The sequence below is a fragment of the Dendrobates tinctorius genome, unplaced genomic scaffold (assembly GCF_039654945.1).
Source record: "Dendrobates tinctorius isolate UK_male_01 unplaced genomic scaffold, ASM3965494v1 ptg000502l, whole genome shotgun sequence".
In the NCBI taxonomy this organism is placed as follows: Eukaryota; Metazoa; Chordata; class Amphibia; order Anura; family Dendrobatidae; genus Dendrobates; species Dendrobates tinctorius.
The window spans coordinates 4,142-148,320 of NW_027362161.1; the positions used below are offsets into that span (position 1 = coordinate 4,142).

The 144,179-nt window shown below is 48.4% G+C and overlaps 1 protein-coding gene across 4 annotated transcripts; it reads left to right on the top strand.

Moving 5' to 3' along the window:
- Positions 1-3,487: 3,487 nt before the first annotated feature.
- LOC141078101 (phospholipid scramblase 2-like) lies at positions 3,488-115,565 on the top strand. 4 transcript variants are annotated; one of them, XM_073564938.1, is made up of 8 exons: positions 3,488-3,509; positions 18,914-18,967; positions 24,541-24,707; positions 61,343-61,370; positions 62,393-62,574; positions 62,838-62,999; positions 82,196-82,324; positions 115,235-115,565. In XM_073564938.1, exons 2-8 carry the CDS (start codon positions 18,955-18,957, stop codon positions 115,292-115,294), a joined length of 741 nt encoding a protein of 246 aa, XP_073421039.1. In that variant the 5' UTR covers positions 3,488-3,509; positions 18,914-18,954; the 3' UTR covers positions 115,295-115,565. The 4 variants fall into 4 exon arrangements, with proteins under 4 accessions (XP_073421039.1, XP_073421040.1, XP_073421038.1 ...); XM_073564939.1 differs by having other exon boundaries at positions 3,493-3,513; XM_073564937.1 differs by lacking the exon at positions 3,488-3,509 and adding an exon at positions 14,762-14,855.
- The last annotated feature ends 28,614 nt before the right edge of the window (positions 115,566-144,179 follow it).

Below are 144,179 nucleotides of genomic sequence, written 5' to 3' on the forward strand. Positions count from 1 at the left end.
TTTCTCCTCCATATCCCTTTCTTCCTCCTCTTTTTTCCTCTTCCTCCATCTGCTGCTGTAACTTGTTAATCTTTTTTTGTTTTGCTTCTCATCTTCTTTCTCATTCTTTCCTCTCCCTTTTCTCTGCCTGCTTCTGCACCATTTCCTTACCCACTCTAGTTCCTCCTTTTTTTCTTCCTTTTCTTTATTCCCTCTTTTATTCTCCTTCTTTGCCTGTTTATCTACTGTTTCCTTTTTCCTCCTCTCGTTCACCTTTGTTCTTTTCTTTCTTCTTCTCTTTCTTTTCAATTTTTCATCTTTTTTTCCCGATTCTGAACTTTCCTCCTCTTGTTCCTCATTTGTTAACTTTTCTTCTTCCTTTCCTATATTCTTCCCTTTCTTTCTTCCGTTTTCTCTGACTGATTCTGCACCCTTCCTCCTCTTATTCCTCATTTTTTCTTCCTTTCCCTTATTCTCCTCTCACTTTTTTTCTGTTTTATTTGCCTGATTTTGGACCCCTTCCTGCTTTTGCTCCTCCTTTTCTTCCTCTTCTTCCTTTCCTTTATCTTCTCTTCCTTTTTCCTCTTTCTCGGTCTGATTCTGCACCCTGTTCTACTTTTGTTCCTCCTTTTCTTCCTTTCCTTTTTTCTCCTCTTCCCTCTCCATTTTTCCTCTTTCCCTGCTTGATTCTGCACCTTTCCTCTCCTTCCTCCTTGTGACGTGTGCCAGGTTGTGCACATGCTCACAGCGACGATCTTCAGACCTTACCAGTCTGTTATGAGAGTGCCGATCGCCATGATGTGGAGGACTGCAGACTTTTACTGAAGTTACCCTTACACTGTTATGTCGCTCTAGATAGCGCACTCAGGCGAGACCTGATGTGTAAGTTATTCTGTACAAGCTGTGCGGTCTGCTCTACAACAGGACACAGGCGCCCATCATTCCTGGCAAAGTCAATATAGAATCACTGCACACGTACATTACGCTAAAGTCAGCTTTTTATTATTTCATTGACGGTGATGAAGCGACAGCTGACGTTTCGGCCTGACAACGGCCTTTATCACATAGTCGCTGAAAATAAAAGAATGTACAATAAGAATTCAAAATAATTATATAGAAAATATACAGAATATAGGAATTATATCCGAAGAAGAGACACTATTGACGGCAAATGTCTTAATGTCATAGGATCAATTAAAAAGCATAGAGACTCCGCACAATGGAAGGGGAACAAGGAGGCGGCAGATATAACAAAGTAGAGATACAGTCAGCTCATACCCCTTTTGAAGTAGAGTTTTGGTAGTCACCGGTTGATAGTTTATCACTGCTAGGCAATATTTCAGAAAAATGCGGATTATCCTACATGTAGAGGTAAAAGGGAGTGTGATTAGATAAAAGTATATGTATACATATATATACACACATCTACACCCATAGTATATCTAATTGCAATCATGATGAAGTATATCTATGAAGAAACCATATATCCATCTAATGTGGTCTAATGCTGGTTTCACACTTGCGTCTTTTTTCGTGGTATTTTAGCGCTAAATAGCGCATGCGTTTTTTTTCCTATACTTTGCATGGGATGCGCTTATGTGCGCATACACATGCGTTTGTACGCGTTTTACCGCGCATGCGTTTTTTGCGGTATGCGCTCGGGCGCACAAAATGCAACCTGTTGCATTTTTTGGTGCGTCCGACTTGCCTCAAAAAAACGCATGCGCGCGCAATGCGTTTTTTTACAGCAAGACACCCATTATAGTCTATGGGTGCGCATATGTGCGCATTGGCATGCTTATGTATGCGTTTTTTTGCACCTGCGTTTTTTTTTGTTAACCATGGAATTTAGGGGTTTGGGTTAGAGTTAGGGTTAGTTAAGGGGGTTTAGGGTTAGGGTTAGGGTCAGGGTCAGGGTTAGGTTTAGGGTCAGGGTTAGGGTTAGTTAGGGTTTAGGGTTTGGGTTAGGGTTAAGTATGGTTTGGTTAAGGGTTAGGGTCAGGGTTAGGGTTAGGGTCAGGGTTAGGGTTAGTTAGGGTTTAGGGTTTGGGTTAGGGTTAAGTATGGTTTGGTTAAGGGTTAGGGTCAGGGTTAGGGTTAGGGTCAGGGTTAGGGTCAGGGTTAGGGTTAGGGTTAAGTATGGTTTGGTTAAGGGTTAGGGTCAGGGTTAGGGTTAGGGTCAGGGTTAGGGTTAGGTTTAGGGTCAGGGTTAGGGTTAGTTAGGGTTTAGGGTTTGGGTTAGGGTTAAGTATGGTTTGGTTAAGGGTTAGGGTCAGGGTTAGGGTCAGGGTTAGGGTCAGGGTTAGGGTTAGGGTCAGGGTTAGGGTTAGTAAAGTCATGGTTTGGGTTAGTGTGAGGGGCCACCTAATGTTGGAAAAAAACGCAAACACGGTAAAAACGCATACAAACGCATAAAAACGCTGCGTTTTTTTAATGCATGCTCATAAAAATGCTTGAAAAAAACGCAGCAGTTGTATGCTTTTGTATGCGTTTTTTCAATGCGTTTTTTTGCGGGAAAACGCGCTGCAAAAAAAAGCAAGTGTGAAACCAGTCTAAGAAAGATATATTATAGCTGTGCTGCGGCATTTGTGCAATAAAAAAGGTCTTAATAGCTGACTTGATTAAATGCCAATATAGCCAATAGTCCAGGTGCTAGAGGAGCAGAGATCCTGTTGGTGTGGCAAAACTGCAGTAAAGCAAACAAAAATGTCCAGATGAATATACAGGAAAAAATTCTCAGGACTCAGTGGTGATCGCATAGTTAAACATTACTTACAAACATTGGTGGCGCAGTGGGGGATGCAGGCACCGCTGTGGCTCAGCAGTGAATGAGGCCTGTATCCCACATACTGTTTTATATACATGTGGGAACCGGTCACATGACCGGAAGTGATGTCAGACGCTGGACTGAGCGCGCTCAGAGGCTGTACTGTCGCCCAGGTGGTGAAACCACCAAAAAGATGGCGCGGGAAACCTGCGCAAGCGCAGTAAAGCGCGGTGTAACAAAGTGGCTGTGACGTGATCAAAACATAGGATCGCGTCAGAAGGGGAGCACAAGATGTCAGCGCATGTGTGTTGGAGCGCAGTAGCTGACAGGGAATTGATCCTGTTGAAAGAATGTAGTGGGGATTGATTTGTATAGAAAACACCGTATGGCCACAGTAGTAGTAGAAATCAATAGAGGAAGGATCCAGCACATAACTAGAAACAAAATTGCTATATGAAATTACAGTATAGTTGCAATGAAAACAATGGCATATAATGCTCAATATATATGGAATATGCAGTACAATATAATGTTATGATAATAACGAGAAAAAAGATATAAATACATTGTAGGAGTCTAAACTGAAAAGAAAAGAAAAGACCACCTGGGCGACAGTACAGCCTCTGAGCGCGCTCAGTCCAGCGTCTGACGTCACTCCGGTCATGTGACCGGTTCCCACATGTATATAAAACAGTATGTGGGATACAGGCCTCATTCACTGCTGAGCCACAGCGGTGCCTGCATCCCCCACTGCGCCACCAAGGTTTGTAAGTAATGTTTAACTATGCGATCACTACTGAGTCCTGAGAATTTTTTCTTGTATATTCATCTGGACATTTTTGTTTGCTTTACTGCAGTTTTCCCACACCAACAGGATCTCGGCTCCTCTAGCACCTGGACTATTGGCTGTATTGGCATTTAATCAAGTCCGCTATTAAGACCTTTTTTATTGCACAAATGCCGCAGCACAGCTATAATATAACCTTCTTAGACCACATTAGATGGATATATGGTTTCTTCATAGATATACTTCATCATGATTGCAATTAGATATACTATGGGTGTAGATGTGTGTATATATATGTATACATATACTTTTATCTAATCACACTCCCTTTTACCTCTAACATGTAGGATAATGCACATTTTTCTGAAATATTGCCTAGCAGTGATAAACTATCAACCGGTGACTACCAAAACTCTACTTCAAAAGGGGTATGAGCTGACTGTATCTCTACTTTGTTATATCTGCCGCCTCCTTGTTCCCCTTCCATTGTGCGGAGTCTCTATGCTTTTTAATTGATCCTATGACATTAAGACATTTGCCGTCAATAGTGTCTCTTCTTCGGATATAATTCCTATATTCTGTATATTTTCTATATAATTATTTTGAATTCTTATTGTACATTCTTTTATTTTCAGCGACTATGTGATAAAGGCCGTTGTCAGGCCGAAACGTCAGCTGTCGCTTCATCACCGTCAATGAAATAATAAAAAGCTGACTTTAGCGTAATGTACGTGTGCAGTGATTCTAGCACCGCTTATTCATTACACTAGTCGAGTGCTAGCCATCTGCCATATCTACTCCATCATTCCTGGCAAACAGAAATCCCTTATACCGTGGGGACGGAAAGTATTCACACCCCTTTACATTTTTCACTCTTTGTTTCATTGCAGCCATTTGGTAAATTCAAAAAAGTTCATTTTTTCTCATTACTGTGCACTCTGCACATCCTCACTGAAAAAAACAGAAATGTTTGCAAATTTATTAAAAAAGAAAAACTGAAATCTCCCATGGTCATAAGTATTCAGACTCTTTTCTCAGAAATTGTTAGCACCACGCCGGCTTGTCAGCTCACTGACCCGCACTGCAGTTGGCTCCGCTCTTCCTCATGCTCCGCATTCTCACAGCAGCACTTCCAGCCGGGTCCCTGGCCATGTTCTAAGGGCACCCATGAGCGTGTGCTCCCACCCTCTTAAAGGGCCAGCGTGTGCACTTGCTATTTCCTCCCCAGGCAATGGTTTTGAGGCATTATGTATATATTTATTCCTCTCCACTGGGGAGGTGCCTGAGAAACCTTCCTGTTTAAGTCTATGTTGTGTAAAGTCGCATACCAGTGCAAATCCTGTCTGTTGTACTCTAATTGCAAATCCCGCTTTCTGCTCTCTGAAGCAAAACTTGCTTGCTGCACTCTGACACAAACTCTGTCTGCTGCACTCTGATATGAACTTGGTCAGCTGCACTCTGATACAAGATTTGCACGCTGCTCCATCCAGTCTGTCCTTCAGGTCGAGCTGCTGCACGACCGTTGGTCTGTCCTGGAGTGGCACCTGGCGTTCATCGGGAGCCATGACTAAAGGGGCCTTTACACATAGCGATATCGCTAAGGCGTCACCGATTTTGTGACTCAGCAGCGATATCGCTATGTGTGATACTTACCTCCAACCGGCTCCCCCGCTGTCTGCCGCTGATCGCGCGAGATCGTGCAGCTCCATTTCTCGGCGGGCGCTTCCTGCTGGCGTCGATGAGCGACGTGTGGACGCGGGCAGGAGGACGTCAGGATCGCCGCGTCTGAAAGGTAAATAACGACCACTGCTGCGTCGCTACATCGCTGTGAGATCTGCCTGTGTGGCAGCTCACTAGCGACCATTTAGCGATGCACCAGCGATCCTGGCCGGGTCGTATCGTCGGGATCGCTGGTGCATCGCTAAATGTAAAGGGGCCTTAACCTCGCCATCAGAGGCTCTAGTGAACAGTTAGGTGCTTGCGTAGTCACACCCCTCCAGGCTCTTTGCGGTCCGTGGCACAGAGGTTCCAGAAACCACGATCATGACAGTGTTGAGTAGATGCACCTTTTGAGCTGGTGCAGCCATGAGTCTTCTTGGGAATGATGCCACAAGTTTGTCACCCCTGGATTTGGAGATCCTCGGCCATTCTTCCTTGCAGATCCTCTCCAGTTCCGTCAGGTTGGATGGTGAACGTTGGTGGACAGCCATATTCAGGTCTCTCCAGAGATGCTCCATTGGGTTTAGGTCAGGGCTCTGGCTGGGCCAGTCAGGAATGGTCACAGAGTTGTCCTGAAGCCACTCCTTTGTTATTTTAGCTGCGTGCTTAGGGTCTTTGTCTGGTTGGAAGGTGAACCTTCGGCCAAGTCTGAGGTGCAGAGCACTCTGGAAGAGGTTTTCATCCAGGATCTCTCTGTACTTGGTCGCATTCATGTTTCCTTCAATGGCAACCAGTCGTCCTGTCCCTGTGTAGGGGGTATACTATATTACAGTTATACCTTTGCCTTTCTCGTTCATCCCGGTGCCGTATATTAACAGTGTATGTGGGTCGCCCTCCCAGGGCTGTGGGGTACCCGGTACCGGGCCGATCTCTCAGATGGGAATGTCACAGCAGCGGTGACCCGGTCCGTGGCCCTGGGCGCCCATTGTAAAAGGGGAGAATGTGACCAAGTTTGTGAATAAAGTTTATAAGTGATTCGTGACGCCACCTGTGGTGTTCGACAATGAAGATGTAAGCCGACGCTGCAGACAGATCCTCTGGGACAGATGGTGTGGTGCAGCAGTGATGTTATAGCCCTCCACAGGCAGGGCTGTAGTCCCAGGGCAGTGTAGATGTAGTGACACTTAGATGGTGTAGTGTCAGGCGCGAGGGATGTAGCAGTGCTGGGCAGGTTGGCGCAGGAATAAGTGGAGGACACCAGGGCATGTAGTTCCAAAGCTTTACTCACAGTCTGTAGTGCCAGCTTCTGTGCCGTGTCCTCTGGGTCAGGGACTCAGTCAACCTCCAGGCCAGGTGAAGCACTCCTTTCCAAAACTCCGCCAACATATGTGCATTTTCTGAATGTCTCCTTTCTAGCACCTATGGTGAAGTCCTCCCAGTACTGAGTTACACTGGAGCTCCTCCTTTCTGATGTTAATTCTACTTGTACGGCAGACAGCTGTAGCCTGCTTCGGGGACTCCTTACTACCTAGTCCCGGCTCACTCTCGTTGCTGTTGTGCCCCCAGGTTTTGTGTAGGAATAAAGTGGTGACAACTTCTATTCCTCCGGTGTCTGTTGCAGGACCATTAGTATCCGAACAACTTTGGGGACCGGGCCCCGGCCTTGCGCTTAGGCTTGGAAGGGATTCTCCTCTAACCCCAATTCCACAGTCCTCTTCAACTCCTCACGTTTCGTACTAATCCTTCTTTCTTATGGAGAATTAGGCTTTCTTAAGTGTCTCTTTCCTGTGACAGCAGACCCAGGTCACTGGGACCTGCTGCAGCACTTCCATCAATCCATCCCTCTCTCAGGGCTCTCTCCACTCAACTCCCTCTCCTAGCTTCTTCCCTCTCTCTTCAGTGCAATCTAAGCTCCACCCACCTCCCAGCACTCTTCGTGTTCCAAGCAGGGAGCCATAACATAACATAGTTTTGAAGGCTGAAGGAAGACCTTATGTCCATCTAGTTCAGCCTATTTTTAGTGCAGCTGTTCTGCATTGTTGATCCTGGGGAAGGCAAAAAACCCACAGAGTAGAAGCCAATTTTCTCCATAGGGGAAAAAATTCCTTCCCCTAAGCTGGGTCAACCATCTACCTATAATATTATGTTATTCGTAACCTTCTATACTGTTACTCACAAGAAAAGCCTCCATTCCTTTCTTACATTCATTCAGTGAGTTGGCCATCACCACTTCCTCAGGAAGAGAATTCCAGAGCCTCACTGCTCTTACCGTGAAGAACCCTCTTCTATGCTGGTGCAGAAATTGTCTTTCCTCCAAACGAAGAGAATGCCCCCTTGTTCTTGTCACAGTCCTTGGTACAAACAGTTCATTGGAGAGATCTCTGTATTGCCCTCTGATATACTTGTACATATATATTAAGTCTCTCCTAAGTCTTCTCTTTTCTAGAGTAAATAGACCTAATTTTGATAACCTTTCTGGGTATTGTAGTGAACCAACTCCATTTATCATTTTAGTAGCCCGCCTTTGAAGGGTGCTCTGCTACACTACTGTGTTGTGTGGGATGTAGGTGTTGGAGCGTGGTCAGGTGTCTCCACCTTACCTGGATGGTGGGGTACCACACCCCCGGAGGAGGTGCAGTACCTCTGTGGCGACTGAACCCTCAGGGGCGCCACATATGTATATTCGTTAAATGTATAATGGTACTGCTACACGATTAAGTGTATTACCATTTCTTGCCAAATGTATATATGTCTATAATGTTATACTGTTGTAATGCTGCTATGTTTAATAGGGTAAATGCAGTTATAAGATTGGCTAGAAGATGGGGCACATCATAGTTGTAGATAGAGTACTGTAGGATAGTAGGTATAAGAAATCAGCATGTGAATAGTTATACAGTAGGAGGGGCTGCTGTGTGGTAAGGAAGGAGAAATGTTAGGTTTAGTCAGAAGGGCCCAGGCACCTGAATAGTCCACATGGGCTCTAGGCACAGGACACCACACCAGTCACGTAACGTTATAAGGAGAGAAGCTTAGCCATTCGGAGTCTATAGGACAGAAGTATGGTATCAAGCAGCAGGATTGCAGCAGTTCATAGCTGGAGAAAGGAAGCGGTCCAGAATAGTACAGGGCACAGATTGTTCAACATGTGGCAGATTATTGCATCGGCCGATGTTCTCAGGACCGGGGCAAAATGAGAGAATCCCCAAGCACAGTGAGTCTAAACAGGGAGAATGCTGCGGTACCGCCTAAGTCACTATTATCCCATAATGTACTGGAGAACGAGGAACTGAGTGCAGGGAAAGAACAGAATGAGAACTGCATGGAACTTCCTGTTGAAGTTGTTACTTGCAAGTATGTGCTGCAAAGTTATTCAAGTAAAATTTCACATGTTGCATTCGAACCGTACTGTGTCTCAATTCTTGCTAAACCAATTGCAGAAAGGCTTCAGCATCACACTGGTATCCCTGATGGCGCAGTGAGAGAAGACACATGTTATGCTGGTGAGAGAATGCTATTTTCAAGTGAGAGGAGGCCAGGGCACAGATGTACACGCGTGCTCAGCCATGACTACAGTCCTGGCAGCCTCTTACTAGTGCAGCTGAAAGACACCCCCCATAGCATGATGCTGCCACCACCATGTTTCACTGTTGGGATTGTGTTGGGCAGGTGATGAGCAGCGCCTGCTTTTCTCCACACATGCCACTTAGAATTATCACCAAAAAGTTCTATCTTCATCTCATCAGACCAGAGAACCTTATTTCTCACAGTCTGGGAGTCCTTCATGTGTTTTTTAGCAAACTCTATGCGGGCTTTCATATGTCTGGCACTGAGGAGAGGCTTCCGTCGGGCCACTCTGCCATAAAGGCCTGACTGGTGGAGGGCTGCAGTGATGGTTGACTTTGTGGAACTTTCTCCCCTTTCCCTACTGCATCTGTGGAGCTCAGTCACAGTGATCTTGGGGTTCTTCTTTACCTCTCTCACCAAGGCTCTTCTTCCACGATTGCTCAGTTTGGCTGGATGGCCAGGTCTAGGAAGACTTCTGGTGGCCCCAAACTGCTTCCATTTAAGGATTATGGAGGCCACTGTGCTCTAAGGAGCCTTGAGTACTGCAGAAATTCTTTTGTAACCTTGGCCAGATCTGTACCTTGCCACAATTCTGTCTCTGAGCTCCTTGGCCAGTTCCTTTGACCTCATGATTCTCATTTGGTGTGACATGCACTGTGAGCTGTGAGGTCTTATATAGACAGGTGTGCGCCTCTACACATCAGGTCCTTTCAGTGTAATTACACACAGCTGGCCTCCAATAAAGGAGCAGAACCATCTCAGGGAGGATCACAAGGAAATGGACAGCATGTGACTTACATATGAGTGTCTGAGCAAAGGGGCTGAATACTTATGACCATGTGATATTTCAGTTTTTCTTTAATAAATTTGCAAAAATTTCTACATTTCTGTTTTTTTTTCAGTCAGGATGGGGTGCAGAGTGCACATGAATGAGAAAAATGAACTTTTTTGAATTTACCAAATGGTTGCAATGAAACAAAGAGTGAAACATTTAAACAAGTGTTCAGCATGTTATTCAGCAGTGTTTGGCGGGTCCCAGCCCCCCTTCCTGGCTCTTCTGCAGACTCCATGTTACAGGTCTGCGCTCTGCTATCAGGTGTATATCCAGGAAGGACACAGGTCTCCTGTGTTATAGAAAATCCCATTAATGACGATCACCACAATCTACTTCTTCTTTGGCCGTGGGCAGCGCTCTCCTAGAGCGAGCTCGCTGGTATGTGCTGTCACCCGTCACTGCTGGTCACCAAGAACGTAGGTCCGAAGGTTGTTCAGACCACAGCCCCGGGCGTGACAGGAGACCTCAGCGATCACATGATGGAACCTGCTGAGCGAAGGCTACAGCCCTGTCGTAATCATTTCCATTACCTACATCACTGCACCTATTGTGTAATTCTTCTCGACCTTTCTGCAGCTTTCGACACTGTTGACCATCATCTCCTACTCTCTAGGCTCCAGTCACTAGGCATTAAGGACATCGCTCTCTCCTGGTTCTATTCCTATCTCTCTGACCGCTCCTTCAGTGTTTTGTTCTCTGGCTCCACTTCATCTCCTCTTCCTCTTGCAGTCGGGGTACCTCAGGGCTCAGTCCTTGGCCCCCTTCTCTTCTCTCTCTACACGGCACCAATTGGACAGACCATCAGCAGATTTGGCTTTCAGTACCATCTTTATGCTGATGACACACAACTATACAAGTCTTCCCCCGACCTTACCCCCGCTGTACTACAGAACGCCAGTGACTGTCTGTCCGCAGTCTCCAACATCATGTCCGCTCTCTATCTGAAACTCAACCTCTCCAAAACTGAACTTCTTCTGCTCCCGCCATCTACTAACCTCCCTAAATCTGACATTTCCCTCTCCGTGGGCGGCACCATATTAACACCCCGGCAGCAGGCGCGCTGTCTGGGTGTTATGTTCGACTCCGATCTCTCCTTCACCTCCCATATACAATCTCTTGCCCACTCGTGCCGCTTACACCTAAAGAACATCTGTAGAATCCGCCCTTTTCTCACCATGGAAACAACAAAAACTCTCACTGTCGCCCTGATCCACTCTCGCCTGGACTATTGTAACGCTCTATTAATTGGCCTCCCTCTCACTCGACTCTCCCCTCTCCAGTCTATCCTTAATGCAGCGGCCAGGATCGTCCATCTGGGTAATCGGTACTCGGACGCGTCCGCTCTTCGCCAGTCGTTACACTGGCTGCTCATTCATTACAGGATACAATTCAAAGTACTTGTTCTCACCCACAAAGCTCTCCACAGTGAGGTACCCCCCTTACATCTCCTCCCTCATTTCTGTCTATCGACCTAACCGACCACTGCGCTCTGCAAATGACTTTCGACTAACCTCTGCCCTAATCCGCACCTCCCACTCCCGACTCCAAGACTTCTCCCATGCTGCGCCAATCCTCTGGAATGCTCTACCCCAAGATATTAGGACCATCCACAATTTGCATAGTTTAGGCACTCGCTCAAAACACATTTGTTCAGAGCGACCTATCACATTCAGTAATCAAAGTCATTTTATGTTTGTGTGTGTGTGTAGCCCATTCACTATCTCCATCTAACCCCCACCCCCTGAAGATGACCGGACCATCATTGTAAATACAAACCTGTGCTTTGTATCTCCCTCACCTCACTGTAGAGTGTAAGCTCCCACCAGCAGGGTCGTCTTATTTCGCTTTAATTATTGTATTGTTAACATTGTTACTTATGACTTGTGTTTGAAACTTTTCAACTGTAAAGCGCTGCGGAATATGTTGGCGCTATATAAATAAACATGATTATTATTATTACTGCAACGAGGAGACCACGGAACCACTCTGTATATACTGCACAGTACCACTCCTCCTGTATATATACACTGCACAGTACCACTCCTCCTGTATATATACACTGCACAGTACCACTCCTCCTGTATATATACACTGCACAGTACCACTCCTCCTGTATATATACACTGCACAGTACCGCTCCTCCTGTATATATACACTGCACAGTACCACTCCTCCTGTATATATACACTGCACAGCACCGCTCCTCCTGTATATATACTGCACAGGACCACTCCTCCTGTATATATACACTGCACAGGACCACTCCTCCTGTATATATACACTGCACAGTACCGCTCCTCCTGTATATATACACTGCACAGTATCGCTCCACCTGTATATATACACTGCACAGCACCGCTCCTCCTGTATATATACTGCACAGGACCACTCCTCCTGTATATATACACTGCACAGGACCACTCCTCCTGTATATATACACTGCACAGTACCGCTCCTCCTGTATATATACACTGCACAGTACCACTCCTCCTGTATATAGACACTGCACAGTACCACTCCTCCTGTATATAGACACTGCACAGTACCACTCCTCCTGTATATATACACTGCACAGTACCACTCCTCCTGTATATATACACTGCACAGTACCACTCCTCCTGTATATATACACTGCACAGTACCACTCCTCCTGTATATATACACTGCACAGTACCACTCCTCCTGTGTATATACACCGCACAGTACCACTCCTCCTGTATATATACACCGCACAGTACCACTCCTCCTGTATATATACACTGCACAGTACCACTCCTCCTGTATATATACACTGCACAGTACCACTCCTGTATATATACACTGCACAGTACCGCCCCTCCTGTATATATACACTGCACAGTACCACTCCTCCTGTATATATACACTGCACAGTACCACTCCTCCTGTATATATACACTGCACAGTACCGCTCCTCCTGTATATATACACTGCACAGTACCGCTCCTCCTGTGTATATACACTGCACAGTACCACTCCTCCTGTATATATACACTGCACAGTACCACTCCTCCTGTATATATACACTGCACAGTACCACTCCTCCTGTATATATACACTGCACAGTACCACTCCTCCTGTATATATACACTGCACAGTACCGCTCCTCCTGTATATATACACTGCACAGTACCGCTCCTCCTGTATATATACACTGCACAGTACCACTCCTGTATATATACACTGCACAGTACCACTCCTCCTGTATATATACACTGCACAGCACCGCTCCTCCTGTATATATACTGCACAGGACCACTCCTCCTGTATATATACACTGCACAGTACCGCTCCTCCTGTATATATACACTGCACAGTATCGCTCCACCTGTATATATACACTGCACAGCACCGCTCCTCCTGTATATATACTGCACAGGACCGCTCCTCCTGTATATATACACTGCACAGGACCACTCCTCCTGTATATATACACTGCACAGTACCACTCCTCCTGTATATAGACACTGCACAGTACCACTCCTCCTGTATATAGACACTGCACAGTACCACTCCTCCTGTATATATACACTGCACAGTACCACTCCTCCTGTATATATACACTGCACAGTACCACTCCTCCTGTATATATACACTGCACAGTACCACTCCTCCTGTATATATACACTGCACAGTACCACTCCTCCTGTGTATATACACCGCACAGTACCACTCCTCCTGTATATATACACCGCACAGTACCACTCCTCCTGTATATATACACTGCACAGTACCACTCCTCCTGTATATATACACTGCACAGTACCACTCCTGTATATATACACTGCACAGTACCGCCCCTCCTGTATATATACACTGCACAGTACCACTCCTCCTGTATATATACACTGCACAGTACCACTCCTCCTGTATATATACACTGCACAGTACCGCTCCTCCTGTATATATACACTGCACAGTACCGCTCCTCCTGTGTATATACACTGCACAGTACCCCTCCTCCTGTATATATACACTGCACAGTGCCACTCCTCCTGTATATATACACTGCACAGTGCCACTCCTCCTGTATATATACACTGCACAGTACCACTCCTCCTGTATATATACACTGCACAGTACCACTCCTCCTGTATATATACACTGCACAGTACCACTCCTCCTGTATATATACACTGCACAGTACCACTCCTCCTGTATATATACACCGCACAGTACCACTCCTCCTGTATATATACACCGCACAGTACCACTCCTCCTGTATATATACACCGCACAGTACCACTCCTCCTGTATATATACACTGCACAGTACCACTCCTCCTGTATATATACACTGCACAGTACCACTCCTCCTGTATATATATACACTGCACAGTACCACTCCTCCTGTATATATACACTGCACAGTACCACTCCTCCTGTATATATACACTGCACAGTACCACTCCTCCTGTATATATACACTGCACAGTACCGCTCCTCCTGTATATATACACTGCACAGGACCACTCCTCCTGTATATATACACTGCACAGTACCGGTCCTCCTGTATATATACACTGCACAGTACCACTCCTCCTGTATATATACACTGCACAGTACCACTCCTCCTGTATATATACACTGCACAGTACCACTCCTCCTGTATATATATACACTGCACAGTACCACTCCTCCTGTATATATACACTGCACAGTACCGCTCCTCCTGTATATATACACTGCACAGTACCGCTCCTCCTGTATATATACACTGCACAGTACCGGTCCTCCTGTATATATACACTGCACAGTACCACTCCTCCTGTATATATACACTGCACAGTACCACTCCTCCTGTATATATACACTGCACAGTACCACTCCTCCTGTATATATATACACTGCACAGTACCACTCCTCCTGTATATATACACTGCACAGTACCACTCCTCCTGTATATATACACTGCACAGTACCACTCCTCCTGTATATATACACTGCACAGTACCACTCCTCCTGTATATATACACTGCACAGTACCACTCCTCCTGTATATATACACTGCACAGTACCACTCCTCCTGTATATATATACACTGCACAGTACCGCTCCTCCTGTATATATACACTGCACAGCACCACTCCTCCTGTATATATACACTGCACAGTACCGCTCCTCCTGTCCTGTACGCCCCTGGTAATGAATGTTGAGTAATCTAGGAATCCTCACATAATTTCCGCCTTCTCACACACTTCCTGCTCTGCCGCTCACTGTCCAGGGATAAAGAAGGAGAGGAAGGTAAGGAGCTCTGACAGTGGCTGTGTCTGGACCCTGTGATTACAGGTCACGGTGTAGTGGTGTCTGGTAGGGCTTCAGCATCTTCACGTGGAACATGCGGATAACCCTGGGGTCGTCACAATCGGCGACATTATAGGTTGTGTTGGCTATTTTCCCCACTACCTGGTAGGGCCCCTGCCATGCAGCTTGAAACTTATTCTGCTTAGTGGGCTCTAACACCAGGACCTTCTGTCCTATTTCCAAAGTGCGCTCTCTGGCCCTCCGATCGTACCATATGTGCTGGCGCCGCTGGGTCGCCTGCATGTTCTCACGTACAGCCTGGGTCTGCTCCTGTAGGCGGTCCCGGAATTCCAGCTCATAGTGTACAATAGGTACCCCTTCTATGAGGCCCTCCCCTTCCCAGTGTTCCAGCACTAAGTCTAGGGGTCCCCTTACCTGTCTCCCGTATACCATCTCGAACGGGGAGAACCCTGTGGATTCTTGGGGCACCTCCCGATAGGCAAACAGGAGGTGTGGCAAGAATTTCTCCCAGTCCCTGTAGGTCCTGGTAAAAGTCCCAATGAGCTGTTTTAATGTCCTGTTAAAGCGTTCACACAACCCATTGGTTTGCGGGTGGTACGGGGCGCTTCTAATGGACTTTACGCCGCACAGCTTCCACAGTTGGTTGGTCACCTCTGCTGTAAACTGGGTGCCCTGGTCCGAGATAATCTCCCGGGGAAATCCAACCCGTGAGAACACCTGGAGCAGGTCGGCCACCGTCTCTGCCAGTATTTTAGGTAACGCAACCGCCTCTGGATACCGTGTGGCATAATCTACCACTGTCAATATATACTTTTTCCCGGACGGACTGGGTTTGGCTAATGGCCCTATTAGATCGACCGCTACTCGGCTAAATGGTTCCTCCACAATGGGGAGGGGGCGTAATTTGGCCTTGCATCGATCCCCCCTCTTGCCAATGCGCTGACAACTGTCACAGGTCTGGCAGTACTGACGAACATCATAGGTTACCCCCGGCCAAAAGAAGTTTTGTGTCAGACGATGCCTGGTGCGACTGACGCCGAAGTGCCCGGCTAAGGGTATATCATGGGAGATTCGCTCCTGCCTATACTTCTTGGGAACTACCAGCTGTCGTTTTATAGTGGGGCTCATCCCTGAGTGGTGCTGCTCTGTAACCCGGTAGAGGAGTCCCTGCTTCCATACAAACTGTTCCCCTTCCAGTACTCCTCTCCCCTCCTGTGCCTTCCCACAATATCCCTCCAATGAAGGATCCTCAAGTAACTCCCTCTTAAATTTATCTGGGGTGGCCCAAGAAATGTGCCTGGCTATAGGAATACGTGTAGGGCTGGGATGTCTTACCTGAGCCTCCTCTGAGTGTAATTCCGCCTCCGCAGCTCAAGCTTGTCTCCGGGTGGTCACAGGATAGGTCTCAGCCAGAGGGGCCACCGAGAATGCAGACAACATGGGCCCCAAGTCATTTCCCAGCAAGACGTCTGCAGGCAAATCCTCCATCAAGCCGACCTCAACAAGGCCATCCCCGACTCCCCAGTTCAGGTGAATCCTGGCAGTGGGCAGTCGATGTATAGCTCCCCCTGCTATACGGACTGCCACTGTCCGGTTTGTCTTCTCTTGGTCCTGGACGAGATGAGGCTTCACAAGGGTCAAAGTTGCCCCGGAATCTCTTAGTCCCTGCATACGTTTCCCATTAACCCACACGACCTGTCGATGCTGTTGTCGATTATCTGCCCGGGCTGCCTGCACGGGATCTACTTCATGCAGCACTTCCTCCATCTCTTCCACCCCTTGGTTAGTCGTAGCCCCCAATGCCTGGTCAGCTTCGCCTTGGTAGCAGTGTACAGCAGCCCAGCTGAAGGTAGCTGTTCCCGCCTTTGGCCACTGGGTATGCTGAGTACGGTTGGGACATTGTCTTTGCAGGTGGCCCAGCTGACGACAGGTGTGGCATCGCGCCCCAGGGGGACTGTGGTAGGCCGGGTTCCTAGCTGGTCCCCCTACAATCTTCGGTGGTTTGGGGCCCTCCACGTCCATGGGCGGTCCCCTAGTGACCACCTTTGATCCGGACAACTGCGGCCTCCTGGCATCATGATGTTCATCGGCCAGACGAGCGGCTTCCTCAAGAGTCGTTGGCCGCCTGTCCCGAAGCCATTCCTGTGTCTCGGGGTTTAGTCCATTAAAGAATCGTTCTAACAGGAAGAGCTGGAGGACGTCCTCCTTAGTGGTTGCTTGGCTCCCTTGCACCCACTGTAGCAGTGACCGCCGTAATTTACAGGCCCATTCAGCGTGGGTATCGGTTACGCGTTTCATAAGTCCGCGGAACTTTTGGCGGTAGGCCTCTGGTGTCAGTGCATACCGGGCCAAGATCACTTCTTTGATCCGCTCATAGTCCATACAGTCCTCATCAGGTACCGTGCGATAGGCGTCTGCTGCCCGGCCTGTCAGCTTGCTGGCCAGAATCTGAACCCGTTCCTCTGGCTTCACTTGATGAAGGGCACACTGCCGCTCAAAGTCCTGCAGAAAGCCATCAATGTCTTCCTCTGCCTCCCTCAACTGTCGGAAGGCATTATACTGGATCTTTTTGTGGCTTACCATTGAAGGTACCTGGTCGAAGGCCAGAGCTCCCCCTGCTCGCTGACTCTCCGCTCTGCCATCTCCATCTTGGCTAGCTCTATCCTGGTCCGCTAGGCCATCTTTTCCTTCAGATCAGTACGCACATCCGCCATCACCTCTCGTATGATCTCTACCGCAGGGTTTGGGCCATAGAACGCAAGCCTGTTCTTTACCCCCCTCTGGAATTCGGTCTCCTCCACATTCACATTGGGGGGCGCTGCACTGTCGTGTTCCATGATGGCTGCTATCAAATCCGCTTTTGTTTTGTTGTTGGCGATCAACCCTCGGGCTTCCACCAGATCTTTTAATGTAGTCCTCTTTAACTTCTGGTAGTTATTTTCCATTCATTCCTTTCCTCCTGTAGAACGGGTATCATATCCCGCTGCTGCCACCAGTGTAACGGGATCTACCCAAGCTGAGGTACCTCTTTCAGTACCACCCCGTGTTTTCGGAGGTCCGCTCTGCGTTGGCTGGAGTCTGAATGAATGACGCTGGCTGGAATTCCTTGGTTACATGGGCGCATATAAAAGATCACTGCTTCTCCACGTATTTCCAGTCTGACAACACTTTACTCACAGGACACAGAATATATCACACAGATACAGAGGGCAGGCCAATAGAAAAGCGGCAGGCCAGACATGCATTACAAAAGCCGCAGGTGGCCGGAGCCTGCCGATGTTTACTGTGGGAATTACAAAGGTGGGGGGAGGGCGGACAAAAGGAGAATATCGTGTCCCCTCTGCCCAGGGGCGCAGCCTGTGGGCTGATGCATTAGGGACATGCATCTCACATAGAACCTATTATACATCCATATAACTGCACAACATATTCTGGGTGCTGAGTGGCTCTGTAGCACGTAACACCCCCATTATTACTCCGTATAACCCCCATTATTACTCTGTATAACCCCCATTATTACTCTGTATAACCCCCATTATTACTCCATATAACCCCCATTATTACTCCATATAACCCCCATTATTACTCTGTATAACCCCCATTATTACTCCATATAACCCCCATTATTACTCCATATAACCCCATTATTACTCCATATAACCCCCATTATTACTCCATATAACCCCATTATTACTCCATATAACCCCATTATTACTCCATATAACCCCCATTATTACTCCATATAACCCCCATTATTACTCCATATAACCCCCATTATTACTCCATATAACCCCATTATTACTCCATATAACCCCCATTATTACTTCATATAACCCCATTATTACTCCATATACCCCCATTATTGCTCTGTATACCCCCCATTATTACACCATATACCCCCATTATTACTCCATATACCCCGTTTATTACACCATATACCCCCATTATTACTCCATATAACCGCCATTATTACTCCCTATAACCCCCTTTATTGCTCCGTATAACCCCCATTATCACTTTGTCTTTTGTGTTTTTAGACCTTTAGACGTTTGGATCCGGTCTCTTGTGCCTCCTGCCCATGTCGTTCAAAGGTAATTTTCTTCCGAGCTCCTGGTCTTCCATTCATCACTGTGTGTCCTGACTGTAGATTATGTGATTATATATGATCACCCTGATACTCTACATCGTACTCCAAGTGTCCATCTGGGGATCTCATGAGTAATCATTCTACTGATCTGGAATCCCTGTAGCCTACAAGAAAATCAGGCCTGGTCAATAGTACGGGAGAATGGACCCGCGCCATAACGGCTGGATAAAGCCGATTCCACAGTTTTTATCAGGAGAACGTTATGAAGGGACAATAATTACATCAATAAATCACGTTGATTGTCCAGTGATTGTGCAGAATTCTGCATTGACGTCTACTCATCTGCTCGCCTAATCCCACAAAGACCTGTCATCGTCTTCTTGACTAATGCAAACTGTAATGCTCAGGAGTAAAGGTCATTTAGGTGACACTGGAGATGTTCTTCCTATTGAGTAACCTGAAGATTTTCATCTCATAGAAGAGCGTGAAGATTTCTGCAAAGGACCGACACTACAAATCCCACCGCTGCCAGCAATTGTCGGGACAATGATGCAATTGACTGACGATTGATGGGAGAGGCAACGGCTACTATTGCTACTAGGCCGGTTATTAGGCACTTTCACGGTGAATGTATAGTATATGCACATTCAATGTCACCCTTGACCGGCAACCATCCAGGGAGTATCCAACACATGGGTATATCATAGAATCACAGAGGTATAGAATCATAGAATGGTAGAGTTGGAAGGGACCATCTGGTCCAACCCCCTGCTCAAAGCAGGATTCGCTAAATCATCCCAGTCAGATGTCTGTCCAGCCTCTGTGTGAAGACTTCTATTGAAGGAGAACTCACATTCCAGCATTGAGAGTGTCAAAGGTCGTCATAAATTTATACTCACAGACTCTTCACAGAAGACATTTGACACTCTCAATGCTGGAATGAATGTGTCACATGGATTTATGTCTTTTTACATCATTTAAGGAATTTGCTCCTACGACCCTGTGGGGGCATCACAACACATTAGGAGACCCCAATCAGAGGACAATAAAACATCCGGACTCCTTATCTATGAACTGGTCCAATATTTATGTTTATCCCTCTCCCATAATCATTTCTGCTTCACGTCACTTGTCTTATCTATTGCATTTTTTCTATGCTGTATTGTGCATAAATACGTGACTCTTCAGATTTTGTATTAGTCTAGCCTGATGAAGAGACCTGAGTAGTCTCGAAAGTTTGCAATGTGTTACCATCTTTTCAGTTAGCCATTAAAAGGTATCAACCACTGAGGACTCTCAATTCTGAATATTCTTCTATCTACTGGCTGACACGGAACAAAGATATACATCTTTCCTGTGTCACCCATCTAATATCTAATCTGTGTCTCCTCCCATTCAGTTTCATCCCATTGCTTCTAGTCTTTCCTTGTGCAAATGAGAATAAAGTTGATCCTTCTACAATGTGACAGCCCTTGAGATATTTGTAGACAGCTATTAAGTCTCCTCTCAGTCTTCTCTTCTACAAGCTAAACATTCCCAAATCCTGCAACCTTTCCTCACAAGACAGGGTTTGCAGACCGGTCACCATTCTGGTCGCTCTTCTCTGAACTTGCTCCAGTTTGTTGATGTCTTTTATACAGTGAGTCCGTAAAGTCATGGAAGTATTACAGTATACATCACGATCCCCGGATCTGACGCCCGTAGACCTTTACTTTTGGGGTTATGTGAAGTAACGTGTACATCGAACGTACCAAGGACATGAATCACTTAGAACAGAGAATCCCAGACGTTCTTCACTCGGTTACACCAGACGTCCTTACCCGTGTGTGGCAGGATCTTCACTATGGTTTGGATGTGTGTAGGGCAAGAAATGGAGCCCACATCGAGCTGCACTGACTAGGTCTGAACCTGGGAGAGGATTCCTTTTATTTGGAGCAGATTTCACATTTCTATCGTCTTTGGTTGCTTTCCAGTGACTGGTCACAAGTGCCCCATGACTCTACGGACACACTGTATAATGTGGAGCTCAAAACGCCAAAACTGGACACAGTATTCCAGATGAGGTCTGACCAAAGAGGAGTAGAGGGGGATCATGAGTTCACGTAATCTAGACTCTGTGCTTCTCTTAATCCCTTAAGGACCTGAAATTTTTCCATTTTTGCGTTTCCATTTTTTGCTCCTTTTATTCCCAGAGCCATAACTTTTTTATTTTCCCTTCAATATGGCCATGTGACGGCTCAGTTTTTGCGGGACGAGTTGTACTTTTGAACGGCACCATTGATTTTACCATATAATGTACTGGAAAATGGGAAAAAACTTCCTAATGTGGTGAAATTGCAAAAAAAGGGCAATTCCACAATTGTTTTTTGGATTTTTTTTACCATGTTCACTAATTACTCACACTACCCTGCCATTATGATTCTCCAGGTCATTACGAGTTTGTAGACACCCAACAGGTCTAGGTTCTTTTTTATTTAAGTGGTGAAAAAAAATCCAAAATTTGTAAAAAAAAAAAAAAAATGTTGCCATTTTCCGAGACCCGTAACGTCTCCAGTTTTCGTGATTTCGGGTCAGGTGAGGGCTTATTTTCTGCGCACCGAGCTGACGTTTTTATTGATACCATTTTGGTGTGAATAAGAGCATTTGATTGTCCATTATTGCATTTTATTGCAACGTTGCAGCAACCAGAAAAACATAATTCTGGCATTTCGATTTTTTATTTTACTAGCTTCAATAGTCTCCATGGGAGACTGGAAGCTGCGATCCACCGATCGCTTGTGCTACATAGAGCAGGGCTCATAGCAATCCGGCTATGACAACCACAGGGGTCTCCTGCCATCCCATCGGCGACCCTCATGTGACATGGACGTCGATGGGTGGGGTTAATGACGCGCTTCCTACGCATGCATGTTAAATGCCGCTGTCAGAGTTTGACAGTGGCATTTAACATGTTAACAGTTGTGGGAAGATCGCGATTCCACCCACGGCTGTTAAGGGTACGTGATAGCTGATTAGATCAGCTGTCATGGCCTGGAAAAGGTGCAGGCTCATCGCTCATCCCATTCTCTAGATGTAATTTTCGTTTTTCTTGCCCAGATGTAGAATCTTACATTTCTCCCTATTAGTCACTGCCCATTGTTCACGCTTCTCTAGATCCTTCTGAATCCTTTCTCTATCCTCTCTAGTGTTTTCTATCCCTCCTAGCTTTACATCGTCTGCACATTTCATTAGTTTTCCTTCACTTCTCTTATCTAGGTCATTTATAGAAAGGTTGAGATATATATATATATATATATATACTTTGGTAGGGTCACAGCCATGCTCCACAATAACCAGAGAAAGCCTTTGTGCGCACGTTGCGGATCCGCAGTGTTTTTTTCTCTGCGGAATTGCACCAAATCCACAAAGGATCGCTCAAGCAAGGTTAATCAGTGGGAATCCAGAATAGTTGTGCATGCGCTGAGGAAATTTCCGTCCTGATTTTATTTCTCGCAGCATGTCAAGTCTTTTTGCGGATCTGCAGCAATTTTCCCCCATTGACTTTCATTGAGGCACGCAAATCCACAGGTGTGAAAAGGTTTACGGATTTGATAAAAAAAACCGCTGCAGATTTTTGTAATACAAATATATCAGGAGGAAGAATACATGGACGGACAATCAAAAATTGGTGCCAATCTTGATTGAAACACATCAACAATGGAGGGAGGACTTGGAAAAACACTTTTTTTTCTTTTACAGTAGTGCATCCTTATTAAGCGAACAAATCCGCCGACAAAGTCACATCCGAATCTGCATCAAATCCACACAAAAAAACACACGGAATTTCCACTGCGTTTTCTACCAAGAGATACAGATTCCGCGCAGAAATTTCCGCAGGCAAATCCGCAAGGTGCGCACATCGCCTAACGCTAGCTGCCACCACTGATTGATTATACAGGCCAATTAGACACATGGTTCAGGGTGCGGTTTACAGAGCAAGAGGAACAGAGCCATTACATTTTATATATTTAACCCAAAATGTAGGCAGTGTTCATATAAATATACAAACATGTTACGAAATGGAGATAATCCAGTATCTGCAGTCACATAAAAATAAAAGGGAGAAAAAAAAGAAACTAGACCTGATGTCACAGGAACGGCGCAGATCTGGAGGAGGGGGCGCTCTGTTTAGGGAATGGCACAGTCCTTACACTGTATCTCTCAGCACTGGATATGGGAGCTAGGACAGAACCTGCTTTTATCAGGTAGCAGCCGCTCCCACCGACCTCCTCCGGTGACCTCAGATGGGGGCTGGTAAATGAGATGCGGACTCTGGTATCAATCTTATGAAGATGCCCCTTGGAGCGCCAAGGTGGGAAATATTAATGCCCTATTTCCTATTACAATTTTAGCTTTCCATACATATGAGATGTGGAATATCCAACTTTATCCACCTGACGGATATTAATTCTGCCTGATAGGCAGGCCGCAGAGCAATGCAAGTAAATGTGTTGTGTTCCGCACTGCACCACAATGCTAAAAATATGTCTCCCGTAGTATCTATAGAACCTACACCTGTCACTGGATGCTCCATATTCATAGCTGGTACGTGGCTCCATCTCATCTGCACCAATGCTTGGTGTGGCTCTTTGAATACAGGAAAGATCGGTATTAACAGCCTAATATTTACTATTCCTACTGACCACTCCGCAGGAGGCGGCAACATTACAGAAAAGGGGTGGTAGAGCAAATGAAAGGAAGAGAGTGTCAGCTATTCCTTCCATGGCTATACAGTGGCTTGGAAAGGTATTCACCCCCTTGGCTTTTTGCCTATTTTGTTACATTACAACCTGTGTGTACATATTTTGTAATGTGATTTGTGTGTGATCCATAAGCACAAAATAGTCTAAGTTGGAGAAATTAGAAAAATATAGGCATAAATTGCACCATCCCCACAGTGAAACATGGTGGCAGCATCGTACTGTGGGGATTGTTTTCGGCAGCAGGGACAGGGAAAATGGTCCGAGTCGAGGGGAATTTGAATGGTGCGAAATATATCCTGAAGCAAAACCTGTTTTGGTCTGTCAGTGATTTGAGACAAAGGTTCACCTCCAACAAGACAATGACCCAAAGGATAAAGCAACACTTGAGTGGCCTAAGAGGAAACGTGTAAATGTTTTGGAGTGGAGGAGTCACAGCCTAGAACTTAATCCAACTGAGAATCTGTAGTCAGACATGAAGATCGCTGTTCACCAGAAGAAACATCTAACCTGAAGAAGCTGGAGCAGTTTTGTCTTGAGGAATGGGCAGAAATCCCAGTGGTCAGATGTGGAAAGCTCATAGAGACTTAGCCAAAGTGACCTGCAGCTGTAACTGCCGCAAAAAGAGACTCTACAAAGTACTGACTTTAGGGTGTGAATAGTTACGCACACTGATGCTAATAAAAAAACCTGTGAAATTCCAGGCTGTGAGGTAGCAAACACAAAAAGGGTTGAATACTTTTGCACGCCACTGTAATTTAGAACTAATAGTGAAGCCATGCACTTATGTTCGATATGAGGGTTGCATTAAGTGTCTAAACTCTTTGACTCTTTGCAGATTCATCATCACCCCAGACTAGACTTCCTGAAGATGAGCCTCCGAGCTACAGTCTCATTGCACCGTATGCACCGCCGGTTACAAGTGCACCATCTGCCCCACCAAGTTATCAACTAGACACTCCAGTATTGAAAGGCCTCCCCCCCGGCATGGAGCACCTTCTCCAGGTAAGTCTTCTGTCACATCTCTCAAGAAGTCTCACAGTTTATTTTTCATGACTCAGTTTCACGACTTGATCTGATGACCCCCTTGCTGAGTGATGAGTTTCCCTCTCTGCTGAGCCACACCCTGTTGGGTCTTTGTCCAACTGCTGATGGTTCGCTTGTCTTTTCTTTCCTTTCTTTGGTTTGCTGCTATTCAGGTGTCTCTCACCTCCTCATTAGGTTCTGACCTATCACATCTTAGGAGGGGTTAACATAGTAATATAGTTAGTAAGGCCGAAAAAAAGCCATGTGTCCATCCAGTTCAGCCTATATTCTGTCAGAATAAATCCCCAGATCTGCGTCCTTCTAAAGAACCTAACAATAACTGTAAGATACAATAATGCTACGATCCAGGAAGACATCCAGGCCTCTCTTGAACCCTTCGACTGAGTTCGCCATCACCACCTCCTCAGGGAGGGAATTCCAGATTCTCACTGCCCTAACAGTAAAGAATCCTCTTCTATGTTGGTGGAGAAACCTTCTCTCCTCCAGACGCAGAGAATGCCCCCTTGTGACCGTCACCTTCCTTGGTATAAACAGATCCTCTGAGAGATATTTGTATTGTCCCCTTATATACTTATACATGGTTATTAGATCGCCCCTCAGTCGTCTTTCTAGACTAAATAATCCTAGTTTTGCTAATATCTCTGGGTATTGTAGTTATTTTTCCCCTTTATTAATTTTGTTGCCCTCCTTTGTACCTGCTCTAGTTCCATTATTTCCTTCCTGAGCACCGGTGCCCAAAACTGTACACAGTACTCCATGTGCGGTCGAACCAGGGATTTGTACAGAGGCAGTATAATGCTCTCATCATGTGTATCCAGACCTCTTTTAATGCACCCCATGGTCCTGTTTGCCTTGGCAGCCGCTGCCTGGCACTGGCTGCTCCTGGTAAGTTTATCATTAACTAGGATCCCCAAGTCCTTCTCCAGGTCAGATTTACCCAGTGGTTTACCGTTCAGTGTGTAATGGTGATATTGATTCCTTCTTCCCTCGTGCATAACCTTACATTTATCATTGTTACACCGCATCTGCCACCTTTCCGCCCAAGTTTCCATCTTATCCAGATCCATCTGTAGCAGAATACTATCTTCTCTTGTATTGACTGCTTTACATAGTTTTGTATCATCTGCAAATATTGATATTTTACTGTGTAAACCTTCTACCACATCGTTAATATGTTGAAGAGAAGAGGTCCCAACACCGACCCCTGCGGTCCCCACTGGTCACAGCGACCCAGTTAGAGAACATCCCATTTATAACCCCCCTCTGCTTTCTATCACTCAGCCAGTTACTTACCCATTTACACACATTTCCCCCAGACCCAGTATTCTCATTCTGTGTACCAACCTCTTGTGTGGCTCGGTATCAAACGCTTTGGAAAAATCAAGATCTACCACGTCCAATGACTTACCTTGGTCCAGTCTATAGCTTACCTCTTCATAAAAGCTGATTAGATTGGTGTGACAGGAGCGATTCCTCATAAACCCATGCTGATATGGAGTTACACAGTTATTCTCAGTGAGATCATCCAGAATAACATCCCTCAGAAACCCTTCACATATCTCACCAACAATAGAGGTTAGACTTACTGGCCTATAATTTCCAGGTCACTTCTAGAGCCCTTTTTGAATATTGGTACCACATTTGCTATGCGCCAGTCCTGTGGAACAGACCCGTCACTATAGAGTCCCTAAATATAAGAAATAATGGCTTGTCTATTCCATTCCTTAGTTCTCTTAGTGCTCGTGGGTGTATGCCATCCGGACCCGGAGATTTATCTATTGTAATCTTATGTAGCCTGTTTCGCCCCTCTTCTTGGGTTAGATTGGTGACCCTTAATATAGGGTTTTCTGTGTCTCTCGGCATTTCATTTTCCACCGTGAATACCGTGGAGAGGAAGGTGTGTAATATATTCACTTTTTCCTCGTCATCTACAACCATTCTTTCCTCAGTTTTATAAGGCTCCTACACTGTCACTTATGATTCTGTTACTACTGATATAGATGAAGAACAGTTTGGGATTAGTGTTACTCTCCTTTGTGCTTCTCTGTCTCTTATTTGGCAGCTGTAATTAGTTTTTTAGATAAAGTATTCTTCTCCCTATAGTTCTTAGATCCTCAGCGGGGCCGTCCTGCTTTAGTAGTGTCAATGCTTTCTTGCTACTGGTAATCGCCCTCTTACTTCTTTGTTTGGCCACATTGGGTTTTTCCTATTTCTGGTCCTTTTATTCCCACAAGGTATAAACCGCTTACGGCGCCTATTTAGGATGTTCTTACACATTCCCATTTATTTTCTGTATTCTTATTTCTGAGGACATTGTCCCAGTCACCAGATTAAGGACATCTCTCAGCTGGTCAGACTTTACCTTCCTAAAGTTCAGTGTTTCTGTGACTCCCTGACAAGTCCCCCGAGCGAAACACAAGTGACACTGTACAATATTGTGGTCGCTATTTCCTGCAGATCTGTTATTCTGTCCGGTCTGTTAGATAGTATTAGGTGTAAAGTGCGGCTCCTCTGGTCGGATTCTGCACCAATAGTGAGAGATAATTATTCTTAGCTATTAGCAGAAACCTGTCGCCTTTATGGGTTTCGCAGGTCTCTGTTTCCCAGTTAATATCCGGGTAAAGTCCCCCATAACAAGGCCCTCCTTATGGGCTGCAGCTTCATCTATCTGCCTTAGTAGTAGACTTTCCATGACTTCTGTTATATTTGGGGGGTGTAACAGACCCCAAAGAGAATTTTGTTACTATTTTTCCCTCCATGTATTTCCACCCATATGGACTCGACATCCTCATTCCCTTCGCTAATATTCTCCCTTAAAGTGGACTTTAGACAAGACTTTACATAAAGACAAACCCCCCCTCCTCCTCTCCGATTGTTACGATCCTTTCTAAACAGACTGTCACCCTGTAAGTTACCTGCCCGGTCACAGCTTCCATCTCACCATGTCTCGGTTATTCCCACTAGGTCATAGTTACCTGTAGATGTTTCTGCTTCTAGTTCTTCCATCTTGGTTGTGAGGCTTCTGGCGGTTGCGAGCATGCTGGTTAGAGGATTTTGTTTTGTTCCAGTCTCCTCCCTGTAGATTGTTTTAGACATTTTCTTCCCTCCCTTCGGAGTATATTGTCTTGGGTCTTCTTCTCCGCACCTCATATCCTTCATCAGTATATTTTCTGGCTTCATGTTCGAGTCTAATGTTTTTCTTCCCGTCCCCTCTTCCTCATTATTTATACTCATCTAGCTCCTTCCTTCTTTGCCAGCCATACTACAAGATTGATGGATGTTTGGATGTTTGGAGTCCCAGCCCCTCTGCTAGGGATTATCTTGCTTGGTTAATCTCTGTTGCTTCTCTCACAGTTTGTTTGTCTTCCTCACTAGCACCCTTTCCTTTCTTTTTGTTTAGGTTCTGGGATTTGGGGAAGTTTCCACATTTTCAGTTTGTATTTTTGGCTATTCTTATTTTCCTCCGTCTTTCCTGTGTGACTGTGTGGAAGTGTGGGGAATGTGACTTGACAGACAGACGTGACTGGTAGAAGGAGGGGACGGTTTGTGCACTAGGGACAGAGATTGACAGGTTAGAGAGGTAGCAGCAGGGAAAGACAGAAAAGGGAGTGCAGTACCGAGAATTGACCACAAGATGGCAGGGGGGAGTGGTACAGGATTTAACATCAGCTTAGGGCTTAGGAATCCGCTTAGTCATGGGGTCGGGGAGATAGGTGCCCGGGTGGGAAATTCCCCTGTGAGAGAGGGGATAAATAGGAGAAGGCAGGGCTCCAGGAGAGATTAGTCCCGGGAGGAGCTCAGAAGAAGATTGGAAAGGGAGAAGAGCTCGGCCAGGGGGACGGACAAAGGAGAGACAGTCAGGGGGGTGGCCCTGACCCGACGGACCGCAGGACAGGCAAGGAGAAGAGACAGTCAGGGGGTGACCCTGACTCAATGGACCGCAGGACAGACGAAGCCCCGGGGGGGTACCGATTGGAAGACGACCTCGGGCAGGTGAAGCGCTGGGGGTAGATTGTTCTAGGACAGCCCCCAATGAAAGATCCGCGAGGTGCGTTACTGCGACTGGAGCTGAAGAATAGGTACCCGGGCCTGGTGATACAGTGGTGTAAAGAAGCTGCGGTGCGTGTTTAGTGGTCGTCAGGAGGACGACAAATAAATCCGGAACTGTTACAAGTGGAAGCTGTCTCCGTCTCGTCTTTGCGTCATCTGGTAAGCAGTGGTCCACCCCCCAAGCCCGGCCCCCCTACCACATTTGGCGTAGTCGGCAGGATGCAGTCTCCGAGCGCGGACAACTAGGGCCCCCGGAACAGCATTTCTTTGGGGGCCATGCTAAGCAATCTACCCAGGCTCTCCGGCAGCAATGCTATGCTGTGGAACTGGACGGAGCGCATGCGTGGGTTATTCAGGATGCATCCGCTTACCCCTGACCTAGAGGCAGAAGTGGCCCTGATGGCGTTGGACAGGGAAGCCCAGGATACCGTAATGTTGAGGCCCCGGGGGCAGCGCAACACCTTCGTCCGGGTGTTACAGATCTTAGAAGAGGCCTATGGGGACCAGACCGATGTGGGGGTACTGAGAACCCAGATGTTTAGACGCATGCAGAAAGAGGGGGAAACAGTGACCCAGTATATGATTGTTTTGCAGGAACTATTTTTAGCCATTGAAAGGAAGGACGGAGTCAGCGTGGGGACCGTGGACGTAACATTACGTGACCTGTTAGTGACTGGGTTACGAGACTCCCTAACAACACAGGCTTTGCGAGAGCGGTTGCGAGTGGACCCACGTCTGACCTTTTCAGAGATAGGGAAGGAGGCACGGGTTCGGGAGCAGGAGCAAGAGGTGACGGTTCCCGTGGGGATGGCTCGGAGTATCGAAGCATCCGTAAATGCCCTGAGCGAACCCCACTGGGTACGAGAGCTGAAGCAAGAGATGTAGAGTATTAAGGGTGAACTGGCCGAAACCAAAAAAGCGGCCACAAGGAGTTGGCCAGGGCCGGGTGAAGGAGGCATGAACCATCATAGCCCCCACCCAAGTCGGTCCCCACGACCATTTGCCTGTACCTGCCCCGCTGGCCAAGAGGAGCAGAGGACCCTGAGCCGCTCTGCCAATCCGCGCTCCGATACCACTGGAGGGCGTGGAGGTGCAGGTGGAACCATGTTACGTGGAGCGCCTGCACCCTGGCATCCTGGTGGCACGCTCCCTGGCCACAGTGCGGGAGGGGACTGTTTTGGTACGTTGTGTCAACCTGGAAGATCACGATATCGCTCTGAAGCCCCGGGCCGAAATGGCCAAACTAGTATGACCATTGGAGGAGATGCTGCCGGACCCCGCGGTCCAGTTGAAGGTGCAGCCCGAAAATCCTTGGGCAGTAACGGTAAGAACCCAACAGACTGCCGTATCCTTGACCCAGGAGAGAGGTCGAGCCATCCTGGAGAGAATGCGGGCCGAACTTTCCGGCCTAGCGCCAGCCCAACTTCTCCAGGTAGAGACACTTCTCGGACAATTTTACAGTGTCTTCACCAGCCACGAGGACGACTTCGGATGTACCACGGCCATCACGCATGGGATCCCCACGGCAGGAGCGGCCCCCATTCGGGAGCGATATCGGCAAATACCACTGCAGCTATACCAGGAAGTGAAAACTCTGTTAGCCCAAATGCTTCGGAAGGGGGTCATACGAGAGAGCCAAAGCCCTTGGGCGGCCCTATTGTCCTGGTTCGGAAGAAAGATGGCACTTTGCGTTTCTGCGTGGATTATCGGAAGTTGAGCACCTGCACCATCAAGGATTCGTATCCACTGCCCCGCATAGAAGAGTCTCTGTCCGCCCTGGGGAACGCAACGTACTTTTCAACCCTTGACCTGGCCAGTGGGTACTGGCAGGTGCCGATGTCGGAGGAAGACAGGGCCAAGACGGCATTCTTCCCATGGGACTGTTCGAGTTCAATCGGATGCCATTTGGGCTGGCCAACTCCCCAGGAACTTTCCAGCGGTTGATGGAGCGGTGTCTAGGAGACCTCAACTTTGAAGCCACATTGATATACCTGGACGATATTATCATCTACTCCGCCACGTTCGAGGACCACCTGAAGCGGTTGGGGCAGGTGCTCGGCCGGCTGCAGAAGTACGGGTTAAAGGTAAAGCCCCAGAAATGCCACCTGTTCCGCACCCAAATCGAGTACCTGGGGCATACCGTCTCGGCGGAGGGCGTCCGACCATCCCTGGAAAAGGTCGCTGCCGTCCAGGGGTGGCCTACCCCCGAGACGGTGAAGGACGTGCGGGCCATCTTGGGGCTAGCCGGCTACTACCGTCGGTTTGTGAAAAATTTTGCTCGCTGAGCTTGAGCTCTGCAGGACCTGCTGAAGGGTCTCCCGCCGGGGCGAATGGTCTGAAGATCCAGTGGCAGCATCCGCAAGAGGATGCGTTTCAAGCTCTTAAGGCTGCGCTCTCGGACGCCCCGGTATTGGCGTATGCGGATTTCTCGCAACCGTTCATCCTACATACCGACGGGAGCCTTCGGGGACTAGGAGCTGTGTTGTCACAGGTGCAGGACGGCCGGGAGAAAGTGATCGCCTACGGTAGCCAGTCACTGCACGACTCAGAACGTAACCCGGACAATTACAGCTCCTTTAAGCTTGAGCTCCTCGCGGTAGTGTGGGCAATGACGGAGCGATTCACAGAGTACCTGGCGGGCTCCGAAGTAGTAGTGCGAAGCGATAACAACCTGTTAGCCCATTTGGAAAATGCCAAACTGGGGGCCCTGGAGCAGCGGTGGGTGGCTCGGATGGCCAAATTCAAGCATAAGATCATCTACAAACAGGGTGCTGAAAACGTGCACGCCGACGCGCTCTCCAGAATCCGACACACCACCCCAGGGCGAAGTTGAGATGACGAATTAGAAACAGACGAGACGCCGTTCGCCCTTACCCCCGCCGCACCTACAGTCAACACGCAGGAAGTGCCTCATCCAGGGCTCCTAGGAGGAATGCTGGAACAGCCCCGTGACAAATGGATTCAGCAGCAACAGGAAGATACAGAAATTGGACTCCTGCGCCGATGGGTGGCCACTGGTAAATTGCCCACGGGCTCACAGAGACATGCTTTAACCCAAGATATGTTGCTAATGTTGCGCCAGTGGGAAAGACTAATCATCAAAAAGGGACTTTTGTATCGAAAAGCCGTGTCACGAACCACGTCGACTAAGATATGGCAGGTGATCGTGCCGGGAGCCCATCTCAACCAACTGGCCCGGGAAGCCCACGAGAAGGGAGCTCATTTTGGTGCTCAAAAGACTTTACAATGGTTGCAGCAGATAGCATACCACCCACGCTTGCACGCTGCTGTAGAAGAAGTTTGTCGAACATGCCGCCCATGCGAGCTCGCTAAACCCCCCGCGCAACGAGCCCCAGTGCAAACTATCGTAACATCAGCCCCTCTGGAGCTTCTTAAGGGAGACTATCTGACTATAGGTCCGGCCTATCATGGGTATGAACATTGTCTCGTTATGGTGGACCATTTCACCAAATTCGCCGTGGTCACCCCCACTCGAGATCAAACAGCGGAGTCGGCCACCTATGCGATTTGTAAGAACTTGATATTCAAGTGTACGGCTGTCCACAACAGATACATTCGGACCAAGGAGCATGCTTCCTAGGAAAAGTCATGGAAGAGCTACACCATCTTTACGGCATCGATAAGTCGCGGACTATGCCGTACCACCCGCAGGGAAACGGAGCCTGCGAACGATTCAGTCGCACACTAATCCAAATGCTGCGTACTCTAGAGAGTGACCGCAAGGCCCGCTGGCCTGAATATGTCCCCGAGCTGGTGTGGGTATACAACAACCGGGTGCATCGAGTGACTAGTTACACCCCCTACTCATTGTTGTTCGGACGGGAAGGCAAAGGAATTACGGAGGTGGAGTTGAACCCAGAGGAGCCCCTACCCTGGACCGGGGTATCCTCGTGGGTCCGAAACCACCGGCACCGGCTGCAGACCCTTCACCGTATCGTCCACACGAAACTTCAGGATCTAGAACACCAGGGGGGAGCACTGCCCCCACCCGTTGACTTTCAGACTGGGGATCGGGTCCTCGTACTTGATCAACGTCCCCAAAACAAGTTAGAGCCACGGTGGGAGGTGAATCCGTACCGAGTGTTGCGCCGAATAAGCCCCGACGGGCCTGTGTACGAAATACAATCATAAGGAGACAACGCGCCTCTAACTCGAGTTGTGCACCGCAACATGTTACGACCTTGTACGTCTACCGATCCCCCGCGGCTCGAACCGACCCTCCAGGTCCCCGACCCCCTACCCACAGTCTGGGACCTGGATGACGAAGAGGACTCCCCTGTCACATTTGCGGGTTGCCCCAGTAGTGGCACTCCAGCAGACCCGGACATCCCACCAGAACCCACTATGCGACCACCCTCCACCACCCCAGAAGACTCCGCGATACCCGAGCTTTGACGCTCCGAGCGGTCAACAGCTGGCAAACCCCCTGAATGTTACGAACAGGATCAGTTCGTATGGCGACAAGGACTGGCGTCCCAAAAGACTAACCCGAGTCTACAAAAACCCTCGCCCGAGGACTGGCGAGCATACAGGGCAGGGGAGTGTGGGATGAACGGCCCCTGTCAAGTGCCCCGGCCGGAACCATGGGAGCAGTCATCTGGGTTCCGGGGGAAACTGTCCCCGGGGGACAGGATTCAGGGACGGACCACTGTGACAAACAGATGGGCTGGGGGAGGGACCAATATAAAGAAGATGGGGAATTCCCGGGGCGATGAGTCATTAGACCGACACAGAGAGAGCAGGAGACAGTGGAAGCTGCTGCAAGGGAGAGCGACTCACCAGTGCCAGGGAGGACGCTCACCGAGGACTCCAGAGGGACGGTACCGAAGCGACTATCTGGGACTTGCTGCCCCGCTTCAGCCTGCGGCCACTGTGGCCCCATTCCAAACCGCGGCCGCTGCCGCTTCCCCTCAGCCCGCGGCTGCGGCCTGCTCGCGGTCACTCGTGGCCGCTGCCGTCCCACCTGAGCCCGTGTCGGCGGCTTGTTCCCCGCCGCCGGCAGCCGCCCTGTCCTCAGGAATGGCCGCGGCAAGTACAACACCGCCGGCGGCCATCACTGTCCCGCTCCGGTCCGCGGCAGGGGCCGGGCCTCTGCTGACCGTGAACTCCCCGTCGCAGCCGTTAGCTGCGCAGGTGGCCTGTCACCCGCCACCACCCATCGCTGCCTCTTGCCCCAAGCTGGGGGCTGCTGCCCAATTGTCCAAGGACCCCGCCGGAGCCTGTGGGGCTCCAGTGTCATCAGTGCGCCGGAGCACGCGAAGACTTCGCCATCGTCTCAGCAACTGGGCCCAGCAACTACTACGCCGAAAGACCACCAACCCGAACGACGAGGGACATCTGAACGGCTAAGTTGACTTTATGATTAAGGACCCGTAGTCGGCCATACCGCGGCCCTATAGTGACCGGCTATTGCCAGAAGTAGTCGTGTTCTATCGTTTGGGTTTATTTGTATTGGGCCCTTGCGAGTGCAACCCGTGTTCCCCCTTTTTGCCGGTCAGGCTCGGAAAGTCACCTCTAGGCCCATAAACGTTATTACAAAAACACCAAACCGTCTCGCGACTCGTCACTGCATCCTGCATACCTGCTAGTACCACAGAAGCGTTCATAGGCCTGTGCCTCATCCTCAGAATTATGTTTATTGGTCAGCCGCACAGGACCACCTGCTTCATGGTCTCTGTGCCCACTCACATCGCTCTTAGCATTTATGCTGGCTCCTTGGAGGGGATCCTTCACAACATCCCCCCGCAGCGTGATTCTCCTTTACTACTTTCACTAAGCATGATATTCACATTCACATTATCAATTTTTGAAATGCAAGACATATCAGATCTGGGAGGGTTGCCAGGGATGTAGTGAGCAGTCAACCATCCCAGATCAGTTCCCAATAACACATTTATGAGGGCATTCTCCAACAACCCCATTTCCCTTATCTCCCTCTCCACACTACAATCCAGGAAAGCCCCGGACCATTGGTAAGGGATGGCGAGCGCCCCCAATACCAGTGACAGTCAGGGTTTTCTCAGGCATGAGTTCTCCCGGTAACAAAACTCCGGATGACTGAGGGTTTGCTCGGCGCCTGTGTCCCTAAGACCAACAGTAAAGGTGTTGACCACAGTAGTCAGTTGCAAATTCTCACAGGCTCTCCCAACCACCCCACCCACAAAAAGAATGGCCCCCGGGCGTGAAGGTGTGGGGTTGTTCTTTTGCCTCTCCTTGCAGACAAGGCTGATGTGACCAGTTCACACGCAGGTATAGCGCCGCTGGGAGTCAGATGCAGACTGGGTGCTGGAAGATTGGGCAGGACCCCTGTGATCCGGCTGGCAGGAGCACACGGTGTTAGGGCTGGCGGAATGCACCAAATTAAAAATTAATAGTAGGTGCGTTCGCAGCCCGGGGTCCACCGTGTAGAGGTGGTACACTGCTGCTAAGTAATGGCGGAAGAATTAAGCGGTGTGAAACCAGTCACACGTGGGTTACGTCACCCAATGTGAAAAGGGCGAACTCTGAACCTGCACAGAGCCGCACCACCGCTGAAAGTAGATGCCGGAGCCTGTTAACTCACAGAGCTCGGCCAAAAGAGCGCACAGTGTGCAGCCACCGAACTCTACCCCAAGGACACGGGGTTAGAGTCCCTCTAGGCCCACTGAACGCGCGGCATCGCTGCCGCGAGCGCCAGGGCTGTGGAGTCGGTAAGCCACAGTTGCGACTCCGACTCCGACTCCTGGATTTTATCAGGCTCCGACTCCGACTCCGGCTCCGACTCCGACTCCGACTCCTTCATAAATGGCCAATTCATAACAACAAATTTACTGTTGTAAAATATTAAACATCGTGCTTATTCAGTTTCTCACCATCATATAAGTAATCAGACCACTTAGAGCAAAAACTACATTTATTAGAATACAATTAGAATATAGCAAATAACTTTTATAAACTTTTCTAAACTGTAAGTAAATATGCCATAAACACTTTTATGCAGTTAATAAGAAGAAATCTATAAATTTGTCCTCAGAAAAAGTATTGCCTCTGTCAGATCCTCCTTCATGGATGCCCTCAAATCTGATCTAATTATTTTGAGAGCAGAGAACAACCTCTCTACACTAACTTGTGTTGGTGGCAAAGCAGTAACCACTCGGGCAACATCTCTGACAATGTCAGGATACAGAGGAATCGCTTGTTGCACTGTTATTTTTGATGAACGGTCAAATTTCTCAATTTCTTTTAGTGTACATGAAAAATTCTGCTGAAATGTACTGGCTGTGTTCCTTGATGGGGATGACTCTTCTATGCGGGAACGCTTTGCACGGTCCTTGTGATCCAAATATTTTTCGAAATTAAATTCTTCATCAGTTGATGATGAGGGTGAAGATGTGGCAGGACGACCAAATTCTTCTTATTCCTCCTGACTGTTCTGCAACCCTTTCATCCTTACTGCTATTTCAAACAGAGCTTCTTTTCCTTTACTTAGCTGTTGATCATCTAGAAGAATCCGATGCATTGGGTCTACATAAACAGCTGCCAAAAGAATGTTATTTTGTAATAGTAGCTCCTCTCTCCGTTTCATTGATGTAGCAATGCCACTTGCAATTAACCCTCCTCTTTGGGACAGGCGAAACATCAGGTTCTTCCACTCCTTTAAGAAAATACCTGGAGTTAAGTCCTCTGCTTGTAATTTTTTAGTCACTGTAAATGGGTGCTCTAGCAATTTTTCCAGCTCAGTCACCTGATTCCACTGACTTTCATTTAGTGTCAGTTGAGGGTTAGCCATGTCTACAAGAAAGGTTTTCAGTTCAACCAAGCGCTGAATCATTAAGTAAGTACTGCCCCATCGTGTGGCTTGATCAATAATTGCCCCTTTTCCAGCACGTCTCTTCAAAATTGAGTCAACTTTAGGGGTTCTGGCAACAGTAGCCAAATTTCTCACCTTGCCAATCAGTGCAGCAGCATGTCCTTCTTGCAGACTGTCTCTTATAGCCAGCTGTAGCGTATGCACAACACAGCGCATGTGATGAATGAAAGAACATATTGACACAGTTTCAACAAGATCATCTAAACTATCATGTTGCTGTTCATCTGAAGCAACTTCAGTTTGCTCCTCAGTTACAATACTGTGTTCCTCTGTTTCAAACATTTCTGTGTCTGTGGACCCAGAATGTTCTTCTAGCTGCTGGTCACCATCATTACTCTCATTCATTAGCTTAATAGTACTTATCATATTTGAAGCATTGTCAGTTACGACAGAAAGAACTTGCTCTTTTTTAAGTTCATAGTCTTGCAGTACCTTTTCCACCAAGACCTGGAGAAACTCACTGGTGTGATGAGCTTTGGTGTCTTTTACTGCCAATGTCTTGGTAACTATTTCATTTTTGTCACAAACAAATCGGACATTGATGGCAAAATAGTTCACTCTGTGACGTGTGCAGGCATCCATTTTAAGAAACAGAAAGCGTCCCTTGAGAGTTTGTTTAAGTTCTTCCTTTTGTTTAAAAGCTTCTTCGATTACTAATTTTCTAATACTCTCTCTCCAGAGAAACACCAAGCTTGCGGGCCATTTCCCCATTCAGACACATAAAAGCTGGTCGTGAAAATAATGAAATAGGCACACTATCCTTTACAACAAGCTCTATGATCTGTTTTTTAAATGTATCTACTGTCATTGTCACAGTAACTTTGTCACTGACAAAATATCTTGCAACTGATGGCTGCAAAGTTCTCTGCTCCTTTGTTTGGCTGGAAGAGCTGGGCACGGGTTCATTGGTTTGGATGCAGTCTTTCTCATCCACTGCTTTCAGTACTTCTGGATGAAAGCGCGGTAAATGTCTCTTTAGATTAGAAGCTCTGGTAGGAGCATTTTTATCTTTGCCTGAATATGCACTCATCTTGGCTTCACAGCATTTGTTTTCGTCTGGATCATTTGTCATACACTGACAGACATAATATTTTCTATCTTGAGTGATGGTGAAATGTTCAAATACAGCTGATTTAATGTGATGCTTCTTTGACATTCTCAGGTTTTTAATTCTGCATTCACAATCCAAATGACAATTGTTTTTCCTAAAAACAATTGTACAAAATTATTGCCAGGTCGTACAACTGATATAGGGGTCAGTAATACTGTTATTATTCCTCATGTACTCACAGTTAACTGATGCAAAGTTTGTTGAAAGGATAATACTTCTTACAGTCTTCCTCTTCTGAGTAGCAGGCAGCTGTGAGATGCTTGGAAGACGCACACCTAGTATGATCTAGTCTAGAGGAGGAGCTTTACTACTAAGAATTTGCAACACATTTTCAGTTTCATACATTGTAAGTAGGGGGGTTGGGGTAGCATGAGGTTAACCAAGTATAAGATTAGATAAGGGCAGTGGAGAACAGTGACACACAAGAAGTAAGAAATGTCTCTATCTCCAGCAGAACTGCTTATCACTGTTGTTCATAGTTTGATAGAACATATATATTTGAGTAACATTTATAAAATTCATATGAAAGTTCAATTATGAAATATTAATACATTTTTTTTAAAGCTGGAGTCGGAGTCGGTACATTTCTACTGACTCCGACTCCAAACAAAACTAACTCCGACTCCGACTCCACGACTCCGACTCCACAGCCCTGGCGAGCGCCGCTATAGATGCTGGCTATGGAGCACGTGCACTGAGGCGTGCAGAGTCCCTGGTGAGGCCAGATGCCTGACTCAACCTCAGACCTACCTACGCCTAAGCCTGGGCGCTAGCAGGCTAGGCTGCACAACACATGCGTACCAAGGGTAGGGGTTTCTTAATGAGTCATTCACCAAAGACATTCTTATGTGCATACATCACTCACTCCACATAGTCTGTAAATACAGTCTATACTTGCGCTTGGGCGAGCGGCCATGCGAACCTTTCATACCCACGGGCGTCCGGGATGTTCCTGGCTTCTCAGATGGGCCAGTCCAAACACGAGCAGGACCTGAGCACGTGACCCTCGATCTCCAATGGGAGATCACTCCACGGGCATGCTCAGTGGCCCGACATGAGGACTTAGTCCCTGGAGAATCTCGCTGCTGAGCAGCATGCATTGTCATAGCTGTGCCAGAGGTGGCAGCAGCAAGCAAACCCACGGAGCTGGTCTGGGCAGAGCGCCGGGACCGACGAATCTGCTGAGCAGGCTCCACTGCGGCCGAAGAATGGGAGACCGCTGGGTGCAAGGCTGTGGATTCCTGCTGTGCAGTGGCAGGAACCCGACGCCTAACATTACCCCCCCTCCTAGGGCCCCAACCCCTCTGAGCCTCGCTACGCTCAAACGCCGCAATGAGGAGCGGAGCGTGGATGTTCTCCACTGGCTCCCAGGTCCAAGCCTCTGGACCATGACCCTTCCAAGCGACCAAATAAAACTTTTTGCCCCGCATCACCTTGCATCCCACGATGGGATTGACCTCAAACTCATCCGAAGACAAGTCTGATGTCCCGGCAGATGACTCGGAGAACCGGTACAAGTGAACAGGCTTAAGGAGGGACACGTGGAATGTATCAGAGATAGCCAAGTGTGGTGGAAGGGCCAGACGATAGACCACAGAGCTGATCTGCTCGAGGACCTTGAAGGGGCCAATGTAGCGCGGTGTGAACTTAGCGGACTCTACCCGCAGCCTGATGTTTCGGGCGGAGAGTCACACCAAGTTGCCAGGGGCAAAAGTCGGAGCAGGGCACCAGTGTGCATCAGCGGAGGTCCTCATTCTCTCCTTGGAAGCCCGGATAGCATCCTGGGGGCGATCCCAAATGTCGCGTGCCTCCACCGCCCAGTCTGCCACCCTGGAGTCGGTGGATGACACGGGCATGGGCACAGGGATGCGCGGATGCTGGCCGTAATTTAGGAGGAATGGGGTCTGACCGGTGGAGTCGGCCACAGCATTGTTCAAAGAGAACTCTGCCCACGGCAGCAAGGATGCCCAGTCGTCCTGCCTGGCCGAGACAAAATGTCAAAGATATGTGATCAGGGTCTGGTTGGCTCTCTCTACCAACCCGTTCATCTCGGGATGATAGGCTGAGGAGAGATTCAGCTCAATGCTGAGCAGGGAACAAAGTTCTCTCCAAAACCGGGGCGCAAACTGAGGACCCCGGTCACTGACAATCTTGTCCGGCATGCCATGCAGGCGGAAAACGTGCTTAATGAACAACACTGCCAGGCCCCGCGCAGAAGGTAACCAGGAGAGAGGTACCAGGTGCACCGTCTTAGAGAAATGGTCGGTGACAACCCAAATGACCGTGCTGCCACTGGACTTGGGTAGTCCCACCACAAAATCCATACCGACCATCTCCCATGGCCTGTCCGCTACTGGCAGAGGAAAAAGAAGCCCAACGGGCCGCTGCCGAGAGGACCTATTCTGGGCGCAAGAGACGCACGCCTGAATATAGTCCCTGACGTCTCGGACCATATGCGGCCACCACCAGTATGTCCTCGCCAGAAGCTCAGAGGTCCGTTTTATCCCGAAATGTCCACCCACCCTGGACGAATGAGCCCAAGAGAGGACCTCCGGTCGCAGACGGGCAGGGACAAATGTCTTGCCCGGAGGTACTGACTCAAGGGCAACCGGAGCCACAGTCCTCAGGCTCTCGGATGGGACGATCAGCCGATGCTCCTCCTCCTCTTCCTCCCATGACACCACTGAGCGGGAGAGAGCATCGGCCCGTACGTTCTTCTTCCCGGAGAGAAAATGGAGGGTGAAGTGGAATCGGGAAAAGAACAAAGACCATCTGGCCTGGTGAGAATTTAGCCGCTGGGCTGTTTGTAAATACACCAAGTTTTTGTGGTCGGTGAACACCTGGAAAGGATGGCGAGCCCCCTCCAGGAGTTGTCTCCACTGCGAGAATGCCAACTTCATCGCTAGCAACTCCCTGTCCCCGATGGCATAATTCTTCTCCGCCGGTGTGAAGGTCTTGGAGAAAAAGAAGCATGGGTGCTTCCGACCTTACGTGTCCTTCTGAAACAGGACCGCTCCAGCACCGACGGAAGAGGCATCCTTTTCCAGTATGAAGGGCTTATCTACATCGGGGAGATGTAGAATGGGAGCGCTAGCGAAATGGGACTTAAAGGAGGAGAAGGCCTTGGAGACCGGTTCCGACCACAACTTGGGGTTTGCACCCTTCTTGGTGAGGGCTTCCAAGGGTGCTACCAAAGTCGAGAAGTGGGGGATGAATTGGCGATAGTAATTTATGAACCCCATAAATCGCTACACCGCTTTGAGAGAATGAGGTTCCTGCCAATCCAACACCGCCTGTTGCTTGGCAGGATCCATGGCCAACCCCCGGGCGGAGATAATATAGCCCAGGAAAGGCAAGGACTCCTGCTCAAACACACACTTCTCCAACTTGGCATAGAGGGAGTTTGCCCGCAGGCGATCGAAAACTTTGCAAACATCTCTCCGGTGGGAGTCAATATCTGGTGAGTAGATGAGAATATCATCCAGATAGACTACAACTGAGGTGGTAAGCATATCCCGGAAGATATCGTTCACAAAGTCTTGGAAGACGGCCAGGGCATTACAGAGGCTGAAGTGTATCACCAGGTATTCATAGTGCCCATCCCTGGTGTTAAATGCCATCTTCCATTCGTCCCCATCACGGATGCGAATCAGGTTGTAAGCCCCCCACAGATCAAGTTTGGTAAACACTCTCACTCCCCGTAGCCTATCAAACAGCTCTGATATCAGGGGCAGAGGATACTTATTCTTAACGTTGATGGCGTTAAGTCCCCTGTAATCAATGCAAGTTCCCCACTCTTCTGGACGAAGAAGAATCCCGCCCCCGCTGGTGACACTGACTTCCTAATGAATCCTCTTGCCAGATTCTCTGTTGTGAGTTCATTTTCCCCTTCACTACTGAGGCCCGAGGAACTCCCTCTTCTGGTGAAGAAAGGTAGTGAGCCTGATTGTCAGACACCTGGGGCTGATGATGATGACTGGCTGAGTGGAGTTAATGACTGGATATAAGGCTGCCGACGCCCTTCTGGCCTGCGGGTGATTTCTCTGTGGACTTCTAGGAAACCAGTCTGATTCCTGCTCATCTAAAGCTAAGATTTCTGCTTTGCCTTTTTGCATTAGTGTTTTGTTTTCCTTGCTTTTCTGGATTCTGCCATTCCCTGCTGGGGTGAGCTGAATCTCCTTTTGCCTGTTGCTCTGTCTTCAGAATATTCCTGAGTACTGACATAGCCCTTTTTGAAGCCTAGCGTCTTCAGGGCCTTTTTTACAGTCAGTTTGTTGGCTCTTATTTTCATAGGGTTTTTTACGGATTGCAGACAGCAGCCTTCCTGTCCTTTCCTATCTAAGTTAGCTTGGGCCCCATCTTTGCTCAGTCTATCTTTCTGTCTGTGTTTTGTTCTTTCTTCTTGCTTCACCGTCATTATATGTGGGGGGCTGCCTTTTGCTTTGGGGTCTGCTCTGGGGCAGTTTAGATTTCCCTTTCTGTCTTTAGGCTATGTAGTCCTCCTGCTGTGATCGAGGGGCCTAGGGCATCGTAGGAGCCCCCCCTCTGGTCTTGACGATTCTATGTCTTTAGCCATTCAGGTTGATCGGCGTTTGCACGAACGCAGAGCTGCACGAGAGGTGTTGCCACCTGTTGAACAGATGTCTGAACCTATGCAATGTGATAGAGTTTTTTCCAGAGAGCAGCGTCAGGAGTTCAGAAGGCGTAATAAGTTGTGTTTTTTCTGTGGAGATGCCTCGCATATTATTTCTGTCTGTCCTAAACGCGAGAAACGCCTTGCACACACGTTTTCTGTTGGTGGTGTTCAACCTAAGTTTCTTCTGGCTATTACTCTGATCTGCTCCCTGTCCACATTTTCCGCCAAGGCTTTTGTGGATTCAGGAGCAGCTCTAAACCTAATGGACTTGGATTTTGCTAAACGTTGTGGATTTCCGATGACACCTCTGCAGACGCCTATCCCTTTGAGGGGGATTGATGCTACTCCTTTGGCTAAAAATAAACCTCAGTTTTGGACCCAGGTGGTAATGCGGGTCGCCCCAGACCATCAAGAAAATTGCAGGTTTTTGGTGTTACATAATCTGCATGATACTATTGTTCTGGGGTTTCCCTGGTTACAAATTCATAATCCAGTTTTGGATTGGAAATCTGTGTCTGTGGTGAGTTGGAGTTGTCGGTGTGCCTTTAGTGAGGCTCCAGTGTTTTCCACCTCTCCTCACTCGCATGATGTTCCTGATTATTTGGCGGACTTTTATGATGTATTTAGTGAGAATGAGTCTGCGTCTCTGCCTCCTCATAGGAGTTATGACAGTGCAATTGAACTGAGCCCGGGGTGTAAATTTCCCAAGGGTCGGCTCTTCAATTTACCTGTACCCGAGCACGAGGCTATGCGATCCTATATTAAGGAGGCGTTGGAGAAGGGTCATATTAGACCATCCTCGTCACCCTTAGGTGCCTTTTTTTTTTTGGTAGCCAAAAAGGATGGATCATTAAGACCTTGTATTGATTATCGTGCTCTCAACAAAATTACTGTTAAATATCAGTATCCGTTACCCCTGATTTCGGATCTATTCTCTAGAGTCAGAGGTGCTTGCTGGTTTTCCAAGCTTGACCTCAGGGGGGCGTATAATCTTATTCGCATTAAGCATGGGGATGAATGGAAGACGGCGTTTAATACTCCGGAGGGACATTTTGAGTACCTGGTGATGCCTTTTGGGCACACTAATGCCCCTTCTGTCTTCCAGTGCTTCATGAACGATATTTTCCGAGATTTTGTTGATAAATTTTTGATTATCTATCTGGATGATATTTTGATCTTCTCCAAGGATTGGGATTCTCATGTGGAACATATTCGGACTGTGTTCCGGATCTTGAGGGAGAATTCCCTGTATGTCAAAGGATCTAAATGCCTTTTTGGAGTACAGAGGATTTCTTTTTTGGGATTTATTTTGTCCCCGTCAACTATTGAAATGGACCCGGCCAAGGTACAGGCCATTTACGATTGGGTTCAGCCCACTTCTTTGAAGGCCCTCCAGAAGTTTTTGGGTTTTGCTAATTTTTATCAGAAATTTATAGCAAAATTTTCTAGTATCGCCAAGCCATTGACTGATTTGACTAAGAAGGGTGCCGATGTGTTAAATTGGTCTCCGGAGGCTGTTTCTTCCTTTCAGGAACTGAAGCGAAGATTCACCTCCGCCCCGGTTTTGCGGCAACCTGATGTCTCACTTCCGTTCCAGGTAGAGGTGGATGCTTCTGAGATTGGTGCAGGAGCTGTTTTGTCCCAAAAGGATCCTGTAACATCTAAAATGAATCCCTGTGCTTTCTTTTCCCGAAAGTTCTCTCCATCTGAACGTAACTATGATGTGGGGAATCGGGAACTGTTAGTCATGAAATGGGTATTTGAGGAGTGGAGACATTGGTTGGAGGGAGCTAAGCATCAAGTCGTGGTCCTCACTGACCACAAGAATTTGATTTACCTAGAGTCGGCTAAGCGCTTGAACCCTAGACAGGCTAGGTGGGCCTTGTTTTTTACACGTTTTGATTTTGTGGTTTCTTTTCTTCCTGGAACTAAGAATGTCAAGGCTGACGCCCTCTCTAGGAGCTTCTTTGCTGATTCTCCTGTGGTGACCAAGCCTGCCACCATCTTAGGCGAAGGGGTAGTTCTTTCTGCCATCTCGCCTGATTTGAGACGTGCTCTGGAAGAGTTCCAGGAGGACAAACCTGAGCGTTGTCCCAGTGGAAAGTTGTATGTTCCTGACCAGTGGAAGAAGAGAGTGATGTCTGAAGTTCATTGCTCTGCTTTGGCTGGTCATCCAGGTATTTTTGGTACTAGAGATCTGGTGAGTCGGTCTTTTTGGTGGCCCTCCTTGTCTCGTGATGTCAGGAATTTTGTGCAGTCCTGTGGGACGTGCTCCCGGTCTAAATCGTGTTCTCGCTCTAGTGGGTTGTTGATGCCTTTGCCTGTCCCCAAGAGGCCATGGACCCATATTTCAATGGATTTCATCTCTGATATGCCTGTCTCTCAAAGGATGACTGTTATTTGGGTGATTTGTGATAGGTTCTCTAAGATGGTTCATCTTGTACCACTCCCTAAGTTGCCGTCTTCCTCTGAATTGGTGCCCCTGTTTTTACAACAGGTGGTTCGCTTGCACGGGATTCCTGAGAACATTGTATCTGACAGAGGAGTCCAGTTTGTGTCTAGATTTTGGAGAACTTTCTGTTCCAAGCTGGGAATTCAGTTGTCCTTCTCCTCTGCTTTTCACCCTCAGACCAATGGGCAGACAGAGAGAACAAACCAGACCTTGGAGTCATATTTGAGATGTTTTATTTCTGCTGATCAGGATGATTGGGTTTTATTTTTGCCCTTGGCCGAATTTGCTTTAAATAATAGAGCTAGTTCTGCCACTTTGATGTCACCTTTTTTTTGTAACTTTGGGTTTCATCCTTGATTTTCTTCAGGGCAGGTGGAGCCCTCTGCCTGCCCAGGTGTTGACACTGTGGTGGAGAGAATGCACCAGATCTGGGACCATGTGGTGGATAAGTTATCTCTCTCCCAGGAAAAGGCCCAGCGGTTTTCCAACCGACATAGGACCATTGGTCCCCAGTTTAAGGTTGGTGATATGGTGTGGTTATCATCAAAAAATATTGCTATGAAGGTGGCTTCTCCTAAGTTTAAGCCTAGATTTATTGGACCTTACAAGATTTTGGAGATTATTAATCCGGTCTCTTTTCGTTTGGCTCTTCCTGTCACATTTAAAATCCATAATGTGTTCCATAAATCTTTGTTGAAGAGGTTTGTTGAACCTGTTGTTCCAGGGGTTGCACCTCCAGACCCTGTATTGGTTGAAGGTAACATGGAATATGAGGTAGAGAAAGTACTGGATTCCCATCTAGCTAGACGGAGACTCCAGTATTTGGTTAAGTGGAAGGGTTATGGTCAGGAGGATAATTCCTGGGTCTCTGCCTCTGATATTCATGCCAAAAGATTGGTGCGTGCCTTTCATCGGGCTCACCCCGATCGCCCTGGTGGCGTGGTTGAGGGTTCGGTGACCCCTCCTCAAGGGGGAGGTACTGTTGTGAGTTCATTTTCCCCTTCACTACTGAGGCCCGAGGAACTCCCTCTTCTGGTGAAGAAAGGTAGTGAGCCTGATTGTCAGACACCTGGGGCTGATGATGATGACTGGCTGAGTGGAGTTAATGACTGGATATAAGGCTGCCGACGCCCTTCTGGCCTGCGGGTGATTTCTCTGTGGACGTCTAGGAAACCAGTCTGATTCCTGCTCATCTAAAGCTAAGATTTCTGCTTTGCCTTTTTGCATTAGTGTTTTGTTTTCCTTGCTTTTCTGGATTCTGCCATTCCCTGCTGGGGTGAGCTGAATCTCCTTTTGCCTGTTGCTCTGTCTTCAGAATATTCCTGAGTACTGACATAGCCTTTTTTGAAGCCTAGCGTCTTCAGGGCCTTTTTTACAGTCAGTTTGTTGGCTCTTATTTTCATAGGGTTTTTTACGGATTGCAGACAGCAGCCTTCCTGTCCTTTCCTATCTAAGCTAGCTTGGGCCCCATCTTTGCTCAGTCTATCTTTCTGTCTGTGTTTTGTTCTTTCTTCTTGCTTCACCGTCATTATATGTGGGGGGCTGCCTTTTGCTTTGGGGTCTGCTCTGGGGCAGTTTAGATTTCCCTTTCTGTCTTTAGGCTATGTAGTCCTCCGGCTGTGATCGAGGGGCCTAGGGCATCGTAGGAGCCCCCCACGGCTACTGCTAGTTGTGTTGATAGGTTCAGGGGTCTGCAATCCGATAGCTGCCAACTTCTCTGGTTTTCTGGACTTAGCTAGCATTTCTATTTTTGCCTCCTACGGTGACTCAATCATAACAATTCTCCCTGATGTATTGACACATGGCCTCTGTCTTCGGGAAAGATAAGGGATAGACTCGACCCCGGGGAGGTCCAGCACCAGGCAAGAGGTCAATAGGACAGTCATAGGGGCGATGCGGTGGAAGGGTCTCCGTCGCCTTTTTGGAGAACACGTCCGCATACTGTCGATAGTGTTTGGGGAGCGAGGAGAGATCTGCTGGAACCTCGGTGGAGGCAACCTGAACGCACTCCCTCAGACATCTACCCTCACATGATTTACTCCACCCAATAATCCTCCCTGAGGACCACTCTATATGGGGGGAGTGGTACCGCAACCAGGGGACCCCTAGAAGTACCTGGTCAATACCCTCGGGCATGACGAGGAGGGATATCGTCTCCTGATGAGATGGAGCCACTGAGAGTAACAAGGGGGCGGTCTGGTGGGTTATCTGTTATGAGTTCATTTTCTCCTTCACCTCTGATGTCTGATGAACTCCCTCTGCTGGTGAAAGGAGGTAGTGAAATTGATCTGGATGGGAAGAACCTGTCATCTGAACAGGTGGAGTGTGATTGGACATCCGGAATTTCTGTGTGGATATAAGGCAGCTGACGCCCTGCAGGGTTTGCTGGTGATCCTTTCTGCTCTGAGCTCTTGCATCCAGTTTAGTTCCTGTCTACTAAAAGCTAAGCTTTTGCTCTGCTATTTTTCCATGAGATTTTGTCTATTTACTTAGTGTTTGTGTTCAGCCTGCCCTGGTTGGGACGGGCTGAACTCCATTTTTGTCTCTGATCAGTTGATCTCTTTGCTCTGTCTTCAGAATATACCTGAGTGCTGATATAGTGATTTTGAAGTCTAGTGACTTCAGGGCCTTTTCTATCAGACGTGTTGGACATTATTTTTGGCATGGTTTTTTGCGTGATTGCAGCCAGCATCTTTTCTGTCCTTTCCTATCTAGTTAGTTGGGCCCCATCATTTGCTCAGACTGTCTTTCTGTCTGTGTTTGTGTTTTCATCTGTTTTTCACCGACAATAGATGTTGGGGGCTGTCTATTGCTTTGGGGTCTGCTCTGGGGCAGTTTAGATTTCCCCTTTTTTTTTCTTTAGGCTTATTTAGCTCTCCGGCTGTGACGAGGGGTCTAGGGCACCGTAGGAACCCCCCACGGCTACTGTTAGTTGTGGTGAATAGGATCAGGGGTCTGCAATCTGCTAGCTACCAACCTCTCTGGTTTTCTGGACTTAGCTTGTGTTTTTGTTTTTTCCTCCTCCGGTGACTCATTCATAACAGAATCACCAGCCATACCGCAGATTCTAGGGTACTCAATAGCAGGAAAGAATTGTAAAAAAAAAAAAAAGTGTCAGAATTTTTTTTTTTGTGTGTATATTTTTTCCTCTATTTCTCTGAGGCCGTAGGGGGAATTTTTTCTCAATGGAGATTAAGCAATTGTCTGATTGTGTGGAGCAGCTCACTGCTGAAGTGCGGGGAATTTCCGCCTATCTTGCTCATTCACATGCTGCTGAACCAAAGATCCCTACTCCTGATGTGTTTTTTGGGGATCGGTCTAAATTTTTGAATTTTAAGAATAATTGTAAATTATTTTTTGCCTTGAAGCCTAACTCATCGGGGAGCCCCGCGCAGCAGGTTAAAATTGTCATCTCTTTGCTGCGCGGCGATCCCCAGGATTGGGCGTTTTCTTTAAAATCTGATGACCCTATTCTAACTAATGTGAACGCATTCTTTCAAGCCTTGGGGTTGTTGAATGATGAACCTAATGCTATTGATCAGGCTGAAAAGGCTCTGTTGGCATTGAGCCAGGGTCAGGATTCTGCAGAGTTGTACTGTCAAAAATTCCGAAAGTGGGCGGTCCTTACTACCTGGAATGATGGTGCCTTGGCAGCTCTCTTTCGGAAGGGTTTGTCAGAAACCGTAAAAGATACTATGGTGGGATTTCCTGTTCCCTCTGGTCTTGATGATTCTATGTCATTAGCCATTCAGGTTGATCGGCGTTTGCGTGAACGCAAAACTGCACGAGAGGTGTTGCCACCTGTTGAACAAATGTCTGAACCTATGCAATGTGATAGAGTTTTGTCTAGGGCGCAACGTCAGGAGTTCAGAAGGTGTAATAAGCTGTGTTTTTTTTGTGGAGATGCCTCTCATATTATTTCTGTCTGCCCTAAACGAGAGAAACGTTTTGCACACAATTTGCTGTGGTGGTGTTCAACCTAAGTTTCTTTTGGCAATTACTCTGATCTGCTCCCTGTCCACATTTTCCGCTAAGGCTTTTGTGGATTCGGGAGCAGCTCTGAACCTGATGGACTTGGATTTTGCTAAACGTTGTGGGTTTCCTATGACACCTCTGCGGACGCCTATCCCTTTGAGGGGTATTGATGCTACTCCTTTGTTGAAGAATAAACCTCAGTTTTGGACCCAGGTGGTAATGCGGGTCGCCCCAGACCATCAAGAAAATTGCAGATTTTTGGTGTTGCATAATTTGCTTGATACCATTTTTCTGGTGTTTCCTTGGTGGCAAATCCATAATCCAGTTTTGGTTTGGAAATCTTTGTCTGTGGTGAGTTGGGGTTGTCGGTGTGCCCTTAGTGACGCTCCTGTTTTCTCCACCTCTCCCCAGTCGCATGATGTTCCTGACTATTTGGCTGATTTTTATGATGTATTTAGTGAGAACGAGTCTGCGTCTTTGCCTCCTCATAGGAGTTATGACTGTGCAATTGAGCTGAGTCCTGAGTGTAAATTTCCCAAGGGTCGGCTTTTCAATTTATCTGTACCCGAGCACGAGGCTATGCGATCCTATATTAAGGAGTCATTGGAGAAGGGCCATATTAGGCCATCCTCTTCACCCTTAGGTGCTGGGTTTTTTTTCGTGGCCAAGAAAGATGGTTCATTAAGGCCTTGTATTGACTATCGTTCCCTCAACAAAATTACTGTTAAATATCAGTATCCGTTACCCCTGATTTCTGATCTATTCTCCAGAGTTAAAGGTGCTTGCTGGTTTACCAAGCTTGACCTCAGGGGGGCGTATAATCTTATTCGCATTAAGCATGGGGATGAATGGAAGACGGCGTTTAATACTCCGGAGGGACATTTTGAGTACCTGGTGATTCCTTTTGGGCTCACTAATGCCCCTTCTGTCTTCCATTGCTTCATGAATGATATTTTCTGGGACTTTGTGGATACATTTTTGATCATCTATCTGGATGATATTTTGATCTTTTCCAGGGATTGGGACTCTCATGTGGAACATGTTCGGACTGTGTTCCGGATTTTGAGGGAGAATTCCCTGTATGTTAAGGGGTCGAAGTGCCTTTTTGGTATACAGAGGATTTCATTCTTGGGATTTATTTTGTCTCCGTCAACTATTGAAATGGACCCGGCCAAGGTACAGGCCATTTATGATTGGGTTCAGCACACTTCTTTGAAGGCCCTCCAGAAGTTTTGAGTTTTGCTCATTTTTATCGTAAATTTATAGCTAATTTTTCTAGTATTGCCAAACCATTGACTGATTTGACTAAGAAGGGTGCTGATATGCTGCTCCAGAGGCTGTTTCTTCCTTTCATGAGCTGAAGCGGAGGTTCACTTCTGCTCCAGTTTTGCGGCAACCTGATGTCTCACTCCCGTTTCAGGTAGAGGTGAACGCTTCTGAGATTGGTGCAGGAGCTATTTTGTCCCAAAGAGATCCGGTAACATCTAAAATGAATCCCTGTGCTTTCTTTTCCCGAAAGTTCTCCACATCTGAACGCAACTATGATGTGGGGAATCGGGAACTGTTAGCCATGAAATGGGCATTTGAGGAGTGGAGACATTGGTTGGAGGGAGCTAGACATCAAGTCGTGGTCCTCACTGACCACAAGAATTTGATTTACCTTGAGTCGGCCAAACACTTGAATCCTTGACAGGCTAGGTGGGCCTTGTTTTTCACACGTTTTGATTTTGTGGTCTCTTTTCTTCCGGGCACTAAGAATGTCAAGGCAGACGCCCTCTCTAGGAGTTTCTTTTCTGATTCTCCTATTGTGACCAAGCCTGTTACCATCTTAGGTGAGGGGTGTTAAATATTAATAATTCGTTAAATATTTCTTATTACACCCAGTTCTGTAGATTGCTTTAGCTTATATGACATAGGCTATTTTTAAGCTTGGCTCATGGTAGAAATGTCAGCTCACTACATATTTAAGTTTAGCCTTGAGGTAAATGTCAAACTCCATATATACCGAGATCACGTGTTTCAAGAGACGTATATAATTCATGGCTAACTGTAGAGGTCGCTGTCTTCTTCCCTCACCATCATGAGAGACAGACATGAAGATGTCGCCTGTGTTGGGCCATGACATGACATAACAGCTGGTATATTACTTGACGGCGATGTGAGAAGCTGAACTGAGACAGCAGCCATTTGATATTCAGGATCTCGGAGAGAAGAAGAATACATGCTGCTTTGCTATGAACAATGGACAATCTCTCTTTCACTTATTTTTATTCACCTGTTTTTTTGTAATAACCTTTCTTTGATGGAAGAATCCAAATAAACCACTATATTTTTATCTGGTAACTAGTCCTGAGTATTTTACAGGATAAGCATTATTTTACAAGGGGGTAGTTCTTTCTGCCATCTCGCCCGATTTGAGACGTGCTCTGGAAGAGTTTCAGGAGGACAAACCTGAGTGTTGTCCCATTGGAAAATTGTATGTTCCTGACCAGTGGAGGAAGAGAGTAATGTCTGAAGTTCATTGTTCCGCATTGGCTGGTCATCCAGGTATTTTTGGTACTAGAGATTTGGTGAGTCGGTCTTTTTGGTGGCCCGCCTTGTCTCGTGATGTCAGGAATTTTGTGCAGTCCTGTGGGACTTGCTCCCGGTCTAAACCTTGTTCTCGCTCTAGTGGGTTGTTGATGCCTTTGCCGGTGCCCAGGAGGCCATGGACCCATATTTCAATGGATTTTATCTCTGATATGCCTGTCTCTCAGAGAATGACTGTTATTTGGGTGATTTGTGATAGATTCTCTAAGATGGTCCATCTTGTACCACTCCCTAAGTTGCCATCTTTCTCAGAGTTGGTGCCCTTGTTTTTGCAACAGGTGGTTCGCTTGCATGGGATTCCTGAGAACATTGTATCTGACAGAGGAGTTCAGTTTGTTTCTAGATTTTGGAGGACTTTCTGTTCCAAGCTGGGAATTCAGTTGTCCTTCTCCTCTGCGTTTCACCCTCAGACCAATGGGCAGACAGAGAGAACAAACCAGACTTTGGAGTCATATTTAAGATGTTTTATTTCTGCTGATCAGGATGATTGGGTTTCATTTTTGCCCTTGGCCGAATTTGCTTTAAATAATAGAGCTAGTTCTGCCACTTTGATGTCACCTCTTTTTTGTAACTTTGGGTTTCATCTTCGATTCTCTTCAGGGCAGGTGGAGTCTTCTGCCTGCCCAGGTGTTGACACTGTGGTGGAGAGAATGCACCAGATCTGGGACCAAGTGGTGGATAAGTTGTCTCTCTCCCAGGAAAAGGCCCAGCGGTTTTCTAACCGACATAGGACCATTGGTCCCCGGTTTAAGGTGGGTGATATGGTTTGGTTGTCATCAAAGAATATCTCTATGAAGGTGGCTTCTCCAAAGTTTAAACCTAGATTTATTGGACCTTACAAGATTTTGGAGATTCTTAATCCAGTCTCGTTTCGATTGGCTCTTCCTGTTACATTCAAGATCCATAACGTGTTTCATAAGTCTCTGTTAAAGAGGTTTGTTGAGCCAGTAGTTCCTGTGGTGGCACCTCCTGATCCTGTATTGGTTGAAGGTAATGTTGAATATGAGGTTGAGAAGATACTGGACTCTCGTCTGGCTAGAAGGAGACTCCAGTATTTGGTTAAATGGAAGGGTTATGGCCAGGAGGATAATTCTTGGGTCTCTGCATCCGATATTCATGCCGAAAGATTGGTTCGTGCTTTTCATAGGGCCCATCCTGATCGCCCTGGTGGCGTGGATGAGGGTTCGGTGACCCCTCCTCAAGGGGGAGGTACTGTTATGAGTTCATTTTCTCCTTCACCTATGATGTCTGATGAACTCCCTCTGCTGGTGAAAGGAGGTAGTGAAATTGATCTGGATGGGAAGAACCTGTCATCTGAACAGGTGGAGTGTGATTGGACATCCGGAATTTCTGAGTGGATACAAGGCAGCCGACGCCCTGCAGGGTTTGCTGGTGATCCTTTCTGCTCTGAGCTCTTGCATCCAGTTTAGTTCCTGTCTACTAAAAGCTAAGTTTTTGCTCTGCTATTTTTCCATGAGATTTTGTCTGTTTACTTAGTGTTTGTGTTCAGCCTGCCCTGGTTGGGACGGGCTGAACTCCATTTTTGTCTCTGATCAGTTGATCTCTTTGCTCTGTTTTCAGAACATACCTGAGTGCTGATATAGTGATTTTGAAGTCTAGTGACTTCAGGGCCTTTTCTATCAGACGTGTTGGACATTATTTTTGGCAGGGTTTTTTGCGTGATTGCAGCCAGCATCTTTTCTGTCCTTTCCTATCTACTTAGTTGGGCCCCATCATTTGCTCAGCCTGTCTTTCTGTCTGTTTGTGTTTTCATCTGTTTTTCATCGACAATACATGTTGGGGGCTGTCTATTGCTTTGGGGTCTGCTCTGGGGCAGTTTAGATTTCCCCTTTTTTTCTTTAGGCTTATTTAGCTCTCCGGCTGTCACGAGGGGTCTTGGGCACCGTAGGAACCCCCCACGGCTACTGTTAGTTGTGGTGAATAGGATCAGGGGTCTGCAATCCGCTAGCTACCAACCTCTCTGGTTTTCTGGACTTAGCTTGTGTTTTTGTTTTTTCCTCCTCCCGTGACTCATTCATAACAGTTATCTGTGAGGGTAGAGTGGGGCCGTTCACCACTCTGACGGTGACTGGTGTAGACATCATAACCAGAGGTATAGCGTGCCGTTGAGCGAAGCCTGATGACATAAAATTACCCTCTGCCCCGGAATCCACGCAAACCTCCACCGCCAGAGTGGAAGAATCAACCTCAAGTGTCCCCTTAAAGGACAGCTTGGAGGAAAACGCCGCTGATTCTAGTGCGCCGCCTCCTACGGCTACTAGTCGCGAGCGTTCTCCCAGCTGCTGTGGGCATCGGTTGGCAAGGTGACCGGACTGCCGGTAAACATGACAGCTGACAGGAGCTCGAGCGGACCGGGGCCTGGATCCCTCACAGGAAACCCCCTGACACTCGGACACCCGATCGGAAGATTCCAGAGGTTTAGCAAAGCTAGGTGCCAACCTAAACCTCTGCCTACACTGGGCCCGCTCCAACCTTCGCTCGGTGAAGCGAAGATCTATACGGGTGGAGACAGTGATAAGCTCCTCCAGTGTAGCGGGAATCTCACTGGTGGCCAGAGCGTCCTTCACATGGCCAGCCAAACCTCTCCAGAATGCCGGAATGAGGACCTTATCTGGCCACTCTAACTCTGAGGCCAGCGTCCGGAACTGGATGGCAAAGTGGCTGACCATGGACGAGCCCTGTGATAATGCCAGCAGCTGGAGCGCGGTGTCATGGATGACTCGTGGCCCCAGGAAGACCTGCTTCAGAGTGTCCAAAAACCGCGAGACACTCTGCACCACATGATCACCATGCTCCCACAGAGGTGTGGCCCACTCCAAAGCCCTGCCCGACAAGAGGGAAATAATAAATCCCACTTTAGCCCGCTCAGAGGGGAATCGTGTGGCCAGCAGCTCCAGCTGTATAGATCACTGGCTTACAAAACCCCTACAAGAAGCACTATCACCCGAGAACTTCTCAGGCAGCGGGAGGCGGGAGAAAGTCGGGGCAGGGATGGCTGTGGTCACACGGGAGACAGCCTCTGTGGCTGCCTGAACAGCGACCGCAGTAACATCCGCAGCTGAGGCTGAACGCTCGAGTGCCGCCAACCTGCCCTGCTGCTGCTGGATGTACTGCAGCAGTTGCTGTTCATCCACCATTACTAGCCAGACCCTGGCGCTAGTATAATGTTTGGGCTGGCGGAAAGCACCAAATTATAAAATAATAGTAGGTGCGTTCGCAGCCCGGGGTCCACCGTGCAGAGGTGGTACACTGCTGCTAAGTAACGGCGGAAGAATTAAGCGGTGTGAAACCAGTCACACGTGGGTTACGTCACCGAATGTGAACAGGGCGAACTCTGTAACTGCACAGAGCCGCACAACCGCTGAACGTAAATGCCGGAGCCTGTTAACTCACAGAGCTCGGCCAAAAGAGCGCACAGTGTACGGCCATAGAACTCTACCCCAAGGACACGGGGTTAGAGTCTTTCTAGGCCCACTGAACGCGCGGCGTCGCTGCTGCGAGCGCCGCTATAGACGCTGGCTATGGAGCACGTGCACTGAGGCGTGCCGAGTCCCTGGTGAGGCCAGATGCCTGACTCAACCTCAGACCTACCTACGCCTAAGCCTGGGCGCTAGCAGGCTAGGCTGCACAACACATGCATACCAAGGGTAGGGGTTTCTTAATGAGTCATTCACCAGAGACATTCATACGTGCATACATCACTCACTCCACATAGTCTGTAAATACAGTCTAGACTAGCACATGGGCGAGCGGCCATGCGAACCTTTTATAGCCACGGGCGTCCGGGACCTTCCTGGCTTCTCGGATGGGCCAATCCGAACACGAGCAGGACCTGAGCAAGTGACCCCCGATCTCCAATGGGAGATCATTCCACGGGCATGCTCAGTGGCCTGACATGAGGACTTAGTCCCTGGAGAATCTCGCTGCTGAGCAGCATGCATTGTCATAGCTGTGCCAGAGGTGGCAGCAGCAAGCAAACCCACGGAGCTGGCCTGGGCAGAGCGCCGGGACCGATGAATCTGCTGAGCAGGCTCCACTGCGGCCGAAGAAGAATGGGAGACCACTGGGTGCAAAGCTCTGGATTCCTGCTGTGCAGTGGCAGGAACCCGACGCCTAACACATGGGGTGGTTATCAGCTTATCCCCTTTCCAGCTGGCGGTGGATGACTTCCGCACCTCAGGGGTATGGTTGGCCTCCTAAGTGTCTGTTGGTCACCCTTCCAGGGCTGTGGGGTACTCGAGGCCGGTGTCGGGGGACTGTGTCACAGCAGCGTTGACCCGGTCCATGGCCCTGGGCGCCCAAGTAATGGGGGAATGTAGTTAATGAAATGGAATAGTTCGTGACGCCACCTGTGGTGTTTGGCGAGGGAGATGTTAAGCCAACGCTGCAGACAGATTCGCTGGGACTGATGGTAGGGTGTAGCAAAGATGTAAAAGCTTGCCACAGGTGAAGCTATAGTCCCAGTGCAGTGTAGATGTGGTTGATACAGGGATGTAGCAGTGCAGGAAAGGTAGGAAGCAGACAAGACACAGCAGCGTGCAATTTCTGTACCTTTACTTGATAACTGCAGTCCAGGGTCCTGATTACAGATGGTATTGGAGCAGGCTAGCCTGGAAGCAATTCAGGGATTCTCTCTCAGCAAAAGGGCTGTGCAGTCTCCTTCCTAGCGCTCGTTTGAACGAAGTACTCCAAGTACTAAGTTACTCTGAAGTTCCTCCTGTCAGATGTTCCTAAGAAACTTACTTGCACGGCAGACAGCTGTAACCTCTCTCGGGGACTCCTCACTTGAGTCCTGGCTCTCTATCCAAGCTGCTGTTGTACCTCAAGTCTTAGATGGGAGTAGGGCATTTACAGCCTCCTGCCCCTCTGGTATCTGTTGTAGGACCGTTAGTATCCGTACAACCGTGGAGACCAGGCTCCAGTTCATGCGCTCACTGTGAGGGAGCTCTCCTTTCCCAGCTCAACCTCCAGCTTCTCTCTACATGTCTGCACACTTCACCCTCCGCTGACTAACTAACCACTCCTTCCTCTTGACCCTCAGAGAGCACTTCTCCCCTTAATTCCGGTTCAGAGCTCCCCCTGCTGGCCTGGAGTGGAACTGTGTTGCATGTATGGATTGACTGCGAGAGAGACCCATCATTGCCTGCGAGCCTGGCATTACCCTCCCCTGGAGGAACGCAAAGCCACTGTGGCGGCCATACTCCTGGGGGCGCCACATCTGCAATCTGTGCTGTTTTAGTGGCCTCATTTGGCTCCTGGTCCAGCATGACCTGTTGTAGCTCCACAGGGAAAAGATGAAGAAATTGGTCCTTCACCATCAGATCCTTCAGCTCCTCGAAGGTGGAGACTGACATTCCTTGGACCCACTGCTCAAAGATGGTTCTGAGCCTATCCATCACATTACTATAGCTGTCATGTGCAGTATACCTCTGGTGTCAGCTGGTACCTTTTAATCATGGCCTGATTATGACCTCATACTCTCCGTCCTGGTCTCGAGGGAGAGGAGCAAACACCTCCAGAGTTTCTCCTCGGAGACCTGGAGTTAAATATCGGGCCCACTGGAACTGCCTGCAGGCTTTTTCAACACCTGCAGAAATATATCCAAGTACCCGTTCTTGTTCATCACAGGAAAATGTTCAGAACAGGGTTTAAAGCTGTGGGCATTGCTGGACTTACTGCTTGATGGTGTGGATCTCTGTATCTGGATTTGGGCTAACTCCAGCTGGTACTGACACTCGGCTTGATGGTCATCTCTCTCAGCCTGGGCTTGTTGCTCTGCTTGCTCCTGGAATTTTAGGATCAGCTGCAATCGTTCCTTGTAACTATCTGCATTGAATTGTTCCATGGCCATATGTAGGTGGGGGTGCACACTACCCTGGTTGTGGGTATGGCTGGCATTCACAGGTGGGACCTCTGCAGCAGTGCTACCTACACCTTGGTTGACCTCCCCTTCATTAGGGCTCTGGTGACAGACTGGCTCTGCAGCACCTTGCAACAGTTCAGCAATCATTTGATGCTTGGTTTCGCCCGTGGAGTCAATCTATCTCAGTGTGTTGTACTCGCAGGTAAGCAGGATGCAGTGACGAGCCGGAGACAGAGCAAGGGTTAAACTCAACTTGGTAGTGGTGGCTATACGGCCACGGTATGGCCGGCTAAAGACCCCTGGACTAAAGGGGGAATATGAACAACGGAGTGTCACTTATCGGTCTCTGACATCCTGCATAGTTGGTTCTGGGGAATGTCTGGGCGACGCCTTAGCGGCCGGGTCCAGCCAAAGAAGATTTGCCGAAGACTCCGGAAGTTCCTGAGCTCTGGTGATGGGTGGGCGATACAGGCCCCTCGCCGGTCCCCCGCCGCCGGGGTTGTCTAGTCAGGAGGCGAGGCAGAGGTCTCGCCATACAGGCCGCAGCGGTATGGAGCGGGGCAGAGGCGGCCGCAGGTTTCGCTGTACAGGCCGTAGCCACGGTATGGAGCGGGGCAGAGGCAGCCGCGGGTCTCGATGTACAGGCAGCTGCGGTATGGAGCGGGGCAGAGGCGGCCGCAGGTCTCGGTGAGTATCCTCCTCGTGCTGCTCGGCACCGACCGCTCCCCTTATCAGGTGAGTCCCCGTCACTGCTGTCCCGAAAGTGCTGACTCACTCTCGCTCCTGGACGCCACTTAGACTGCTCCCTCCTGTCTCTCGTCTCTCTCCCTGCCGAGTGTCCCCTGCTGGTCTCCACCACTCGTTTCATAGTCGTTCCGCCCCCTTTCTTTGACCCGCCCCCATGTTTCCTAGTCAACGGTCGGTCCTGGCCTGTAATTGTTCCCCTCGTGAACTCGGGTGACAGCCATCTTAGTTCCGGCCCGGACGCATGGCGGGCCCCTTTTCCGGGACCCTCTCCCCTACAAGTGTACAGGGAGCAATAAGAGTGTCCTTGGTCTGCTGCTTATACCAAGGCTCTCCAAGCCTAGCCATCATAGCCAAATAAGAGATAGGACAGAAAAACAAGAGAGGTGGAGGGGTGTAACTGCTAAATGTACAGTAGTGTCCCAGATAGAGAAAAAATAAAACACCGAGTCTGGTTCCTCAAAACTCTGCACAGAATTCTCGCAAGGTCCGTGTAATTTTTAATTGACCGGAATGATTTCTCAAACCAGATTACTGATGATCTGTAAAATCCCACCGTTTGCCACCAATTTGTCCTGGTTATCGCAGGCCGGGAAGGTCACTCAGAACCACCCTCTGTGATCTCTGTGTTGAACAGCTCTCTGATGCCCCCTATCGTCCGGACAATTATATGATAGGCAGACGATTAATGGAGGAGGCCGCAAGCTGTCACCACTAATAGTCCGGATATTGGGAAATTAACAGTGAGCATATGGTATATACACTTCCGATTCTAACTCATGTAATATGTATATACCCCCATATGATCACTGATAACTCCACGATATCCCCAGACAACTCACAGCCACCATCAGTCGTGTTTTATACAGGCTCATTGAAGGCCTGGTTGGTAGCATATGACTTTTAGGCGTGATTTACAGAACAAAAGGAGAACTGTTACATTATTTATTTAATCCACAGTGAGGCGGGGTTTATAAAAATGTGCAAAAGATTTTACAAAGGTGACCAAACAAAACAGCATAAACAGCTACATTAAATAAAAGGGATTAATAGGAGAAATTACTTCACCGTTCGCAGAGACGATTCAGTTTAGCCAAAGGAGAGCGCTCCATTTGGGACCGTTCAGTAAACTGGATTCATGCATGCACTATGTGCAGCTCTCTACAGGAACCCAGATCATAATTCAGCTTAATCATTAATCAGCACCTGAGTTACACTCACACACACCCCTTGATGACCTCACGTGGGCTGTGTTCTGAGCTGTCCTCAGCCCTTCAGGATTTTATGAAAATTCCAACTTATGCGATAATTTCTCTCTGGATGCTCGCAGAAGTTTGAGGTCATCCTCATATTATTTATTGGGATTTTACCTTTTCCCAGAGATTAAACATGACATAGCTGTTGTCAGTTATTTGGCCATTATAGATTTGGGGCTTATAGGCTGGGGTTACAGTTATGAGAAAAAAATGTATCTCCTCCCTACTGTAGTTCGCCCTGGCGAAGGATATGCTCATCACAATCTTAGTTATACAAACTTTGAAATTCAATATTTTCTTTTAGGGACATTTGTCTGTATAAGATTCAATATTTCCCATACTGGGACAAAAAGCGTCTAGTATAAATGTAGAACACTTCCTTTGAAGGGACAAGGTATTTCTTGGGGACAAAAGGGGTCTTCCACTTCTGTGTCTATGGACAAACACATTTTGTCTCAAAAGACCTTTTGTCTAATTACCTGTCCATTCTAAATATCAGTCTCTCTCACAAAAGACACCTTCTTTCAGTCACCTGAGGTACAAAAGGACTTTCTGCATTTTAATTAAGATGGTCACTTCGCTTTGTCTCCCAACTACACATTGCAGTCTTACCCATTTCCCATATGCTAAACTATAATTCATATAGAGGCAGCCAGATTGCTAGCTCTTGTCTCCTACTGCAACAGAGAGAAGGGGCGGAGGGAGGGGAGTGCACTATAGAGTTATAGAGCATTTTAATATTTTCTATGACATTTTCTTTGCCTGTCCATGTAGTGTGTCTTTCCAGCCTTTCTCCCCTTTCTCACCATACTGTCTTATTTCTAGGTCTCCTACTGTCTATCTGTTCTGTCCTGTCTCTTCTGCTTGTCAGTTCCTCCTATCTCCCCTGCTTGTCTCCCTAGTCTTTCTGTTCCTATCATTTCCTCTGTCTTTTTGTTCCTCTCATCTCCTCTGCCTCTCTTTTCCTCCTGTATCCCCTGCCTGTATGTTCCTTACATCTCCCCTGTCTGTCTGGTTCTTCCATCTCCCCTGCTTGTCTGTTTCTCCTGTCTCCCCTGCTTGTCTGTTCCTCCTGTCTCCCCTGCCTGTCTGTTCTTCCTGTCTCCTCTGGCTCTCTGTTCCTCCTGTCTCCCCTGCCCGTCTGTTCCTTCTGTCTCCCCTGCCTGTCTGTTCCTTCCGTCTCCCCTGTCTGTTTGGTCCTTCCATCTTCCCTGCTTGTCTGTCTCTCCTGTCTCCCCTGCTTGTCTGTTCCTCCTGTCTCCCTTGCCTGTCTGTTCTTCCTGTCTCCTCTTCCTCTCTGTTCCTCCAGTCTCCCCTGCCCGTCTGTTCTTTCTGTCTCCCCTGCCCTTCTGTTCCTTCCGTCTCCCCTGTCTGTCTGGTCCTTCCATCTTCCCTGTTGGCTGTCTCTCCTGTCTCCCCTGCTTGTCTGTTCCTCCTGTCTCCCTTGCCTGTCTGTTCTTCCTGTCTCCTCTTTCTCTCTGTTCCTCCTGTCTCCCCTGCCCGTCTGTTCTTTCTGTCTCCCCTGCCCTTCTGTTCCTTCTGTCTCCCCTGTCTGTTTGTTACTACCATCTCCCCTGTATTTATGTTCCTCCTGTCTCCTCTGCCTGTCTGTTCCTCTTGCCTCCCTTGTCTTTCTGTTCCTACCATCTCCCCTGTCTTTCTGTTCCTCCCGTCTCCTCTGCCTCTCTTTTCCTCCTGTCTCCTCTGCCTTTCTGTTCCTCCTGTCTCCCCTGCCTGTCTGTTCCTCCTGTCTCCCCTGCCTGTCTGGTCCTCCTGTCTCCCCTGCCTGTCTGGTCCTCCTGTCTCCCCTGCCTGTCTGGTCCTCCTGTCTCCCCTGCCTGTCTGGTCCTTCCATCTCCCATGCTTGTCTGTTCCTCCAGTCTCTCCTGCCTGTCTGTTCCTCATGCCTCCCCTGCCTGTCTGTTGCTCCTCCTGTCTCTCCTGCCTGCCCTTTCAGCTGTGATGTCACTCATCCATATGTTCATCGTGTGCAGAGTCATCACTAATGTTGAATTTTCTGTTTCAGATTAACCAGCTAATCGTGAAAGAGAAATGTAAGAATATATATATACTGTATGTATCCAAAATCATTGTGTTATATATCCTGTGCACCCTATGTGACTGAATAGGAAATATCATTGTCCCTGGTGTCTAGCGGTTTAATGCTCCAGTCCCTGGTGTCCACTGGTTTAATTCTCCAGTCCCTGATTTCTAGAGTTTCATGCTCCAGTCATTGGTGTCCACTGGTTTAATGCTCCAGTCATTGGTGTCCACTGGTTTAATTCTCCAGACCCTGATTTCTAGTGGTTTAATGCTCCAGTCCCTGTTGTGTACAGGTTTAATCCTCCAGTCCCTGATTTCTAGCGGTTTAATGCTCCAGTCATTGGTGTCCAGTGGTTTAATTTTCCAGTCCCTAATTTCTAGAGTTTCATGCTCCAGTCATTGGTGTCCACTGGTTTAATCCTCCAGTTCCTGATTTCTAGCGGTTTAATGCTCCAGTCATTGGTGTCCAGTGGTTTAATGCTCCAGTCTCTGATGTCCACTGGTTTATTGCTCCAGTCTCTGATGTCCACTGGTTTAATTCTCCAGTCCCTGATTTCTAGAGTTTCATGCTCCAGTCATTGGTGTCCACTGGTTTAATCCTCCAGTTCCTGATTTCTAGCGGTTTAATGCTCCAGTCATTGGTGTCCACTGGTTTAATCCTCCAGTTCCTGTTTTCTAGCGGTTTAATGCTCCAGTCATTGTTGTCCAGTGGTTTAATGCTCCATTCTCTGATGTCCACTGGTTTATTGCTCCAGTCTCTGATGTCCACTGGTTTAATGCTCCAGTCTCTGATGTCCACTGGTTTAATGCTCCAGTCAATGTTGTGTACTGGTTTAATGCTTTCAGGCTGGTGGTCTCTATACACATTATTAATCTCTAGATGAAGGACCTCTCCTGATCTGTTGTCTTCTCTGGTATGGCTGCGTGTGTGCCTTCTACAGTGGGTGCTGTCCATGAATATAGTCCTACCTGTCTCATGTGAACTGTCTTCTGAGTTCTGGTACTGATCCATCCTTGTGTCTCTTCCCACCAGTCACGGTGTCACAGGGTCGGAACTTCACATTTGATGTGTTGAACCATGTTGGTCAGCGCCTATTCCAGGCGTTTCAACATGTTGCGTGCAGCGCACCTCTCTATGACGTGAAGATTAAGGACAACAGCGGCAATGACGTCCTGCAGCTACTTCAGAACTTCTGCTGCACCTGTACTCATCAGGTGAGGGTTACATAGACAGTGACTTGGGGGTCAGGGCACCTCACCCTCCCACACTATTCAGCTAAAGTTATCCACATAGCAGCCCACATGAACCAGAGATACACATCTAACACTCCTGTTTATTACATCAGAGGGCCGAGCATTTGCTATTACCTCCTGAGGAACCTCCCTAGAGGGCAACACAAGATCTGGCACCTAATGTGTGGCGCCCTCTGATGGTGACAATACCAATTAATCCTGACACCATGTTCCTCCTCCTGTAGATGGAGGTGCACTGTCCTCCGGGGAGGCCAGCTGGATTTGTCAAGCTGCATAATAACTTGATGGTGACCCACCTGTCCATCATGAATTCCTCCAAGGAGGTGACTCTGATTATCCTGGGGCCAACTTTTCAGGACAGTATCTTTGGCAACGCCACTTTTGAGGTAAGTCATAAAGTTCAAAATGTGTGCCCAACCCCCAGCAGGGTGATATAGACAGAAGGGAGCTGTGACCCTGCCCCTGCAGGGTGATATAAACGGAAGGGAGCTGTGACCACGCCCCTGCAGGGTGATATAAACGGAAGGGAGCTGTGACCCTGCCCCTGCAGGGTGATATAGACGGAAGGGAGCTGTGACCACGCCCCTGCAGGGTGATATAGACGGAAGGGAGCTGTGACCCCGCCCCTGCAGGGTGATATAAACGGAAGGGAGCTGTGACCTTGCCCCTGCAGGGTGTTATAGATGGAAGGGAGCTGTGACCACGCCCCTGCAGGGTGATATAGACGGAAGGGAGCTGTGACCCCGCCCCTGCAGGGTGATATAAACAGAAGGGAGCTGTGACCCTGCCCCTGCAGGGTGATATAGACGGAAGGGAGCTGTGACCCTGCCCCTGCAGGGTGATATAGACAGAAGGGAGCTGTGACCCTGCCCCTGCAGGGTGATACAGATAGAAAGTAGCTATGACCCTGGCCCTGCAGGGTGATACAGATATAAAAGGAACTATGACCCCGCCCCTGCAGGGTGATACAAATAGAAAGGAGCTATGACTCCGCCCCCGCAGGGTCATACAGATAGAAGGGAGCTGTGACCCCTCCTCTGCAGGGTGATATAGACAGAACAAATCTATTGCCCCACCCTCGCAGAGTGATGCAGATAGAAAAGAGCAATGACTTCACACCCGCAGGGTGATACAGAGAGAAGTGAGCTATGACCCCACCCCTGCAGGGTGATATAGATAGAAAGGAGCTATGAGCCGTCCCCTGCAGGGTGATATAGATAGAAGGGAGCTATGAGCCATCCCCTGCAGGGTGATACAGATAGAAGAGAGCTATGAGCCGTCCCCTGCAGGGTGATACAGATGGAAGAGAGCTATGACCCCGCCCCCTGTAGGGTGATACAGATAGAAGAGAGCTATGACGCCGCCCCTGCAGGGTGATATAGATAGAAGAGTGTTATGAATGGGTCACCGTGGAGAAAAAAGCAAATAAGCTAAGCCACAGAAAACCAGAGTGGTTGGTAACGATGCAGATTGCAGATCCCTGATCTTACCACACAACTAGAGTAGCTGTGGATCGTACCTACGATGAACCTAGATGCCTCGTCACGGCCGGAGGAATAGATAGCCCCCACACATGTATTGACGGTGAAACAAGATGAAGGCACAAACACAGGCAGGAAAATAGGCTGAGCAAATGATGGGGCCCAAACTAACTAGACAGGAAAGGAAAGGGAAGACACTATCTGCAACCTGCAAAAAACCCTACAAAAATAATGTCCAACACTTCTGATAGCAAAATTAACCCTGAAGTCACTAGACTTCTCCCACTATATCAGCACTCTGAAATATTCTGAGACAGAGCAAAAAGAGACCGAACTAGTAAGGGACAAAAAGCCAATTGGCAAAATACTGATAAATAAGAGTGGAAATTCAGCTCAGCCCCCAGCCGGGGCTGGCAGACCACACAAAAAACTGAATAGACCAACAAAATCAAGTGTGAACATTAGCAGAAAAACTTAGCTTTAGATGACTGGAACAGAGCTGAAAACCAAGAGCTGACAAGCCAGAAGGAATCACCAGCAACTGAATAGGGCGTCGGCTGTCTTAAATCCAATCTGAGAATCCTGAGATCCAATCGTCATCCTCATTCTCAGGTGGCAGATCTCCACCGATCAAACCAGCTGCACCACCTCCCGTCACCACCAGAGGAAGTCCAGAAGGGCAACTCACAACTGGTGAGAATGAACTCACAACAGAAGAGAGCTATAAGCCGTCCCCTGCAGGGTGATACAGATAGAAAAGAGCTATGACCCCGCCCCTGCAGGGTGATACAGATGGAAGGGAGATATGAGCCGTCCCCTGCAGGGTGATATAGATAGAAGAGAGCTATGGGCCGACCCTGCAGGGTGATACAGATAGAAGAGAGCTATGAGCCGTCCCCTGCAGGGTGATATAGATAGAAGAGAGCTATGAGCCGTCCTGTTGTGAGCTCATTTTCTCGTTCACCTTTGATGTCCGATGAACTCCCTCTGCTGGTGAAAGGAGGTGGTGAAACTGATTTGGATGGGAGAAACCTGTCACCTGAACAGGTGGATTGCGATTGGACATCCGGAATCTCTGAGTGGATATAAGGCAGCCGACACCCTGTAGGGTTGCTGGTAATTTCTCTGCTCTGAGCTCTGGCCTCCAGTTCAGTTCCTGTCTTCTAAAGCTAAGTTTTGCTCTGTTATTGTTCCATGAGATTTTGTCTGATTTTGCTTAGTTTTGTGTTCTGCCAGCCCCGACTGGGGCTCTGCTGAATTTCCATTTTTGTCCCTGATCAGTTAAATCTCTTTTGCTCTGTCTTCAGAATATATCGGAGTGCTGATATAGGGATTTTGAAGTCTAGTGACTTCAGGGCCGTTTTTCCTATCAGACGTGTTGGGACTTTTTTGGTAGGGTTTTTGCGGATTGCAGCCAGCATCTTTTCTGTCCTTTCCTATCTAGTTAGTTGGGCCCCATCGTTTGCTCTGCCTGTCTTTCTGTGTGTGTTTGTGTTTTCATCTGTTTTCACTGACAATACATGTTGGGGGCTGTAAGTTTAAACGGCATTATGCTTTTGTCATTTTAGAATTTTTGAATAAAATGATTTTTTTAACATTATTGGGATCTCTTCTTTGTTCCATGCTATATTCATGGGATTTGTGTTATATGGTTAACACGGTTGTTAAATGCAAACTCAGCCACCGGTAACACAGAACACCAATCATCTTGTCGGTCTGGAGTCAAGCAACGCAGAATTTGCTCCAGAGACTGATTGGTCCGCTCGGTCTGCCCATTAGTCTCTGGATGATAAGCACATGAAAAGGACAGACCAATACCCAACCTTTTACAAAAAGCCCTCCAAAATTCTGGAAACAAATTGCACTCCTCTATCAGACACCACATTCAAGGGTACCCCATGCAACCGCACCACATGCTCAACAAACAATCTGGACAATGTTTCCGCATTAGGTAGAGCTGCCAAAGGTACAAAATGTGCCTGTTTACTAAACCTGTCCACCACAAACCAGATGACGGTATTACCCTTGGAGGGGGGAAGGTTGGTGATGAAATCCATGGACAAATGCGTCCATGGTCTCTCAGGAATTGGCAGTGGTACCAATTCCCCGGCCAGCCGGTTATGGGGGGTTTTTGCACGGGCACAATCATCACACGCAGACACATATTCCCCAACATCAGAGGCTACAGCAGATCACCAGAATACTCTAGCAATGGCCTTCCGGGTAGCCGAGATCCCTGGATGTCCACCCAGAACTGAGTCATGGAACTCCCGGAGGACCTTAAGGCGTAGCTGAGCTGGCGCAAAAAGTTTGTTCACCGGCTTAGCCGACGGTGCAAGAGACTGGGCTTCCCGAATCCCTCGTTCCAACATATTCGAAATACTTGCCACCACCACCCCAGGCTGAAGAATGGAGGATGGAGGTTCTGGGGGGGACACCGGATCTAGACTGCGTGACAAGGCATCTGCTCTGACATTTTTAGATCCTGGCCGAAAAGTGATCGAGAAGTTGAATCGTGAAAAAAAAAATGACCATCTAGCCTGTCTAGGAGTCAACCTCTTAGCTGACTCAATATAAGCTAGGTTTTTGTGGTCCGTAATTACGGTTATTGGATGGACAGCCCCCTCCAAAAAATGCCTCCATTGTTCAAAGGCCAACTTAACGGCCAGAAGTTCTCGATTTCCCATATCATAGTTTCTCTCCGCAGTAGAGAATTTCTTTGAGAAAAAGGCGCAAGGTCTTAAATTGGTCAAAGTGGCGGGTCCTTGGGACAATACCGCCCCCTCTGAGGCATCTACCTCAGCAATAAATGGTTCAGACGGGTCCGGTTGAACAGGAACCGGGGCCGACATGAAACATGTTTTCAAAAACTGAAATGCCGCTACCGCTGCGGTTGACCAATTCTTGATATCGGCCCCCTTTTGAGTCATGTCTGTGAGGGGTTTAACCACCTGTGAGAACTCCTTTATGAATTTGCGATAGTAATTGGGAAATCCTAGGAAACGCTGCAGAGCCTTCAAATCACAAGGTTGAACCCACTCGACAATGGCCTGCACCTTATTAGGATCCATGCGATACCCTTCAGCAGACACAATGAACCCCAGAAGCGACAGTTCCTGAACAAAAAACAAACATTTTTCCAGTTTAGTCAAGAGACAGTTCTCCCGGAGCCTTTGGAGAACTGCCCGAACATGACCAATGTGAGTCTGTTTATCAGGAGAATAGATCAATATGTCATCCAAATATACCACCAAAAAACGTCCAATAAAATCAGAGAACACGTGATTTATGAAGTTTTGGAAGACCGCTGGAGCATTCGTCAAGCCGAAAGGCATGACCAGATTTTCCAACAACCCTTCAGTAGTGAGAAAAGCGGTTTTCCATTCATCTCCGTCTCGGACTCGGATAAGGTTATACGCTCCCCGTAGATCTAATTTTGAAAACCACTTAGCTCCGGACAATTGGTTGTATAAATCAGGAATAAGTGGAAGGGGATACGTATTCCTCACAGTTATCTTATTTAACTCACGAAAATCGATGCATGGGCGTAAACCACCGTCATTTTTCTTTACTAAAAAGAACCCCGCCGCCACAGGAGAAACAGAAGGACGAATGTGTCCCTTACTGAGGCTCTCGGAAATATACTCCTTCATCGCAGCCCGCTCTGGACCCGAAAGGTTATACAAGCGGGCCTTGGGCAATTTAGCACCTGGAACCAGGTCAATGGCACAATCAAATGGGCGGTGTGGTGGTAAAACCTCAGCCTCTTTTTCGGAGAAACCGTCCGTATAGTCTATCAGGCACTCCGGAATACCTTCCAGACCCACGGACGACACAGACACAGTATCAAGACATTTCTCAGAACAATAAGGACCCCATTTAACAATGTCCCGACATTCCCAATTAATTACAGGATTATGCAATTGTAACCAGGGGAACCCCAACACCAGTCCCGCTGGCAGGTTGTCCATCACAAAACATGAAATACGTTCCTGGTGCAAGGAACTCACTTTAAGGAGAAACTCTTCAGTACGAAACATAATGTCATTTTTTACCAGTGGTGTTTTGTCAATGGCCACAAGGTGAATAGGAGTCTCCAACCTAACTGTCCCTAACTTACACCTGGATACCAAATCAGAGTCAATAAAGTTAAATGTTGATCCGCAATCCACGAAGGCAGAAGTGGATGTGGAGACACTCCCACAGCAGAGTTCCACCTGCAACATTTTAGAGAAGGCAGAAAAGGGTACCTGAGAGCCTGGGTGGCCTCCACGACAATCACCCGGGCTCAGTCGCTTGGTTAGTGGACGGGAGGGGCAATCCTTTCTCCAATGTCCAGAATCACCACAGTGAAAACAGTCTTTTCCCACGCGCCGTGGTCTCCTTTCATTTTCCTTGAGGTCGATGGTTCCCATCTCCGCGATCTCAAAAATAGGACTGGGTCCCCTTCCTTGGGAGAATAACGGTCTTTCACTTTGCATCACTCCCCTCACCCGTAGCCGGCGATCCATTCGGACGGCCTGTGTCATAGCCTCCTCCAGGGAATCAGGCGGAGGATGGAGAGCCAAGGCGTCTTTCAGATGTTCAGACAGGCCTCTACGGAACAAACCCCGAAGGGCGGCATCGTTCCAACAGACCTCCGCTGCCCAGCGTCTGAACTCAGAGCAAAACCACTCGGCTGAGTGCTTTCCCTGGCACACACTCATCACCATGTCCTCAGCCATACGCATGTGATCAGGCTCATCATAAATATGCCCCAGGGCCTTAAAAAATGTATCTACCGTCATACGCTCAGGGGCGGTGGTCGGAAGGGAGAAAGCCCAAGCTTGGGGGGCTCCCCTTAACAGAGACATAATGACCCCCACTCTCTGACTTTCATCCCCAGAAGAGTGTGGTGTTAAGGAAAAAAAAGCTTACAGCCCTCCTAGAAAACTCTGAACTCTTTTTTATTTCCAGAAAAGGTATCTGGTAACTTCACTGGAGACTCAAGGGAAACTAATGTAATATCCCGAGCCCTCAATGAAAAAACCCCCTGCACAGTGTCAGCGATCAGCTGCTGAGACTGAGCCAGGACTCATTGTTCTCCAAGGAATTTCTGAGACATCTGGGTTAGGTGTTTAACCTGCTCAGAAAGAGCATGCATAGGATCCATCACATACACAGGAGAAGGGGAGTGGAGAAAAAAAAATGGTATGGGTCAGTTATAATATCAGGATCCTGACAGCGCCGGCGTACAGCCTCCACTGAGCAGAGACTCACCCACACTTTAGGGACCCCTGGGGACCAGAATAGCCAGAAAGTATAGGTGCACAGGACCTTAGTGATGCAGTTTAGCAAGCCGGCACGGGACTTACGGTCATGTGACTGCAAGGGGGCGGGGCTTAGCGTCCTGCTTTCACAGAAGACAGCAAACTCAGAGTCAGGCAAAACGGAGGTCGTTCACAGTACGGACAGCGAGGTACAGAAGGGGTAAACAGACAGGAGGTCAGACAAAGCCAAAGGTCATACACAAGAAGGCGACGTGGTACCAAGGGGACGAGCAGAGAGAAGTCGGGTCACAAGCAGAGAGTCATACACGAGAGGTAGCGCAGTACAAGAGGGACAGGCAGAACTCATAACAGGGACAGAACCGAATCAAAACCGAACAAGCAAGCAAGATATCAGGCACAAGGCACACGTACGCACAAGGTCAACTAACTCAGCCGAGGGCAGGAGTATAACTGACACCGGACCTAGGTCCAGTGAGCATTAAATAGCCGCCCTCTGCCAGGGAGAGGCGGAATAATTAACCCCCAATCAGACCAGGACGGGCCAAATCGAAACCCCGTCCTGGATCATGACATCAGGTTGATCGGCGTTTACGTGAACATAAAATTACACGAGAAATGTTGCCACCTGTTGAACAAATGTCTGAACCTATGCAATGTGATAAAGTTTTGTCTAGGGCGGAACGTCTGGAGTTCAGAAGGCGTAATAAGCTGTGTTTTTTCTCTGGAGACGTCTCTCATACTATTTCTGTCTGCCCTAAACGAGAGAAATGTTTTGCACACACATTTGCTGTGGGTGGTATACAAGCTAAGTTTCTTCTGGCAATTACTCTGATCTGCTCCCTGTCCACATTTTCCGCTAAGGCTTTTGTGGATTCAGGAGCAGCTCTGAACCTGATGGACTTGGATTTTGCTAAACGTTGTGGGTTTCCTATGACACCTCTGCGGATGCCTATCCCTTTGAGGGGTATTGATGCTACTCCTTTGTTGAAGAATAAACCTCAGTTTTGGACCCAGGTGGTAATGCGGGTCGCCCCAGACCATCAAGAAAATTGCAGATTTTTGGTGTTGCATAATTTGCATGATATCATTGTTCTGGGGTTTCCCTGGTTGCAAATCCATAATCCAGTTTTGGATTGGAAATCTGTGTCTGTGGTGAGTTGGGGTTGTCAGTGTGCTCTTAGTGACTCTCCTGTTTTCTCCACCTCTCCCCAGTCGCATGATGTTCCAGACTATTTGGCTGATTTTTATGATGTATTTAGTGAGAATGAGTCTGTGTCTTTGCCTCCTCATAGGAGTTATGACTGTGCAATTGAGCTGAGCCCTGGGTGTAAATTTCCCAAGGGTCGACTTTTCAATTTATCTGTACCCGAGCATGAGGCTATGCGATCTTATATTAAGGAGTCGTTGGAGAAGGGTCATATTAGACCATCCTCTTCACCCTTGGGTGCTCGGTTTTTTTTCGTGGCCAAGAAAGATGGTTCATTAAGGCCTTGTATTGACTATCGTTCCCTCAACAAAATTACTGTTAAATATCAGTATCCGTTACCCATGATTTCTGATCTATTCTCCAGAGTTAAAGGTGCTTGCTGGTTTACCAAGCTTGACCTCAGGGGGGCGTATAATCTTATTGGCATTAAGCATGGGGATGAATGGAAGACGGTGTTTAATACTCCGGAGGGACATTTTGAGTACCTGGTGATTCCTTTTGGGCTCACTAATGCCCCTTCTGTCTTCCAGTGCTTCATGAATGATATTTTCCTGGATTTTGTGGATAAGTTTCTGATTATCTATCTGGATGATATTTTGATCTTTTCCAGGGATTGGGACTCTCATGTGGAACATGTTCGGACTGTGTTCCGGATTTTGAGGGAGCATTCCCTGTATGTTAATGGGTCGAAGTGCCTTTTTGGTATACAGAGGATTTCATTTTTGGGATTTATTTTGTCTCCGTCAACTATTAAAATGGACCCGGCCAAGGTACAGGTGTTATGCGAGGCTTAGGTCGAAGGAGGCTGACAAAACCCGGGCCCCTGCGGAGTCCCTCAAACTAGGGAAAACCCTGTCTGACCCTCAACCCAGGGTTTTTGCTAAAGGTGCAAATGCCTGAGCCTCCAGCCTCTCCTTATCTCCTGCTCAGCCCTAAGCTGAACCCTCCACCCTCCACCCAGTGAGATGTCAAACCACCAAAACCCACACAGTAAAGACAGACAGGGAGAACTCAAACCACACCGCGCCGCAACCACACAGGACAATACTATAATGTGAACAGGGCAAAACAAAGCACAAATATAGGAAGGCGAAAAGGTAACAACGGATCATACGACACCAGATATGAATTTCTCTCTCCAACACCTCCACTCCAGACCGGAACCACTTGGCACAAAACACAAGCTATAATCGGCGACGCCCACAGGCCAGCACGACTATTTAAAGACCGTGGGCGTGACCAAACATCCCACCTGATTTCCAGCTAGATTAACCCCAGATAACCTGAGTAAAATCAAGCCGGCGCCACTGAGGCTATAGTGGACGGAGATGGAACTACCGCTGCCTGCCGGACGCTGTGGTGTGAACAGCGTCCGACATGACAGTACCCCGTCTTCTACGAGGGACCCCAGGGCCCTCAAGACTCATAGGACCCGGCTTGTCCGGATGACGGCGGTGAAAGGAACTGACCAGCCGATCCGCATGTATGTCCGAGGCTGGTACCCAACACCTCTCCTCCGGACCATACCCCCGCCAGTGCACCAAATACTGAAGAGTACGGCGCAGTACTCGAGAGTCCACCACCTTGGAGACTTCAAACTCTAAATTGCCATCCACCAAGACTGGAGGTGGCATCGGCGTTGTGTCCACAGAGCCTACCACCTTTTTCAATAAAGACCTGTGAAACACGTTGTGTATCTTGTATACCGCAGGAAGCTCCAACCGATAAGCAACCGGGTTTATGATGGCAGCAATCTTAAAAGGGCCAATAAACCTTGGACCCAATTTCAATGATGGAATTTTGAGTTTTATGTTTTTAGTAGCTAACCACACCCAATCACCCACACACAGGTCCGGACCTGGCACGCGTCTAGAGTCAGCCACACGTTTGTATCTTGCACTCATACTCAGCAATCGCTGTTTCACACTCCTCCAGACCGATGATAGTTGAACTCCTAACCGGTCCTCCTCTGGGACGCCCCCAGAGCCCCCCTGACGCAAGGTACAAAATTGAGGATGGTGCCCATAAACACAAAAGAACGGAGACTCTCCCGATGATTCTTGGCGGTGATTATTTAATGCGAACTCGGCCAAGGGAAGGAACGTCGACCACTCCTCTTGGTTGTCAGACACAAAACATCGCAAATACTGCTCCAGATTTTGGTTCATGCGCTCAGTTTGACCATTTGACTGCGGATGAAACGCCGACGAATGAGACAACTTGATCCCCAATCGTGAGCAAAAAGCTTTCCAAAACTTCGCCACAAACTGGGTACCCCTATCAGACACTATGTCCGACGGAACTCCGTGCAGTCTGACCACCTCCTGCACAAAGACCTGAGCCAACGTCTTCGCGTTGGGCAAGGAAGGCAACGACACAAAATGCGCCATCTTCGAAAATCGATCAACCACCACCAGGATGACCGTGTTCCCCGCCGAGGCAGGCAAGTCTGTGATAAAGTCCATGGAGATTTCTGTCCATGGCCTACTAGGTATCCCCAGAGGCTGTAGAGTGCCAGCAGGACGGGTTCTGGGCGACTTGGCCCTGGCGCACGTGATGCAAGCTGTCACGTAGGAAACCACATCCTGCCGGATTTTTGGCCACCAGAAGCGGCGCGATACCAGTTCCAAGGTGCCCCTAACCCCTGGATGACCGGCCAGGACCGAGTCGTGGTGTTCCCCCAACACTTTAAGACGAAGATGAAGGGGTACGAACGACTTATTAGCGGGAAGTCCTGGGCTCCTCTGCAGCAACCACACTGGCACCCCTGCTTTCCCCCAGAGGCAGCGTCTCCTGCGCCCCTTGACGCAAACGGCGATCAATACGAATAACCAAACTCATGGCAGATTCTAACGATGCAGGAGTCTCATACATCAGGAGGGCCTGTTTAACTCTTCCTGAGACCCCATACATAAACTGACTCCGCAGCGCTGGGTCGTTCCACTGTGTGCCTACTGCCCAACGGCGAAATTCTGAACAATAGTCTTCCGCCATACGTTCCCCCTGACGGAGGGCGCGGATTTTAGATTCTGCTAAAGCCAATCTGTCGGGGTCATCATAAATGAGCCCGAGTGCTGAAAAAACATTCTCAACCGAATGAAACGTAGCAGAGTCGGCTGGTAAGGAAAACGCCCATGCTTGGGGGTCCCCACTCAGTAATGATAACACCAGACCCACCCGCTGAGCCTCATTACCTGAGGAGACCGGGCGCATGCGAAAGTATAACTTGCAGGCCTCCCGAAAGATGACAAATTTGCTGCGTTTCCCAGAAAATCGTTCAGGCAGCGGAATCTTAGGCTCTGCACCTGCACCAGCAGAAGCCGCTTGTACATTAGCTACAACCAGGCCCTGCTGCTGAACTGCCCCCTTCAACTCGGTGACCTGTACGGACAGCGCCGCCAACTGGCGGTTTATGGAAGTCATGGAATCCATGGAAAAATGTTAGGCCGATTATAATGTTATGCGAGGCTTAGGTCGATGGAGGCTGACAAAACCCGGGCCCCTGCGGAGTCCCTCAAACTAGGGAAAACCCTGTCTGACCCTCAACCCAGGGTTTTTGCTAAAGGTGCAAATGCCTGAGCCTCCAGCCTCTCCTTATCTCCTGCTCAGCCCTAAGCTGAACCCTCCACCCTCCACCCAGTGAGTTGTCAAACCACCAAAACCCACACAGTAATGACAGACAGGGAGAACTTAAACCGCACCGCGCCGCAAACACACCGGACAATACCGTAATGTGAACAGGGCAAAACAAAGCACAAATATGGGAAGGCGAAAAGGTAACAACGGATCATACGCCACCAGATATGAATTTCTCTCTCCAGTACCTCCACTCCAGACCGGAACCACTTGGCACAAAACACAAGCTATAATCGGCGACGCCCACAGGCCAGCACGACTATTTAAAGACCGTGGGCGTGACCAAACATCCCACCTGATTTCCAGCTAGATTAACCCCAGATAACCTGAGTAAAATCAAGCCGGCGCCACTGAGGCTATAGTGGACGGAGATGGAACTACCGCTGCCTGCCGGACGCTGTGGTGTGAACAGCGTCCGACATGACAACAGGCCATTTATGATTGGGTTCAGCCCACTTCTTTGAAGGCCCTCCAGAAGTTTTGGGTTTTGCTCTTTTTTATCGTAAATTTATAGCTAATTTTGCTGGTATTGCCAAACCATTGACTGATTTGACTAAGAAGGGTGCTGATATGCTCAATTGGTCTCCAGAGGCTGTTTCTTCCTTTCAGGAGCTGAAGCGAAGATTCACTTCTGCTCCGGTTTTGCGGCAACCTGATGTCTCACTCCCGTTTCAGGTAGAGGTGAACGCTTCTGAGATTGGTGCAGGAGCTGTTTGTCCCAAAAAGATCCGGTAACATCTAAAATGAATCCCTGTGCTTTCTTTTCCCGAAAGTTCTCCCCATCTGAACGCAACTATGATGTGGGGAATCGGGAACTGTTAGCCATGAAATGGGCATTTGAGGAGTGGAGACATTGGTTGGAGGGAGCTAGACATCAAGTCGTGGTCCTCACTGACCACAAGAATTTGATTTACCTTGAGTCAGCCAAACACTTGAATCCTAGACGGGCTAGGTGGACCTTGTTTTTCACACGTTTTGATTTTGTGGTCTCTTTTCTTCCGGGCACTAAGAATGTCAAGGCAGACGCCCTCTCTAGGAGTTTCTTTTCTGATTCTCCTATTGTGACCAAGCCTGTTACCATCTTAGGTGAGGGGGTAGTTCTTTCTGCCATCTTGCCCGATTTGAGACGTGCTCTCGAAGCGTTTCAGGAGGACAAACCTGAGCGTTGTCCCATTGGAAAATTGTATGTTCCTGACCAGTGGAGGAAGAGAGTAATGTCTGAAGTTCATTGCTCTGCATTGGCTGGTCATCCAGGTATTTTTGGTACTAGAGATTTGGTGAGTCAGTCTTTTTGGTGGCCCGCCTTATCTCGTGATGTCAGGAATTTTGTGCAGTCCTGTGGGACTTGCTCCCGGTCTAAACCTTGTTCTCGCTCTAGTGGGTTGTTGATGCCTTTGCCGGTGCCCAAGAGGCCATGGACCCATATTTCAATGGATTTTATTTCTGATCTGCCTGTCTCTCAGAGAATGACTGTTATCTGGGTGATTTGTGATAGATTCTCTAAGATGGTCCATCTTGTACCACTCCCTAAGTTGCCATCTTCCTCAGAGTTGGTGCCCTTGTTTTTGCAACAGGTGGTTCGCTTGCATGGGATTCCTGAGAACATTGTATCTGACAGAGGAGTTCAGTTTGTCTCTAGATTTTGGAGGACTTTTTGTTCCAAGCTGGGAATTCAGTTGTCCTTCTCCTCTGCGTTTCACCCTCAGACCAATGGGCAGACAGAGAGAACAAACCAAAATAACAAACTTTGGAGTCTTATTTGAGATGTTTTATTTCCGCTGATCAGGATGATTGGGTCTCATTTTTGCCCTTGGCTGAATTTGCTTTAAATAATAGAGCTAGTTTTGCCACTTTGATGTCACCTTTTTTTTGTAACTTTGGGTTTCATCCTCGATTCTCTTCAGGGCAGGTGGAGTCTTCCGCCTGCCCAGGTGTTGACACTGTGGTGGAGAGAATACACCAGATTTGGGACCAAGTGGTGGATAAGTTGTCTCTCTCCCAGGAAAAGGCCCAACAGTTTTCCAACCGGCATAGGACCATTGGTCCCCGGTTTAAGGTGGGTGATATGATTTGGTTGTCATCAAAGAATATCTCTATGAAGGTGGCTTCTCCAAAGTTGAAACCTAGATTTATTGGACCTTAAAAGAATTTGGAGATTCTTAATCCGGTCTCTTTTCAATTGGCTCTTCCTGTTACATTTAAGATCCATAACGTGTTTCATAAGTCTCTGAAGAGGTTTGTTGAGCCAGTAGTTCCTGTGGTGGCACCTCCTGACCCTGTATTGGTTGAAGGTAATGTGGAATATGAGGTTGAGAAGATACTGGATTCTCGTCTGGCTAGACGGAGACTCCAGTATTTGGTTAAGTGGAAGGGTTAAGGCCAGGAGGATAATTCTTGGGTCTCTGCATCTGATATTCATGCCGAAAGATTGGTTCGTGCTTTTCATCGGGCCCATCCTGATCGGCCTGGTGGCGTGGATGAGGGTTCGGTGACCCCTCCTCAAGGGGGAGGTACTGTTGTGAGCTCATTTTCTCGTTCACCTTTGATGTCCGATGAACTCCCTCTGCTGGTGAAAGGAGGAGGTGAAACTGATTTGGATGGGAGAAACCTGTCACCTGAACAGGTGGATTGCGATTGGACATCCGGAATCTCTGAGTGGATATAAGGCAGCCGACGCCCTGTAGGGTTGCTGGTGATTTCTCTGCTTTGAGCTCTGGCATCCAGTTCAGTTCCTGTCTTCTAAAGCTAAGTTTTGCTCTGTTATTGATCCATGAGATTTTGTCTGATTTGCTTAGTTTTGTGTTCTGCCAGCCCCGGCTGGAGCTCTGCTGAATTTCCATTTTTGTCCCTGATCAGTTAAATCTCTTTTGCTCTGTCTTCAGAATATATCTGAGTGCTGATAAAGGGATTTTGAATTCTAGTGACTTCTGGGCCGTTTTTCCTATCATACGTGTTGGGACTTTTTTGGTAGGGTTTTTGCGGATTGCAGCCAGCATCTTTTCTGTCCTTTCCTATCTAGTTAGTTGGGCCCCATCGTTTGCTCTGCCTGTCTTTCTGTCTGTGTTTGTGTTTTCATCTGTTTTCACCGACAATACATGTTGGGGGCTGTCTATTGCTTTGGGGTCTGCTCTGGGGCAGTCTAGATTTCCCCTTTCTTTCTTTAGGCTTATTTAGTTCTCCGACTGTGAAGAGGCATCTACGACCACTGTAGGAACGCTCCACGACTACTGTTAGTTGTTGTGAATAGGATCAGGGGTCTGCAATCCGCTAGCTACCAACCTCTCTGGTTTTCTGGACTTAGCTTGCACTTTTGTTTTTTCCTCCTCCGGTGACTCATTCATAACACCATCCCCTGCAGGGTGATATAGATAGAAGAGATCTATGAGCCGCCTCCTGCAGGGTGATACAGATAGAAGAGAGCTATGACCCTGCCCCTGCAGGATGATATAGATAGAAGACAGCTATGGGCCATCCCCTGCAGGGTGATACAGATAGAAGAGATCTATGACCCCGCCCCTGCAAGGTGACATAGGTAGAAGCGAGCTATGACCCTGCCCCTGCAGGGTGATACAGATAGAAGAGAGCTATGACCCCGCCCCTGCAGGGTGATATAGATAGAAAGGAGCTATGAGCCGCCCCCTGCAGGGTGATATAGATAGAAGAGAGCTATGACCCCGCCCCTGCAGGGTGATAAAGATAAGGTACTGTCACACTTGGCGATGTACCTGCGATCCCGACCAGCGATATGACGCGGTCAGGATCGCTGGTACATCGCTAAGTGGTCGCTAGTGAGCTGCCACACAGGCAGATCTCACCAGCGACACCGCAGGGGACGGGGGTCGCTACTTACCTGTCACACTAGGCGATCCTGCGTCCTCGTCTCTCCACAGGAAGCGCCGCAGGAAGCTGACGACGAGACACAATCCTGGACGTTCTGACGCGATCAGCGATAACTAGCGGGGGAGCGGGTTGTAGGTAAGTATCACACACAGCGATATCGCTAGCAATATCATTATAACGTCACAAGTTATAGCAACATTGCTAGCGATATCGCTTAGTGTGACAGTACCTATAGAAGAGAGCTATAGGCCGTCCCCTGCAGGGTGATACAGATAGAAGAGAGCTATGGGCCGTCCCCTGCAGGGTGATATAGATAGAAGAGAGCTATGAGCCGCCTCCTGCAGGGTTATACAGATAGAAGAGAGCTATGACCCTGCCCCTGCAGGATGATACAGATAGAAGAGATCTATGGGCCATCCCCAGCAGGGTGATACAGATAGAAGAGAGCTATGACCCCGCCCCTGCAAGGTAACATAGGTAGAAGCGAGCTATGCCCCTGCCCCTGCAGAGTGATACAGATAGAAGAGAGCTATGACCCAGCCCTTGCAAGGTGATATAGATAGAAAGGAGCTATGAGCCGCCCCCTGCAGGGTGATATAGATAGAAGAGAGCTATGACCCTGCCCCTTCAGGGTGATAAAGATAGAAGAGAGCTATGGGCCGTCCCCTGCAGGGTGATATAGATAGAAGAGAGCTATGACCCCGCCCCTGCAGGGTGATATAGATAGAAAGGAGCTATGTGCCGCCCCCTGAAGGGTGATATAGATAGAAGAGAGCTTTGGGTCGTCCCCTGCAGGATGATATAGATAGAAGGGAGCTATGAGCCGTCCCCTGCAGGGTGAAATAGATAGAAGAGAGCTATGAGCCGCCCCCTGCAGGGTGATATAGATAGAAGGGAGCTATGAGCCGCCTCCTGCAGGGTGATACAGATAGAAGAGAGCTATGAGCCTTCCTCTGCAGAGTGATACAGATAGAAGAGAGCTATGAGCTGTCCCCTGCAAGGTGATACAGATAGAAGAGAGCTATGAGCATCCCCTGCAGGGTGATACAGATAGAAGAGAGCTATGAGCCGTCCCCTGCAGGGTGATATAGATAGAAGAGAGCTATGAGCCGTCCCCTGCAGGTGATACAGATAGAAGAGAGCTTTGAGCCGTCCCCTGCAGGTGATACAGATAGAAGAGAGCTATGAGCCGTCCCCTGCAGGGTGATACAGATAGAAGAGAGCTATGAGCAGTCCCCTGCAGGGTGATATATATAGAAGAGAGCTATGAGCCGTCCTCTGCAGGGTGATACAGATAGAAGAGAGCTATGAGCCGTCCCCTGCAGGGTGATACAGATAGAAGAGAGCTATGAGCCGTCCCCTGCAGGGTGATATAGATAGAAGAGAGCTATGAGCCGTCCCCTGCAGGTGATACAGATAGAAGAGAGCTTTGAGCCGTCCCCTGCAGGTGATACAGATAGAAGAGAGCTATGAGCCGTCCCCTGCAGGGTGATACAGATAGAAGAGAGCTATGAGCAGTCCCCTGCAGGGTGATATATATAGAAGAGAGCTATGAGCCGTCCTCTGCAGGGTGATACAGATAGAAGAGAGCTATGAGCCGTCCCCAGCAGGGTGATATATATAGAAGAGAGCTATGAGCCATCCCCTGCAGGGTGATATATATAGAAGAGAGCTATGAGCCGTCCTCTGCAGGGTGATACAGATAGAAGAGAGCTATGAGCCGTCCCCAGCAGGGTGATAAAGATAGAAGAGAGCTATGAGCCGCCCCCTGCAGGGTGATATAGATAGAAGAGAGGTATGGGCCGTCCCCTGCAGGGTGATACAAATAGAAGAGAGCTATGACCCGCCCCCTGTAGGGTGATACAGATAGAAGAGAGCTATGAGCAGTCCCCTGCAGGGTGATACATGTAGAAGAGAGCTATGAGCCGCCCCCTGCAGGGTGATACAGATAGAAGAGAGCTATGAGCCATCCCCTGCAGGGTGATATATATAGAAGAGAGCTATGAGCCATCCCCTGCAGGGTGATATATATAGAAGAGAGCTATGAGCCGTCCTCTGCAGGGTGATACAGATAGAAGAGAGCTATGGGCCGTCCCCTGCAGAGTGATACAGATAGAAGAGAGCTATGAGCCGTCCCCTGCAGGGTGATACAGATAGAAGAGAGCTATGGGCCGTCCCCTGCAGAGTGATACAGATAGAAGAGAGCTATGAGCCGCCCCCTGCAGGGTGATACAGATAGAAGAGAGCTATGAGCCATCCCCTGCAGGGTGATACATGTAGAAGAGAGCTATGAGCCATCCCCTGCAGGGTGATATATATAGAAGAGAGCTATGAGCCATCCCCTGCAGGGTGATATATATAGAAGAGAGCTATGAGCCATCCTCTGCAGGGTGATACAGATAGAAGAGAGCTATGGGCCGTCCCCTGCAGAGTGATACAGATAGAAGAGAGCTATGAGCCGCCCCCTGCAGGGTGATACAGATAGAAGAGAGCTATGAGCCATCCCCTGCAGGGTGATATATATAGAAGAGAGCTATGAGCCATCCCCTGCAGGGTGATATATATAGAAGAGAGCTATGAGCCGTCCTCTGCAGGGTGATACAGATAGAAGAGAGCTATGGGCCGTCCCCTGCAGAGTGATACAGATAGAAGAGAGCTATGAGCCGTCTCCTGCAGGGTGATACAGATAGAAGAGAGCTATGAGCCGTCCCCTGCAGTGTGATACAGATAGAAGAGAGCTATGAGCCGCCCCTGCAGGGTGATACAGATAGAAGAGAGCTATGAGCCGTCCCCTGCAGAGTGATACAGATAGAAGAGAGCTATGAGCCGCCCCCTGCAGCGTGATACAGATAGAAGAGAGCTATGAGCCGTCCCCTGCAGGGTGATACAGATAGAAGAGAGCTATGAGCCGTCCCCTGCAGGGTGATACAGATAGAAGAGAGCTATGAGCCGTCCCCTGCAGGGTGATACAGATAGAAGAGAGCTATGAGCCGTCCCCTGCAGAGTGATACAGATAGAAGAGAGCTATGAGCCGCCCCTGCAGGGTGATACAGATAGAAGAGAGCTATGAGCCGTCCCCTGCAGAGTGATACAGATAGAAGAGAGCTATGAGCCGCCCCCTGCAGCGTGATACAGATAGAAGAGAGCTATGAGCCGTCCCCTGCAGCGTGATACAGATAGAAGAGAGCTATGAGCCGTCCCCTGCAGGGTGATACAGATAGAAGAGAGCTATGAGCCGTCCCCTGCAGCGTGATATAGATAGAAGAGAGCTATGAGCCGTCCCCTGCAGGGTGATACAGATAGAAGAGAGCTATGAGCCGTCCCCTGCAGCGTGATATAGATAGAAGAGAGCTATGAGCCGTCCCCTGCAGGGTGATACAGATAGAAGAGAGCTATGAGCCGTCCCCTGCAGCGTGATATAGATAGAAGAGAGCTATGAGCCGTCTCCTGCAGGGTGATACAGATAGAAGAGAGCTATGAGCCGTCCCCTGCAGCGTGATACAGATAGAAGAGAGCTATGAGCCGCCCCTGCAGGGTGATACAGATAGAAGAGAGCTATGAGCCGTCCCCTGCAGAGTGATACAGATAGAAGAGAGCTATGAGCCGTCTCCTGCAGGGTGATACAGATAGAAGAGAGCTATGGGCCGTCCCCTGCAGAGTGATACAGATAGAAGAGAGCTATGAGCCGCCCCCTGCAGGGTGATACAGATAGAAGAGAGCTATGAGCCGTCCCCTGCAGCGTGATATAGATAGAAGAGAGCTATGAGCCGTCTCCTGCAGAGTGATACAGATAGAAGAGAGCTATGAGCCGTCCCCTGCAGCGTGATATAGATAGAAGAGAGCTATGAGCCGCCCCTGCAGGGTGATACAGATAGAAGAGAGCTATGAGCCGTCCCCTGCAGGGTGATACAGATAGAAGAGAGCTATGAGCCGCCCCCTGCAGGGTGATACAGATAGAAGAGAGCTATGAGCCGTCCCCTGCAGGGTGATATAGATAGAAGAGAGGTATGGGCCGTCCCCTGCAGGGTGATACAAATAGAAGAGAGCTACGAGCCGTCCCCTGCAGGGTGATAGACAGAAGGCATCTATAGCCCGCCCCTTTTAGGGTGACATATTTCAGGAGAACCATCTTTCTTTCTCTTTCCCAGGTGAAGTCTCAGGATGAACAGCATGTCGTGGGAATGATCAAGATGGAGGGTGATCATGTTCTGGTTTCCTTCCCGCTGGACCTGGAGGTGATGCTGAAGGCGATATTGTTGGGCTCCTCCCTGTACCTGGTGAGTAGTTGTCTCTGGGTCGAGTTGACTGATTCCTCCTGGAGCAGATGACGATGAACGTCTGAAAGCTTCATTACATGAATACTGTAATCTTTGAGTGCTAGAAATATCTCCCGCAATGTGGCCTCTGTGACCTGTCTGCTGTGCTCACTGTGCCCAGTGTGACTGGCCTGGATGTGCCCACTGTGTCCTTTGTGACTGGCTCAGACTTGTTCACTGTGCCCTCTGTGATTGGCCCAGCCGTTCCCGATGTAGCCCTCTGTGACCGGCGGCTGTGCCCACTGTGCCTGGTCACATAGTGCAGCATAACACCGGACCTCGACACCTCTTGTCTCTGCTCAGCTCTTCTCTGTATTTTGGCTGCCGCTTGTCTAAGGTAAAACCTTCATTTTCCCAATATGTGAGTGCTGAGAAATCTGCTAACAGCTGCAACAGGTTATGGACGCAGACACAGCGAGTAAGAGCGCAGCATAGACGAGGACCGGCCGGATGCAAGGGAACTTCCTGAGGGTCTCTGCTCATGAATACTCAGTGCTGACATATAAAGGAGAGGAGGAAGGGGGCTGCAGCTGAGACTGCATAATGACAGTGACCAGCTATGGAGGAATAAAGGGGAATCTGACCATCCGGAGACGACGTGTGGTAGATCAGCTCATTCGCTGCACACGGTGGTAGGCAAATCAATACTGTCTCTTTAAGTCTCTCACTGGTTTATTAGGAGTGCTGCATAAGCCGGTGCAAACGTACCCAAAATAAACAAGGCCTATGGAAAAACATAACATACAGCACAGTCTGTGTGGTTGCAGGGATCCGCTGGTTCAGGAAAAATCAATCTCCATAGACTTAGCTTCCTTGTCAGGACACCTAGCACTGGAGCAACACTCTCCAGGCCTACTGAACACTGAATGCCTCAGAAGGTCCACTACTTAAACCCCAGACGACCCCCTGAGGTGGAGATAAGGTGGACAACCTCCCACCCACTCTATGGCTGTCCATAAAAACTCAACCCTTAAAATAACTAATTAACCCCTCTCAACACATAGTGTGCTGGAGCAAACTTCTAGGTTTCAAATCACTGAAGCTAATAGTCTCAGTGAAACATATCTCCCCTCGAGTACTTTGCTCGTGACTTTGTCACATATACCTCCTATGCCGAAAGCCGGGGGATTTGGCACATTCACTCGCTAAACAGAAAAGTCTGAACGGGGCATCTGCATTACCGTGCAGCTTCCCTGGCCTGTGCTCCACGTGAAAACTAAATTCCTGGAGTGCCAGAAACCACCTAATTACCAGGGCATTCTTCCCCTACTTTTCCCTCATCCATCATCCATCTCAGGGGCACATGATCTGATACTAGCCTGGACTTCCAGCCCAACAGGTAAACCGCAGCTTGTCAATTGCCCTACTGATGGCCACTCTTTCTCAACAATGGCATAGTTCTTTTCACGGGAGTAGAGTTTCTTACCCAGGTGTAGGACTTGATGTTTGGCCAATCTATTTCCTGAGACAACACAGCTCCCAAACCAACCTCGGAGGCGTCCATCTGGACCACAAACTCCTTAGTGAAGTCATATACCCAAAAGAAGAGAAGTGCACAACCCAAGGTAAAATACAAATATTTTATTGATGTAAATCAGATAAAAACAAAATTTTTGATAAGAAATAATAATAAAAAGGAGCATAGAACCTGAAACCATATAATAAAAATTCAAGTGAAACAGGTAAGTATATAAATTATGTCAAAACAGAATATCCTAAACAATCACTGTGAGTGAAATAATATCAACCCATTGGAAAAATGACTAGCAACACAGTTGTAGTATAAATATAGTCATGGAAGCACGCTGGCAAAGCACTAAGAAGGTGTAAATAAATATTAAATGCAAACCCATGCATGAGACAGGTTGTGGGTATTAGAATGATATGTTGCATATGGTAGAGTAGAAAACTAATGCCAGTTTTTTGTTTTTATCTGATTTAAAATCAATAAAATATTTATATTTTACCTTGGGTTGTGCACTTCCCTTCTTTTGGGCATATTATCTATTTTTGGAAGTTTCCCTATCTACTCTCTTATATGGTCTTCATCTTGGTTTTTTCCTTAGTGATACGGTGCGACCAAGGCCGGCTGTTTGCACAGGGCTAGCTTCAACTTCTCAAATACCATCTCCGCTTCACAGGACCATTTGGACATTGACATCTTTGTGCCCTTAAGAAGATCAGTCAGGGAGGCGGCTATCATGAGGAAATTCGGGATAAGTCGCCGCTAGTATCCCACATTTCCTAGAAAGGCCAAAATTGTTTCTTGGAGACCGGGTGTGTCCACTTTTGGATTGCCTCCACCTTATCTATTTGTGGACTTATTTTGCCTCTCACGACGAAGTAGCGTAAGTATTTCGCCTTTTCTTTCCCCATGGCACACTTCTTTAGGTTTATGATAAACCCTGCCTTCATCAGTTCATCAGTATATCCAGTACCACCTGGACCTTCTGTAGGTGTCTTCCTCAATTGGGGCTGAAGATCACAATGTCGTCCAGATAAGCTGCGGCGTACTTTTTGTCAGAGGCTAGAATCCTATCTATGGCCCTGTGGAAGAGAGCTGGGGCTCCCTGCAGACTGAACGGCATCCTGGAATACTGGAAGCACCAGTCTGGTGTAGAGAAGGCCGTATTCTCCTTGGCACTTGGGGACAGGAGAATTTTCCAGTACCCTTTTGTTAGGTCCAGGGGGGTGATATATCATGTTGACCCTAGCTTCTAAATGAGTTCATAAACACAAGGCATCGGTTATGCGTCGAACTTGGCTTCTTTACTAAGCTATCATGAGTTGTAATTACCTACACTATGCTAGCATGATTTTGGCATTTGATGTTTACTAGGGCCCTTAGCCACACTGTCCCTTACATTTGAGGCATCTTATTTAGCTTATTATTTTTTGGTATTATGTTAAAATGAAGATGGATTATTGATTTTCTATTATATTGTTTTGGTTGTGCTTTTTCTGAGTATCTTATACCGCTAGGGACTTGGAGTGCTTGAGGATTTCAGACAGGTTTATATGTATTTCTAGCACTATACTAATGGATCATCTCCTATTGATTCTACTCTGGAAATGGGGTAGTCCTTGGCATTCCCAAGAATACAGCCGATGCCCACGTTTTTTCTGTGGATAAACTGGTGGGGGAGTGTGGCTCTTCCCAGGGTCACCAAACTCACCGAGTTCAAGAGTTCTGACACCACTACTCCATTTATTGTTATGGGACTTGCCTGCAGCCCTTCACCAGGCTGATTGTCCACATTGAAGGCGGGGTAGGCATAGTACTAATAATAGTAGTACACCAGAGAAACGCAGGAGTTTTTAAATAAAAATACCAAATCTTTATTACCGTATACAAATGGTTAAAATCATTACATATTAGACAATATATTACAATAGACACCAAAAAGGCCGAGAAATGTGCCACCAAGCATTTGGTCATAAATCAAGACGGTGAAAAAAATGTTATTTCCATAATAGGTATTCCCTAGATATTAACCCTCCATCGAGTCATATTAACCCACAAATATCCATGAGATCGCCCATAACAAAAATATATAGGACCTGCATAAACATTCATGCTCCATAATATCCACCGTCACATGCAGTGCAGTATAATAGGGCGAATCCTAAAAGTAGGGAGGGAGGGAAAGGGGAATACTCACACCCAAGCAACTTGGTAGCCACGTCCCGGGACACCCCGACGCGCGTTTCGCTACTCTCTGTTTCGCTTCCCCTCGATAAAGGATTCGCCCTATTATACTGCACTGCATGTGACGGTGGATATTATGGAACATGAATGTTTATGCAGGTCCTATATATTTTTGTTATGGGCGATCTCATGGATATTTGTGGGTTAATATGACTCAATGGAGGGTTAATATCTAGGGAATACCTATTATGGAAATAACATTTTTTTCACCCGTTTGATTTATGACCAAATGCTTGGTGGCACATTTCTCGGTCTTTTTGGTGTCTATTGCAATACATTGTCTAATATGTAATGATTTTAACCATTTGTATACGGTAATAAAGATTTGGTATTTTTATTTAAGAACTCCTGCGTTTCTCTGGTGTACTACTATTATATAGGCAGTTGAGTATTTTGTTGCAATTACATGGGTGCTTTTTACACCCGGTGCTATTGATTATGAGTCTGGTGTTGGATATACATAGTACAAATAGTGCCTTCCCATGCTACAGTCCATCTGTTCGTAGGACATAGAACATTGGGTGGCTATATGTCATATGGATCAGGATCACCAGCTCCATCCTCACCTCTCAGTCTGATGTCCGCCTCTGCGCCACCTATATACCACCACCAGAGTCACCCTACTTCAATCCAGACTGCTTCGAGATCTTACAAAGAGAAGCCGTCCCACTATCAGGGCCTGGGTAAAGTTCTCATCTTTGGAGACCTCAATGCAAGAACAGGGAGAGAAAACGACTTCCTGACCACGGATGGGAACATCTACATATTTGGAGCAGAGAGTGATGGCCAAGATTCAGTAGTCACAGAGAGAAACAGCTATGACAGTACAGTCAACAAAAGTGGTAAAAAGCTCCTGAACTTATGTAGAAGTTTAAGACTTCATATTCTTAATGGACGAACCAAAGGAGACTCCTTAGGGAGGTGTACAATAAACTCACATGTAGGGAGGAGTGTAGTAGATTATGCCATTACAGATATGAAGCTGGCAAATATCAGCGCCTTCATAGTCTCCCCACAAACGCACCTGTCAGACCACAGCCAACTTCTTCTGCACTTGAAATCTACAGAGAAACCATCCACTCAAAAGCCACAGCAGAGCGGCCTCTTCATCCGTCCTCCATCCTATAAATGGCACAAAATGTCGGCATTAAAGTATAAAGAGGCTCCCAGCAGACCTGAAATACAGCGGATGCTCCACCACTTCTACAACTACGAGTACCAGCCTAACCCAAAGGGAGTGAGTCAAGCTGCAAAAGACCTCAACAATATATTTTATGCAATGGCCAGACTATCCGACCTTAAAAAAGTCAACTACAGGAGACCAAAAGAAAAACAGATCAATGGATGGTTTGACAGAGAATGTAAAGCTGTACGAAAGACCCTAAGAACAGCCTCAAACAAGAAACACAGAGACCCCAAAAACCCGGGTCTGAGGGAAGCCTATGACACCATACAAAGGCAGTACAAAGCCATCCTCAGGAGGAAGAAGCAGAGCTACATCTCCACCAAACTTAACCAACTCCGAGACGCCCTCCAAGACAACTCCTTCTGGGAACTATGGAACCACATGGGCACAAAAGACATGAAAAACAACATCCATATCCAAAATGGCAACATCTGGTTCCAGTACTTCAGACTTCTATAAAGACATTCCAAAGGAAGAACTAAGCCAAGAACAGGAAAGCATAATGGCAAAACTAAAAGCAATGGAGGAAAAAGTAAAACATTTCCAAAACCCCGTGGATGCACCTATTACATTACAGGAAGTAGCAGAGAGAATCTCTTCCATAAGATGTAGAAAAGCCGGTGGCCTGGATGGAATCCTACCAGAAATACTGAAGTACAGCCCACCAGAAATACAGGCCGCAATGGTTAAACTCTTCAATATTGTGCTAAGTGCCGGCTACTTCCCTCGTACCTGGAACCAAGGCCTCATCACACCCATCCACAAGAATGGGGACAGGTATGACCCTGCCAACTACAGAGGAATATGTGTCCGCAGCAACCTGGGAAAACTGTTCAACAGCCTCATGAACAAGAGGATCCTCGGTTTCCTCACCGAGCACAACGTCCTCAGGAAGAGCCAAGCAGGGTTCATGCCAAACCACCGCACCAATGACCACATCTACACCCTGCACAGCCTCATTCAGAGCCACGTTCACAACACAAAGAACGGGAAGATATATGCCTGTTTCGTGGACTTTAAAAAGGCCTTTGATTCGGTGTGGCACCCAGGCTTATTCCTGAAACTGCTGGAGAGCGGAATAGGAGGAAAGACCTATGATGTTATCAAAAGCTCCTACACCGAGGACCTCTGCAGTGTGAGTGTGAGCGGCAGAAGAACGGCCTATTTCCAGCAGAGCCGGGGAGTCAGACAAGGCTGCAGCCTAAGCCCAACGCTATTCAACATTTACATCAACGAGCTGGCTACCGTGCTGGAATCTTCCACAGCACCAGGTCTCACCCTCCACAATGCACAGGTGAAATTCCTTCTGTATGCAGATGACCTGCTGCTTCTGTCACCAACCGAGAAAGGCCTCCAAGACGACCTGAAAATCTTAGAGAAATTCAGCTCCACCTGGGCACTACCGGTCAACCTAAAGAAAACCAACATCATGGTGTTCCAGAAGAGAAAGAGAAAATCAGACCATCACCCTTCATTTGTCCTCAACAACTGCGCCCTTACAGGAGCGGACAAATATACCTACCTGGGCCTATAGATTCATCAGTCAGGGAGCTTCAAACAAGCCATAGAGACCCTGAAAGACAAGGCCTGCAAAACCTTCTATGCCATCCGAAGGAAACTCTACCATCTGAAGCCACCAGTGAGGATCTGGTTAAAAATCTTCGACTCTATCATCGCCCCAATCCTCCTGTATGGCAGTGAAGTCTGGGGTCCTCACAGCTACCCAGACTGGTCAAGGTGGGATTCAAGCCCCACAGAAATATTTCACCTGGAATTCTGCAAGCACCTTTTCCAAGTCCATCGGAGCACCTCCAACAGTGCTTGACGGGCCGAGCTGGGCAGATTCCCTCTACACCTAACAGTTCTAAAGAGGGCACTGTCATTCCGGGCTCACCTACATAGGAGCAATCCAAGCTCCCATCACCATAAAGCCCTGACACATGTAGGTGGAACAGAAAAACCAGAACCCTTGGAACAGCTCACCCAAACCCAACCTGACCAGAACACCAATCACAACAACCTGACAAAGGCCAGAATCAGGAAGGCCAGGAGAGGTACGTAAGTGACTGGAAGAATGACATCATCAGGTCACAGAAACTGACCATGTACCAGAGTCTACAGAGAGACTATAGACTGGCCCCATACCTGGAGAAACTCCCAGACCCCAGAGACCGCAAGATCCTGAGCCGATATAGACTCAGTGCCCACAGTCTGGCCATCGAATCCGGCCGACACAGGCAGAGCTACAAGCCCAGGGAGGAAAGACTGTGCCAACACTGTGACCAGGAGGCCCTGGAGGATGAGACCCACTTCTTTCTACACTGCTCCAAATACTCAGCAGTGAGGGACACTCACTTCAGGAAACTCTCACATCTCTTCCCAGATTTCATCACCATGAAGGAGGAAGAGAAAACATATATCCTGCTGGGGGAAGAAGAAAGAGCAGTGGAGATAGCAGCGAGGTATGTGAGCGAATGTCATAGACCGCGAGAAAGAGAACTATGATATGCCATGGACTTCTATAGCCCCCACCCTGGATCTGCCCCATCCCCCCATCCACCTTCCCTATGCCATGAACTTCTATAGCACCATCCTGTATCTGCCCCCATCCCCCCATCCACCTTCCCTATGCCATGGACTTCTACAGCCCCATCCTGGATCTGCCCCCATCCACCTTTCCTACAACCTCTACCCAGCATCCCTACAGTCCCTATCCCCATTCCCTATTGTACACTTGCTTTGGTAAAACTAATGTGTATTTAGTCTAGTCCTGCCAATAAAGCTTCTTTGAATTTGAACTTTGAATTTGAATTGAATATGTCCAGAACCGTGACATCTCCAGTAGATCAAGTCTTTACCAGCGGCCATTGGCAGCCCCTCATTGACTCTTTTGGATTTCGGACTCCCCCCAGTGGTGGCTCTACTACAACGCTTGTGGGATTCGGGCTTTCTCTGGGTACAGCAGTATGGGGATGCAACACCACCCAGCTTCCTTAGGGATATCTCGACCATCTGGTACCTTCCCACTAGGCCCACTAGGTCATCCGCATGTCAGGAGTCCCCCTGAGCAACCCAGGTCTGCACCTACCTGAGAAGGGAGTGGATAAATCTGTCCATTATGACCCGCTCTACCATCTGGGCTGGAATGTAGGACTCCGGCTGCAACCACTTCTGTACAAAATGTAGAAAATTGAATATTTTGGAGCAAGGGCGTTTATTGCAATACACCCAGTGATGAACCCTTTGTGCTCTGACAGACATAGTCACCCCTGAGTGTGCCATTACTTGAGTTTTTAGTTTGACATATTCACCGGCATCTTGTAAGGCCAGGTCAAAATAAAACTTCTGAGGCTCGCCTGTTAGATAGGAGGCCAGCACCTCCGCTCACTGCTCTGGCAGGGGTTTCTCATGCTCTGGTTCCCACTCAAAAACAGTAACTGCTTCCACATCATCCACCCCGAGGTCATCTTTTGCATCGTTCATCTTACCGCCTTCCAGACGTATGTGTGCTCACCAGGACTCGGGGGAATGGCTGCCTCTGTGAGCCACTCATTCTGCTGCTGCTGTTGTCAGAACTGGTTTTGTTGCTGCTTTTGCTATTGTTGGAGCTGCTAAATCTGTCTCCTGCTGGGCTGTCACAAGGTGCTTAGTCAGGTCCTCCATGCTGTCTGACATTGCTTCCTGGTTTATGGCCACATTCACCAAGGACTTTCTGTTTATCCACCACCGTCACATGGCTTCCTGGAGAAATTTTCTGCACTTCTTGCACCAACTGTGGTAGATCAGCTCACTCGGCTGCACACGGAGGTAGACACAGGTACACTGTCTCTTTAAGTCTCTCACTGGTTTATTAGGAGTGCTGCTTAAGCTGGTGCAGAGTTAACAAAAATAAACAAGGCCCTCCTGGCCTAAGGAAAAGCAAAATATAACATACGGTACAGTCCTCTGTGTGGTTGAGGGGATCCGCCCACTCCAGAAAAATCAATCTCCACAGGTTCAGCTTCCCTGTCAGGACACACAGCACTGGAGCAACACTCTCCAGGCCTACTGAACACTGCCTCAGGATGCTGACTGTTTAAACCTCAGACCACACTCTGAGGTGGAGATAAGGTGGACAGCCTCCCACCCACTCTATGGTTGTCCACAAGAAACAGCAATTAAAATGGCCGATTAATCCCTGTCAACACATAGTGTGCTGAAGTAAACTTTTGGGTTTCAAATCGCTGAAGATAATGATGGGTCGCCCTCCCAGGGCTGTGGGGTACTCGGTACCGGGCCAGTCTCTCAGAGGGGAATGTCACAGCAGCGGTGACCCGGTCCGTCGCCCTGGGCGCCCATGTAAAAGGGATGGAGTTTGGAATAAAGTTTATAAGTGATTCGTGACGCCACCTGTGGTGTTCGGCAAGGGAGGTGTTAAGCCGACGCTGCAGACAGATCCTCTGGGACAGATGGTGTGGTGCAGCAATGATGGTGTAGCCCTCCACAGGTAGGGCTGTTGGTCCCAGGGCAGTGTAGATAGATGTTTAGGAAGAGGGTGCAGTGTTTGGAATAGAGATGTAGCAGTGCTGAGGATGTTGCAGGAAGGAGGCAAGGACACAACAGGGTGCAGTTTCTTTACCTTTACTTGGCAAACGCAGTCCAGGGTCCTGGTTACAGATGGCACAGGAGCAGGCTAGCCTGGAAGCAACTCAGGGATCGCTCTATCAGATGGGTTGTGTAGTCTCCTTCCTAGCGCTGGCTTGAGGTACATGCAGTACAGTGTTACACTGAAGTTCCTCCTTCTTATCTTCTCTTAGAACTACCTCGTATGGCAGACAGCTGTAGCCCTCTATCTCTCTTGGCTCACCAGTCGCTGTTGTGCCTCCGAGTCTTAGGTGGGAATAGAGCATTTACAGCTTCTTATTCCTCTGGTTTCTGTTGCAGGACCTTCAGTATCCATACAACCATGGAGACCAGGCTCCAGATCATGCGCTCTCACTGGGAGGGAGCTCTCTATCCTCAGCTCAACCTCCAGCTTCTCTCCACATGCCTACACACGTGGCCCTCCTCACACTAACTAACTAATTTCCCCTCCTGGCCCTCAGAGAGCACTCCTCCCCCTATTCTGGTTCAGAGCTCCCTCTGCTGGCCTGGAGTGGGAACTGTGTTGCATGACATGGTTAACTGTTAGAGAGACCCTTCATTGCCTCCAAGCCTGATATCACCCTCCCTGGAGGAAGGCAATGCTAGTGTGGCGACCATACTCCTGGGGGTGCCACATTCCTCCCTAGTGCAAGTCAGCACTCCTGGGCTGATAAAAGAAAACATGAATAACATATAAACATATAAACAATATGAAGGTTACAAGATTTAAGAAAAATGAAACATTTACAAAAACCAAAAGCTCCAAAAATAGTCCTATGATGATAAGTCCAAGCATCAATGTCCATGGTCCATTTCTGGTCAAATGGTGAACTATTTACAAGGGTAGTGACCACACACTGTCCTGTGGCCAAAATGTCCATGGAAACAAAACTGGAAAATTCAAAGGAAACTCTTACAGATTATCTGTAGGCACAAACTTGAAAACAGTTACATATGTACATGTACAGGTTAACATTACTTTAAATTATTTATATGCGATATCTGATGGGTGGTATACCTTGTGTAGTACGGGTAGACCTGCGTAACACTGGTGTGATTGGGGATCTTACTGGTTGTCTGGTGCTAACTTTTGGTGTAGTGTGTAATGTACTGGATACACTACTGGTGGTTCTGCGTAGCACAGGAATACTAGATTTCCTAGGACCAGTTCTACTCACTGTGGGTATGGCAGATTCACCACTGGCAGGGCGAGGGTTCTTTGGTTCCACTGCTGGTGTGGCATCTGCTGCCTGATTTTCCTGATTTTCAGGATTTTCTTGAGTCACTTCTTCTTGCACTACCAGTTGGGGAAATGTCAACACTGGCACCACTATAGCATCATTTACTTTAGTCCACTTTGCAGAGAATTCTCCAAGTATGGTGTTGACCTTTTCTTTTTCTATGGGTTGGATGTTATTTTGTTCTTCCATTCTTTCTCTTAACTGGTCAGGGCATAATTTCAAATGATCCCTTGATACTGCTGCTGAGGTATCACCTCCATCTTTACTAATAAGGCACACCTTGGTATTGTCAAAATTTGAGGGTAGAATGGTGTAGGATTCAGCTTCCCATTCATCATCCAATTTATGCAGTCTTCTTTTCCTCTTGAGAACTTGTTCTCCTGGTGACAAGGGGACTACAGGTGCATGCTGATTGTAGTTCCTCTCTTGTTTTTGTCTTGCCTGAGCTAGACTCTTTTCCACACACGCTTGTACTCTTCTGTACTGCTGCTGCCTCTCTGTGTCCCAGTCAGCATCTGGTGGCGTCACTTCAGGTGTAAGGACTCCCATGTCCAAATCAATAGGCAGTTTACCAGGCCTCGCTCTCATTAGGTAGGCTGGAGTGCAGTTGGTGGAATTCACAGGAATGTGGTTGTAGAGGTCTACCAGATCTGGCAATTTTTCTGGCCACAGATTCCTCTCTTCTAAAGGCAAGGTCTTCAGCAGGTTGATCACCACCTGGTTCATCTTTTCACACATGCCATTGGTCTGTGGATGGTACGGGGTTGTCCTGATCTTCTTACAACTGTACAAGTTACAGAATTCCTGGAACACTTCTTGATCTGTAAGCACTCGCTCAGGATATCCATGTGGTATACAGAAGTGCTTTTGAAAGGCTCTGGCTGCTGTACTGGCTGTTTGATCTTTGACAGGCACAACTACCAGGAATCTTGAGTAGTGGTCCACGATGGTAAGAGCATTAATGTAGCCCGAGCGGCTTGAGACCAGCTTCACATGGTCTAGGGCGACCAACTCAAGTGGCTGTTTGGTTATTATTGGCTGCAGAGGAGCTCTCTGGCTGTTTCGGTCCATTCTGCGCAGGTTACACTGTCCACATTCCCGGCACCACCTCTCAATGGCTTTCCTCATACCAGCCCAGTAGAATCTCTCCCGGAGCAATGCTTCCAACTTCTTCCATCCGAAGTGTCCAGCTCCATTGTGGTATGCTTCCAAGACCATTGATGCCTCTTTCTTTGGGACTACCACCTGCCAGACCAGCTCATGAGTGCGGGCATTGATACTTTTCCGACACAGCTTTCCTTCATAGATGAACAGTTTGCCTCTTTCCTTACACAACTGCTGGGTTTCTTCAGGAGCATCTGAATCCGGGCGTGAGTCAGCTTGTGACAGTAGCTCCTTCACCAGGCGGACTGCGGGGTCGCTATCCTGGGTTTCTGCCCAGTCATGGTGAGGCAATGGATTTAGGGTAGCCTCTTTCAAGTCAGACCGCCTGTTTCTCACTCCTTGAGCACGTTGGGCCACAATTGGCCGGTGGAAGGGAGGTAACTCTATCTCTTCGAGAGCCTCAGGGTCTTCTCCTGCATCTGGCAGATTAGGCATTCTGGACAGCGCATCAGAATTGGCTTTCTTGTGCCCTGCTCGGTACTTGATGGTAAACTCATAGTTAGACAGCCAAGCCATCCATCGCTGCTCCAGTGCACCTAGTTTTGCAGTTTCCAAGTGAGTTAACGGGTTGTTGTCCATGAAGATGGTAAACTAGCTAGGTAACGCTTGAATCTTTCAGTCACAGCCCAGACTATGGCGAGGAACTCCAACATGAAGGAACTGTAGTTGTCAGGGTTCCTTTCAGTGGAACGAAGCTTCCTGCTGGCGTAGGAGATCACTCTTTCTTTGCCATTCTGTACCTGTGACAGTACTGCTCCCAGTCCCACGTTGCTGGCATCAGTATACAACACAAAGGGCTGGTCATAATCTGGGTAGGCCAGAACTTCATCTCCTGTGAGAGCCATCTTCAGTCGGGTGAAGGACCTCTCCAACTCCTCAGTCCATTCACATGTGGAATTCTTTTTGGCTTTCTTAGACTGTCCCACCAGGAGATTTTGCATAGGAGTGGCTATTTCAGTGAAGCCCTTGATGAACCTTCAGTAGTAGCCTACCAACCGAAGAAATTGGCGTACTTCATGGAGGTTGCTGGGCTTCGGCCAGTCCCGGATGACTGTGACTTTCTCAGGATCTGGTGCCACACCTTCTGCACTCACTACATGACCAAGGTACTGTACCTTGGGTTTCAGGAGGTGACATTTGGAAAGCTTCACCTTCAGGCCAAAGTTGGACAAGGCTTCAAACACCTCAGTCAGGTGCTCAAGATGGTCTTCATAAGTCTTGGAGAAAACAATGAAACAATGACATCATCAAGGTACAACAGGACTGTCTCAAAGTTCATGTGTCCCAGGCAGCACTCCATCAGCTGTTGAAATGTTCCTGGGGCAGTGCAGAGCCCGAATGGCATATAGTTGAACTCACAGAGACCCATTGGGGTGGTAAATGCTGTTTTCTCCTTGTCTGCCTCTGCCACGGGAACCTGCCAATACCCACTAGTGAGATCTAAGGTGGAGAAGTAGTTAGCAGTTTTAAGTGCAGCTAATGATTCCTTTTTCTTTACAAAAACTATTGGAGCTGCCCAGGGGCTACAACTATCTCTGATAACCCCAGCTTCCTTCATCTCTCTCAACATACCTTTAGCACATTGGTATTGTGTGTCGGGTATAGGCCGGTACCTTTCTTTAATGGGTAGATGATCTCCAGTGGGGATATGGTGTTGAACCCCTTTTGCCTTCCCGAAATCTAGAGGGTGTTTACTGAATACCCGCTCATACTCCTGGGTCACCCTGTAAACCCTATTTTTTTGGTATGAATGTGTAGAGTCAGTCCCCACCTGCAGTTGCTGGCACCACTCCTCCAGCTGCTGGACAGAGCCTTTGTCCTCCAACTTGTCGGATGAGACCAAGGGCTCTGCTGCCTGCATTGTATTGTTACTGACAGTGAGCAGCTTAGCAACTGTGGTATACCGAGGTATTGTGACCTCCTCCTCCCCACAATTCAAAAGGCGTACAGGTACTCTCCCTTTCGCACATCAACTACCCCTCTGGCTGTCAGGACAGTGGGCCTGCTATCAGAGTATACTGGTTCTACCCATGCCAGGTAATCCTTTCCTCTGAGACCTATAGCTGCCCGACACCAAACCAACATTTCACATCTGTGGGGTATTGCAATGGGGAAAGCATCACTCACTCTGACGCTGCCAATTTCTCCACCAGAGAGTTCTACCTGCTGTCTTTGCATCAGGACCTTGATCTCCTTCTGCAGCATTCGTTGTTCACTGGAACAAGCAGTCTCAGCCACCTGTTGTAACAAGACAATAACCTCGGAAAGACAATTTTCAATTACATTTGTACCAAGTGTCATCATGGGATTACATTCTCGTCGATCAATATCCACAACTATCAGACCTTGAGATTTTAACTCCACCCTCCCCACTTTAACAGTAATTTCTTTACATCCCACTTGCGGTAAAGACTGACCATTACTGGTGGGTCGCCCTCCCAGGGCTGTGGGGTACTCGGTACCGGGCCGGTATCAGTGGGATGTGTCACAGCAGCGGTGACCCGGACCGTGGCCCCGGGCGCCCAAGTAATAGGAAGATGTGAATGGTGGAATGTAGTTAATGGAATAGTTCGTGACGCCACCTGTGGTGTCCAGCAAGGGAGGTGTTAAGCCAACGCTGCATGCAGATCCGCTGGGACTGATGGTATGGTGCAACAAAGATGTAAAAGCTCCCCACAGGTGAAGCTATAGTCCCAGGGCAGTGTAGATGTGGTTGGCACGAGGATGTAGCGGTGCCGGAAAGGTAGGAAGCGGAAGCAGACAAGACACAGCGTGGTGCAATTTCTGTACCTTTACTTGATACCTGCAGTCCAGGTCCTGATTACAGATGGTATTGGAGCAGGCTAGCCTGGAAGCAATTCAGGGATTCTCTCTCAGCAGATGGGCTGTGCAGTCTCCTTACTAGCGCTTATTCGAATGAAGTACTCCCAGTACTGAGTTACACTGGAGTTCCTCCTGTCAGATGTTCTCAAGAACCTCACTTGCACGGCAGACAGCTGTAGCCTATCTCGGGGACTCCTCTCTCCTGAGTCCCGGCTCACTATCCAAGCTGCTGTTGTGCCCTCAAGTCTTAGATGGGAGTAGGGCATTAACAGTCTCCTACTCCTCTGGTGTCTGTTGCAGGAGCGTTAGTATCCGTACAACCGTGGAGACCAGGCTCCAGTTCATGCGCTCTCTCCAGATATGAGCTCGTCCTCTCAGCTCTATCTCAGCGCTCCTTCCACATGTCTGCACACTTCACCCTCCGCAGACTAACTGACCACTCCTTGCTCCTGGCCCTCAGAGAGCACTCCTCTCCTTAATCCTGGTTCAGAGTTCCCCCTCCTGGCCTGGAGTGGAACTGTGTTGCCTGCTTAGATTGACTGCGAGAGAGACCCAGAATTGCCTCCATGCCTGGCATTACCCTCCCCTGGAGGAAGGCAAGCCACTGTGGCAACCATACTCCTGGTGGCGCCACACTGGCAACTACTGTCAGTTCATCACTTGGGCCACGGGTGAGTTCAGACTCAGCCCAATACCGCTTGTAGAGGATATAGGGCATAGTGGTCACCTGGGAGCCAGTGTCCAACAAAGCGTTCATGGGGATGCCGTCAATCACCACAGGGAGGATCGGTCTCCCTACAACATACTTGGCCCGCCAATTCTTTGGGCCTTGTGGTCCTACTCCTGGGGGTTGGCCCTCTGCCCCAGGGGTTGCTTGTTTAAAGGACAGAATCTTGCAAGATGGCCTGCCTTATGGCAGCGACGACAGATGGGTCGTCCGTCCTGGTCATAGCGGTCGTTATTCCTCCCTCGGAGTGGCGGGGTTCTCCTCTTCCAGAGCCACGGGACATCCTCTGGACTGGAAGCAAGCTGGATCTTCTCTTTGGAGGACACTTGCAGGGACTGCACGGTTTTAGTAAGTGCAGCCATCCCTTTGGTTAACTCCTGGACCTGAAGACGCGGCTCTTCTGTAGGATCTTTATCCAGAGTCTGTGCATCAGCCTCCACAGGGATGGAAGGGAAAGATGCTGCTTCCTGGTGGTAGGTGATCACTGGGCGCCTAGGGGGCGCTGGACGGCTAACATTTGGTTCCTGCAGTACCCGAATAGCCCTGTCCTTGAAATCAGCAAAGTCCAGGTCAGGGTTTTGTAAGGTTATGATGCGCAGCTGCGCTCTGTGGGTGCTGGATAAGAGTCCTTCAATGAATTGCTCTCCTAACAGTTTGTCTTCCTCTTTCACACTGTCAGGATCAATTTGCTTGATGGCTCGCAGTGCCTCCTGCAGGTTAAGAGCATAGTCCCTTATACTGTCCTGTACTTTCTGTTTACATCCAAAGAACCTCGTCTTGATTTCAGCTGCAGGGCGAGTGTCAATGGTGCTTCTCAGCTTGGCCAGGATCTTTTTAACAGTCTCTTTATCAGTGTCCTGCCTGGCTTTTACTTCTCTCTGTGCTGCACCTGTTAGCTGTCCAATCAGGATATTCACTTTCTGGCTCTCAGACAGAGGATACACCTCAAACAAACTGCACAGTCTCTCTTTAAATTCACTCAGGGTATGTGACTCACCCGAGTACTGCGGTAGCCAGGCCGCTCCCGGTATGTAGGGCATAGACAGCGGCATTATGGGGACCGCTGCGGTGGGTGCTACCGAAACCGCAGCGGCGTTAGGCACTGCATCTTGCGGCGCTGAGGGGCTGGCGGGGGCGTCCGCCGCTGCATCGGCGCTTGCCTGAGGCATTCTGCTTCCCCCCTAGTTAACGGTTACCAGGCCCCGGGGTTGAGCGGCTTACCGGCTGTAGGCCTCAGCTCCTCCCCTTCTTGCGCGCTGTCCTCTCTTCCCGCGTGGCACTTCACTTCTTCGCGCACTTCGGCAGGCTCCGCCCATGAAGGCTTGCCCCTTTTTTTCCCGCACGCGCCAATCAGCGGGATAATGGCGACAATGGCGACAATTTCGCACACAGTCTATAGCACACAACAGTCTCTGGCACACAGAACCCGGGGATACCGGGCTCCGTTATCCTGTTCGTGACGCCAAAAATGGGTCGCCCTCCCAGGGCTGTGGGGTACTCGGTACCGGGCCGGTCTCTCAGAGGGGATTGTCACAGCAGCGGTGACCCGGTCCGTGGCCCTTGGCACCCATGTAAAATGGGTTGAGTTGGGAATAAAGTTTATAAGTGATTCGTGTCGCCACCTGTGGTGTTCGGCAAGGGAGGTGTTAAGCCAACGCTGCAAGCAGATCCTCTGGGACAGATGGTGTAGTTCAGCAATGATATTGTAGCTGAGTCACCCTTCCAGGGCTGTGGGGTACTCGGTACCGGGCCGGTGTCAGGGGGAAAGGTGTCACAGCGGCGGTGACCTGGTCCGTGGCCCTGGGCGCCCAAATCAATGGTGGTTTGAGATATAGTTTATGTGATAGTTCGTGACTCCACCTGTGGTGTTTGGCAAGCAAGATGTTAAGCCAACGCTGCGTGCAGATCCTCTGGGGCTGATGGTGTGTTGCAGCATAGATGGTGTAGCTCCCCACAGGTGAAGCTGTAACCCCAGGGCAGTGTAATGGCAATAGATGAGAATAGGCGCAGGCGGTGTGAGGAATGCTGGTACCCAGATGTAGCGGTGCTGACGGTGTTAGCGCACAAATGAATGGAAGACACCAGGGCTTGCAGTTCCAAAGCTTTACTCACAGTCCGTGGTACACACTGGTGCCTGCCTCCGTGCCATGTACTCTGGGGCAGAGACTCAATCAAACTCCCGGTCAAGTCAGGATTCTCCTCTCCAACACTCCGCCAACATGTACCTTTCCTGAATGACTCCTCTATTGCGCCTTAAGGTGTGAAGAGCTCCAGTACCGTGGTACTCTGAAGTTCCTCCTGTCAGATGTTCCTAACAACTCTACTCGTATGGCAGACAGCTGTAGCCTCTCTCGGGGACTCCCTTCTCCGGAGTCCTGGCTCTCTATTCAGTTGCTGTTGTGCCCCAAGTCTTAGATGGGAGTAGTGCATTTACAGCCAACTACTCCACCGGTGTCTGCTGCAGAACCATAAGTGTTCATACAACCTCGGGGACCGGGCCCCGGCTTTGCGCTGAGAACCTATAGGCAGGGTTCCTCTTCCAACCCACAACTCCTCTCTGTTCTCCTTCTCCTTCGTTCCGCACTGTTCCTTCTCTCTCTTATGGAAGCTTAGGTTGCAGTTCTACATCTTTCTCCTTCTGTTCCTTTCCCGTGCCAGCTGGCTCAGATAACTGAGGTAGCTGCAGCACTCCTTCCTCCATCCCTTCTTCCAGGGATCCCCACTCCTCCCGAGTGGCTTCCTTCCTCACTGACCTTCTGTCAGACTGAACCTGTAATTCTAAACCTTCCCACTCTTTTATATGGATCTCAACTCCACCCACCTCCCAGCACATCCAGTGTTCCATGCAGGGAACCACCAGAGGTGCTCTGCTACTCTCTAAGCACTGAGCCGCAATGTGGTTGTGCAGAGCTACCCTGTTGTGTGGGCTGCGAGTGTTGGAGTGTGGAAAGGAGTTCCCAACTTACCTAGGTGGTGGGGCACTACACCTTAGGAGAAGGTGCAGTACCTCTGTGGTGACTGAGCCTCAGGGGCGCCACATAGCCCTCCACAGGTAGGGCTGTTGGTCCCAGGGCAGTGTAGCGGAATGTTTAGGAAGAGGGTGCAGTGTTTGGCACAGAGATGTAGCAGTGCTGAGGATTAGAGTTGAGCGACTTTTGGTTTTTTAGGGTCGCGTTTCGTTTCGTGAAACCCGACTTTTCCAAAAGTCAGGTCGAGCAAGATCGTCCGATTATAGGGAAAAGTCGGGGTCGTCCCGAAACACGAAACCCAATGTAAGTCAATGGGGAATAAAAGTCGGCAGTGAGAGGAGGACAGGAAACACACCTACAGTGCCCATTTGAATGCCAAAAGCATCAATTCTTCTTTCTTAAGCTTGTCAACCTTAATTAACTTCATAATACAAGTTACGCACTGAAAAATGGGGGTTATTTGGCTACAAACTGTGGGGGGGGAGGGCTGGCTCCAGGTTTTCATGTGCCCTGGGCGAAAGATCGCCCCTTTAACACATACCACAACTCATCATGCTCCGATACGGCAGAGAAATAGCGGTATAGTACAATGAAAAATACTTCACTTTTTACATCTCATGACGAGGCCCATCTATTTCTCCATACAGAATCATTGGTCCCATATAATGTTTGAAACAGTATATGATGAGCTCCACATAATGCTACAGTATATGTTGGTCCCCATGGATGAAGCTCCACTGTCTTATGGGCCCAAATAATGCTCCAAACATAATGGGCCCCATTTCTAATGCTCTAGTGTATAATGGGCCCTGTAAATGCTGCTCCAGTGTCTGATGTCCACCTTTGGAATGTTCCAGTGTATGGTGGGCCCCATCTATCATTCTCCAGAGTATAGTGCTCCCCAAAAATTGCTGTCCCAACATTGAAAACAATCAAATAAGTCTCCTCGCTAGGGAATCCCTGTACTTGTCTGGACAGGTGCTGTAGCTTGCTTAACAGCTCGCCAGCCGTTCTCACGCCCAGTATGGATTACACGTGATTGCACAAAGGTGAGAAAGGGTACCGTATCCCCAGATAACATGTATGGATAGCGTACACATTCAAAATATATGTCTCAGGAGGCAGGCTCAGACGGTGTTAGGCCCAGTATGGATTGCACGTGATTGCACAAAGGTTAGAAAGGGTACCGTATCCCCGGATAACATGTATGGATAGCGTACACATTCAAAATATATGTCTATACAGCATGAGGCAGGCTCAGACGGTGTTAGGCCCAGTATGGATTGCACGTGATTGCACAAAGGTTAGAAAGGGTACCGTATCCCTGGATAATATGTATGGACAGCGTACACATTCAAAATATATGTCTCAGGAGGCAGGCTAAGACGGTGTTAGGCCCAGTATGGATCGCACGTGATTGCACAAAGGTTAGAAAGGGTACCGTATCCCTAGATAACATGTATGGATAGCGTACACATTCAAAATATATGTCTCAGGAGGCAGGCTCAGACGGTGTTAGGCCCAGTATGGATTGCACGTGATTGCACAAAGGTGAGAAAGGGTACCGTTTCCCTGGATAACATGTATGGATAGCGTACACATTCAAAATATATGTCTCAGGAGGCAGGCTCAGACGGTGTTAGGCCCAGTATGGATTGCACGTGATTGCACAAAGGTTAGAAAGGGTACCGTATCCCCGGATAACATGTATGGATAGCGTACACATTCAAAATATATGTCTATACAGCATGAGGCAGGCTCAGACGGTGTTAGGCCCAGTATGGATTGCACGTGATTGCACAAAGGTTAGAAAGGGTACCGTATCCCTGGATAATATGTATGGATAGCGTACACATTCAAAATATATGTCTCAGGAGGCAGGCTCAGACGGTGTTAGGCCCAGTATGGATCGCACGTGAATGCACAAAGGTTAGAAAGGGTACCGTATCCCTGGATAACAAGTATGGATAGCGTACACATTCAAAATATATGTCTCAGGAGGCAGGCTCAGACGGTGTTAGGCCCAGTATGGATTGCACGTGATTGCACAAAGGTTAGAAAGGGTACCGTATCCCTGGATAACATGTATGGATAGCGTACACATTCAAAATATATGTCTCAGGAGGCAGGCTCAGACGGTGTTAGGCCCAGTATGGATTGCACGTGATTGCACAAAGGTTAGAAAGGGTACCGTATCCCTGGATAACATGTATGGATAGCGTACACATTCAAAATATATGTCTCAGGAGGCAGGCTCAGACGGTGTTAGGCCCAGTATGGATTGCACGTGATTGCACAAAGGTTAGAAAGGGTACCGTATCCCTGGATAATATGTATGGACAGCGTACACATTCAAAATATATGTCTCAGGAGGCAGGCTAAGACGGTGTTAGGCCCAGTATGGATCGCACGTGATTGCACAAAGGTTAGAAAGGGTACCGTATCCCCAGATAACATGTATGGATAGCGTACACATTCAAAATATATGTCTCAGGAGGCAGGCTCAGACGGTGTTAGGCCCAGTATGGATTGCACGTGATTGCACAAAGGTTAGAAAGGGTACCGTATCCCCGGATAACATGTATGGATAGCGTACACATTCAAAATATATGTCTATACATCAGGAGGCAGGCTCAGACGGTGTTAGGCCCAGTATGGATTGCACGTGATTGCACAAAGGTTAGAAAGGGTACCGTTTCCCCGGATAACATGTATGGATAGCGTACACATTCAAAATATATGTCTCAGGAGGCAGGCTCAGACGGTGTTAGGCCCAGTATGGATTGCACGTGATTGCACAAAGGTTAGAAAGGGTACCGTATCCCCAGATAACATGTATGGATAGCGTACACATTCAAAATATATGTCTATACATCAGGAGGCAGGCTCAGACGGTGTTAGGCCCAGTATGGATTGCACGTGATTGCACAAAGGTTAGAAAGGGTACCGTTTCCCCGGATAACATGTATGGATAGCGTACACATTCAAAATATATGTCTCAGGAGGCAGGCTCAGATGGTGTTAGGCCCAGTATGGATTGCACGTGATTGCACAAAGGTTAGAAAGGGTACCGTATCCCCGGATAACATGTATGGATAGCGTACACATTCAAAATATATGTCTCAGGAGGCAGGCTCAGACGGTGTTAGGCCCAGTATGGATTGCACGTGATTGCACAAAGGTTAGAAAGGGTACCGTATCCCCGGATAACATGTATGGATAGCGTACACATTCAAAATATATGTCTATACATCAGGAGGCAGGCTCAGACGGTGTCAGGCACAGTATGGATTTGACGGCCCAGATTACACAGCGGAGGAGCAGGGAGAGGTAAAGATTGCAAATGCTGGGGCCCTGCCCAAGCAAGGGGGGCCCACTCGTGGGCGTCGGTACTGGCACTGGGCCCCTCATAGTACAGCGGTGTGTCTGACGGCGGGTGTGCACCACCACCGTCAGAGACACTTGATTGCACTATGAGGGACCCTGTGCCAGTGCCCGCGCCCAAGAGTCGGCCTACCCACCTGTCCAGGGCAACGGCACTCGCATGGTGTCGTGCGGTAGGTGGTGACCCCGGCCATGGGGGGGGAGGCAGCACAGTTAGGGAGTTTTAGAAAGTGGCATATGTTGATGTTGGACATTCAGCTGATGCAAAAGGCGAAATAGGTGAAGTACCAGGAAGAGGTGGACCAAAGCAAGCCATTTTTCTGTCACCCTATGTGTCATCAGGGGAAGGTGGGACAAAATCCTTGGAAACCCATGCGTGGTTCATTTTAATGAAGGTTAGATCATCCACATTTTGGGTTGACAGACGGGTCCTTTTTTCTGTCAGGATTGATCCAGCTGCACTGAAGACTCTTTCCGATAGCACACTTGCAGCTGGGCAAGCGAGCTCCTGTAAGGCATATTGGGCCAATTCAGGCCAGGTGTCCAGTTTAGCGGCCCAATAGTCAAAGGGGAATGACCTGTGTGGGAGAACATCGATATGGGAGGAAAAGTAGTTTGTTACCATAGTTGACAACTGCTGTCTCCTGTCACTTTCCATCGATGCAGTATTACCAGTTGTGTGAGCGGTATTTGAAAAATCAGTCCACAACATTGTCATGAAACCCCTGTCTCCAACGCCACTTCTGCTGTGTGCACCACGAACACCTCTGCCAAGCTGCCCCCGGCCCGTACGGCTCGTGTGAGAACCATCACCGCTGCTGTGTGCTGGGAATGCCTCAAGCAACCGATTTACCAGAGTTGCTTGTTTATTAGCCAATATTAGGTCAAGGTTCTCCTGTGGCATGATGTTTTGTAATTTGCCTTTATAGCGTGGATCCAGCATGCTGGCCAACCAGTAGTCGTCATCGTTCATCATTTTGGCAATGCGGGGGTCCCTTTTTAGGATCTGCAAGGCATAATCTGACATGTGGGCCAATGTTCCCGGTGTCAATGATGCACTGCGAGTGCTGGGTGGAGGAGCACTTTCTGGCAAATCCACATCCCTCCAGTCACGCACAAACCCTGTACCAGACCTTGCCACGCCAACATTTTCACTTGCCCCACGAGATGCATCCTCCTCCCCTAAGTAATCATCCCCATCATCCTCCTCCTCCTCCTCTTCTTCCTCCACCTCGTCCAGGAGAGGTCCCTGAGCAGACAATGGCTGAATGTCATCAAGGATTCCCTCCTCCTCTTCCTCCTCATCAACATTGGCTGCAGACGCCTGCTCCTTAAGGTGCGTCAAAGTTTGCATGAGCAGACGCATAAGTGGGATGCTCATGCTTAGGATGGCGTCGTCTGCGCTTACCAGCCGTGTGCATTCCTCAAAACACTGAAGGACTTTACAAAGGTCTTTCAGCTTCGACCACTGCACACCTGTCAACTCCATGTCTGCTCTCAAAGTGCCTGGCCGTGTATCCTCCCACAAATGCATTATGGCCTGCCTCTGCTCGCACAGCCGCTCCACCATGTACAGGGTGGAGTTCCACCTTGTTGCAATGTCGATAATGAGGCGGTGGTTGGGAAGGTGGAGCAATCGCTGCAGCTTCTGCATACGAACGGAGTGTACAGGCGACCGGCGGATGTGCGCGCACAGTCTTCGCACCTTCTGGAGCAGGGCTGTTAACTCCGGATAATTTTTGAGGAAGCACTGCACCACCAGGTTCAAGGTGTGAGCCAAGCAAGGTATGTGGCTGAGTTTTGAAAGGGCTATGGCTGCCACAAAATTACGGCCGTTATCACTAACTACCTTGCCTGCCTCAAGATGTACACTGCCCAGCCATGACTCAGTTTGTCACTTCAAGTACTCGGCCAGCACCTCGGCGGTGTGTCTGTCGCCCAAACACATCATCTGCAACACAGCCTGCTGACGCTTTCCACTAGCTGCTCGATAGGGGGACACATCGTGTGCAACAGTGGCAGCTGCAGATGGAGTGCTCGTACGACTGCGCTCTGTGGACGAGCTTTCGCTTCTGGAGGGGGTGGAGGAGGAGGAGGGTCGAACGCCTACAGCCAACTGTTTCCTATACCGTGGGCTAGGCAGCACTGTCCCACCACCGCTGTCCCCTGTGGACCCTGCATCCACCACATTAACCCAGTGCGCAGTGATGGACACGTAACGGCCCTGGCCATGCCGACTGGACCATGCATCAGTTGTGAGGTGCACCTTTCCGCTCACTGACTGCTTGAGTGCATGGACAATGCGGTCTTTCACATGATGGTGGAGGGCTGGGATGGCTTTGCGAGAGAAGAAGTGGCGACTGGGTAGGTCATAGCGTGGTACTGCATAGGCCATGAGTTCGCGGAAAGCTTTGCTTTCCACCAACCGAAAGGGCATCATCTCAAACGAGATTAGTTTGGCAATGTGGGCGTTCAAACCCAGTGTACGCGGATGAGAGACTGAGTACTTTCTTGACCTACTCATAGTGTCTGGGAGGGTGAGCTGGACTTGAGAGCTGCATATGGTGGAAGTAGCGGTGGACAGGGCGGACTGAGAGAGGGTTGATGATGGTGATGGAGTTGGTGTTCTTTCTGATGGCCTAGAATCAGTCTTTCGTTGATATAACAGTGGGATTCCCTGACTGCTGTGGCCTTGCAACGACACCTCAACATTTGCTGCTGTGCTAACCGGTGGGCTTACAGTGGGGGAAACAATGTAGCGTTGCTGACTACCTTCGTTGTGATCAGTTGCACATGTGGCACTTGAGGTTTGGTGTTGTGTCCACGCTTGCAAGTGCATGCTGGTTAAATGTCTAAGCATGCAACTGGTATTCAAATTTTTCAGATTTTTCCCTCGGCTAAAGGTCTTTGCGCACTTCTTACAGATAACCTTGGCCTGATCATGAGGATTTTGTTCAAAAAAGTGCCACACTGCACTCTTCCTACTTTGGCAGACATTTTGCGGCCTAGCACGCTGTGATCTTTTGACCCTCTGGACAAGCTTTCCAGCAACTCTTTTGATGTTTGGAACCTGTCTTTGGAGTGCTCCGGGCCTGCCAGATAACAGCTGTTGCGATGTCGATGTCTGCTGTGGATGCTCCTCATCTGAGCTATTGGAAGCAGCACCCTCTTCCCCCAATGGATGCCAATCTGGGTCAACAACTGGGTCATCCATCACCTCCTCTTCTATGTCATGTGCACCTTCCTCTGTGTCACCGTGTATGGTGGTATAGTGTGCGGGAAGGGGCACCTGAGTCTCATCAGGGTCAGAATCTGGCTCTGTACACTGCGAGGACAATGTAGTGCTCTGAGTGAATGTACCAGCAGAATCATCCATCAGCAGCTGTGCATCAGTGCACTCCATGTCAGATTCATCTTGGCCTGGGTAATTCACCATTTCACTTGATAATCCAGGCATGGTATGTGAAAACAGCTCCATGGAGTAATCAGTAGTATGGCCTGCGTCATCCTTCAATCTTGGTTGGGGTGAAGGACACAAGGAAAGGTGTGGTTCATGAACATGAGCCTCCAATGACGACTCAGTGCTTTTACTTTTTACAACTGAAGAAGAGGAGGCGATAGAGCTGGAGGCTGAGTCAGCAATGTAAGACAAAACTTTTTCCTGATGCTCTGGCTTTAAAAGCGGTTTGCCAACTCCTAGAAAACTAAGCGTTCGAGGCCTTATGTAGCCAGACGATGACGCAGGCTCAACACCTCCTGCATTCGGTCCTATTTTGCTCTTGCCACTACCATCAGATCCACCACCAACACCATCATTACCAGCTGCCAACCCCCGCCCAATTCCACGGCCTCTTCCACCAGCCTTCCTCATTTTTGGTAGAAATGTAGACAAAATCCAACAAACTATATAGTATGTAAAACAAGGTGTCTATAGGACAGGGGAGATTTTGAATTTCTGCACACACTTTTGGACACTGGACACTTTTGGATTGTGTGAGGCCCACTGATATCTGAGCGCTATGTGACAGGCTCGATGGCACAGCTGTGACCTAAGTGACTAGAGAATAAGTGAGATTTTGAATCTCTGCACACACTTTTGGACACTGGACACTTTTGGATTGTGTGAGGCCCACTGATATCTGAGCGCTATGTGACAAGCTCGATGGCACAGCTGTGACCTAAGTGACTAGAGGATAAGTGAGAGTTTGAATCTCTGCACGCACTTTTGGACACTGGACACTTTTGGATTGTGTGAGGCCCAATGAATATCTGAGCGCTATGTGACAAGCTCGATGGCACAGCTGTGACCTAAGTGACTAGAGGATAGGTGAGAGTTTGAATCTCTGCACACACTTTTGGACACTGGACACTTTTGGATTGTGTGAGGCCCAATGAATATCTGAGCGCTATGTGACAAGCTCGATGGCACAGCTGTGACCTAAGTGACTAGAGAATAAGTGAGATTTTGAATCTCTGCACACACTTTTGGACACTGGACACTTTTGGATTGTGTGAGGCCCAATGAATATCTGAGCGCTATGTGACAGGCTCGATGGCACAGCTGTGACCTAAGTGACTAGAGAATAAGTGAGATTTTGAATCTCTGCACACACTTTTGGACACTGGACACTTTTGGATTGTGTGAGGCCCAATGAATATCTGAGCGCTATGTGACAAGCTCGATGGCACAGCTGTGACCTAAGTGACTAGAGGATAAGGGAGATTGGATTGCTTTTAAAAAAGCAGTTTGCGGAGCAGTGGGTAAACAGCAATGCCAGCCTGTCAGGAAGCCTTAAAAGGCAGCCCAACAACCAACACCACTGATACACCACTATATAGCCTCCCCTTGCACTGCACACAGTGACTGGTGTGTTGTGCAGGCCAAATTGCTATCAGCAGCATAAGCAGTTTTTTTTTCTTCTCAGCAGGACAAAAAAAAAAAATTGGGATTGCTTTTAAAAAAGCAGTTTGAGGCCCAATGAATATCTGAGCGCTATGTGACAGGCTCGATGGCACAGCTGTGACCAAAGTGACTAGAGGATAAGGGAGATCGGATTGCTTTTAAAAAAGCAGTTTGCGGAGCAGTGGGTAAACAGCAATGCCAGCCTGTCAGGAAGCCTTAGAAGGCAGCCCAACAACCAACACCACTGATACACCACTATATAGCCTCCCCTTGCACTGCACACACAGTGACTGGTGTGTTGTGCAGGCCAAATCGCTAGCAGCAGAAGCAGTTTTTTGGTCTTCTTCCCTGCCTAACGCTCTCCCTACAGAATCAGCAGCAACCTATCCCTATACTGAGATCGGCAGAAGTAAGATGGCGGTCGGCGTGCACGCCCTTTTATACCCCCTGTGACGCCCACCAAAGCAAGCCAATCACTTGCATGCCCTTCTGAAAGATGGTGGTGACCCGTGCCTATGTCATCACGTTGCCCACAGTGTCCGTGGATCCTGATTGGCTGAAAAAGAGCGCAAAACAAACTTTTGAAACGCGACTTTGGCGCGTAAGTCGCCGACCTCGTGGCCGACCTCATCCTAGGGTCGGGTTTCGTTTCATGAAACACGACTTTGCCAAAAGTCGGCGACTTTTGAATTTTTTCGACCCGTTTCGCTCAACTCTACTGAGGATGTTGCAGGAAGGAGGCAAGGACACAACAGGGTGCAGTTTCTTTACCTTTACTTGGCAAACGCAGTCCAGGGTCCTGGTTACAGATGGCACAGGAGCAGGCTAGCCTGGAAGCAACTCAGGGATCTCTCTATCAGATGGGTTGTGTAGTCTCCTTCCTAGCGCTGGCTTGAGGTACATCCAGTACTGTGTTACACTGAAGTTCCTCCTTCTTATCTTCTCTTATGTCTATTAGAATCACTGCACACATACACTTAAGGAGTATTTGCTTATTAGTGAAATTTATTGAAAACAAGTGCTCTTATAGTGATTGCGACAGAATGACGTTTCGGTCATTCAAGACCTTGATCACATAAGTGGCCTTGAACAATGTAGTGGTTCATGAAGGATGTGGTCCTTATGATTAAAATAGGGACAGCGAGTATGCCCGTAGTAGTTCTGAACTAAGGGCTGTCCTGAATTAGGTAATGGTCACTTATGCCTTTAGGTTAGCCAGGGTCAGAGCGGTCGCTCTATGTGGGGTGGTGGCGAGACGGTGGAGTGTGTTAACACTCAGTTGTAGCAACTCAGGGATCTCTCTATCAGATGAGTTGTGTAGTCTCCTTCCTAGCGCTGGCTTGAGGTACATGCAGTACTGTGTTACACTGAAGTTCCTCCTTCTTATCTTCTCTTAGAACTACCTCGTATGGCAGACAGCTGTAGCCCTCTATCTCTCTTGGCTCACCAGTCGCTGTTGTGCCTCCGAGTCTTAGGTGGGAATAGAGCATTTACAGCTTCCTATTCCTCTGGTTTCTGTTGCAGGACCTTCAGTATCCTTACAATCATGGAGACCAGGCTCCAGATCATGCGCTATCACTGGGAGGGAGCTCTCTGTCCTCAGCTCAACCTCCAGCTTCTCTTCACACGTCTACACACGTGGCCCTTCTCACACTAACTAACTAATTTCCCCTCCTGGCCCTCAGAGAGCACTCCTCCCCCAATCTGGTTCAGAACGCCCTCTGCTGGCCTGGAGTGGGAACTGTGTTGCATGACATGTTTAACTGTTAGAGAGACCCTTCATTGCCTCCAAGCCTGACATCACCCTCCCTGGAGGAAGGCAATGCCACTGTGGTGACCATACTCCTGGGGGCGCCACAATAGCCTCAATGAAACGTATCTCACCTCCAGCACTTTGCAAGCGACTTTGTCACAGAGGTTATTACCACAGAGTAATGATCAGGAATGGGACGAGAAAGAGAAGAGACAATGGACGTTGTATTACTTAGGAACATTGCTAATTCCATGTGTCATGCTGACGTGGCCTCTCTGGTGAGGTGGATTCTCTAAGCCATAAGTCACGGTGAGCAGCACAGGCGAGAGGCGATGATGCAGCGGAAATAGACTTTTCAGTCTCCAAAGAGACTGACAGACTGACCCCTGCCTATACACAAAGAGACTGACAGACTGACCCCCACCTGTACACAGAGACTGACAGACTGACCCCCGCCTATACACAAAGAGACTGACAGACTGACCCCCGCCTGTACACAGAGAGACTGACAGACTGACCCCCGCCTGTACACAAAGAGACTGACAGACTGACCCCCGCCTATACACAAAGAGACTGACAGACTGACCCCTGCCTATACACAAAGAGACTGACAGACTGACCCCCGCCTATACACAGAGAGACTGAAAGACTGACCCCCGCCTGTACACAAAGAGACTGACACCTGTACACAGAGACTGACAGACTGACCCCCTCCTGTACACAGAGAGACTGACCCCCGCCTGTACACAGAGACTGACAGACTGACCCCCGCCTGTACACAAAGAGACTGACCCCCTCCTGTACACAGAGAGACTGACACCTGTACACAGAGACTGACAGACTGACCCCCGCCTGTACACAAAGAGACTGACAGACTGACACCTGTACACAGAGACTGACAGACTGACCCCCTCATGTACACAGAGACTGACAGACTGACCCCCGCCTATACACAAAGAGACTGACAGACTGACCCCTGCCTGTACACAAAGAGACTGACAGACTGACCCCCACCTGTACACAGAGACTGACAGACTGACCCCCGCCTATACACAAAGAGACTGACAGACTGACCCCCGCCTGTACACAGAGAGACTGACAGACTGACCCCCGCCTGTACACAGAGAGACTGACAGACTGACCCCCGCCTGTACACAAAGAGACTGACAGACTGACCCCCGCCTATACACAAAGAGACTGACAGACTGACCCCTGCCTATACACAAAGAGACTGACAGACTGACCCCCGCCTGTACACAAAGAGACTGACACCTGTACACAGAGACTGACAGACTGACCCCCTCCTGTACACAGAGAGACTGACAGACTGACCCCCGCCTGTACACAGAGACTGACAGACTGACCCCCGCCTGTACACAAAGAGACTGACCCCCTCCTGTACACAGAGAGACTGACACCTGTACACAGAGACTGACAGACTGACCCCCGCCTGTACACAAAGAGACTGACAGACTGACACCTGTACACAGAGACTGACAGACTGACCCCCTCATGTACACAGAGACTGACAGACTGACCCCCGCCTATACACAAAGAGACTGACAGACTGACCCCTGCCTGTACACAAAGAGACTGACAGACTGACCCCTGCCTGTACACAAAGAGACTGACAGACTGACCCCCTCCTGTACACAGAGACTGACAGACTGACCCCTGCCTATACACAAAGAGACTGACAGACTGACCCCCTCTTATACACAGAGAGACTGACAGACTGACCCCCGCCTGTACACAAAGAGACTGACAGACTGACCCCCGCCTATACACAGAGACTGACAGACTGACCCCTGCCTATACACAAAGAGACTGACAGACTGACCCCTGCCGATACACAAAGAGACTGACATACTGACCCCCGCCTGTACACAAAGAGACTGACACCTGTACACAGAGACAGAAAGACTGACCCCCGCCTGTACACAGAGAGACTGACACCTGTAGACAGAGACTGACAGACTGACCCCCACCTGTACACAAAGAGATTGACAGACTGACCCCCGCCTGTACACAAAGAGACTGACAGACTGACCCCCGCCTGTACACAAAGAGACTGACAGACTGACCCCCGCCTGTACACAAAGAGACTGACAGACTGACCCCTGCCGATACACAGAGAGACTGACAGACTGACCCCCGCCTATACACAGAGAGACTGACAGACTGACCCCCGCCTATACACAAAGAGACTGACAGACTGACCCCTGCCTATACACAGAGACTGACAGACTGACCCCTGCCTATACACAAAGAGACTGACAGACTGACCCCCGCCTATACACAGAGAGACTGACAGACTGACCCCCGCCTGTACACAAAGAGACTGACAGACTGACCCCCGCCTATACACAGAGACTGACAGACTGACCCCTGCCTATACACAAAGAGACTGACAGACTGACCCCTGCCGATACACAAAGAGACTGACATACTGACCCCCGCCTGTACACAAAGAGACTGACACCTGTAGACAGAGACAGAAAGACTGACCCCCGCCTGTACACAGAGAGACTGACACCTGTAGACAGAGACTGACAGACTGACCCCCGCCTGTACACAGAGAGACTGACACCTGTAGACAGAGACTGACAGACTGACCCCCACCTGTACACAAAGAGATTGACAGACTGACCCTCCTGTACACAGAGACTGACAGACTGACCCCCGCCTGTACACAGAGAGACTGACACCTGTACACAGAGACTGACAGACTGACCCCCGCCTGTACACAGAGAGACTGACAGACTGACACCTGTACACAGAGACTGACAGACTGACCCCCACCTGTACACAAAGAGATTGACAGACTGACCCTCCTGTACACAGAGACTGACAGACTGACCCCCGCCTGTACACAGAGAGACTGACACCTGTACACAGAGACTGACAGACTGACCCCCGCCTGTACACAGAGAGACTGACAGACTGACACCTGTACACAGAGACTGACAGACTGACCCTCGCCTTTACACAAAGAGACTGACAGACTGACCACTGTACACAGAGACTGGCAGACTGACCCCCGCCTGTACACAAAGAGATTGACAGAGTGACCCCCGCCTGTACACAGAGAGACTGACAGACTGACACCTGTACAAAAAGAGACTGACAGACTGACCCCTGTACACAGAGACTGACAGACTGACCCCTCCTGTACAGAGGGACTGACAGACTGACCCAGCCTGTACAGAGAGACTGACAGACTGACCCCCTCCTGTACAGAGAGACTGACAGACTGAACCCCACCTGTACACAAAGAGACTGACAGACTGACCCCTCCTGTACACAGAGAGACTGACAGACTGACCCCCTCCTGTACAGAGAGACTGACTGACCCCATCTGTAGACAAAGACTGACAGACTGACCCCTCCTCTACAGAGAGACTGACAGACTGACCCCCGCCTGTATACAGAGACTGACAGACTGACCCCCGCCTGTACACAAAGAGATTGACAGACTGACCCCTGCCTTTACACAAAGAGACTGACAGACTGACCCCTGTACACAGAGACTGGCAGACTGACCCCCGCCTTCACACAAAGAGATTGACAGACTGACCTCCGCCTGTACACAAAGAGACTGACAGACTGACCCCGTCTGTAGACAGAGACTGGCAGACTGACCCCTCCTGTACGCAGAGACTGACAAACTGACCCCGCCTATACAGAGAGACTGACAGACTGACCCCCTCCTGTACAGAGAGACTGGCAGACTGACCCAGCCTGTATACAGAGACTGTCAGACTGACCCCTCCTGTACGGAGAGACTGACAGACTGAACCCCGCCTATACAGAGAGACTGACAGACTGACCCCCTCCTGTACAGAGAGACTGGCAGACTGACCCCTCCTGTACGGAGAGACTGTCAGACTGACCCCTCCTGTACGGGGAGACTGACAGACTGAACCCCGCCTATACAGAGAGACTGACAGACTGGCCCCTCCTGTACGGAGAGACTGTCAGACTGACCCCTCCTGTACGGAGAGACTGACAGACTGAACCCCGCCTATACAGAGAGACTGACAGACTGACCCCCTCCTGTACAGAGAGACTGACAGACTGACCCCCGACTGTAGACAGAGACTGACATACTGACCCCCGCCTATACACAAAGAGACTGACAGACTGACCCCCGCCTGTACACAGAGACTGACACACTGAACCCGCCTGTACAGAGAGACTGACAGACTGACCCCTGACTGTAGACAGAGACTGACAGACTGACACCTCCTGTACACAGAGACTGACAGACTGACCCCCGCCTGTACACAGAGACTGACAGACTGACCCCCGACTGTAGACAGAGACTGTCAGACTGACCCCCGATTGTAAAGACTTACTTATTTTAATGACATTTTTCCTTGTTTTCAGAATCATTTCATCAAATGTTCACGGATGAATCTGCAGAGACGAGCACGGAGCAATTCCTAGTGTCACCTGCAGCAGATATCGCAGTCTCCTCAGCCACATGTACCCGGTGGCGGCTTCTCCGCAGAGCATCACACCCCACCACTCCTGGCCATGTGCCACGGGCGCTCAGGGGGTGGTGGCCACAAATCGCTGACATCTAGAAGAAAACTATTCAAAACGACTAATGCACGATGAGAAGCGTCTGACAACCTGCGTTCCTGGCAGTTATAATGAGCTGTATTATTTGTGCGCTGTATCCTCCATCTGAATAAATGCGGTATCTCCTGACTGATATGGCGCCTCTCAGAGGAATGAATGGGAGTTTATGGTGTGCACTACAAGTACCAGATTCCATATGGCCGATCGGCCACCTGCAGGTTAGTTAGGTCTTGTCCCATTGTTCCTCCTGTGTGGGAGAATCACAAGAGGGAGGTGAGTGATCATGGGGGACGGGGTCGTGATTTACACTGATTGTGGGGTTACTGCTGGTAGTCTAGAGCTGGGAATGGGCTAACGTCCACATCCCTGGTGGTCTATAGTTGGGAAGGGGTTAATGTCAGCCTCACTGGTTGTCTACAGTGGAGAAAGGGTTAATGTCAGCGTCCAAGGTGTTATGCAGTGGAGAAGGGGTTAATGTCAGCATCCCAGGTGGTCCGCAGCATCAAAGAGGTTAATATCGGTGTGAGGAGCTGGCCTTGTTCCAAACACTATTGGACCAATGCACACACAGCGGAGCCCACAGCTCTCAGGGATGCAGACTTGTTCCAGCATGGAGCACTGGTTTTGTCAATCTTATTGCTGTGTTTTATTAGATTTTTTCTTGCTGTGGTTTATTAGTGATTTTCTTGCTGGTCAGTTCATCCTCAGGAATCAATGTTTCCATTCAGTGACAGTCAGCAGATAATTCCATTGCTCTCGTCAGTGTCTCAGGGGCCTGAAGCCATTGTTCTACCAGTCTAGGCCCATTGTGTGGATAGGGATTGTAGACCCAGTGGCGTCGTCACCACAGGGGTCTCACATCAGCCCCAAGTGATGGGTTCAGCCTGAGGAACATACCTCCACCAATGCACAGGTAGCTTTGTGGGGAGGTTTCACGATCCCACCGCTGACACGGGTATGTCAGCAGACGGAGGGAAGCGATGTTCTGCCGACACACGGCTATCACAGGCACAGTGGGGGCTTATCTTAGTTATCCCACCACTGGCACCATGTGACAAAAATACAGCAAGCTAGTCTTGTCCTAGCAATTTATCGCAGGGGGGTTATTTTGGATGTCCCACCACTGCTAACAACCTTCTAAGAACTGCGGGGATTTATGTATATCCTACTTTCTAAGTTCCACTTTGGAACTCGCAGCTCTCCGGCGCCCCCCCTTATCCTCAGGTCAGTCAGGGAACTACACCTGGGATAATTGTTCACCGGCCGGCTGCTTCAATGAGGTCTGGCCACCCGGCCCGCTGCAGTGAGGGAATTATAAACAGGCCGCAGCCAAACCCAATTAGCTTATAAAGTCCCTTTCCATCACAGCCAGCAATACCCGGGGTCCAAATCACACTTCGCTGACACCAGATACGATTCACTTAATCAATGAGTTAATTAAGAGGGTCCGTAGCAAACCCCCAAATTAGTAGCGATTATCTAAAAAAGGCGCATAGTTCGTTTATTAGAGCATGAAGACAGACTGATAATTTTACGATTTATTCCCCAAAGTCGGGCAGTAATTACATAGATAAAAAATTGTTACAAAGTTGAGACAGTAGATATGTACAATGCAAATATAAAATAAATGGGATTAACATAGATTACAGTGGCTTAATGATCTTTAGGCAAGCCATGTGGGAAAAGAAGGCGGAGCCACACGTCTCCACTCATCTGGGGTTCTTGTCAGTAGGGACTCTGCAGCTCCAACTGAATGGTTTGAACCTTCACATGCCTTTATGGTCTCTGCTGTGTGACCTCACAGAAGAGGCCGGGCTGGAGGAGTTCAGCCCCCCTTTCTCTAAGTCGCAATTTAACTAAAAAACTTATATTAACTATATCTAGATGAGGGAAGCTGTTATGAATAGGTCACCGAGGAGGAAAAAAACAAGCTAAGCCCCAGAAAAACCAGAGAGGTTGGTAACTATGCAGATTGCAGATCCCTGATCCTAACCACACAACTAGCAGCAGCCGTGGAGCGTACCTACGATGAACCTAGACGCCTCGTCACGGCCGGAGGACTAAATAAGCCTAAAGCAAGAAAAGGGGAAAACTAACTGCCCCTGAGCAGACCCCAAAGGAATAGACAACCCCCACACATGTATTGACAGTAAAACAAGATGAAAGCACAAACACAGGCAGGAAAATAGGCTGAGCAAACGATGGGGCCCAAACTAACTAGAAAGGAGAGGAAAGGAAAGACACTGTCTGCAATCTGCCCAAAACCCTACAAAATAATGTCCAACACTTCTGATAACAAAATTAACCCTGAAGTCACTAGACTTCTCCCACTATATCAGCACTCTGAAGTATTCTGAGACAGCAAAAAGAGGCCAATCTAATAAGGGGCAAAAAGCAAATTGGCAAATACAGATAAATAAGAGTGGAAATTCAGCACAGCCCCAGCCGGGTCTGCCTGACCACACAAAAAACTGAATAGACCAACAAAATCAGGTGTGAACAATAGCAGAAAAACTTAGCTTGAGCTGACTGGAACAGAGCTGAGAACTAAGATCTGACAAGCAGAAGGAATCACCAGCACCAGAGTAGGGCGTCGGCTGTCTTAAATACAATCTGAGATTCCTGAGGTCCAATCATCATCCTCATTATCAGGTGGCAGATCTCTACTGATTAAATCAGCCTCACTACCTCCTGTTACCACCAGAGGGAGCCTGGAAGGAGAACTCACAACTGGTAGACCAGAAAATGAACTCAAAACAGTACCCCCCTTGAGGAGGGGTCACCGAACCCTCATCTACGCCACCAGGCCGATCAGGATGGGCCCGGTGAAAAGCACGAACCAATCTATTGGCATGAATATGAGAGGCAGAGACCCAAGAATTATCCTCCTGGCCATAACCCTTCCATTTGACCAAATACTGGAGTCTCCGTCTAACCAAACGAGAATCCAATATTTTCTCTACCTCATATTCAACATTGCTTTCAACCAACACAGGGTCAGGAGGTGCTGCCATAGGAACCACTGGCTCAACAAACCTCTTCAACAGAGATTTGTGAAATACGTTATGGATCTTGAATGTAACTGGAAGAGCCAATCGAAACGAAACAGGAATAAGAATCTCCAAAATAAGATCCAATAAAGATTTAAGATTGGCTTAAATTTTGGAGATGCAACCTTCATAGGAATATTCTTAGATGACAACCAAACCATATCACCCACTTTAAACCGGAGACCAATGGTCCTATGCCGGTTGGAAAATCGCAGGGCCTTTTCCTGAGAGAGTGACAACTTATCCACCACTTGGTCCCATATCTGCTGCATTCTCTCAACCACAGTGTCCACACCTGGGCAGGACGAAGATTCCACTTGCCCTGAAGAGAATCGAGGATGAAACCCAAAATTACAGAAAAAGGGTGACATCAAAGTGGCAGAACTAGCTCTATTGTTCAGCGCGAATTCGGCCAAGGGCAAAAATGAGACCCAATCATCCTGATCAGCATATATAAAACATCTTAAATAAGACTCCAAGGTCTGGTTTGTTCTCTCAGCCTGTCCATTGGTCTGGGGATGAAACGCGGAGGAGAAGGATAACTGAATTCCCAGACTGGAACAAAAGGCTTTCCAGAATCTGGAAACAAACTGAACTCCTCTGTCGGACACAATGTTCTCAGGAATCCCATGTAACCGAACCACCTGTTATAAAAACAAGGGCACCAACTCAGCGGAAGATGGCAACTTTGGGAGTGGTACCAGATGGACCATCTTCGAAAATCTATTACAAATCACCCAGATAACAGTCATTCTCTGAGAGACAGGAAGATCAGAAATAAAATCCATTGAGATATGGGTCCATGGCCTCTTGGGCACCGGCAGGGGCATCAGCAACCCACTAGAACGAGAACAGGGTTTAGACCGAGAACAAGTCCCACAGGACTGTACAAAATTCCTGACATCACGAGATAAGACAGGCCACCAAAAGGACCGACACACCAAATCTCTGGTACCAAAAATACATGGATGACCAGCCAATGCGGAGCAATGAATTTCAGACATCACTCTCTCCACTGGTCAGGAACATACAATTTTCCCATAGGGCAACGCTCAGGTTTATCCTCCTGAAATTCCTCCAGGGCGCGTCTCAAATCGGGCGAAATGGCAGAAAGAACTACCCCCTCACCTAGGATGGTAGTAGGCTCGGTCACATTAAGAGAAAGAAACTCCTAGAAAGGGCGTCTGCCTTAACATTCTTAGTGCCCGGAAGAAAAGAGACCACAAAATTAAAACGCATGAAAAACAAGGCCCATCTAGCCTGTCCAGGATTCAAGCATTTGGCCGACTCCAGATAAATCAAATTCTTGTAATGTCTAGGTCCCTCCAACCAATGTCACCACTCCTCAAATGCCCATTTCATGGCCAACAATTCCCGATTCCCCACGTCATAGTTGCGTTCAGATGGGGAGAACTTTCGAGAAAAGAAGGCACAGGGATTCATCTTAGAAGTCACAGGGTCTTTTTTGGACAAAACAGCTCCTGCACCAATCTCAGAAGCATCTACCTCCACCTGAAATGGAAGTGAGACATCAGGTTGCCGTAAAACCGGAGCTGAAGTAAATCTCCGCTTAAGCTCCGGAAATGCTGAGATAGCCTCAGGAGACCAATTCAGCACATCAGCGCCCTTCTTAGTCAGATCAGTCAGTGGCTTGACAATACCAGAAAAATTACCTATAAATTTACGATAGTAATTAGCAAAACCCAAAAACTTCTGGAGGGCCTTCAAAGAAGTAGGCTGAACCCAATCATAAATGGCCTGTACCTTGGCCGGGTCCATTTCAATAGTCGATGGAGACAAGATAAATCCCAAAAATGAAATCCTCTGTACACCAAAGAGGCATTTCGATCCCTTAACAAACAGGGAATTCTCCCTCAAAATCCGGAACACAGTCCGGACGTGTTCCACATGAGAATCCCAATCACTAGAAAAGATCAAAATATCATCCAGATAGATGATCAAAAACTTATCCACAAAGTCACGGAAAATATCTTTCATAAAGGACTGGAAGACAGAAGGGGCATTAGTGAGCCCAAAAGGCATCACCAGGTACTCAAAATGTCCCTCCGGAGTATTAAACGCCGTCTTCCATTCATCCCCATGCTTGATGCGAATAAGATTATACGCCCCCCTGAGGTCAAGCTTAGTAAACCAGCAGGCAATCTTAACTCTGGAGAATAAATCAGACATCAGAGGTAACGGGTACTGATAAGTTGAAAAGCCGACCCTTGGGAAATTTACACCCAGGCATCAACTCAATTGCACAGTCATAACTCCTATGAGGAGGCAAAGACGCAGACTTACTCTCACTAAATACACCAGAAAAATCGGCTAGATAAATCAGGAATATCATGAGATTGAGGAGAGGTGGAGAAAACAGGAGCGTCCCTAAGAACACACAACCCCAACTCACCACAGACCCAGATTTCCAATCCAAAACTGGATTATGAGTTTGGAACCAAGGAAAACCCAGAACAATAGTATCATGCAAATTATGCAGCACCAAAAATTTACAATTTTCTTGGTGGTCTGAGGTAACTCGCATTATCACCTGGGTCCAAAACTGAGGATTAGTCTCCGCCAAAGGAGTAGCATTAATACCCCTCAAAGGAATAGGGGTCCGCAGGGGCGTCATGGAAAAACCACAACGTTTAGCAAAGTCCAAATCCATCAGATTCAACACTGCTCCTGAATCCACAAAAGCCTAAGTGGAAAACGTGGATAAGGAGCAGATCAGAGTAATTGCCAAAAGGAACTTAGGTTGTATACTGCCCACAGCCAATGTGTGTTCAAAACGTTTCTCTCGTTTAGGGCAGACAGAAATAGTATGAGAGGCGTCTCCACAGAAAAAACACAGCTTATTACGCCTTCTAAACTCCCGACGTTGTGCCCTAGACAAAACCCCATCACATTGCATAGGTTCAGACGTTTGTTCAAAAGGTGGCAGCGCCTCCCGTGTAGTTTTACGTTAACGTAAACGCCAATCAACTTGATTGGCCAATGACAGAGCCATCCAGACCAGAGGGAACAGGAAATCCCACCATACATCTTTTACGGTCTCTGATAAACCCTTCCAAAAGAGAGCTGCCAATGCACTATCATTCCATGTAGTAAGGACCGCCCACTTTTGGAATTTTTGACAGTATAACTCTGCAGAATCCTGACCCTGGTTTAATGCCAATAGGGTTCTCTCAGCTTGATCAACAGCATTAGGTTCATCATATAACAACCGCAAGGCTTGAAAAAATGTATCCACATTAGTCAGAATAGGATTTTCAGGTGTCAGAGAAAAAGCCCAATCCTGGGTATCGCCGCGCAGCAAGGAGATGACAATTTTAACCTGCTGCGCAGAGCTCCCCGGTGAGTTAGGCTTCAAGGCAAGAAATAATTTACAATTATTCTTAAAATTCAGAAATTTAGACCGATCCCCAGAAAACACATCAGGAGTAGGGATCTTAGGTTCAGCAGCATGTGACTGAATGAGGTAGGTGGAAATTCCCTGCACTTCAGCAGCAAGTTGCTCCACACGATCAGACAATTGCTTAATCTCTATTAGGAGAGAAAAAAATCCTCCTACGGCCCCAGAGAAAAAGAGGAAAAAATACATAAAAATAAAAAAATTGACACTTTTTTTTCAACAACTTTTTCCTACTTTTGAGTACCCTAGAATCTGTGGTATGGCTGGTGATTCTGTTATGCATGAGTCACCGAGGAGGAAAAAACCTAAAGCAAGCTAAGCCCCAGAAAAAACAGAGAGGTTGGTAAATATGCAGATTTCAGATCCCTGATCCTAACCACACAACTAGCAGCAGCCGTGTAGCGTACCTACGATGAACCTAGACACCTCGTCACGGCCTCCTGAGGAAGCCAAGGCGTAACGCGCGTAGAGGCGGCAGGCAGTGGCAGCATACAGTCACTTTATGTAAGTGTTACGTTACTTCACTCTATAATTGTTATCTGGTTCAACTTGCATTAATATGCTTCTTACTCTGCTTAGTAGATAATAGTCTGCTTTTGCTCTAGTTTGGTCTTCTTAATGGGCTAATTTTCACCAGTATATGCTGAGGCTATTACTTGTACTTTACTCCTAAATTGCGCCCAGTTTAACTTGCATTAATATGCATTTTACTCTGCTTAGTAACTAGAGTTGAGCGACTTTTGGTTTTTTAGGGTCGCGTTTCGTTTCGTGAAACCCGACTTTTCCAACAGTCGGGTCGAGCAAGATCGTCCGATTATAGGGAAAAGTCGGGGTTGTCCCGAAACACGAAACCCAATGTAAGTCAATGGGGAATAAAAGTCGGCAGTGAGAGGAGGACAGGAAACACACCTACAGTGCCCATTTGAATGCCAAAAGCATCAATTCTTCTTACTTAAGCTTGTCAACCTTAATTAACTTCATAATACAAGTTACGCACTGAAAAATGGGGGTTATTTGGCTACAGACTGTGGGGGGGGAGGGCTGGCTCCAGGTTTTCATGTGCCCTGGGCGAAAGAGCCCCCCTTTAACACATACCACAACTCATCATGCTCCGATACGGCAGAGAAATAGCGGTATAGTACAATGAAAAATACCTCACTTTTTACATCTCATGACGAGGCCCATCTATTTCTCCATACAGAATCATTGGTCCCATATAATGTTTGAAACAGTATATGATGAGCTCCACATAATGCTACAGTATATGTTGGTCCCCATGGATGAAGCTCTACTGTCTTATGGGCCCAAATAATGCTCCAAACATAATGGGCCCCATTTCTAATGCTCTAGTGTATAATGGGCCCTGTAAATGCTGCTCCAGTGTCTGATGTCCACCTTTGGAATGTTCCAGTGTATGGTGGGCCCCATCTATCATTCTCAGACGGTGTTAGGCCCAGTATGGATTGCACGTGATTGCACAAAGGTTAGAAAGGGTACCGTATCCCCAGATAACATGTATGGATAGCGTACACATTCAAAATATATGTCTCAGGAGGCAGGCTCAGACGGTGTTAGGCCCAGTATGGATTGCACGTGATTGCACAAAGGTTAGAAAGGGTACCGTATCCCCGGATAACATGTATGGATAGCGTACACATTCAAAATATATGTCTCAGGAGGCAGGCTCAGACGGTGTTAGGCCCAGTATGGATTGCACGTGATTGCACAAAGGTTAGAAAGGGTACCGTATCCCCAAATAACATGTATGGATAGCGTACACATTCAAAATATATGTCTCAGGAGGCAGGCTCAGACGGTGTTAGGCCCAGTATGGATTGCACGTGATTGCACAAAGGTTAGAAAGGGTACCGTTTCCCCGGATAACATGTATGGATAGCGTACACATTCAAAATATATGTCTCAGGAGGCAGGCTCAGACGGTGTTAGGCCCAGTATGGATTGCACGTGATTGCACAAAGGTTAGAAAGGGTACCGTATCCCCGGATAACATGTATGGATAGCGTACACATTCAAAATATATGTCTATACATCAGGAGGCAGGCTCAGATGGTGTTAGGCCCAGTATGGATTGCACGTGATTGCACAAAGGTTAGAAAGGGTACCGTTTCCCCGGATAACATGTATGGATAGCGTACACATTCAAAATATATGTCTCAGGAGGCAGGCTCAGACGGTGTTAGGCCCAGTATGGATTGCACGTGATTGCACAAAGGTTAGAAAGGGTACCGTATCCCCAGATAACATGTATGGATAGCGTACACATTCAAAATATATGTCTATACATCAGGAGGCAGGCTCAGACGGTGTTAGGCCCAGTATGGATTGCACGTGATTGCACAAAGGTTAGAAAGGGTACCGTTTCCCCGGATAACATGTATGGATAGCGTACACATTCAAAATATATGTCTCAGGAGGCAGGCTCAGACGGTGTTAGGCCCAGTATGGATTGCACGTGATTGCACAAAGGTTAGAAAGGGTACCGTATCCCCGGATAACATGTATGGATAGCGTACACATTCAAAATATATGTCTCAGGAGGCAGGCTCAGACGGTGTTAGGCCCAGTATGGATTGCACGTGATTGCACAAAGGTTAGAAAGGGTACCGTATCCCCAGATAACATGTATGGATAGCGTACACATTCAAAATATATGTCTATACATCAGGAGGCAGGCTCAGACGGTGTCAGGCACAGTATGGATTTGACGGCCCAGATTACACAGCGGAGGAGCAGGGAGAGGTAAAGATTGCAAATGCTGGGGCCCTGCCCAAGCAAGTGGGGCCCACTTGTGGGCGTCGGTACTGGCACTGGGCCCCTCATAGTACAGCGGTGTGTCTGACGGCGGGTGTGCACCACCACCGTCAGAGACACTTGATTGCACTATGAGGGACCCTGTGCCAGTGCCCGCGCCCAAGAGTCGGCCTACCCACCTGTCCAGGGCAACGGCACTCGCACGGTGTCGTGCGCTAGGTGGTGACCCCGGCCATGGGGGGGGGAGGCAGCACAGTTAGGGAGTTTTAGAAAGTGGCATATGTTGATGTTTGACATTCAGCTGATGCAAAAGGCGAAATAGGTGCAGTACCAGGAAGAGGTGGACCAAAGCAAGCCATTTTTCTGTCACCCTATGTGTCATCAGGGGAAGGTGGGACAAAATCCTTGGAAACCCATGCGTGGTTCATTTTAATGAAGGTTAGATCATCCACATTTTGGGTTGACAGACGGGTCCTTTTTTCTGTCAGGATTGATCCAGCTGCACTGAAGACTCTTTCCGATAGCACACTTGCAGCTGGGCAAGCGAGCTCCTGTAAGGCATATTGGGCCAATTCAGGCCAGGTGTCCAGTTTAGCGGCCCAATAGTCATAAGGGAATGACCTGTGTGGGAGAACATCGATATGGGAGGAAAAGTAGTTTGTAACCATAGTTGACAACTGCTGTCTCCTGTCACTTTCCATCGATGCAGTATTACCAGTTGTGTGAGCGGTATTTGAAAAATCAGTCCACAACATTGTCATGAAACCCCTGTCTCCAACGCCACTTCTGCTGTGTGCACCACGAACACCTCTGCCAAGCTGCCCCCGGCCCGTACGGCTCGTGTGAGAACCATCACCGCTGCTGTGTGCTGGGAATGCCTCAAGCAACCGATTTACCAGAGTTGCTTGTTTATTAGCCAATATTAGGTCAAGGTTCTCCTGTGGCATGATGTTTTGTAATTTGCCTTTATAGCGTGGATCCAGGATGCTGGCCAACCAGTAGTCGGCATCGTTCATCATTTTGGCAATGCGGGGGTCCCTTTTTAGGATCTGCAAGGCATAATCTGACATGTGGGCCAATGTTCCCGGTGTCAATGATGCACTGCGAGTGCTGGGTGGAGGAGCACTTTCTGGCAAATCCACATCCCTCCAGTCACGCACAAACCCTGTACCAGACCTTGCCACGCCAACATTTTCACTTGCCCCACGAGATGCATCCTCCTCCCCTAAGTAATCATCCCCATCATCATCCTCCTCCTCCTCTTCTTCCTCCACCTCGTCCAGGAGAGGTCCCTGAGCAGACAATGGCTGAATGTCATCAAGGATTCCCTCCTCCTCTTCCTCCTCATCAACATTGGCTGCAGACGCCTGCTCCTTAAGGTGCGTCAAAGTTTGCATGAGCAGACGCATAAGTGGGATGCTCATGCTTAGGATGGCGTCGTCTGCGCTTACCAGCCGTGTGCATTCCTCAAAACACTGAAGGACTTTACAAAGGTCTTTCAGCTTCGACTACTGCACACCTGTCAACTCCATGTCTGCTCTCAAAGTGCCTGGCCATGTATCCTCCCACAAATGCATTATGGCCTGCCTCTGCTCGCACAGCCGCTCCACCATGTGCAGGGTGGAGTTCCACCTTGTTGCAATGTCGATAATGAGGCGGTGGTTGGGAAGGTGGAGCAGTCGCTGCAGCTTCTGCATACGAACGGAGTGTACAGGCGACCGGCGGATGTGCGCGCACAGTCTTCGCACCTTCTGGAGCAGGGCTGTTAACTCCGGATAATTTTTGAGGAAGCACTGCACCACCATGTTCAAGGTGTGAGCCAAGCAAGGTATGTGGCTGAGTTTTGAAAGGGCTATGGCTGCCACAAAATTACGGCCGTTATCACTAACTACCTTGCCTGCCTCAAGATGTACACTGCCCAGCCATGACTCAGTTTGTCGCTTCAAGTACTCGGCCAGCACCTCGGCGGTGTGTCTGTCGCCCAAACACATCATCTGCAACACAGCCTGCTGACGCTTTCCACTAGCTGCTCGATAGGGGGACACATCGTGTGCAACAGTGGCAGCTGCAGATGGAGTGCTCGTACGACTGCGCTCTGTGGACGAGCTTTCGCTTCTGGAGGAGGAGGGTCGAACGCCTACAGCCTACTGTTTCCTATACCGGGGGCTAGGCAGCACTGTCCCACCACCGCTGTCCCCTGTGGACCCTGCATCCACCACATTAACCCAGTGCGCAGTGATGGACACGTAACGGCCCTGGCCATGCCGACTGGACCATGCATCAGTTGTGAGGTGCACCTTTCCGCTCACTGACTGCTTGAGTGCAGGGACAATGCGGTCTTTCACATGATGGTGGAGGGCTGGGATGGCTTTGCGAGAGAAGAAGTGGCGACTGGGTAGGTCATAGCGTGCTACTGCATAGGCCATGAGTTCGCGGAAAGCTTTGCTTTCCACCAACCGAAAGGGCATCATCTCAAACGAGATTAGTTTGGCAATGTGGGCGTTCAAACCCAGTGTACGCGGATGAGAGACTGAGTACTTTCTTGACCTACTCATAGTGTCTGGGAGGGTGAGCTGGACTTGAGAGCTGCATATGGTGGAAGTAGCGGTGGACAGGGCGGACTGAGAGAGGGTTGATGATGGTGATGGAGTTGGTGTTCTTTCTGATTGCCTAGAATCAGTCTTTCGTTGATATAACAGTGGGATTCCCTGACTGCTGTGGTCTTGCAACGACACCTCAACATTTGCTGCTGTGCTAACCGGTGGGCTTACAGTGGGGGAAACAATGTAGCGTTGCTGACTACCTTCGTTGTGATCAGTTGCACATGTGGCACTTGAGGTTTGGTGTTGTGTCCACGCTTGCAAGTGCATGCTGGTTAAATGTCTAAGAATGCAACTGGTATTCAAATTTTTCAGATTTTTCCCTCGGCTAAAGGTCTTTGCGCACTTCTTACAGATAACCTTGGCCTGATCATGAGGATTTTGTTAAAAAAAGTGCCACACTGCACTCTTCCTACTTTGGCAGACATTTTGCGGCCTAGCACGCTGTGATCTTTTGACCCTCTGGACAAGCTGTCCAGCAACTCTTTTGATGTTTGGAACCTGTCTTTGGAGTGCTCCGGGCCTGCCAGATAACAGCTGTTGCGATGTCGATGTCTGCTGTGGATGCTCCTCATCTGAGCTATTGGAAGCAGCACCCTCTTCCCCCAATGGATGCCAATCTGGGTCAACAACTGGGTCATCCATCACCTCCTCTTCTATGTCATGTGCACCTTCCTCTGTGTCACCGTGTATGGTGGTATAGTGTGCGGGAAGGGGCACCTGAGTCTCATCAGGGTCAGAATCTGGCTCTGTACACTGCGAGGACAATGTAGTGCTCTGAGTGAATGTACCAGCAGAATCATCCATCAGCGGCTGTGCATCAGTGCACTCCATGTCAGATTCATCTTGGCCTGGGTAATTCACCATTTCACTTGATAATCCAGGCATGGTATGTGAAAACAGCTCCATGGAGTAATCAGTAGTATGGCCTGCGTCATCCTTCAATCTTGGTTGGGGTGAAGGACACAAGGAAAGGTGTGGTTCATGAACATGAGCCTCCAATGACGACTCAGTGCTTTTACTTTTTACAACTGAAGAAGAGGAGGCGATAGAGCTGGAGGCTGAGTCAGCAATGTAAGACAAAACTTTTTCCTGATGCTCTGGCTTTAAAAGCGGTTTGCCAACTCCTAGAAAACTAAGCGTTCGAGGCCTTATGTAGCCAGACGATGACGCAGGGTCTGCACCTACTGAATTCGGTCCTATTTTGCTCTTGCCACTACCATCAGATCCACCACCAACACCATCATTACCAGCTGCCAACCCCCGCCCAATTCCATGGCCTCTTCCACCAGCCTTCCTCATTTTTGGTAGAAATGTAGACAAAATCCAACAAACTATATAGTAATGTAAAACAAGGTACAAGGTGTCTATAGGACAGGGGAGATTTTGAATTTCTGCAGACACTTGTGGACACTGGACACTTTTGGATTGTGTGAGGCCCACTGATATCTGAGCGCTATGTGACAGGCTCGATGGCACAGCTGTGACCAAAGTGACTAGAGGATAAGGGAGATTTTGAATCTCTGCACACACTTTTGGACACTGGATGGACACTTTTGGATTGTGTGAGGCCCAATAAATATCTGAGCGCTATGTGACAGGCTCGATGGCACAGCTGTGACCAAAGTGACTAGAGGATAAGGGAGATTTTGAATCTCTGCACACACTTTTGGACACTGGATGGACACTTTTGGATTGTGTGAGGCCCACTGATATCTGAGCGCTATGTGACAGGCTCGATGGCACAGCTGTGACCAAAGTGACTAGAGGATAAGGGAGATTTTGAATCTCTGCACACACTTTTGGACACTGGACACTTTTGGATTGTGTGAGGCCCAATGAATATCTGAGCGCTATGTGACAGGCTCGATGGCACAGCTGTGACAAAAGTGACTAGAGGATAAGGGAGATTTTGAATCTCTGCACACACTTTTGGACACTGGATGGACACTTTTGGATTGTGTGAGGCCCACTGATATCTGAGCGCTATGTGACAGGCTCGATGGCACAGCTGTGACCAAAGTGACTAGAGGATAAGGGAGATTTTGAATCTCTGCACACACTTTTGGACACTGGACACTTTTGGATTGTGTGAGGCCCAATGAATATCTGAGCGCTATGTGACAGGCTCGATGGCACAGCTGTGACCAAAGTGACTAGAGGATAAGGGAGATTTTGAATCTCTGCACACACTTTTGGACACTGGATGGACACTTTTGGATTGTGTGAGGCCCACTGATATCTGAGCGCTATGTGACAGGCTCGATGGCACAGCTGTGACCAAAGTGACTAGAGGATAAGGGAGATTTTGAATCTCTGCACACACTTTTGGACACTGGACACTTTTGGATTGTGTGAGGCCCAATGAATATCTGAGCGCTATGTGACAGGCTCGATGGCACAGCTGTGACAAAAGTGACTAGAGGATAAGGGAGATTGGATTGCTTTTAAAAAAGCAGTTTGCGGAGCAGTGGGTAAACAGCAATGCAGGAATGTCAGGAAGCCTTAGAAGGCAGCCCAACAACCAACACCACTGATACACCACTATATAGCCTCCCCTTGCACTGCACACACAGTGACTGGTGTGTTGTGCAGGCCAAATTGCTAGCAGCAGAAGCAGTTTTTTTGTCTTCTCAGCAGGACAAAAAAAAAAAATTGGGATTGCTTTTAAAAAAGCAGTTTGCGGAGCAGTGGGTAAACAGCAATGCAGGAATGTCAGGAAGCCTTAGAAGGCAGCCCAACAACCAACACCACTGATACACCACTATATAGCCTCCCCTTGCACTGCACACACAGTGACTGGTGTGTTGTGCAGGCCAAATTGCTAGCAGCAGAAGCAGTTTTTTTGTCTTCTCAGCAGGACAAAAAAAAAAAATTGGGATTGCTTTTAAAAAAGCAGTTTGCGGAGCAGTGGGTAAACAGCAATGCAGGAATGTCAGGAAGCCTTAGAAGGCAGCCCAACAACCAACACCACTGATACACCACTATATAGCCTCCCCTTGCACTGCACACACAGTGACTGGTGTGTTGTGCAGGCCAAATCACTAGCAGCAGAAGCAGTTTTTTTGTCTTCTTCCCTGCCTAACGCTCTCCCTACAGAATCAGCAGCAACCTCTCCCTATACAAAGATCGGCAGAAGTAAGATGGTGATCGGCGTGCACGCCCTTTTATGCCATCTGTGACGCCCACCAAATCAAGCCAATCACTTGCATGCCCTTCTGAAAGATGGTGGTGACCCGTGCCTATGTCATCACGTTGCCCACAGTGTCCGTGGATCCTGATTGGCTGAAAAAGAGCGCAAAACAAACTTTTGAAACGCGACTTTGGCGCGTAAGTCGCCGACCTCGTGGCCGACCTCATCCTAGGGTCGGGTTTCGTTTCATGAAACCCGACTTTGCCAAAAGTCGGCGACTTTTGAATTTTTTCGACTCGTTTCGCTCAACTCTATTAGTAACTATTCGTTTGCTCGTGCTTTTTTGGACATCACAGTGGGCTAATTCTCACCAGCTTATGTTGTGGCAATCACTTGTATTTATTTTTAACTCTTGCCACTTTACGCAAGTCCATGTGGTTGGCGCAGCATTTTGAAACCGACTCCCCATGCGGTGAAAACTACTTACGGTGCAATGTACATTATGCAGTATTGTTTTTGCGTTTTTGCCTTAGCTAAGAACTAGTATTGTAGTGAATGTAATAAAAGAAAACTTTCGGCAAGAGAAACATTTTCTATTGTCTTTCCTACATAAATATGGCAGATTGATTAATGTGGCATTCTAGAATATATTTATATTATATGGATATGATTTATTATTGAGTACTATGAGGGAGTAAGGCTCTCTACTATTATTCTACCCACTTCGATTTTTTTACTCTAGATGTCATTGAGTATCTATGTCTATCACTGCCTACTTTAGCATTGATGCTCTGTTGCTGTTTTTAATTATTATGTAATAAAATTTACCTTTCTTTGCTAAAACTCTTTTGGTCCCTAATTTTCACTTAATAGTTGAGATAGGGCACTTTGTTGATATCAATTGCACAGTCATAACTCCTATGAGGAGGCAAAGACGCAGACTTACTCTCACTAAATACATCAGAAAAATCGGCTAGATAAATCAGGAATATCATGAGATTGAGGAGAGGTGGAGAAAACAGGAGCGTCCCTAAGAACACACAACCCCAACTCACCACAGACCCAGATTTCCAATCCAAAACTGGATTATGAGTTTGGAACCAAGGAAAACCCAGAACAATAGTATCATGCAAATTATGCAGCACCAAAAATTTACAATTTTCTTGGTGGTCTGAGGTAACTCGCATTATCACCTGGGTCCAAAACTGAGGTTTATTCTCCGCCAAAGGAGTAGCATTAATACCCCTCAAAGGAATAGGGGTCCGCAGGGGCGTCATGGAAAAACCACAACGTTTAGCAAAGTCCAAATCCATCAGATTCAACGCTGCTCCTGAATCCACAAAAGCCTAAGTGGAAAACGTGGATAAGGAGCAGATCAGAGTAATTGCCAAAAGGAACTTAGGTTGTATACTGCCCACAGCAAATGTGTGTGCAAAACGTTTCTCTCGTTTAGGGCAGACAGAAATAGTATGAGAGGCGTCTCCACAGAAAAAACACAGCTTATTACGCCTTCTAAACTCCCGACGTTGTGCCCTAGACAAAACCCCATCACATTGCATAGGTTCAGACGTTTGTTCAAAAGGTGGCAGCGCCTCCCGTGTAGTTTTACGTTCACGTAAACGCCAATCAACTTGAATGGCCAATGACAGAGCCATCCAGACCAGAGGGAACAGGAAATCCCACCATACATCTTTTACGGTCTCTGATAAACCCTTCCAAAAGAGAGCTGCCAATGCACTATCATTCCATGTAGTAAGGACCGCCCACTTTTGGAATTTTTGACAGTATAACTCTGCAGAATCCTGACCCTGGTTTAATGCCAATAGGGTTCTCTCAGCTTGATCAACAGCATTAGGTTCATCATATAACAACCGCAAGGCTTGAAAAAATGTATCCACATTAGTCAGAATAGGATTTTCAGGTGTCAGAGAAAAAGCCCAATCCTGGGGATCGCCGCGCAGCAAGGAGATGACAATTTTAACCTGCTGCGCAGAGCTCCCCGGTGAGTTAGGCTTCAAGGCAAGAAATAATTTACAATTATTCTTAAAATTCAGAAATTTAGACCGATCCCCAGAAAACACATCAGGAGTAGGGATCTTAGGTTCAGCAGCATGTGACTGAATGAGGTAGGTGGAAATTCCCTGCACTTCAGCAGCAAGTTGCTCCACACGATCAGACAATTGCTTAATCTCCATTAGGAGAGAAAAAAATCCTCCTACGGCCCCAGAGAAAAAGAGGAAAAAATACATAAAAATAAAAAAATTGACCCTTTTTTTTTCTTTTTTTTTAACAACTTTTTCCTGCTTTTGAGTACCCTAGAATCTGTGGTATGGCTGGTGATTCTGTTATGCATGAGTCACCGAGGAGGAAAAAACCTAAAGCAAGCTAAGCCCCAGAAAAAACAGAGAGGTTGGTAAATATGCAGATTTCAGATCCCTGATCCTAACCACACAACTAGCAGCAGCCGTGGAGCGTACCTACGATGAACCTAGACACCTCGTCACGACCGGAGGACTAAATAAGCCTAAAGCAAGAAAAGGGGAAAACTGCCCCAGAGCAGACCCCAAAGGAATAGACAGCCCCCACACATGTATTGACAGTGAAATAAGATGAAAACACAAACACAGGCAGGAAAATAGGCTGAGCAAACGATGGGGCCCAAACTAACTAGAAAGGAGAGGAAAGGAAAGACACTGTCTGCAATCTGCCCAAAACCCTACAAAATAATACCCAACACTTCTGATAACAAAATTAACCCTGAAGTCACTAGACTTCTCCCACTATATCAGCACTCTGAAATATTCTGAGACAGAGTGAAAAGAGGCCAATCTAATAAGGGACAAAAAGCAAATTGGCAAATACAGATAAATAAGAGTGGAAATTCAGCACAGCCCCAGCCGGGGCTGCCTGACCACACAAAAAACTGAATAGAACAACAAAATCAAGTGTGAGCATTAGCAGAAAAACTTAGCTTGAGCTGACTGGAACAGAGCTGAGAACCAAGACCTGACAAGCAGAAGGAATCACCAGCACCAGAGTAGGGCGTCGGCTGTCTTAAATCCAATCTGAGATTCCTGAGGTCCAATCGTCATCCTCATTATCAGGTGGCAGATCTCTACTGATTAAATCAGACTCACTACCTCCTGTTACCACCAGACGGAGCCTGGAAGGAGAACTGACAACTGGTAGACCAGAAAATGAACTCACAACAGGAAGCTCATATAAACACGCCGATGGTGTCATTTTTCCCAGTTTATCGAAAACAATAAAACAAAATCAAACATGCAGCAGTTCGGACACACCATTTGGGAATAATCCATATCTCAGTTTCGGGAGGTGTTATAACCGTGAAAATTAGGGGTTAGAAAGTTGGTTTCGTGTCCTACGCAGAGATGTGAGTTTTATATCTCTGTCACATATGGTTTTTGCGATATGACTTGTTTTAATATCTCTCATTCATATGCTTTCCCCGCATGGCTCAAACAAAGAAACCCTTTCCCTTAACTAATCAACATTCCTTTCTGTGGAGAGGGGCCAAATGCTTGCAGAGGAAGTGTCCCATTACCAATGCGGACACAGAGCTGTTAAGGAGGGGGGAAGGGGGGATTGCAGGAGCTGACAGTCTACAATGTCATCAGTAGAGTAGCAATGGGAGATTTCTAAAATTTCCCAGCAAAATCATATATTACAGTACATTACACGAGGGTATAAAGACGTCTTCCCATTCAGGAGGCTGATCCCTGGGAGGGAGATCAATTAGCCAAGTTTAGTGATGGAGTTGATGCAGTGACGCTCCGGTGCGAGGATGTACTGTTGAGGTCCTGGTGCCCCTGTATGGATGGCCTATGGAGACTGGCTGACGGCTGGAGCTTGATACATGTGCTACGGTTGCGATATCTATCGCCTGGATGTGAGGAGCTATCTTAAGACAACCAGGCAACCCTAATACAATGCTTGATTGACTGGGACCGTGAACACCCACAGGAGGAAGTCAATGCAGATGTGGAGTAGGGCTGCTCCGTGGAGGGACCACAGCCCAGGGCTGTAATCAAGATGGCGGAGGATCGACTGACTGAGTTTTTAGACTGATGTTGGCTGCCCTAGGAACGCAGGCCATGGAGATAGAGTTTGAGGCAATGTTAAGCAAATATCTGGGTGTGCATGTAACAGTACCTCCACCAGGCCCCGCGCAAGGGACAATGGACAATCTGTAAGGTACCGGGATATATCACAGATCAATGAGGACACCTCGGATATTGATCAACATCTCAGGTTATTTGAGAACCTCTGCCTGCTACATGAGGTGTCAGTAACTGGCCCAGAAATCTGAGCGTTGGCCTGACCGGAAAAGCAAGAGAAGCTTTTAATAACTTGTCTTCTGGGGATCAGAGATGTTACTCTACCATTCGCAGCGCATTACTAGAAAGGTATGCTGTCACACCTGAAACCTACCGCAGGAAGTTTCGGGAGACTGACAAGACCATTGCACACATGCATAGCTCCCAACCGTCCCGATTCTCATGGGACAGTTTTGACACCCCTCACCTGTGTCCCGCTCGGGACGCTATTTTTCCCACACTGCACTGAGCCGCCACCCCCCCATGCACCGACCCCATCCTCACCGCCCCAGAGACCCACCGCAGCCTGCAATGATGTGGCTGGGCTGTGTTCTGTGCGCACAGGACCTGTGATGAGATGATAGGAGGGGAGGAGTCAGGGGTCACATGATCAGGGGCCTCAGTGTATGCAGGACTCTGCTGTGCTGGTTGTCATGGTGCTGGATGAGGTAAAGTTTATGTGTGGGGTCAGGAGGGGTTTACAGGGTGGATGTAGCAGAGCTGTGTGTGTACGAGGTGTACGGAGCGGAGCCGTGTGTGTACGAGGTGTATGGAGCCACGTATGTATGAGGTGTACGGAGCCACGTGTGTACGAGGTGTATGAAGCAGAGCCATGTGTGTACAAGGTGTATGGAGCGGAGCTGCATGTGTATGAGGTGTATGGAGCGGAGCCGTGTGTGTAGGAGGTGTACAGAGCAGAGCCATGTGTGTACGAGGTGTACGGAGCGGAGCCATGTGTGTACGAGGTGGACGGAGTGGAGCCATGTGTGTGCGAGGTGGACGGAGCGGAGCCGCGTGTCTACGAGGTGTACGGAGCGGAGCCATGTGTGTATGCAGCGGAGCTGTGTGTGTATGGAGCAGAGCCATGTGTGTATGCAGCAGAGCAGTGTGTGTATAGAGTAAAGCCGTGTGTGTGCGAGGTGTACGGAGCGGAGCCGTGTGTTTATAGAGCAGAGCCGTGTGTGTATGAGGTGTACAGAGCAGAGCCGTGTGTGTACTATGAGGTGTACGGAGTGGGTACGAGGTGTTCGAAGCGGAGCCGTATGTGTACAAGGTGGACAGAGCGGAGCTGTGTGTGTACGAGGTGTACAGAGCGGAGCCGCCTGTGTATGAGGTGTACGGAGCGGAGCCGTGTGTGTATGCAGCGGAGCTGTGTGTGTGTATGCAGTGGAGCCGTGATTGTATGGAGTGGAGCCTTGTGTCTATGGACCGGAGCCATGTGTGTATAGAGCGGAGCCGTGTGTGCACGAGGTGTATGGAGCGGAGCCGTGTGTACGAGGTGTACGGAGCAGAGCCGCGTGTGTACGAGGTGTACGGAGCAGAGCCATGTGGGTACGAGGTGTACGGAGAGGAGCCGGGTGTGTACGAGGCGTACGGAGCGGAGTCGCGTATGTACGAGGCATACAGAATGGAGCATTGTGTGTACAAAGTGTACAGAGCTGAGTCGTGTGTTTATGGAGCTGAGCAGAGCCATGTGTGTATGAGGTGTACGGAGCGGAGCCGTGTGTTCTCTCTGTTCTTTATTTCTTTCTCTCTGTTTCTTTCATTCCCCTCTTTCTTTCTCTTTCTTTCTTTCTCTCTCTGTTCTTTCCCCTCTTTCTTTCTCTTTCTCTTTGTTCTTTCTTTCTCTCTCTGATCTTTCTTTCCCCTTTTTCTTTTTCTTTCTAATCTTATTCTTTCTCTCTCTAATCTTTCTTTCTCTCTCTGTTTTTCTTTCTCTGTTCTTCCTTTCTTTCTCTCTGTTCTTTCTTTCTCTTTTGTCTTTCTTTCCCCTCTTTATCTTTCTCTGTTCTTTCTATCTCTGTTCTTTCTTTCCCCTCTTTCTTTCTCTCTCCCTTTCTGTTCTTTCTATCTTTCTTTCCCCTCTTACTTTTTTTCTCTCTCTGTTCTTTTTTTCTGTCCCCTCTTTCTTTCTCTCTTTCTCTCTGTTCTTTCTTTTTTCTCTCTGTTTCTTTCTTTCCCTTCTTTCTTTCTCTCTCTGTTCTTTCCCCTCTTTCTTTCTCTCTCTGTTCTTTCTTTCCCCTCTTTCTTTCTCTCTTTAATCTTATTCTTTCTCTCTCTATTCTTTCTCTCTATTCTTTCTCAGTTCTTTCTCTGCTCTTTCTCTCTCTGTTCTCTTTCTTTCCCTCTTTATTTCTCTGTTCTTTCTCTCTCTATGTTCTTTTTTCTGTCCCCTCTTTCTTTATCTCTGTTCTTTCTTTCTTTCTTTCTGTTTCTTTCTCTCTGTTCTTTCTTTCTCTCTGTTCTTTCTTTCCCCTCTTTCTTTCTCTTTCTCTATTCTTTCTTTCTTTCCCCTCTTTCTTTCTTTCTCTGTTCTTTCTTTCCCCCTCTGTTCTTTCTTTCTCTCTCTCTGTTTTCTTTTTTCTCTTTCTGTTCTTTCTTTTCCTCAGTACCAGTCAGTGTGCCAACAGTACCAGCCACTGTGCCCATAATGCCAGCCACTGTGCCCTCGGTACCAGTCAGTGTGATCAGCAGTGCTAAATGGGTGTGGTTGGGACAAGAGTGTGACTAGTTATGAAATGTGTGTGGTCGGGGTGTGGTCTAAAATTTGCCGCAGCGCAAACCTCTTTCCCTTCTTCAAAAGTTGGGAGGTATGCACATGTATCAGGAGTTTGCTAACACACTAAGTACGGCATGCACTCGGTGGATAGAAGGACTAGGGGCTCGGAAAGTAGAACATGCAGGGCGGCCATCAAGTCATGACAACCCTTACAGGTGTATGGAGCCCAGTGACTAGGGGGCCCGCCCGGGCCCAGCAGCGCTCGAGCACACTGGCAGCCCGGTGTGCGCTTGGGCCCCGAGCCCCCCTACATTTTATTCAGCCCCTCAGCATGCCTTGGCTTCTCCGTTTTCACATGACATGTCATAATGATGATGACCCAGCAGCGCAGCGCCTTCCGGGTCCCTCCCCCCTGCACCATGGTCAAGCGCCGCCCCCTCACGTGACATCACACGATGCTCTGCTCGCTCCACTTCCTCATTCCGGAGCAAGAGCGGTGTGCGTGCGCGTGTCACGTGGCGTGTGACTGGGAGTAGCTGCGCCGGTGGCAGAAGACGGTGAACGGTGAGGCGGCGGTGAGTGAGCAGGTAAGGTAAGTATTCTTTTCTGTATGTCTATCTCCCTCCCTCCCCGTGGAGGCCACGCTGATGATGGGGGTCTGGCTGGGGGAGCAGAATGCGGGACATGATGGGGGCAGAATGCTGGACATGATGGAGGCAGAATGCTGGACACAGTGGGGGCAGAATGCTGGACATGATGGAGGCAGAATGCTGGACACAGTGGGGGCAGAATGCGGGACATGATGGAGGCAGAATGCTGGACACAATGGGGGCAGAATGCTGGACATGATGGGGCAGAATGCTGGACATGATGGGGGTGGATTGCTGTACATGATGGAGGCAGAATGCTGGACATGATGGGGGCAGAATGCTGGACATGATGGGGGCAGAATGCTGGACATGATGGGGCAGATTGCTGGACATGATGGGGGTAGATTGCTGGACATGATGAGGCGGATTTCTGGACATGATGGTGGCAGAATGCTGGACATGATGGGGGCAGAATGCTGGACATGATGGGGGCAGAATGCTGGACATGATGGGGCGGATTGCTGGACATGATGGGGGTGGATTGCTGGACATGATGGGGGCAGAATGCTGGACATGATGGGGGCAGAATGCTGGACATGATGGGGGCAGAATGCTGGACATGATGGGGCGGATTGCTGGACATGATGGGGGTGGATTGCTGGACATGATGGGGGCAGAATGCTGGACATGATGGGGGGTGGATTGCTGGACATGATGGGGGTGGATTGCTGGACATGATGGGGCAGAATGCTGGACATGATGGGGGCGGATTGCTGGACATGATGGGGCAGAATGCTGGACATGATGGGGGCGGATTGCTGGACATGATGGGGCAGAATGCTGGACATGATGGGGCGGATTGCTGGACATGATGGGGGGCAGATTGCTGGACATGATGGGGCAGAATGCTGGACATGATGGGGGCGGATTGCTGGACATGATGGGGCAGAATGCTGGACATGACGGGGCAGATTGCTGGACATGATGGGGGGTGGATTGCTGGACATGATGGGGGGTGGATTGCTGGACATGATGGGGGGTGGATTGCTGGACATGATGGGGGCAGAATGCTGGACATGATGGGGGGCAGATTGCTGGACATGATGGGGCAGAATGCTGGACATGACGGGGCAGATTGCTGGACATGATGGGGGGTGGATTGCTGGACATGATGGGGGGTGGATTGCTGGACATGATGGGGCAGAATGCTGGACATGATGGGGGGCAGATTGCTGGACATGATGGGGCGTGTTGCTGGACATGATGGGGGCGGATTGCTGGACATGATGGGGGGCAGAATGGTGGACATGATGGGGCAGATTGCTGACGGGGGCAGAATGCAAACACGGGGGCAGAATTATTACTGCAGTGATGTATTTATTTTTTGAGTATACTGTTTTAAATGGGGGGCGGTCCTGTTACTGAGTAGAGTGATACTATGTCGCCTTTTTTTCTTCATGTGATGTAATGTAGAAGTTGGGAAAAAAATAAGTAATGTGTTCTGCAAGTGGAGCTCTAGATAACTGTGTTATTTCCTGCAGAGACAAGTCCTGGCTGGAAGACGTGATGGCAATCTGTGCTGGATGAAAGATGAAAAGATGAAAAGCGAAGATGAAGGACTTCACCTAGTGACATCACTGGTGAGTTAGTGTGTTACCTATACACTGACACTATACACTGTATACAGAGTGCCTGTGTACAATGTCACCAGTGATCAATGTATTACCTGTACATTATGTACAGAGCTCCTGTGTATAATGTCATTGATCACTGTATTACCTGTACACAGACACTGTATACTAAGTACAGATCTCCTGTGTATAATGGCACTTATGGTGATAGCATTGTGTTTTTTTTATTACTGATCAGTATTGTAGTATTCAGTCACTATATGGTGGTAATATGTGGTCTGGACATGGTGTTGCGGTATTTGTCCTTTGTATGTGCTATTATTTGGTCACTTTGTGGTGGTAATATGTGGTCTGGTCATGGTGCGGTGGTATTTGTCCCTTGCATGTGATATTATTCAGTCACTATGGTAGTAATATGTGGTCTGGTCATGGTGTGGCGGTATTTGTTCCTTGTATGTGGTATTATAGGTCAGTATGTGGTGGTCATATGTGGTCTGGACATGATGCGGTGGTATTTTTCCCTTGTATATGATATTATTGGCCATTTTAAAAATTGAAAAATAAATAAAAATGTACCTAAAGTGTATTGCATATTTTAACAAATATTTAATAGGCTACAGTAGAGTAGAGCTTGGCCAAAAGTGTCTACAGTATTGTGATGGCGGCTTCAAAAATCTTTTGGCCAAAACAAAAGCTGCCGGCTATATGTGTGATCTGGTGATGGGAACTGTTAATGTGTGATGGACAGTTTGAGGGGAGGAGGCAGGGCTGGGTGGAGCCTGGGCGGAGTCTAAAGGGGGCCCCGAAAATTTTCCCAGCTGTCTGCAAGGTCTGTGTGAGTGCAGCTCACGCTGTAGCGTGTTCTGCAGCCACCTCTGGTTGTAGTCCGCTCAGCGTGCGTCACTGCCTCATACATAGTCCTTTTTTTGTTTTATTACTGCTCATTTTTCCTGATTTCTCCTATTAGTGTGCATCCATCCGTATCCATCTACATTGGTTGCAAACAGAATATAGGAGTAGACAGCGGAGCCTTTCTGCAGCCTTTCAGTGCTAGTGCACAGTTCTCTGCATTGTTCACGGCTGTCTGCGAGGTCTCTGTGTGTTGAGTGCAGCTCACGCTGTAGTGTGTTCTGCAGCCACCTCTGGTTGTTGTCCGCTCAGTGTGTGTCACTGCCTCATGCATTGTCCTTTTTTGCTGTAGTGCTGCTTATTTTTCCTGAATTTCTCCTATTAGTGTGCTTCCATCCGTATCCAGCTAGATTGGTTGCAAACACTATATAGGAGTAGATAGAGGAGCCTTTTTTCTGGCTTGTGCCCTGCAGCCGCAGCCAGATTAGTATTACCCTATTTCTTGGAGCTTCATCTATTGCATTGTAGGTTACCTTCCTGCATTGTAATAGCTACAAAAAGTTGGTGATACTATCGCTTTTTCATCTTTGGTCACATCTTTTTTTTTTGTGAAAAAAAACACGTAAAAAAAGTTCACCAAACACTCCACTTGACAGTTGTGTAGGCCACATTAGCTCATATTAAAGTGTAGTCCACACACTTTATAAAATTAGTGTTTCTTATACCTGTTAGCAGCTGTTCAGGAATAAGCACACTAAGTCCTTAGTACTTTTCTGCCTATCATTATCAGTCTACCAAGATGAAGAAGGCAGGGAGTTAGGCACGTGGTCGTGGGCGTGGAGTTTCAGCAGGGAGAAGACGTGGGAATTCTGTGCCTACTGCGGGCACCAGTGACTAAGCATCTCCCAGTTTTACCAGGCAACAGTCCTTTATGTGCAGCTTTGTAGGAGCTCGCCGTACCCCACTGCTGCGGGAGGAACAAATTGAAGCCGTTGTCGGATGGATGACAGCTAAGGCCTCTTTCACATATCCATTTTTTTTAATCCGGCACGATGCGGCGAAAAGTGTGAAAACCGGATCCGGAATTGGATCCCGTTTTGGCACATAGAATGTAATGATCGCAGCATCGTGCCGGATGGACATACGGCGCCTCCGGTTTTTGCCAGAAACTGCAAACCTGCGCCGTCCGGCGTCAGCTAAAGACGTTGGCTGCAACGTTTTTTTGTGCGCCGGACCGGCTTTTTCAACAGCACATGCACGGGCACTGTGAGTTTTAACCACACAAGTGCGCGGCGCAGCGCGCGCTCTCTCTCCCCCCCCTCCATACATACCGGCTTCCCCAGTGCTGGCTTCCCCGGTGCTGCCTCTCTCGCTTGCTCCCGCTGCGGCTCCTTTACCGGCTTCCCCGGTGCTGGGTTCCCCGGTGCTGCCTCTCTCCTCCGTACATACCGGCTTCCCCGGTGCTGGCTTCCCCGGTGCTGCCTCTCTCGCTTGCTCCCGCTGCGGCTCTTTTAATACCGGCTTCCCCGATGCTGCCTCTCTCTCCTCCGTACATACCGGCTTCCCCGGTGCTGCCTCTCTCGCTTGCTCCCGCTGCGGCTCCTTTAAATGTTTTACAAGCCAGATCAGGCGCCGCACCTGCATCCGCTGTCACCGCTGCACACCTGATCCGGCGGTCCGGCTTTCCGCCGCACCCCGCCGGAACAATCACACCGGATGTGTGAAAGTAGCCTAATGCATCGACTTCAATTACTTCCACATCCTCTCAGGTCCAGAGCACTGAAGAGCAACCATCTGTCTCTTCACCACCTGTCAAATTGCCCAGGCAGTCAGAGAGCCCTGGACAGGAACCATCTCTACATCTGTTCTCTGAATCTGTTGGCTTGGAAACAGGGGGCCAGCCAAGCAGCATTCTAGAATGTGAAGAAGAGGTAGTATGCAGTGATGCGCAACAGCTTTGTCTCTCTGAATCTGAAGAGGCGGGTGGGCCAGTGCCTATGGTTAGCACACCTCAGTACGCATCTGATGATGAGACTCAGGTGCCACTTTCTGGTGCGTATTGTGCTGGCGAGACTACCCAGGAGAAGCAGGTGTTTGAAGAGGGTAGTGTAGATGATGAAGTCCTTGACCCATCATGGCGTGAGGTAAAGGAAGGTGGTGGGAGCAGCTCTGAGGAAGAGATTCCCCGAACGGCCAAAACAGGAGGGAGAGGGAGGGGGCAGACTTGGCTGCCTGTAGCCTCCACTTCGGCACCCATTAGGAGCATTCCTCTTCCAAAACCCAAAACGAGCGCTCCCAGGACTTGCAGTGCATGGTCCTTTTTTGACACAGTTGCAGATGATATTTGCTTTGTCAAATGCAAGCTGTAATCAGAAAGTCAAAAGAGGGAAAAGTGTCAGCAACCTTAATACCACAAATATGTGGAAACATATGCGGACCAAGCACGTGGTGGAGTTACAAAGACACACTGAAGACGTAGACCAACCTACAGCACCACCTACCACCTCTTCAGCTCGTGTTGGGGCCTCTTCCTCCAGCTCACACACAGCTGGTTCGACTTCCTCACAGGATCGCCATGGAAGAACCTCTGGCACTGTTGTGCAGAGACACAGTGTAATTCCACCCACAGCACCACGTTCCCATTCATCCTCACACTCCCAGGCCACCCTACAGCCATCGGTAGCACAGGCATGGGAGAAAAGGCGGCCATACTCGGCAAACCATCCCCAAGCACAGGCTCTGAATGCTGGCATTGCAAAACTACTGGCCCTTGAAATGCTATCATTCAGACTGGTGGAGACTAGTGTTGAGCATTCCAATACCGCAAGTATCGGGTATCGGCCGATATTAGCTGTATCGGAATTCTAATACTTAGTTCCGATACTTTTTTCATATCTAAAACCGGAATCGGAAGTTCCCATAATGCTATGAGCCCGCTCGATTTGATTCAGCCAATGGGAATCCTCAGAAGTGTGGGCACATCCTGTTAGGCATGTAGGCATGTTAACTATTGGCATGGCTGTGATTGGCTGCTGAAATGACGTCAGGATGCACTATAAAAGCCGCCGCCGCCATTTCTGGTCACTCTGCTGTGAATTCAGTTAGGGACAGGCTGCTGTTGAAGACTATGAGGTACAGTGAGAAATAGCGATTCTCAAAAAACTATTGTGCTTTACCCAGGCTACATAAACCACCACTGTAGCTTTCTTTTGCCTAGCAGCAGTGTTCACAGTTGTCTGCAAGGGCTGTGTGAGTGCAGCTCACGCTGTGGAGTGGGTCCTTCAGCCAGGTCTGGTTGTAGGCCGCCCAGCGTGCGTCACTGCTGCCTCATACATATTTTTCTTTTCTAGCTGCTTATTTTTCATAAATTCTATCTAGTGTGCTTCCATCCGTATCCATATACGTTGGTTGCAAACACTAGTAGTAGACAGCGGAGCCTTTCTGCAGCCTTTCAGTACTAGTGCCCACTTCTCTGCACTGTTCACGGCTGTCTGAGAGGTCTCTGACTGTGTGTGAGTGCAGCTCACACTGAGTAGTGTGTCCTGCAGCTACATCTGGTTGTAGGCCGCTCAGCGTGCGTCACTGCCTCACACATATTTTTCTTTTCTAGCAGCTAATTTTTTATTCTCCTATTAGTGTGCATCCATCCATATCCATTTACGGTGGTGTGTGTGAGAATCATGTGGGAATAGTGGATGAGGGCAGGTATATCTCGCCCAGATTCCTTTCCTATGTGGCCTAGTCTGGTCAGTATCGCACCTGCTTGCTAATGAATAATGGGAGGTGGATATAAAAGGATGCCAGGTGGTTGTGTGAGTGTCTCAGCCTGGGAACACAGAGAGCCTGTCTGTGTGAGAGACACACATG

Coding starts and splice junctions, on each gene's coding strand:
- LOC141078101 (XM_073564938.1), top strand. Junction 61,371..62,392: donor GCTAATCGTGAAAGAGAAAT/GTAAGAATATAT, acceptor TCTTCCCACCAG/TCACGGTGTCACAGGGTCGG. Junction 62,575..62,837: donor GCTGCACCTGTACTCATCAG/GTGAGGGTTACA, acceptor CTCCTCCTGTAG/ATGGAGGTGCACTGTCCTCC.